General features: G+C 30.5%; 11 protein-coding genes across 12 annotated transcripts; 5 read left to right on the forward strand and 6 right to left on the reverse strand.

Annotated features, from left to right (window-relative positions):
- Positions 1–891: 891 nt before the first annotated feature.
- LOC131846874 (potassium channel subfamily K member 18-like) lies at positions 892–20,886 on the reverse strand. Of its 2 annotated transcripts, XM_059196301.1 has the most exons (4): positions 20,802–20,876; positions 6,511–6,560; positions 2,128–2,796; positions 892–1,930 (listed from the first exon to the last, which is right to left on the reverse strand). In XM_059196301.1, exons 3-4 carry the CDS (start codon positions 2,729–2,731, stop codon positions 1,134–1,136), a joined length of 1,401 nt encoding a protein of 466 aa, XP_059052284.1. In that variant the 5' UTR covers positions 2,732–2,796; positions 6,511–6,560; positions 20,802–20,876; the 3' UTR covers positions 892–1,133. The 2 variants fall into 2 exon arrangements, with proteins under 2 accessions (XP_059052284.1, XP_059052292.1); XM_059196309.1 differs by lacking the exon at positions 6,511–6,560 and having other exon boundaries at positions 20,802–20,886.
- Positions 20,887–30,961: 10,075 nt separating this feature from the next.
- Positions 30,962–47,891, reverse strand: LOC131845978 (apyrase-like). The gene is made up of 11 exons (XM_059195164.1): positions 47,669–47,891; positions 42,355–42,577; positions 41,883–42,080; positions 41,136–41,266; positions 38,925–39,075; positions 36,549–36,675; positions 35,635–35,792; positions 34,836–34,917; positions 33,947–34,105; positions 31,828–31,973; positions 30,962–31,145 (listed from the first exon to the last, which is right to left on the reverse strand). The coding sequence occupies exons 1-11, from the start codon at positions 47,785–47,787 to the stop codon at positions 31,020–31,022; spliced, it is 1,620 nt and encodes a 539-aa protein (XP_059051147.1). The 5' UTR covers positions 47,788–47,891; the 3' UTR covers positions 30,962–31,019.
- A 6,619-nt stretch (positions 47,892–54,510) lies between these two features.
- Positions 54,511–71,053, reverse strand: LOC131845895 (apyrase-like). The gene is made up of 11 exons (XM_059195049.1): positions 70,809–71,053; positions 68,374–68,596; positions 66,262–66,459; positions 63,809–63,939; positions 61,759–61,906; positions 59,911–60,037; positions 57,777–57,934; positions 57,558–57,639; positions 56,118–56,276; positions 55,042–55,193; positions 54,511–54,652 (listed from the first exon to the last, which is right to left on the reverse strand). The coding sequence occupies exons 1-11, from the start codon at positions 70,940–70,942 to the stop codon at positions 54,527–54,529; spliced, it is 1,638 nt and encodes a 545-aa protein (XP_059051032.1). The 5' UTR covers positions 70,943–71,053; the 3' UTR covers positions 54,511–54,526.
- A 3,454-nt stretch (positions 71,054–74,507) lies between these two features.
- On the reverse strand, positions 74,508–87,098 carry LOC131844905 (probable ATP-dependent RNA helicase kurz). The gene is made up of 19 exons (XM_059193895.1): positions 86,886–87,098; positions 86,380–86,562; positions 86,085–86,262; positions 85,033–85,518; positions 84,623–84,838; positions 84,147–84,388; positions 83,336–83,482; positions 82,334–82,483; positions 81,959–82,124; positions 81,379–81,598; positions 80,660–80,888; positions 80,248–80,373; positions 79,579–79,719; positions 79,117–79,272; positions 78,378–78,573; positions 77,484–77,708; positions 76,583–76,724; positions 75,590–75,792; positions 74,508–74,600 (listed from the first exon to the last, which is right to left on the reverse strand). Exons 1-19 carry the CDS (start codon positions 86,958–86,960, stop codon positions 74,524–74,526), a joined length of 3,558 nt encoding a protein of 1,185 aa, XP_059049878.1. The 5' UTR covers positions 86,961–87,098; the 3' UTR covers positions 74,508–74,523.
- Positions 87,099–87,533: 435 nt separating this feature from the next.
- On the forward strand, positions 87,534–89,620 carry LOC131844075 (uncharacterized). The gene has a single exon (XM_059192853.1). The coding sequence runs from the start codon at positions 87,662–87,664 to the stop codon at positions 89,618–89,620; it is 1,959 nt and encodes a 652-aa protein (XP_059048836.1). The 5' UTR covers positions 87,534–87,661.
- A 2,215-nt stretch (positions 89,621–91,835) lies between these two features.
- LOC131846724 (fatty acid-binding protein 1-like) lies at positions 91,836–94,966 on the reverse strand. Its single transcript, XM_059196107.1, has 4 exons — positions 94,258–94,966; positions 93,435–93,601; positions 92,536–92,646; positions 91,836–91,921 (listed from the first exon to the last, which is right to left on the reverse strand). The coding sequence occupies exons 1-4, from the start codon at positions 94,325–94,327 to the stop codon at positions 91,868–91,870; spliced, it is 402 nt and encodes a 133-aa protein (XP_059052090.1). The 5' UTR covers positions 94,328–94,966; the 3' UTR covers positions 91,836–91,867.
- A 12,886-nt stretch (positions 94,967–107,852) lies between these two features.
- On the forward strand, positions 107,853–116,993 carry LOC131844673 (luciferin 4-monooxygenase-like). The gene is made up of 12 exons (XM_059193616.1): positions 107,853–108,030; positions 109,077–109,239; positions 109,956–110,163; positions 110,361–110,559; positions 111,719–111,841; positions 112,677–112,851; positions 113,715–113,855; positions 114,543–114,668; positions 115,210–115,293; positions 115,472–115,618; positions 116,128–116,293; positions 116,693–116,993. Exons 2-12 carry the CDS (start codon positions 109,081–109,083, stop codon positions 116,818–116,820), a joined length of 1,656 nt encoding a protein of 551 aa, XP_059049599.1. The 5' UTR covers positions 107,853–108,030; positions 109,077–109,080; the 3' UTR covers positions 116,821–116,993.
- A 5,014-nt stretch (positions 116,994–122,007) lies between these two features.
- Positions 122,008–129,114, forward strand: LOC131846368 (luciferin 4-monooxygenase-like). Its single transcript, XM_059195643.1, has 11 exons — positions 122,008–122,166; positions 123,081–123,288; positions 124,516–124,711; positions 124,886–125,008; positions 125,227–125,401; positions 125,600–125,738; positions 126,220–126,356; positions 126,693–126,776; positions 127,063–127,209; positions 127,862–128,024; positions 128,954–129,114. The coding sequence occupies exons 1-11, from the start codon at positions 122,008–122,010 to the stop codon at positions 129,079–129,081; spliced, it is 1,659 nt and encodes a 552-aa protein (XP_059051626.1). The 3' UTR covers positions 129,082–129,114.
- Positions 129,115–130,525: 1,411 nt separating this feature from the next.
- LOC131847026 (probable fatty acid-binding protein) lies at positions 130,526–132,968 on the forward strand. The gene is made up of 4 exons (XM_059196471.1): positions 130,526–130,763; positions 131,282–131,454; positions 132,144–132,254; positions 132,898–132,968. Exons 1-4 carry the CDS (start codon positions 130,691–130,693, stop codon positions 132,955–132,957), a joined length of 417 nt encoding a protein of 138 aa, XP_059052454.1. The 5' UTR covers positions 130,526–130,690; the 3' UTR covers positions 132,958–132,968.
- Positions 132,969–133,857: 889 nt separating this feature from the next.
- Positions 133,858–136,601, forward strand: LOC131847017 (fatty acid-binding protein-like). The gene is made up of 4 exons (XM_059196459.1): positions 133,858–133,945; positions 135,213–135,382; positions 136,056–136,166; positions 136,530–136,601. Exons 1-4 carry the CDS (start codon positions 133,873–133,875, stop codon positions 136,587–136,589), a joined length of 414 nt encoding a protein of 137 aa, XP_059052442.1. The 5' UTR covers positions 133,858–133,872; the 3' UTR covers positions 136,590–136,601.
- A 556-nt stretch (positions 136,602–137,157) lies between these two features.
- On the reverse strand, positions 137,158–141,569 carry LOC131846513 (fatty acid-binding protein 1-like). The gene is made up of 4 exons (XM_059195840.1): positions 141,500–141,569; positions 138,548–138,714; positions 137,612–137,722; positions 137,158–137,214 (listed from the first exon to the last, which is right to left on the reverse strand). The coding sequence occupies exons 1-4, from the start codon at positions 141,567–141,569 to the stop codon at positions 137,158–137,160; spliced, it is 405 nt and encodes a 134-aa protein (XP_059051823.1).
- Between the last annotated feature and the right edge of the window lie 2,610 nt (positions 141,570–144,179).

Genomic DNA, 144,179 nt, shown 5'->3' on the forward strand with positions numbered 1-144,179 from the left:
ATAGTCAAATTATTTATTATACACAAATTTATTTTGCTATAGTAGATTCTGCTTTTTTAATTTGTAATTTCACAAACACAAATCAACTTCAACAGAAACTGTGATTTGTATTTTAAAATATAATTAGCGTAAGTATATGTTCTACAGTAACTGATTAAGGTAAAGTAAGAATAAATCCAATTATTTACAGGAATAATAATCAAAATTGGTTTTAATGTTGTATGATATACACACATAAAAAATCGAATTGAAGTCAGCTGCTTTTATTGTACAAGTATTAATATTATTATGTCATTAATGCAACATCCTAGCATTTTTCACGTTCTAGTGGTCCTTCCATTTGGTGTAATACTCAGAACGGGAAGTCTTCCAATTTGCTAATATCTTTACAATTTTGTTTCTCGTACAATGAAAATAAAAAAAATATGTTTATATAAAAGTTTTATATTATTGATATTTATAATTTTTATACAAGAATTCATATTAAATTAATGTAATAATAAATAAGGGTTAATCTATCTTTGTTACGGTACTTAATCTATTCTGTGTTGTCTTAAATTTGAATGACTACTTGATGTTTTTTTATTGAATTGAAATTATATACAATATACAGTTTTATATCAATAAAAAATTTACTTAAAATAATATTCCTGATTAAAACATTATAAATTAATTAAATTATTCTCAAAAATGCGCTAAGATGTAAGGGCGGAAAATTTCCCTACTCTATTATTATATATTTATTTGTTACTAATAATAATCTGTATGTACATGTAAAGTTAAATTAAGATACTTTTAATTTCTTTAGGGTTGACATAGTAAAATTACTACGTATAGACAAAATTTTATATTCAACTATACACATACTTGTATAAGCTATATAAATGCTGTTATGTTGGTTATAATTAAAAATCATCACTAACAATAAAATATTTTAAATAATAAGTAATTATCCAAAATTATTACATAGGTGTTAATCTCTCTGGTTCCTTTTCTTCTTTAACAGTATAAACAGATCGTCTAATGGCTCCTCCTTCACATCTAGAACCGGAAACGTGGTTTAAAACTTCCGGCAATGATTCTCCTTCAGAGTTTATTATTGTTTCGTCTGTAAAATTTCCACTTAAATCTCGTCAAGATCGATGCAAAAATTCCGGTGTCAAAACTTTTTGAGTTGTTGCTTTTAATACTTTCTCATGATGCTTCAAACGATGTACAATTTCATCGTGGAGTACGTTAAAGCACATAGCTGTCAGCGCTAATCCAGTCATTATATAGATAGAACAAAACCAAACTGTGCCCGACGAAGCACCATTTTTTTGCGTTGCACCGGGAGCTAAATGACCGAATCCGATAGTACTAAGACTCATAAAGCAAAAATATACACCATCAATGGGACTCCATCCCTCTAATTGGTACAGAACGAGAGCACCGAAAAATATGTATGTAAAAATAGCTGCGAGGCATAAAGAAACTGGTGCAAGAATCGAAAAGCCGCGCAATGAGACTTTAGAATCTGTATCTGTACAGCTCATTGAGTCGCAATCCCTTAGAAAACTCAAACTTTGAGATTTATCTTTAATAGAATTTGTACTGATGGTATGTGCTTGAGATGCTGATATTATAGTACCCGAAGGTGACCGTACGTAATAAGGTTCTTGGAGATGTAAAGTTTGGTTTCTGAAGTCATCGTGTCTTCTTACTTTCTCTTTTCGTTCTTTGCTTGCCATAGTTCTTTCATCGAGGCAACAATATCCACATTTTGTGCATAAACAGCAACATAACGCTCGACTAAAAACACTCCGAGCAAGTCTTGACAATAAAGCTCCAACTACTGATAGATATAGAAGAGTCAGCGGAATACCTACTACGGCATATCCAATTGTAACAGCTTTTCCTAAGGCTGTTTTTGGGGCTACACTTCCATAACCTGCAACATATCCAAAATAATTAACAAAATGTTAATTCCAATTAACTTTTTTGTTTCCAAGCTAAGCTGGATACTTATGTGAAGATTGGGTTCAAATACTATTTAATTTTATATGTAATATTTTAAATCATCATCAAATGAATAAATTTATATAGAACTGAAAATTCTCAATAATAATGTAATTATAATATACATACCTATAGTTGTGAGAACTGTCAATGAGTACAAGAACGCTTTAGCGAAATTCCAGTCATACTCATCGACTACCAAAGCTGGGGCTGATTCCAAGGCTCTAGCACCACCATATTGTGCGGACACATCAGCTGCTACTCTTGCCACTAACTTTTCTTGAAATCTAGCTATTTCTTGGGCAGCTAACCTTGTCCAATTTTCTTTATATAGAATATTTAAGGACACAGTTATTTCCCAAATACTTTCAACGGTTTGTGATCGAAGCTCGGCACTGGCCTGTGTTATACTCCCATTAATCTTAGATAATGGCACCTTTTGGTTATCGCTAGCTTGGTAGGAGGTAGTTGCCAATGTTTTCTGATGTATTTTTGAAGCGTTTCCCTCGATAGCTAAAAAAATAAAAGCTCCCAACAGAGTATAAGCTAATAGTAGGACGAATATTCCAAGATTTGTAATACAGCCAGCAACTATCGTTTTCTTTTTGCTCTTTTTAGTCTTAACACAGAAACAGCAAGTTGTGACGACGTCATCATCAGGTCTATAATTATCAGTTTTTCCATTTTTTTTATATTTTCCATTCACATGATTCTTCTTCTTATTCTTGTCCATTTTTTATTTCATAAAGATATACTAAACATTTTTTCGTCTAATTTTCTATTACCGGTTCAAGTTATCTGTAAAAGAAAAAGTATATTTAAACAATGCTCAAACTTGTCCTCTTGTGCTGCAAGTATCAACAACATAGGGTCTTCTATTATATATATATATATATATGTAACAATATAGGTAATCCTAAAAGTGGGATTGAGAGTGGGATCTTCGTGTACTTAAATTTCAAAGCTCAGCAGACCATAATACAAAGTGACTATACCAGTGAAAGGCGTGTCGATAAAAAAAGGAAAAAGGGAGAAAACAAAATCGCGTATTAGCATATGTATTGAGTAGATCCCGATTAGATAATTTTATCGAACACAAAAATTCGTTTTATGTTTGTAAGATTTTTAAAAACATTTTTTATTTATTAATAGTTTCAATCTTTTTCTAGAATAATATTAATTCATCCATTAAATTCATTAATAATATAATATATGGTACTGACTTACATAATATTTACCTACAACCAATTGAATTTTACTACATATTAAATAAATTTATTACTCTAACCTATATAGAACTTATACACATACTCTTGATGGGTTAATTTTGTATAAATATGATAAGATAGAGATCATTATTGTTAACATTTTACAATAAGTCTTACTCATTACAATTGTTAATTTGCATAAATGATTAATTGTTATTATTAAAAAAAAATATGTTACTGTTGTATGTTACTATGGATTACAAGGATGGCCATGGAAATGAAATGGAAAAGTATAAAAGATGATATAGGATGAAAAGAAGTAATGACGAGAAGAATTGATGAGAAAAAAGTGATACCAATTAAATAATTAATTATAATAGTAAGTAGATATAAAAAAAACATAGAAAAATATGACTGAACAAGATAATAGCGTTCTGTTGTCTATCCTTTCATAATGAAAAGTGTGTTTCACTTTTCATTATGAAAGGAAAATTTAATAACAATATTTTGTTCCGAGTTATACTTATGAAAACTCATAACCGTCTCATTTGCAACTACAAAACAAGAGTTTTCATCGCTACAGAACATTAAACAAAAACACTAATTACTTCCTACTACAGTATCCATTATATGCGACCTACAGTCTTCAAAGTTCTAAATGGTTTCTAGTAAATTTTAACTGCACAATATAATCCAGACCACTGTCTGTAGTATTTGCGGTACTACAGACAATTTCAACATATAAACCGCACAATAGTTGGAACCACATTACTAAATGACGACTTAAACGTATTAAAAATTCACAGACAGAGAGTGTTTGTCCGTACATTTATTTATTTATTTCAATATAAATAAATAAATGATTAAAAAATTAACGAAAATAATTCAATACTAACAGTCTTTTGTCCGATGTAATCATCCTTCAATCCTGTTATTTTAATAAATCGAAATATTTGTGAAAATTTAGATTATACTAGGAAACTAATTATAAAACAAATGTAAATAATAGTACTCATAAGTACTACGTTTAATAAAGAAATATTATTTTATAAAAATACGTATTGCTCTATGAATTTGCAAAATTGGAAATGTTTCAACTAAAGTCAGATATTTATTGTATATCAAAAAAGTATTCTTAAATTAAAATTTATCGTAATTAATTTAGTGTTATAGCAAATATAATTCGATATAGCAAAATGCCGCGTGCCACTTTGCTATATCGAATTAATAGTCGATATATAGTTTCTACTCTAGAGTAATTCACGTCGAGTATCGTTGCCGACGACAAAGGTACAAAATTAAGCGAACGTTTCATCCTGTATTCCACGGAGAGAAATGGATACGGTAGATAGACGGTGCAGATGTCGCCACTTGTGAACTAGTTAGAATGGCAGTGGTTAACTTGTGGTATTTGCGGTCAGGTCGAGTACCTTCGATACATCGACTACGAGTTCTACAATTATGGATTTAGATTTAATCAATTTTGTCTCTACATGTGCAGATCATCTTTGTGACATTTATTTAGAACCAGAAGTAGCGCGAGGTTCTGTATGTATGGTGTCGTTATCTATAAGATAACGACACCAATGTGAAATCTATAAGATCTTTTTATTCGAACTAATAAACTGATTAAAATATAATAATGACATAAAATAAATGTACCAGTTAAGTTTCCTGCTAGTTCTTCTTAACTAAAGTTTCCAAGTAGTAAAGTTAGTCGAATTGAATTGTAAGGAAAGTAAAAATTATATATATAAGCGGCATGTATAATGCCAATTTATTAATTAGGAAACATTAAATTTCACATTTCTAGACTCAGTAATATTGGCTTGTTAGTTGGTAAAAACATTAATCACAAAGCATCCAAAAGGAATAGTTCAAACAATCCGAAATATAATTTAGGAACACAAAACTGTGTCTGTTAATTTTATTTTTACGATTAAACTGCTAGCGAATCAACATGAAATTTAATGTTAAGATAGATTGCATGACGAGAAAGCACCTAGGATATGTATCTTTGAAAAAGGAAACGAAGTCATAGAAAACAGATAGTAACAAAATATGAGAATAAGGTGCAATAACAGTGCTCATCTAGGTCGCCATTTACATTTTTTAATGCAAAGCAAAACTGTTTACATTTTAGTACTCGCGATATTACTTAAAGAGCTACTATTACAGCTAAAGTCAACTTTATAAAGCGAACTCTCTTGTACAAAGTATCAATTATCGGTTTCATCTCTGCGTTAATGTACCGGAAATGATGTGGCATGCGACTGTGGCTCGGATAACGTCATAACGGCCAAACTTGAACAATTTATTTACAATTTACCAAGTTTAATCCGCTTGTCATTACACTAATTCACTTGCGAGATTAAAATAAGTCTAAACATTAATTAGCTTAATAAAAAATGTGATTTTCATATGATGTTATATAATGTCTTTGACAATAAATCTCTTACCGATGATTATTTTTCAAACAAAATAATTTAATTTTTCTTTTACTTACTTGCCACAACTTTATCACGATTAATACTAAATGATTAATATATTATACATTTCTGAACTATATAATCCATACTACATATCCATCCAACTATATACTCTGAGTAACAATGAGTCCTAAATAAAGTGAAAACTAAGTATCAATATTGAATAACTATTAATTCTCTATATTAGTACATTGTAACTGTTCTAGTATAAAGATACAAAAAGATCTTTGATAAATTATTCTAAATCATTGAAACATCATATTAAAAATTGACTGAGTATAGACTTTGTAAAAAGTCATCTGAGTATACTGTTAGTCGCCAGGTATCTTGCTTTGTAAAATATGTTTCAGTTAAAGAATATACAAGACAAGAGGCATGATTTCTTAGTCCGGCGAAATGACAAAACATATAATAAGATGACATCCATGGGATTTTGTTTATAGGCGACGGTTACTGCATCAGTTGGATATTCAGTTTGCTATTTCATTTACATAAAATAAAGTTATTTAAATGGGACAAAATAATTGCTAATATAATAAAATCACTCAATACCACTCTGGAAGATATCTCTTCTAGGGATAAGTCCACATTTGCTCACACTGTCTTTAAATTAAATTATATCATGTATGTGTAATAAAGAATATATAGTTACAAATATATAAATTTCTACGAACAACGGAAAGTAATCGTCATAGTAATTTAATGAAATAAAATATTGTCAGTTTGTAAATATTCTACTTAGAAATATAAATAATAATATATATCTAACATGCTCTCTACAATCCCAAGTTACAAGAAGTTGGAATCGTTTTTACCTAGTGGTGCGAACTAATCGCAAACTTCCACAAATTCGCCAATCTCGTATCTGTTGGAAGTGACATTGTGCAAATTAGTTGCGTGATTGATTAACTTATAATATCACCACTGGGAAAACTAGTTTCAAAACATTTTATATATTACAAAGTACGGATTGTAGCGTAAATTATGAATAATTTTCCTAATGCTACTGTCATTTAAGAGTCGTCGTTAATCACATAATGTATTTAATATATCTTGGTGATGGTGGTAGAATCGTGTTCTCAAATGTGACATTGAAAATATACTCGGCAAAATAAGTCATATCCAGTGCTATGTGCACCACGTAGTCAGTTGAAAATGCCGTTTAGCCCATCATTCTGGAATTCATGGGCACATTGGAATGTATTATATATTATTTTTGCTTATATCTGTTACACATAAGTCATTTCGCCCCATTTTAATTACAAATATATTTAACAAATAATAATAATAATATTTATTTCAAGAAAAGGCATTTCACACGAACCTATGACAATTAAATCAGTGGTCAGTTGTATTTATTTACAACGGTCTCTGCACTAAGCATAGCTTGTATCGTAGGTCCAGACTATGTTTTACCTATTTAGTTTGTTTTAGGGCAGTCAGTTCTAATACAGTATCTATATAGAAATAAAATATAATTTCTTAGTGACTTATCTCTAAATCAATTAACCTAAATCCTTAATAAATATAGGAACCCTGGAACCTAAATTAACCTTATAATGTGTAGTTACTTGTTTTCTCATAAGTCAGTTTTTTAAACAATAATTCACAATATAAGTTTCGAAAATTGACAGGTAACAAAGATTTTGTGAGACTTCGTATAAACGTCCTTGATATTTGTTCTATATAAAAAGAAATGAAAGAATGCTTTGTAAAATTTAATAAAATCAGGTCATTTGAAGTGCTGAATATGAAAAAGTTTAGACGGAAAATTATACAAAGTTCCATTACAGTCGGTTTATTACTTTTCTAACCGTAGGTATAAGAGTATTTGTTAGGAATTCTGCACTATAAACGGTCAAACAACGTTGCTGTATATAGAAGGTATGGAAATTATAAAAAAAATTCGAATACTCGGCAATTTCCTGTCCTAGCTACTGCAGTGAAAGGGTGAAAACGATTTTCACTGCTTTTTAATTTCGTCGGCTACTACGCAATAAGCAATAATGGAAACGTGTAAATGTTATTGTGTTTCGTGATTTTTTATTTTAATGACTCAATCTTTAAAATACCTTCTACATTCTTTAAGTATGTCTATTTATAAGCGGAAAATGTATTGACTAACATTATTCCGCGAAATACTCATGATATTTTTCATGAAAAATTTCGCGCGCTAAAAAGTCAAAGTATATATATAATATATGGGACAATGTTTCTCAAGCCGTGCTCGTGACACTGCCTAAAGTATCACCAAAAATTTATAAACCATATATAACCAAAATTAGAATATAATGTCATAATAAGGAACTATTGTCATTGTCGGAGACAACGGAAACAACTGCAACTGCAGCGCTCGGATTTGTAAAGGAAAAATAATCTTACAAGGTAAAATTTAAGTAACGGGCTGTAATATATATCATTAATACATATTTTTTGGGGTATTTCATATTTATATGGTATAAATCAAAACACCGAAATGCAATTGAATTCACAAGTTCCACAATATAGGCAAGTACCTACCTGTCTATGTTGAGATACGATAGTTATAAAAACGGTCATAAGTAGAAACCAGAGTAGTATTTCAAGTTCCATCTTAATATTCAGTAAACGTATGCGAATATCCTCAAAGTTACGAGTACGAAACCCACAAATTCGACGCCGATAGAAAATAACAATTCTCATAATACCCACCTACTAAAATTTTATTATCAAATTCGGAATTTATACTCACAGATCTCAGTTGGAATCCGTTGGCGGTATGGTTACCAGATGTCGCACATTTTTGGTATAGTCCCAACATTCCTAACTTTACACAAAAGTCCAATTAAGAAAATCGAACATTATACGTTAGTAATGGCTGTGCCCACATCGATTTCAGGTAATAATTTTATAGAAAACAAAAATGTAGTAGTATTCTTTTTTCACAACATATAATATATAAATAAATGAATACCTCAAATATTATTAGGCAATAGAAATTTATAAAGTAAAATAAAAATATATCTACTGTATTTAACAGTACTAAAACTGAGCACTTAGGTATTTTCTCAATTAATTTCTGTGTAAATAAAACATTTGCACATAGATTTACAGAATAAAATAAAACAACAAATAATATAAATAAAATAATAGTAGCTCTCAAAGTACTTATAACAAAATAAGTAATTGTCATGACCAAATAAAAATTGTGACAAGTTATTTATTATTTGTTACATATTAAATTAATTCAGTTCTTAATCTTTTTAAATCGAATTGAATATCAGGTTAAATATATAAACTCTTTTGCTATATAATTATTCTTATTAATAAATAATTTTAATTTTTTTTTTAATTACTTAACTTTAACTGAATTGAACCTACGTGTTGAAATTCGCTTACAAACCGCAAAATTTCAAAGGTAACATTTTCAAATTCAATAATTTAAAATTCCGGAAATATTCCTCTTTATGGCAACCCTGTTCCGCACGCAGGGTAATGAAATAAGTCATTTAAATTGGAATAGAGATTTCAATGGTGGAACATTAGGCGTTTGGGGTGGCTAAAACGTGGTAATATTGGATTATATCACTGATTTATGCAAAATCTTTATCGAAGATGACACCTGAAATTGAATTTTCGTATCGTCACATTACTTTGGTTGGAATGATCGCAGCACCGAAGGATTTTTCGATCTACTGTAACTTTATTAGCAAATTCACAAACGGGTTAGCTACCTACTAATTTTGCAATTTTTACTTCATTTTGTAAATCATGAGACCACACATCAATTTAAATATATTCCCTATAATTCATGACTATTATTATATTTTTCTATACCTAATTATCTCCTTCAATTTTAGAATACAAGGAAGATCATTATTTCGTTAAAAATTCTTTATTGTAGATACCTAAATATTTTTGTCCGTCATTCTAAGATTAATATTTTATATGCGAGTAAGTAAGATTTAAGTAAAAAGATTTTCGTACTAAAATAATATGCAATAGTAATACATCGTTTTTAATATATTACATTCCGCGGTTATATGTTACCGGTAAACAAATTAGAATAAAAAGTGTTCTACCTAATTGGAATATTAAATAAGCTGACACTCCATCGAATAGCAAGCTACAATAGTTACAGTGTACATGAATACCACATTGACATGATGCCCTTGATACCCTTAATGGGTTGCCATATCGGAGTCCTCAAATGTCATGCCTTGCCTGCAAGCAGCTTGGCTGCTAAAATAGGTGGAACCCACGCAGACTACTTTTACAGTCACCTTGGTAGGAATATTCAATTTATTAAGTAGTAATATAGTCTATATATTAAGTTACATTCAAATACATTAATCGATTAAATGTTATAGATTAACAAAAACCTAAATATTTTTACAAACTTTTACGTGTTTATAATATTAGTGGAATAAATCTCCATGAATGGAATATTTCAGATATTCAAAGTTAAAATCTCGTTGGAAAATATACTCCAACAGTGCTATTAATACTATAATATTAAGCACCATAAGAATAACTTACCTAGACTTACTTAAGATAGAATATCCAGAGAAAAGGCACTAAAAGTGTCAAACCCGATCGGATTATTGCAATCTGCACTTTCGTAGATACCTTTTAAGTAACTTCAGGTACAGATATAATGAAAGCAAGTGAATAACCAGTTTCAGCTTGGATATATTATTATTTTATATATATTATTGTATTAATGTGAATTATATTGAAATAGGTGCATACAAAATTGTATTTATTATGTATGTATTATGTAAAAGACAAGTTATAAATAGGTAATTATGAATAAAGAAAAAATTATCTTTAAGGACAGAAGCCAATATATATAAGTTCTCTCTGTCTACCACGTAATAAATATAGCTTGAGATAAATATATAGAACTTGATGTTATAGATTATCACTAATACCAAATATTATTGTGCCTATTTATCGTGTACAAATATGTAGAATAGGAAAGGAAATAAATATTATATAAACAATAATGAACGTACTGGAACGTACTCTAGAAAATAACAAACTAGATAATTCAAGAGCCAGCCGAGCACCCAATCTTTACGAAGAGGTGCGTCAGAAAACACAATGGGCTTTGTGACTCGAATACATAATAGGATATGTTTTGCATACATTCTGTATTTATATGCACAAAACAGAAATATGCAAATGCATAGGTTTTGTTTATTTGTGTATTTATGACATTAATATGCGTACAGGTGTACCGCTGCACTATTGCTTCTAATATATTAATTATCATCACGTGGATTCCAACAGCGATGTTTTACATGGTCCCAAATCAAATAGAGCCTGTATTTTAGACTTTTTATAGATAATTCGCAGTTATATGAAATACATATTACATATAAAAATACATAGATAAATACAAACCCATGAATACGTTGCACCAGCACAACACTACATGTATTGTGTGAGGATTGTACCCACAAATTTTGGAAGAATCGTAGTTTAAACTCCTACACAACCGAACTTATTTTAATATTCCTAAATTACGGACCATGAAATATAAATTTAAATGAAGGAAGTTACATGTCGCTCACCTAACGCTGGATTTACTCAAACATTTAATTGTTTTTTATTTGACTTTCCAACAATTGTATTTTTTTAGTTAATCCACTATCAATAATGTTTACAATATTAATGAAATAAAACAGTAAGATTAAGTTCTAAATCTGGAATTCAATCAAATTTAAAATATCCCAATATATTTCTACAGTAGGTATCTCGAAATATTATAATAGTCTATTGTCTGAATAGATATATTATAGATAGGTACTTTATCAAACTAAAATAAATATATTTATATTCCACTTAGACGAAACCATCTGTTAAAACATTGTACAAAATACACCCTAAGTCCCCCAACTCGTGATATTTGATCTAAAAGCTTCGAGGAATTAACATTGTATTTGAAAGACGATTGACGTATGACTTCATGAAATAAATATAAGCATTGACTGTTGTTTTCGGTCCTTAGACAATAATAGACATTGGAAGCTTATAACAATAAGAAGCTTAGTCTTAAAAAGCAATCTCACAAATATTGTAGCTAAATCTTTGTTTAGATTTGTGTACATTTAAATTTATTGAATTTACTTGTTATAAGAGCTGTGAGGTATATTTTTTAATATATTGGTTTCGAAGACTGATATTGAAGCCTTTATTATTTTGAGATTATTTAAGTTTTTTATTATACATTGGGCATAAACTATTATACAGTTTAATGTGAACTAACTTAGTAAACATGATTGTTAACTATAATTTGTAACCACTAGATTGAAAAATAAAATAAAAAACAGTGTAGGAACATATTTCTCAATATTATTATGTTCGTATCAAAATATGAAAATTTCGATTATTTACTAATCTTATATTAATTAGTATATAATAAAGTGCATCAGATTTCTATTTCTAGTTCTTCATTCAAGTTTTCAATGGCGACTCGATTCAATTGTAGGCTGAATTTTCATTAGGTAGGTTGATTCAATTAATCTATTTCGAGTTTTCTATATATCTAGAAATAATTTATAATTCGAAATTAGACTTTTGGTACTAATAATATTAGTTTTATTATATTACATTATTTCAATCTATTATATATATATTATAATATTACTAAGTTAGTAACATAATCAAGCAATAGTCCAAATACAATAGCTTTTTTTTTTTTTTCTTGGGGAAATCCGTCATGGGTAACGAGCGGGTACTGCCGGACTCCTACCGGCTAAAACCCCAAGGTGTACCTCTACTGCTTGTTGCCGGAGCTCCGGGTGTGCGCGAGCATTCTTCCGCAGCTCCGACGGCGGGAACCCATCTCAGTAGACGGGTCACTACTCTTCTTCAGAAGAAGTAGCGTGGGTACACGCGCGCACCTTCTCAAGGCTGCGATGTCGACGGGGAATCAGCCGCCCCCACGGCCGCCGCCCCTGGCCCCTGCGGAGGGAGAGGAACAACATCCCTCCTAGCTCGTCTACGAGTTGGGTCGGCGGAGGAAGCAATTTCACGTCCTCTCTCTGCCGCCTCCTTTTTGGTCATTACCGACTCGCAGTATGCGACTACGGCTGACCAGGACCTCTCATTACTCACCATCTCACGTATAACTGCTGGCAACGAGAGGTCATTATAGGAAATGACCTCTCGTTACCTATGACTATGACTATGACCTATGACTGCAACCAGGACGCGACGCTCTTCGGCGAATGCCGAGCATTCTTCTAATGTGTGTTGCGCCGTGTCCTGATTACAGTCGTTGCACTCATGGCAAGCGGCCGTTGGTTCCCTCCGGGCAATCTCGCACAGGTACTTGCGGAAACAACCATGACCGGTAAGCACCTGTGTCAATCTGAAGGTAAGCGGGCCTCTACCTCCTTTACTCAGCCAGTACGTTAGTACTGGCCGAATGGCCTCCACAGTTTTAAGACCCGCCCAAATACAATAGCTAACGCAACCTTTAGACGCAAGAACGCAGAACGCAACTTTTATTTAAAATAATAATACTTCCTGTATTATTATTTTAAATAACATTTCTAAACAAGTAAAAGTAATCAAAAAGAGAATATAGCGATAAATTTATACAGTTTATCTTACATAAAATATAGTAGAAAACCTCATTAATATTTATAAGCTATTAGTTTCAAATAATTTCTTCATTTTAGCATCTATTTTCCTATATAAAAATGGACAGGGTGTATCTGTATAACAGAGTTATTACAGCTATATTTTTGTGGCATTGAAATTTAAAGTTCTTCAGTTATAAAATGCACAAAAATCTTTATTCTATTCATTTGCTGCACCTGCACTAGTTCCCGTAGCATCCAATTTTCGCAACACTCAACTATTGGGAGTGGTAGGCTACTGTTCAAATAAATTGGGCCCTGTTCTGAACTAACATACACATACTCAATGTTCGACAAGTTGCTTCATGAACATCGACATTATATTGGTAAAATGTACTTTATGTATTTATTTCAAAGCAATAAATATCAGTAATCATACTGTAATATTTAGAGGTTACCTATTGATGCAAATACTTAAATGACCCTATGTCACTCAATACAAAATAATGTAATATAACTAAAAATTTAATTTCCGAATATAATATGTAAGCATGTTATTTCCGAACAACTGCTCATATTTAGGTATTCATTTGTTGTATATGTTGTTATCAAATTAAGGTTAGTATAGAAGAAAATATATGTAAAAGCAAAAGCGTTCCTAAAAGTGAACAATTTACGTTAAAAAATTCCATAAATTATTTAACAAAATTGACAGATTGAAGTTCAGTTGTTGGAATGTTTTAGCTGTTACAGTGAGATATTACTCCTCGACGTTACAAAATCATGTGAAGCCGAGGCAGACAGCAAATATGCAATAAGTAACTCATAGTATAATATACAATCATAATAAGTAATGAAAGAGCTAAATATTAATAAACCTTTTGCTCTAAATTCATTCGAATCCTTTAAGTCACGAATTAGATTATTCGTTAAACAGTAATTCGGACTCTTATCTTGTAAGTTCCAATGCATATAAGTAAATACGAAAATAAAACCGTTGTTATATCTATTTTAATAATTGAAATAAAATTGTACGTCTACACTTCGTTAGATATTTATTGAGTACTATATACAGCTCAGTGAAAATATCTAGAATGTTACCGTATGCACCCACTTACAAATTAGAAGGTATGCTTATTTCGATGTGATGGTTTTAATGTATATACAGTAACTTTCACTTAGAAACTGAAAATGTTACTCATGACTGAATGTTCTGTTAATGTCTAACACGTTATTTATTTAAATAACATTATAAAATATTTTAAAGGCACACAGTAATTTTATGCTAGCAATCTAAAAGTTTTCCGATTTCAATTTTATAAAAGAATTACTTTTTACTATTTTGTACTATTTACAAACTAAACTAAGCTAAAAAATTTTTGTGAATGAGCTATTAATAGCTACAGTTTATCAAGCCATAAACAAATAATTTTATGCCTAAATTTGATTATAACTTAGAAAAATTTACTCTACCAATACATATTAGAAGATACCGTTACTACAATCAAATGTATAAGTATATTATAATATATAACAAACCATTGTTTATGTTTTCATACGAAAATTTGGTAGTATTGATCTTGATAGGAAACTAATAAATTCTATATCTAATCTTATTTATGTACACTAAATAGTGAAACCATTTCAATAGACAATATAGAACTTAATAACCTAACATACATCCCGTTTTACAAGCGATTCGGTGACCAAAATTAACCAATAACCTTTCATTAGACCCATAAAATGAACCCAGATAATACGTTTAGTAACTACCACGATATAGAAAGTACAGGGAGCATTTACGATCTATCAACTAAGCATAAAATGGTATATTGTGTTTCATTTCTAAAGCTTGAGTATATAATACGTGTTATTAAAATCTAGTTAGGTACGTGAGTACATTCATAAATCGACATCTACTGGTGATAAAACAAACGTCTACAGTACACGAAGCATCTATATGATGCTATGTATTATTTGATTAATTAATTAAATTGTGGGTGGCATATTAAAAATTGTCATAAAATAAATTAGTTTCCCATTTGGGGTGTATATGTTTAGCCTATATGTTGAACCATATTTAACTTAAATTTAATTCGTTAAACAGTTTTTACGTGAAATATTAACACACAAATAAATTAATAATCACCTTGTAATGATTTTACAATCTTATTGTATTAATAATTGTAATATATGTGTAATTATAATAATAATTATAATATATGTAATGATAAAGATTATATCTAACAATTTATTTTCAAAAAGTAAGTTTATATTTCGAACGAACTACATTAAGCTCCAATATGCAGGCTAATTAGAAGTAAGTCGATATCCGCCTGCAGTATTCCACTTAATTATAGTACTAGTATTTAGCAGTACTAGTACTTGTTTACTTTAATTATGCTCTTAAAATATAACTATACAATTAGAATTCAACAATGTTTTAGCTTTTACAAATATTGTTGTTTACGTACATGTTCTCACTTTTAAACCTTTATTTATTCACACCTTTGTTTGCTGTTGTGACAAGATAAATAGGCTCACGACCCTCCTATCTCTATAGTGTTTTAGAAACTTTATTCAGTCCACAATAAAGATGAAATAGTAAATCAAGATAAACTTATTAAAATGGACAATGACAAATAAAAATTATTTCACATTGATCTGAAATATAATTGATTAACAATGTAATATTCCTATTAGCCACTATATAACATGGCAACAAGAAAGTTATAATCGAACTTCGCTTAAGGTCCGTTCGTCAAATTTTTCAGTTTAGTTAAGCTACAGTATTTCGGTCAAATATCGTAAATATACAGAAATCTTTCGAAAAATAAATCACTGAAACTTAGTTATAAATCGTATTAAAATTCGTTATCCGAAAGTGAAGACTCGTAATAATACTTCTAAATCTTTATTGGCTTGTAATTAGAGAATTTATAAACAGAAGCACCTTTTGTTTGTAAATCGTGAAATATAAGTATTTGATCCTGAAAAACAATTTGAAACCTATAAAATACTGAATTAGATGGTATAAATTATCTGTTTAAACAAAGCTATTCAACTTATTCTTAGTTAAAAACTGACAAAAAAATTATCAGTTCTTTAACACTTTATGTTGAAATAGATTTAAAAATAATTGTCATATTTCGTCAGAGAACTAAATTTTGAGAATAATGATTCACTTACATGAATAGTAACTTTGTTTTATTCTATATATCTAATTAATTCGTTTTGAAAATATACATTTACTTATAGGGGGAAGTCCCGTAACGCCGGACGGCACCTAGCGCCGGACACTCCTACTATTTAAGAAAGTATACCCTGTTCGATTCGAAGTATAAGTGAAAGGGGCGCGGGACACACACAGCTACAGCATCACGGGATGCGGCTCTCCAGTGATGCACAAGGCCACGGCAGGAACGATTTATCGGTGTTTTTGGTGAGAAATCACAGCGTCACCTAAATATCGATGTAAGTAATTCTGGTATATTTATGCATTTACATTTAAGTTGTATTAAAAAATAAAAGTAGTACTTGATTGATATTCGTAAACTGGTAGAATATTATTAGATTTTTCAAACAAATTTGGTAGGTACCACTCAATGTACGAAATTGTCTGTCTCTTAGCACCGGACACTAAATAATCCCTTAGCACCGGACAGTAAACATATTGATATTTCTTGTGAGAATTTACAAATAAAATTTTGTTAGAGTATAGAAGAACAAAGAGAATTGAAATGGAAGAGAAGAAAAAGAAAGGATCGTGGGAGCTCACAGAGCTTACAAACTGCTATTGTTAAGGTTATGTCAAAAGAACTGAGTGTAAGACAAGCTGCAATGGGATATAATATTCCTGAAATTTAATACCTTTATTATATCTTGTAGAGTGCCTACAAGATATAATAAAGACGTTAAATCGAGGAGAAGAAACGATGAAACAAAAGTTAGGTAGGTTCACTACCACCTTCTCACCAGAGTATGAACAAGTATTGATGGACCACGTTAAAGATTTATCTAATAGATGTATGCCGCTCATGATAAAGGAAAGTAAATCAAAGGAAGGAGCGTAGACAAGGGAAAACAAGGTAAAAACATGAAGTCCAATGGAAAAATGGAAATAAAGTAGAACTATTAATTGAAACATCTAACTGAAACACAACAATTGCGTAATTTGTTTAGAAGACACTGATGAAGACTGGATCCAGTGCTCATCCTGGCGTGGGAGGGTGCATGAAGCATGTACAGACGTTCCGGAGTGTATAGATGGCTACATATGTGATCGATGCAGGCTATTTTGAAATGTCCGGTACTAGGTGCCACTTTTATAAATTACATTTTTTATTATCCAAGTTTGATTGATAATATTAATTATTTTTAAGCAGAGGTTGTATTTTTTTTTATTTAATTTGATTTCTAACTTTGTTATGTACTATTAATCATAAATAGATAAACATTCCTTACAAATTATTTTTTTATTTATTTATAAAAAACCTTAGGTGTCCGCCACTAGGGGACTTCCCCCTAAAAGCTTTTATATAATATTCAATTTTGGAAATTAGTAAGTCTCTACAATAAATCCCTAGTCAAAATCCCAAGTACAAAAGAGCAAAAAAGTATGAAGTCATACGACTAAAGGTTCAAAATGGGTGTTAATTAAATTTCACGTAAGAACTGACTAGACTAGGCTTTATCGTACATAAATATCATTATCTCAAGAAACCGACAAACTTGCAGATTACATTTAGTAATTTATAAAACGAAATACCTAAGTTTATGAAGCAATACTAAATAACTAACCAAATAAAGAAATTTTAAAAAATCCAGCAACTAGCACTTACTATGCTATAAAAATGAACTTAGAAATTTCTCAATGCAGCTACAACATTTTAAGCGGCAGTAAATTTGTTGCTCGTAAAATCGGTTCATTGCTAGTTTGCTCCAACTCTTCGGAAATCCGCTAACATAATACCTAACTATGTGGGCAAAATGTGGAATATTCACGGAAATATAATTGAATATTATTCATCCAGATATTGTGTTTTTAGTACAATACAAATCCAGTTTTATTAATAATAAAATCGACTTCCATCCTAGAATTAATTAATAATTATAATAATGGCATTCCTGGACAATTCACCTAAAATGCTATCTATGTCCCAAGCTAAACAGAGTTTTTATTATGGGTACTAGACAACTGAACACAACACCCAGACCGACACACATTATATTCATGATGTCGGTACAAATATTCATATCCTGCGAGTATTCAAACCCGAAACCAATTGATGTAAAACAGAGTGCTTCATCGCTAGACCACCAAAGCCGTCAATAAATTAACATTTTTTGTTATAGAATTTATGTTTGGTCTAACCTAAAGGTAAATTTAAAACTGCATCGATTTCAAAAACAATACTCAAAATTCGTATGAATGAAAAATAAACACAACAAATTGATAATCTCAAAATGATATCATGTTTGGTAACCAAAATATTCAAAGAAACTTTGCAATGCGTTACAATATAGGTATATATATAATAATTTCTTAAACCTGGTATTGAAATGATATTATGCTATTATAAAGGAGTGCTCCTATGGATAATGTTTACACAAATTAATTGGCAAACATTATAAAACGTCTTCAAAGAGTAACTTAATAGAATACGGAGAAAATTATAATTGCTTTTCAAAATAATTCTGTCCTTAAACATAAAATTTTAATAAATTTATTAAAATCAACATCAACAACAAAACAGGTATGAGTAATTAATACTAAAGTAATATTTCCATTTTAAAATGTTTATATATATATATTAGTTTTAGTAAATAATCAAATAAAGAAAGTATCTTTATTTGATTGTTTACTAACCGAATTGAAATAGAAGAAAGTCCTTAATTCGATAGTCTTTTTTAAGATACAGATTATGCCAATTTGCTTTATTATTATTGTCAAATGTATTTTATTTAAATAGTTGATATATGTTTACTAATAATATTTTTTAAGAATTAACATTTCAACATCGTACAAAATACCCTAGTTTCATGATGTAACTTAGGACTCGGCCAACGGGATTATACCGGCTAGATGTCTGACCCCAGGATATTAAAGTAGGGCTAGCGATTGAGGTCACAAGCTTAACATTATAAACCATATAAATCCTTGTATCAAAATTATTAAACTATATCATTGAGAGATAAAAACATTTTATTATTGACTAATGTTACTACTTTCTAACACTCCACGAAGTTCGTCGTTATATAGATAATTCAAGCACGTGTATTATTTATTAGTCTGTATTATCTAGAAGATACATTTTCTGTATACATATCATATTTACATTTATTTTATATACATATATTTTGTTGCATTTCACAAAACTAAATCTAAATCTATTAACTATACAGTTGATAGTGGCAATATGTTGTAAGCCTTTAGCGAATTGATTTTGGCTGTTAACAAAATTATAAAGTATTATAATATCTAATAACTATAACCAAAACCTTACTATATCATACGAATATTTTTGTATATTGATTATTGTACAATACAATATGTATTGTACAGTTCTACAATAATAATTTCAACAGACAAATTCAAAACTTCTATTGAACTTATTACAATATTTAATAAGAATTTCTTGTTTAACAAACCTCATTATTTGGGTATTTAGTGTAAAATTGTACACATATCAAAGAGATTACAAATATGTACTGACAACTAATTTCCTTCTGCGTACAGGTGACACTTCATTCCAACACAGTTTTAGGAAACTCCCGGTGTTAGCAACTCGGAAACTTCTTCGTATAAAAGATACTTCCTCTATAGTTAATAGCGACAACATGACACTCAGAAAGTAAATGTATGACAGAAGACGCTTTCTTTTATAAAAAGTTAACGTAATTGTGTGTAATGTAATGTGTATTTTAAGACTTTGAGAGTTCCCGGTCAATATCCTAACGCCAACTTGCAGGCATGGAGCCTGTAAGTTGGCATTAGGATTGATTGAGATTGTTAGATTAAAGTAATAACCAGTTTTATCTTTCTGGCAGTTGGTTTTGGTGCATTGTTCTTTGTAATTTTCACCTTTGTCGCTATTGATTTGCGTGGTGATGTAACCTATAAAATTTTGACCCATCTCATTACAGTCCATGGTTCGTTATTATATTATAGTATACATATGTTATATTAGTAACAACTTCGAACAACATTCAATTTCATTAAGACTGTAAATCAAAATAGTTTAAAACTGCTTTAATAACTATTTCTATAAAATTTAACTACAGGCACTATATAAGATCAGAGTTCAAGATCAAGCCATTAGTAATTTACAAATATAAAGCTATGACAGACGGAAATAAAACGGAATCCTTATCGTACCATAAGGATTCCGTTTTACTTTTTTGATTAAAACCAAACGCAATATATAATTATAACCCGACATGTACATATCGGGTTATAAGCACTCGTCTCATAATAAAAAACAAATAAGAATTTTCAATAAGATTACATTTATAATTCAATACGTAAATACCTCGAATCCTTATTCAAAGCACGGCGATCCCAGGAAACACTTTTTAATTCATCGAACTGTACCTTTTGACCCATCTCCCGTTATCCGTTATTCAGATAAGTCCGGGTCCCTGACAGCGGTATAAATACGGCTGTAACCTTTTCATTGCTGTCGAAAAAAGATCAGGTTTGCTCCAATGTTTCTGGAGATAATTGCGAACAGCCTATGTTATAAATCCTGAGCTATATAAAGCCCCTTTATATCTTAATAGAAAAATATTCGTATAAAAGGGCAATTAAAATTTTATTACACGAGCTTAAATCCGCGACTTAATACATGGACGATTTGACAGTTTTTAAATCTTCTTTACTTATTTATTAACCTAACATAATTGGTATTGAAGATTGTTTGTAATGCAGACACACATACATACATATTTACTATAATAATAATTAATGACTATATATAACAAATATTATATATCTACTCACCTATATTATATTATATTATATATAATTATCTTATGCAAGAAAATAACGTTGAAAAAATTAATTTAGAACTTTTCGTACCAAACTCATAGAGTTTTAAAAAATATTATTATTTTCTACTTTGTTTTATTGTAAAATGTGTTGCACACTCTAACTGGCTATATTCGACTACGTGTATGTGTTATAGATTGACCTAAGTAAAAAGTATATTACTCTCTGTCTTTTACAGAGATATTTCTATAGCGTATATACAGGAATATTTCTACATGCACATTCATACACCTATAATGTTTCTAATAGTATTTAGAACTTAACCAAATAAAAGATTGAATTTAACCTATTTGGTATTGTATGTATGTAAGTTAAGAGAAAATAATCATTAGCATATTAAACACATTGACGGTAAAGAGTATGAATGCAATTAATGTAATCATACAGGACGGCTCACATATATTTTGACATCCATGTATATATATGATGATGTGATGATCAATGTGTATCTATGGTGAAAAAATTCATCTGAGTAAGTGTGCTACACACTAGACAGATGAAGTAAGACCAACCAAACCCATTATTATTTTAAAATATGTGCCAGACATAGGTACTAGGAGACCATAAACATGATGAAAGCGGTATTTTGCATGACATAGACATATCTATTTGTTCGTTTAATAAATATAAATTTGTATTTTTTTTGCTGTAACAATCTTTTAAAAAATCACTCACTCATTATTGAAGGTAAATAATTTCATATTAGCCATCTAATTAAGAACATAATATATTCTACGCGGCGCATTTATGTGTAATAAATTGCAACTGGCGCTACATACAAATACAATCATTGTGGTTATCTATTATATACTCACAGTAACAGTATTAGTTACACTGCTTTTAGTCTATTAATCGGATGTTGGGTTGTAACTCTACTAGTGGTGACTGCAACTTTGTCCGCGTGTATATATGTAGATGCTATCGATCGACTAATCCCAACCAAATGGAAAAAATAAATATATCATTTATAACGTCATCTTTAATGTTATTAATAAATAAATTAGTAATAGTAGATGTCGTATTGGAAGTTAATTAGTAAAAATACAAATTTACAATATTAGGTGATATTTTTCTAAGATTTCTAAGGCTAAGAATTTCTTTAACTCATAATTAAGGACAAACATATTCTATGGAAACTTCATTCTAAATACACTAATTGTTTCTCTGTGAAACCCTAACACACAATACATATTTTATATGTAATTATTAATTACAAATAAATATATGTACTTAATTATGTATATCAGTTGTTTAGTGGCCACAGTAAAGTAGTTCTGCTTAATTTGGGACTAGATAGCACTGCATGAATGTTTCTGGATTATAATTATACAGTTTACAGTATTTATAATTGAAACTAATAACAGTCATTGCAGAAATAAAACAGCATCAAGGCACAATCACAGATTCCTGTAGTATCATCCCTAAATTAGGGATGATTGGCTAATTTAGGGATGATACAGATTGAGGAGCCTGATATTATACCTCATTCGTACCCTTAGGTGTTATAACAATATCACATGCTAAAATCAGGGATATTGGGGACAAAAATAGGTAAGATAGAGGCACCCAAGTGCCTCTTTGTATTGATGATGATTTACTTCAAAGTCTCCATAATACGAGTATAGGATTATAATAATAAGAAATTTAAACATTAACGAACATTTTATTATTAGTATAAGTATTAAAAATATATTTAATTTCTGCGTCAAATAAATTTTTAATTTTGATAAAACAGTGTAAAATGGATATAAGAATTTAAAACAATGTTATATTATTAAAAATTATAGAATTTATTTGATTAAAGCACCCTAAAAACCTAATAAAAACTAAATGGCCTTTAACGTTTTTTATTTGTAAATTGTACGACAAAGTAACGTGTTGTAATTAAAAGTAATTAAATACAAAAAAATCATACCTTGGCTATATTTCTTGATGTTGGGATGGTCTAATAATATTGAGAGTATTTATTTGTTTCAATGTCATAGAATGATTCTACTAGCATTGTATTATCACATATCTGTTCTTGTATAATATAAATACAATATTATATTTTACTCATATTCACTACAGATCACTGAACTGTCAACATGGTACTGTGCATCTTCACTAACAGCAAAAATCCTTATTTTGTATCAATTACCACCAACACTATTTGACGATTCCCCATATATTTCAAATTTAACATCAAACGTCTTAATTTTGTTCCATTAAAATCGGTTAAATTTACAAATTTATTTGGATTATTGTAACCAATATGTTACTACGAAGATTTGAGCCCAGCTCGCTCCGCCATTTTTCTTTAACTTTACGCATGCGCGTCTTTTGTTTCAGCTTGACACATGCGCTCTGAATGTTTGTAATGAAAAATTAAAGTTGACATTGTTTTGGTTACTGTTCTTATGAAAAATGTAAGAAAAACCACTCCATCGAGGCAGGTCAGGAAAAAAACAAACATTCTGTAATATACGCATGGGAACATGAAGTACTTTTCATTATTTAGCCTCATTCCAAAGTTTATGTATTATATGTACTCAGAGAAAGATTTTAACGGAAATTAGAAGCGCGGCACTGAAATAGTTATTTACTAATAATAATAATATTTTTAGCAAAGTGAGCACGCTTATTCAATATCGAGTTTAAATAATTGAATAATAAAGTCTCACATAAAAATAAATAGTTATTTTTATGTCATTTAGATATTTATAAAATACCTAGTATTTTGTATATTTTGTGACTAAGTATACATACCAAATATCTTAATAACTTATAAAAACAGAATGTGTTAGATTACTTTAAAGAAGATGATGAAATAGTTCATTAGATATGTCTGCTGAATATCTAGACTAACTGTTCATCAATTCAAATCCAGGCAACATCAAAGCTTTGTGTCCTAATTAGTTTATTTAACAACTCTACTAGGTATAATGATAAACATTGTTAATAAGCTTAATTAATCTAAAGGGTAGAGGCTCGCTTGCCACGGTTAGATTAATATTCTCAGTTAGCTCGCATTATTCTCGTCTGAATTGTCAGTAAACCGGGAGCCATATTTGGTATAAAATTTTATATTATTAAAAACCGATGTCGATCGTGATAATATTGGTGTATTATAAATATTATTATCAAATATAAATATTATTAATTCTCAACAATGGCAATAGTACTGTGATAGTGAAATTTAGTTTTGTTGTTTCTTCCCTCTTGAGATTTTTCTGCTCAAGTTATAATAATAATGAAAAACTATCTCGAATTAAGCAGAACACTACTATAAACTTTATACATAAAATAAACATCATAACGTATGTTATATAGACACGCCAAATATGAAATAAAGAGACTATTTTGCCCTGTTAATCGAAAATTCTGAACAATTAAACAAAGTATCTAGTAAAAACTAAAGAAAATATAATTTTGTTTAAAACTAGAATATAGTGAAAGCACATTTATTTAATGTCTAAACTAAACACTAGCCGCTAGCGACCTCTCGGGACAAAGGAGTAGTAAAACCAACAAAACATTAACAAAATGTTTCATTAATGTAATAGTATTCTTTAGTGCTAAATGTTAAGGTCTCTATAAATATTACAACTACGAAAATAGAGTAATAAAAACGAAGTTATTTCAAATAATCAAATAGTAGAATATTTTTATATTACTCTGTATACAATAATAATAATAATTCTCTACAAACAGATAGGTGAGATTTTTAAAGCAAATATGGTACAATCATTGATACTTTATATCAAACGTAATTTGTACACACGCCCCTTGATTTATCCGTTTTGTAAGTTATTTAAAAGAGTACTTATAATCTTCCCGCATGCTGTGCGCTGACGTAAATAGACAGTGAAATATTATTTTAACTACAAATTTCTTAATTTTTATTTTGTTTCGATCTATTATAATATGTAACTGATTTCGATATAAATAGCTACCTAAGAAAATTCCTTACTATATTATACATTCTTATTATATTGTAAGATCTATGAAAATACATAATGTAAGTAGAGATTTGCAAAAATTAATAAAGTAAAATTTCGTAAATATTACTAACTCTGAACTAATTTCATAAAGATGTATATAGATATGCAAAGTAAACAAATATTTCCAAGTTAATAAACCTTTTTTTGTTGAGATCTATATTTTAACAGAAAAAAATGTATGGCATCACTGTGGATACGTGAATTCTAAAGTTATAAGAATTTTAGAGGTAGAGTATAAAAAGTCATCTGCGTGGGTACCTAGTAGTCACCTATTTCACCCGCCAAGCAGCTTGCAGCAGTTTGATTATGTTATAGGGTATATATAGATTAGGTATTGAATTACACGCGTAGTCAATGCAGAGGACTAAGATACAAAATAACTCACAAAATTTGAGCTCCTTACAATATTACTGTAGATAAGGATGTGGTTACATCTTTATTACATGTTTTGGCAACTACGTAACTTCATAGAGTATCCTGTCATTGATAGTTACGCCTCTTCCGTGGCTTGATTTATAGAAAGCGTTGTACGATATCGTGTAGGAGCGAGCTACCGGCGATACATCAAAGTTGCAAGTGATCAAATTAGAGCAGTATTATAATAAAATTCAGTTATTAATACTACTGTTACCATGCAAGGCCAGGTAGCTTCTTATAAGATTTTTTTTTATAGTTTTCCTTCTACTATATATTACACTTGTTGTGCTCTGTTTCCTTAGTATATTGTATGAATATAGGCATTTCATTTGTCATGTATAGTATTAGAAACAATCAACTAAACTCTTGTACTTATACGTATTGTTGTATAACGACGCGCACTTGTGAAGTAACCATAAAGTAAACGAAGGTAATTCGTTTATTAATTCACAATTGTTACCTCTTATTGCTTGAAACATTGTAATCTTCTAGAACACATGTATTTATTTGCTCCTGAAACATAATTAATATCAATATTTTAAATGAGAATGTTTGTTCTTCTCTCTGTCTGTCTAACTTTTTGTAACTTTAACACTCTACACTCGTTTAGAACAGAACAGACTACACGCACAAAGGCCCAGATGAGAGGCTGATTGCGGAAAATAGAGTCCCATTTACATTTACATTTACGAGTGAATAGTTCTTAATAATAATTATTAGATAACCTAGTACTTCATATTTTATTCGAAAGTATGTATATTAATCGTAATATGACCTTATTATTTATCAGACTACCAGAAAATTATATATTCTTCTGTTTACAATCTATAGAGTATATGAAATGTATGTAAGTACCAGTATAATAGTATATAATTATCTACTCTAATAACTCATCTGTGTGGAAAATACACCGCACTAGGCAGAGTTACTGAAATATGTAAATAAGGACTTAATATATTGTTTAGTATTCAAATACATTCAGTTGTTTTTATTCTTTGATCTCATTCTAACTCTTTCATATTATTGAATGAAAATTTAAATTCATGCATACTGAATTGTTATTTATTTTATAAATTCAGTATTTATTTTAAAGAACAGTTTATTAATATTATTTTATCAAAAATTACCTTCAGGTATCTATTTTAATCATTTATAAATTAGATAAATAGAGAAAAAAAAATTAAATACATATATTTTATTCTCTCTTATTACAATACTATGGTACAGTTAACAGCTTCTTACGCAGACTAATACTGTTAACAAAACGAAGTATAATTATTACAAAAATAATCATTTTAAGTAGCCCGAATAAGAAAATCTCTAAATTCCTTGTAACTGAGAACCATGTCAGCTTTCAAACTAACCTGGTTCAAGCACTACTGCATCAAAAAACAATACTGCACAGAATCACCATGTCGAATTATTTGTACATACCGTTTCAAAGTCCTGAAAGTATGTCCACCGATGTCGCCTAGCTGTAGGCATACATCACAACAAAGTACGTACAAATGACAAACATAAAGCTGCGGGCGGGTCATAGTGTAAATAAATCGGCTCACACTACTGCGATCCCTTCGGGCTCCTAAAGATAGATCAGCTTTAGCGAGGCAAATTACATTTTAACAATTCCAATGTGCAACTGCTGTAACATGCGGGACCACGTGACTTTGACTTTGCAATCAAATTAGTGAAAATTTTGGAACCCTTTATTTACCTACTATAGCATATTAGCACAAAGTTGATATCAAGGATTTTCTACCATTTATTTAAGAAATGTGATAATAAAAGTTCAGGGAATTCATTTTCAGGGAATTATTACATTTCGTCTGTTTGTTTCTGCTTACTTCTTTATATCACGAAACGAATTTTATAGTAATTATATAGTTTTCACTGCCATTTTGATTTTGTTCCGGAAGGTTTATATATTTAATATAATACAGTTATGTACTTTATGATAGCGTCGTCTAATCCCAAGCTGTGCAGAGCTTGTGTTTTTAGTACTAGAGAACTTATATAAACACTATTTTTTTTAAATACATATGGAAGATACATAGAAGACACCTAGTCCAAAACAAACAACATGAATCCAAATGTTTGTACCGTGCAAGGAATCGATCCCGCGACCATAGGAAGCAAAGCACCAACCACCGACGTTGTCATATTACATGCATACCTACCTACTACCTAATAGTTTCTGTCATATTCACTATTTGAATATGAGAAGGGTTGTCAGTATCTAATAAAAAAAATTACAGCTCTATTTATTGTATATCATAAAATGGATTTAATGACATTGAATTAAAAATGGTACCTATCTAGTATTTTTTACAATGAAATGCTGTGATTCTTTTATAATAATGTGATTTTTCAAAGAAGAACATACGCTATCCTGTAATACAGGATATACACTGGATATTCTCATGGGCGGCAGTAATCACTAGCACACCATAATTGAAAGTTTGTGTATGTATAAACAGCAAGTATATTTAAATAACACGATAATAACATCTCCTCGTCGACCTACTGATCTCTGCTAAGAGGCCTATTAAAAGCAAGCTAGACAAGCGATTAAGTTTTTTCAAGATTTACTTTTTTATTCATCTAGACACCTTGTAAGCAGCAACTTGCCTAAGAATTACAATAAAATGGTAAATGTTATAAAAAACACGATTTATTTTTACTCGGTCACCAGACGGAAAATAATTGATATATAAATTTAACAGTATTAATTGTCTATTCGGTGAATAATTTCTCCTACTCCAATAATTATAAAATACCTAAGTTTTAAAATCTAAGCCAGCTGGACCCACGATAAGCGACAGATGGCGGTTCTATTATTCCAACAATTAGCCAGAGCTCATTATCATAGATTTAAATTAATTTTTGAAGAGAAGACTATTTGATTATATTAGAACATTCGGAAGGATTTTCATGAAGACTTAATTAACAAAGAGCATTTTGAATTAAACAAGTTTTCATCAAAAGTGAAAATTGATTGCATACTTGGTGTCTTAGAATTGTTCAATTCTAGTTGAGTAGAATTAATTTGATTCTTTGGCTGATTCTTATTATGTTGCTTAATTTGCTTGCCACCATAACATAATTATGAAAGAATTGTATCAGTATATAATACAATCTGGAAGGTATTGGATGCGAGCAGCGCAGGACCGATCGTCGTGGAGATCTTTGGGGGAGGCCTATGTCCAGCAGTGAACGTCTTCCGGGCTGCGATGATGATGATGATGATATAATGCAATCACAGGGGGGAGGCCGTTAACATGTCAGGTCACGTCCACGCAGTTTCTCTGGAAAAATCATTATTAATTCCTGGTGAATTTGTCACTATGTCCTAATTGTCCGTACCTTATGCTCATTTTATCATCCTCCACTGGTGCACTGCCAGACTAAGCCGACGGGTGCAACATTTCATTAGTATCCATTAAAAAAAAATGCAATCACACTATTCGAATAGTGGAAAAAACGAAATCAAAGTTAATGTGAAATTGGACCACCGAATCCACTAGCCCGCATTACAGACTCCCATTTTTTAGCCCTGCCAGATATTTATTTACGTCCAAATCGGCCGCGCCGTCCTATATCAGCTGTCTCAGAACATTTACCAAGTTTTTGTCGCCGTCACTCCACTTTAACGATCTTTACTTATTATAATAAAGAAGAAATAAATTGAATATGTTGTACACTTTGCAACATAGTAAAATTTTATACGTATTTAGAATATAACGACTGTAAAGGAAACGATTCCGAATCTGACAAAAACCAAAATATTTTATATAAAAACGATAACGTGTTTTATTAAATTACCTGTACAATAAAGACTATATAAAATAAATCAAATGTATCCAGACATGATAACGATGATGATAGATCAAATATATTCGGCGAAATATAGGTAAGTCAAAAGTTGCGTTCACCTCAATACAAATACCGCATTGGGAATCGCGAAGTTATTTTATAAACAATTGTTTGCTTTATATACACATTGCTTTATATAATACACACACATACATATATACATGCAATATATTCTAAGAACTAATTAACTCTTATGTCCTTGTTTTATATATTAAATTTCTACCTAAATGCTACTGCGCTGTATAATTTGTACAAAAAATCTTGTAACTATGTCCTACCTATGTAAAAATTTGTTTCACTAAGTCACTACATTAGGTATATAATTTTTTTATCCTAAGATATTTAAGTATATCTTGATCTAAATATCCGTCCTCCAGTATTTTCCTGAGTAACAAAAGGCACATTCAATTTTCTATAATTTTCATCTATGTACACAAAACATACCCACTAATAAACAAGTTTTAATTCTACTGTAACATCGGTTGGAATAATTCTAAAAATGGTGACACAAACGGACGTCTGAGAGCGGGTCCATTTTAATGTGTCGCCAAAGAATTTTATTCGTTCACAACAATTTAAACTTTAATATTAGAGTATTAAATGTCAATTTTGTACAGAATATAGTCTCTAGTAAAATATTCGCGAGTCAAATGCAAACAAATATTGGCTAAGTAGTACGTATCTAAACACTCGCATTTCAGTTAAGTAAATTGTTTTTATGTTGACATTTTCTTTGAATTTTCATCTCTCGTAAAGGACAAAATGAGAATATATTTTATTTCATAGCTCGCTTATACATTAAATTTTGTCTCGTTCTTTGTATTTACTATAGACAGTTTCTTTTATATGTAACATTATAGCGAAAAGGGTGCAATATACTCGTGTTTTGTCTTTGATGGACTACCCACCCATCCATGAATTAAAGTGAATTGTGCATATCATTTACATCTTAGAAATAAATGAGTTAGTAAAGTGATTTTTGTCCTGTTACATTTTTTTTCTAATTTGTGTACTTTATACTTTGTTAATAAATATTAGGGGACCATCCGTAAGTTACGTCATACCATAAAAATAGTTTAAATGTGAGTGACGTACCTAATATATTCATAAGTTACACTGTCACTTTCTTTTCAGATTATACATTAGACAAACAGATGACTTATTATGACTAAAACTAATTCTACAACATTTTAAAGCGTAGAATTTAGTTCTTTTTATGAATTAGTAAACATACGCATAACGTATGTTTATGAATATATTCATAAAAATGAGTTAAACCGTTAATGCATGACACAGTAGCAAACAAACAATCTTACTTTCGCATTACTATTAGTAATTAGTTAAACTAGTGAAAATAAATCTTCAGAGCGTCAAAGTCAATATATTTGAGATTATAAAAAATACAAAAATCACAGTTAATTCTCAGATCAGTTAATCACAGTTATTCTATTATCGACAGTTAGTGTAATGGGTGATATTTTCTTTATATAATTCTCCACCAGATGTGCATCTTGACCGACGTGCAATTTATTCTGTCCATAGTCTTTCAGCATCTGAAAAAATATGTAATATATTTAGTCTATATATATATATATATATATGTCTTGAGCGTTTATTTAAACATTTTCACAGTGTTTACTGTGAAAATGTAATTATAAAACTAAGACATTTCTAAACGTATATTAAAACAGAAAGATATTAATATCCTCCTCCATTTTATATTTATTCAAGACAGAAAACTATACAAAAGTAAACTACTACTACTAATGTCTGCGGTAATAACTGTACGTATTACTAATATCAATACATAAAATAAACAATTATATTTCAATTCTTGAATTTTTTTATGCCATTCTGAATATCATTACTACAGTCTAAACAATTGAATCTAGGTTAGAATTTTCTATTACTTATACTGTAATAAGGTCGAAATGTGGAGAGATTTACCATAAAATTATTCGTGTTAAAATACCGTTACAATATAAATAATGTATATTAGAATAATCTAATTTAAAATGTAGTTTAATAATTCAACGTCAATATTATTAAAAAGAATCGGTAATAAACAGTCAAAGCTGTTTAAACGCATTATTACCGCAGTAGCAATCTAAAAGATTTATTGCAAATTACATTTTATATATTATATGTATGACATACATAAAAAGATCTTATAAAGTTGTATTACCTAATTGATTTAGTTATAAGGAAAACTCTTTATAATAAAACATCTCATACCACAAAACCGTTTCCTCCATTCAAAAGGAAATTCACGGTTGTCACTTGATATTCCTTTTCGGCATCTATAGATTCAAAATCTTCACCTTGTTTCACAAACGCCGAGAGTACTCGACCTTCTGTGGTATTGAATGTTATTTGCATACCTATACAACAAGAACAAGAAATATATATTATTATGATTATTTACTACACATAAACTAGAGCAAGTAAGTCAAATGTAGGAGATATTTTAAATAACTGGTATGGTAAACAAGCCGACGACGGCTCACCTGATAGTAAATGAGAACTATCACCTACATACAACAGGTCCACATATTTCATGACAGCATTTATACTATTATCTATTTTATTTTATATTTGATTATTATATTATATTAATTATACATATTAATATACAAGATATATTTTTTTTTAATTATGAAGTCTAGAACATCCTCTAGATACAAATGGGTTAACAAAAGTTATTAAACAACAAACTCTTGAAGCATCCCTTTCAACTAATGTTCAATGCTAATTTAAATAACCTTTCCTAACGAAATCAAATTACACGGTGCTCTCGAGTGCCTCTCCATCAAACAGTAGCGATGTATATACTTCATAGTAATTGACAATATCGTACGCGCTCTACCCTAATTAGGAACCTATAAGTCTAGGCCTATTTATAGGGGTGTTCATTAAGTAACATTACATTAATATTAGTTACCAGACAAACTTATGCTAAAGTTTGTCTAGTATATAATTTTAGCAAGTTTCATGTAGAAAATCTACTACTATATCTACGTTTGAAGATGTGCACCAAACATCACACATTGTTTAGTGCGCTACACACATACACATATACAGCATTAATTTATATATTTTACTTTTCAGTTTATTATTCTGCTTCAGCAAACAGGTTTCAATTCAGTATAAACGTAGCCAATAAATAAAAAATTGTTCATGCTCTTTTGTTCGTCACTAAAACTAGTGTTGTGTAAAATATACATTAGACTAATACAGGGGTGGTGGAAGGGAGGTGATTACTATTAATGGGGATTAGTGCCTCTATTCCTATTATTAGTCTCCTAGACTCTCTACCTTAGAAACCATAGTGAATAATTTCTGAAGAATTCCCCGCATGGGCTAACTGCCTTAACTTTATACTCTTTCCATTATCTGATGCTCTCCGCTGTCTACGTATCAATACGTCTATGCCATATTCATCCATTAAAAATACAGATATACGACGCAAGTACATATTCCTATCTAAAAAATAAGAACAGCAATGAAGCAAAAAAATAAGCGAAAGAAATACAAGTCAATCCGACAATGTCATCCATTTTATTATCTATTTGACATTGGATTTCCATGATATTTTATAGTTCAGTAAATATAATAAAAAACTGTTATAATAAATATGTGTTATTGGAATCAATCATGCGCATATTTTTTTATTCTACTGCTTTAGTGGCAATAGCATAAGGCCCTCTGATGGTAAACGGTTACCCTAGCTTATGGACGCATGAAATACCAGGGTATCAAGTGCGCGTTGCCGACCCTTAAGAAATCTTAATATATCCTTCTTGAAAAACCCCATGCATATATCTATTCATATCTCGAAAACACCTAAGCAGGTAGTTCTTTCCTTATACAACTTGACCCGTTTATTGTAAACAAAGGTAGGCCGTAAAAAGTCGTATGCGTGGGTACTTCAGTCTCACCTATTTCAGCCTCCAAGCAGCTTGTTTTGTAAGGTTGGTTGAAGGGTGCAGATTAGGCAGTGAAATTACGATATCTATAGTACTGTTCATATATATAGGCGACCGCTTACCATCAGGTGGGCCATCAGTTTTATTAATTCATCAAGCGCCATCTAGACCCAAGTTAAGCTTAGCTAAAGCTTGTGTTATGGGTACTAGATAACTGATACAGAAACATACATTTTTTTTTTAAATACATACATATTATACATAAAAAACACCCAGACCGATACAAACAATAATACTTATGAATACAAATGTGTATGCGGTGCGGTGAATAGAACCCGCGACCACCTGAAGTAAGGCGGTGTGCTAAAAATTAGAGAGACCGTCGACCGAGAATTGTTTGATAAATATAGGTAACTTAAAACACTTACCAGCAACTTGCGGCATCCACGGTCCATTAAAAGGTTTGAATACCCAATAGTTCTTAAGACAGCGTTCCAAAGCTTGTACCAGATACTTTCCCAGTAGTCTAAACGTCACAACTTCATTGGTGAACGGTAAAGTATTTATAATTGCGCCCCTAGTAATATCTGAAAGTTATTAAAAGTTAAATTAGTTACGAGTATATATGCATTACATACGAAATATCACATAGTAATGATCCCAAAAAGGTTCGTAGATACGAGAAGGAAACTGGCACAGTCAGTGCTTAAACTTATTTTACATGTCAATTAATATTAACTCTACTTTATAGGTAAATCATTATTAGTATCACCACCTAATAAGATACTCAGAAAATCATAATGTTGCTACCTATAGTTATTTATGTATCCATAATATAAATACTGAATCCGAAAGTGTGTCTGCATGTCTGTCTACTTGTTAGTTCTTCATTCTTCACGACTAAACGGCCCAATTCCTCTCAATAAAAGACACGAAAAGTGATGGTATCGTATATATATATACACGATAGGAAAAAATAGTAGTACTAAAATCTTGACGTTCATAAGTGGCTAAATGGTCCTTAATGAATAAATTATTTTTGAATTTTAATTTGATTTATTTATTTTAGGCTACTAATAGTCCATATTATAAATAACTTAGAGTACCTATGAAATAATCATATAAGTATAAATTGTCTCTATGGTAACGGCATTAATGAAAATCTGCAATGGTAGCGTCGATTCATCACTCTCTTATATACATATATGTAGATTGTAATAGTTAGTAATCACTTATATCTAATATATTCTCTAGGAAATTGTATCTGATACACATCATAAAGTCTTCTTCCAAAGACGATTTATTTTCCAAACTTACTGCCACTTCCTATTGAGCCACGAATCATGTTCCTTAGAAGAAAAACGACATGAGGAAGACTCGACACGTTTAATTGTTTAGTCTGCAATAAATAATAATGCATTGGTTAAAATAGTCACAATATGAAATATCCTGATGGGCGTTTCTTCCAGAAGCACCAACTATTATTATTATTAATGGACCAACTTCACAAAAAGAAGATATTTTTTATGTCTTAACACTAGATAATTTTGCACATTTATATTCCCGTGTTGGTCTCATATCATCATAGTAAAATAATGTTAATTATTTATATGTATACCTACGTGATAAAAATTCAAATAGCCATTAAAGTTTCTTTAAAAATATTTAGTTTTTTAATTAGTTGGTTTAAAATTTTGTATTTCGAGTAATGCGTATATTATATATATTAAGTATTATTCTTAGCACCGCGAAGATATATACTACAATTTGCAATGTTTCTGGAATCGTAATTATTGGTTTTCTTGTTTACTTGCAACTCGCCTTTATTGCAAAATATAATATATTATCGGCCGGTAAAATTGATCTCTAACCTTAAATTAGAGCTCTACCAATACATTGAACAAAACTTAATATTCAATTCTTATATATACTAATAACTTAATATGCAAATAGGTCTTGCATGATTCTTGTATAAACTTATAGACAGGCAATAATTTTATAAAATGTTTAGGGTACAGTAGCCCAATAATTTATTTATATATATATTATACAATTCATGTACAATGTACAGATATCGGCATATTCTAATTGTATTATATGTATATCATAATCGTACCGCATCCTTAAAGGCATCAGCGATCAGGTCTCCCAAAGCGCATTCTTGTTCACCGCAAGTTTTTGCTAACAAATCATCATCAACGAATCCTACCACTTCGTGGACTATTGAGTCAAGTTTTTCTTTATATGGTTTCATAAGTTCTTTAATAGTAGGATCTGAAAAACAAAACACACCACATAGAGGCTGTATGTAATGAAATAAAATATCAACTAAATGAATTAGATTATCTTATATATAAAATTCTCGTGTCACAGTTTTCGTTCCCAAACGACACGTACTCCTCCGAAACGGCTTGACCGATTCTCATGAAATTTTGTGAGCGTATTGAGTAGGTCTGAGAATCGGCCAACATCTATTTTTCATCCCCCTAAATGTTAGGGGTAATCCACCCCTAATTTTTTTTTTTTTAGCTAGAAATTACTTGAAAGCTAATTATATGGCAAAACAACGTTTGCCGGGTCAGCTAGTTAATGTATATATAAATAATGCATATTTATATATATAATTTCTTTACCCACAGTTTCACTTTTATGTACAACTTTTAGACATTTTTCTATAGACAAACCTTGTCCTGACAATTACAAATGTCAAATAATGTAACCTAGTTTTATTCTTTCTGGAGTGGTATATTAAATTATACTTGAAAATAGAGTTTTATTTAAATATAGATTACAAGATGACTAACAAGCGCAACCTCGTCTGTGTTACATTTTCCTTGTATTTGTAACATTTTTCACACCTTGCACCACTAATACTACTAGTCTTAGCCTTCCGCAAGAAATGGGCTAACCGACACTAAAATGATATTCAAAATCGCATAAGTTGTACCGGAGATTACTCCGAAGATCCAAACTCACAAACATTACCTCATTATAATATTAGTATAGATACATTGTAGTATTTAAACTTACCTTCCGGGATCGATCGGTTCAGGAATACCGGAGTTCCGTCATACGTCTGCAAATCACCGGACACATCGAAGTATGTCGTGATATTCCCCACATATTTGGTGAATGCTGACGCTGTGGCTATCAAAACCTAAAACATTTTTTAAATACATTATCAAAGGATGACGATCTCTGTGTCTGTGATGTAGTGATTTTGTATATACACATTTCAATCATCACGGGTTTAATGACCATGTATAATATATCTGTATAGTATGGATCGGGGTGGTTTTATTATACCATGTTGGTGGCAGAACAAGCATACAGCCCATCTGATTAAACGGTTACCGTAGTTATCTCTGTTATATCAGTATTTATAAAAAAAGTGTATTTATTATGTAGGGCTATTAATTAAAAAAATATCTAAATTAAATGAAAACAGTTATTATACTTATTCTGGATATATATATATATAATATAAAGAGTCTCGTGTGATTCATACTAATATTATTTATAAAAAAGCAAAAGTGTGTCCGTCTGTCTGTTTATTAGTTATTACCGACTAAAGGTCTGAATAAATCTTAATGAAATTTGATACAAAGATAGATCACTAGGACGGATGTAGGGTATTTTTAATTTCAAATAAGTATCTGGAAGGCATTAATATAAGGGATGAAAATATATGTTAGTTTTTGTAATTATTGAGTGTATGTATGTATATAAATTAAACACATTTTTTAATCTAATTAATAATGTTAATATTAACTAATAAATTACTGATAGGAAATAATAATAAAACTTGTACGCTCAAATATTGACCAAACATCACGTTTTGCTTTAAATATTTCATTATAACTTATACACATACTTTAACCATATACACAGATAAATTATAATGATTGAAATAGTTTCATATTTATTTCGCTACTTTTATAATTATCAATTACATGTTAGAACGTGTTTGAAGTAACCAATGGATTGAAAAATCTAAATTAATTTACTGAGTAGCAATGGTTGGTTCATTTACATATTTCGATGGTTTGGAAAAACAACATTCTCTGCAGTTATTAAATATATGTTTATATTTATTAGATATTTACATTTTTTCAAAGAATATATGAGAAACTAATAATTGTGAATAAATAGACTATTATTACTAATGCCCTCGGTGGTCTAAACATTTAGCACACCGTCTTCCTTTTAATGGTTACAGGATCGATTCTTCCCACGATACAAGCATATGTATTCATAAGATTGTTTGTATAAATATAGGTATTTTTTGTATATATTAGGTACGTATTAAAAAACTTTATTTAAGTAGTAATGTGTATGTATATGTAAGACTAGACGACAATAGCAATATACATATAATGTACATATATCTATCAGATGTATAGTCCTCATAACATAAACTTTTCTTCGCTTGCGTTTAGATGCCGCTTTGTGAATTGAATTGTAACCGTGAGCAAACAGCAAGCAGCAGACAAGAAAATCTCAAGACTAATCTTAATTTGTAATATCGGTTAACCGTCTCAATACAATCTAAATCTATAGTGAATATTTTACAACAACGCGTACTCATAAAATAAATTGCTAATAATTTACTAATATTCGTATTATATGTGTCCATATAAAACATATAAATATCAAATTTATAGTCCATTTAAATTTTAACTTTGTAAATACAAAGAAGTTTTACTGAATCTATCGATTATTTTATAGCAATGAGGAGTGACTCTATTGCTACAATGTTTCATGCCAGGATTTTTATGAATTATAATGAAATGACGTCATCACTGTGTTGGAATGAAGAAAATATTTTAAGGAAGGTGATACATATAAATGCGAATGGTTAGGCAGAAAACAGATCGATAAGGTACAATTACTTAATACCTGGAAGTATAAATTACAAATATAGGTAATTATAATAAAAATTCTGAAAATATTACATACATATACCATTTTGTAAGTACCGAATTCATAAATATTACACAAAACATATCTCTTTATGTATCTAATATCTATAACTATATTAATATGAACAAGAAATAACAAATAATTTATATATTTATATACCTACAATATAGCTGCATTATGTACCTACAGTATATATACATTATACTATCCTTTGTTGAACATGAAATAGATTTATTATCGTCTAATTACGTATCACTTTAATTACACGTTGCCTTTCTCCGTAATTTAAAGGAATTTTAATTAAGAATAATTACATTTAAAATACTAATATTATGTTGAAATTTATTAAAATTTACAAGTTAACTGTTTGGATAATATTGTATTTTAATAGATGTATAAAAACAACAAGAGCAAGAACTTAAATATAAATTGAAAGCATTTAAAATCTTGCACCTCTATATTAGAACAGATTTCTATTCATACCTTATGTCCCGGACTTGACTTGGGTATTATGATAATAGGATAAGGGCCTGAAGTTTCTTCCTTGCTTGGGGGTTCACCATTCCAAAGCAAACTATGCGAGTGTCCTCCTATTATTATGTCTATATTTTCGCCAACTTCGCTTGCTATTTTCCTAAAATAATTACACATTTTTTTAGTATCTCAAGCATAATATTGTATACAGTATCCAGTATTCATTCATTCAGTATTATTCATTTTGTATACAGTAGAGCGTTGAAGTGATAAAACCTCACAATGAATTCTATCTAGATCTATGACAACGCATTTTTTTTTGCTCAGGAATCCAATTTTGATAGTTCACTTTTATTGATCGCATAATAAAATCAACTGTAATATAATTACATTTTAAGACGCAATGTATACATGATAATTAAAAGATAACAATTAATAAAATACATTTATGACGCGACTTTAGTAAATAGATATGTAAAAGTTTTGATAAATATTCTTGTAATTATTATTTGGGATTCGATTTAAATAAAAGAAAGAAAAATAATAATTGAATTTAATTATCAGGAATAAATCTCTAGTAGAAATCAAATATACTAATTAAATTAAAAGTTTATAGACATCTGTATCTTATAAGTCGATGATTTCTCGGTAAAGAATTCTATTTTAGATTTTTATTAATTCTACAAATAAAATTAGTAGGCAATGGTATTTTGTTTTTTGACGAAGCAATTAATTATAAAGTGCCTACAGGATTAATTAGTTTTACTTTTTCTTTACGTTGACTTTATCTGAAGCTTAGAACATATAATGATATTATGTTTTAATAAGATTTAGTAACTTTAGAATATTAATTAATAGGCACATTCTAAATTAATACTCAACTTGGTTTAAAATGTAGTTTATTGAATGTTATGTTTACATAAATCTGCGAAATTTCTTGCTGTAACCCAATCTATCAAAGTTATATATAGTAAGGTCTCATCCCTTATTATAGACAATTTAAATGCAAAGACAGTAAGAAAGTATCCACATTTTATAATAAAGTTGTCATCCCATAAACTATAAGCACAGAACCCATTAGATGTTGGTTAAAGAAGATAAAATTGGAGAGAATTTTAAACTGAGTGCATATAATGAAAATATATGATAAGATCAAGATAGAGGACACATATTTTTAAAATCACGGTTGAAATCTTAAACAAATTAAGAAGGTTTTATCATTCTTATAACTTTGTAATATATTGTGCTATAATCTAATTATATCTCGTATAATATAATTTTTTAGTTTAAGAATTGTTATTACATATTTATTGTGGTATAATAATATTAGATACTCTAAGTCAAAGAATAAAAATATTATAGCCTTATGGCAGTACATATATATTTAACTACAATAAAGTAATAAGTAATAAAGTATACACATATACCATCTATGGCTCAATGTAGACTTGTATTTCATTGAAATCGGGCTATTTAAAGAAGTCATAGAAAAAAATAAAAAGATCAATTCAATTAAAGATTTATTATATTTGCTAGTATTATAGTGACCTACCTCCATTTTATTTCTATTTTTAACTAGCTGTGCCCGCGTTTTTACCCGCGTGAAATTTATAGCCTATATGTTATTCTGATGAGATTCTAGAGAGAGTGAGAGAGAGAGATTCTAAGAGTAACAAACTTCCATCAATACTCACAAACTATCGCTTAAATTATTAGGATTCATTGTGAATTAATATATACTAACTGTTATCCACGACTTTCTTGTTTTTATTCAAACAAAAGATGTTTGTATTCCGTTTTTATTACACAATCTATCTTTACTTCAAGTTTCATTTCATCCATCCCGTTAGGAAATTGGCAAGCAGGGATACTCTTACAATTTTATAATATTAGCTTGGAAGTATAGATTGTCTAACATATCAACATCATTATGGTTACTAAATATTGTAAACCATCATATTAGAATAGAATAAAAATCTTTTTCATCCTTTCATCTTTTTTCAAATAAAATATAATTTTAAGCACTAATTGAATAGTTGTAATGATTTTATTCTATCGCTCATCCGAAATGTAGTTTCTATAGAAGACTTATTTGATTGTAACAATGGAAACTAATCAGGTCTATAATGTATGCAGTAATAAGCAAACTCATTACTTGTACATTATTAAGTAAAGAACTATAAAAGTAAACCTCTATTAAAAGTAATTGTTTCTACTTACTTATCAACCTCTAGGCCACAATGCGATAGAACAATAATAATATCAATTCCTTTCTCTGTCAACGCTTGTGATTCTTTTTTAACAGTTTCTATTGGGTCCAAAAATATCACTTTCTGGGAATTCGATGACGTCTAAAAGTAAATTTAGAAATACTTAAAAAAGTAACATAAACGTGAGATTGATTGATGTGAGTATATTCGTGATACATATTCAAAACATTCACAATGCCCCCAATATCTATGTAATTTCACACAAATGTAAATAAGTCTGGTGGTTTACCATATTCGAAGATTTCTTTTTACATACCTACTTAATTTTGATAATGAAAGCCCACATGAATCTCTGTTTATACTATAGTGGAAGAAAATGCCTCTAGATGTTTTAGAACCGCAGTGTGCACATTTATGTGTGCACTTGAGTTTTTAATTAATGAATATAAATTACTAAGAATGCTTAAATATTTAAGAAAGTTTAATATTATTTTCTGCATTATATAATGCATACAACATATGTACATATGTTGTTTGTCATAATTTGTTTAAAAAAAACCGTATACAGCTAAATTTTAACTTCATTATCTAGTTTGATTTTATTAGGTAACTTCTAGTATAGTTAATGTCTTTACTCATACTCCTTACTCATCTTTAATTAATTTTCATAAATTTATATCTTCTATCTATTATTATTATTACTCGTGTTTTATTTTTATTACTTTACATAAACATAGAAAAATATGAATAAACTTACCGCAGTTTCTGTTGTTATTAATCCAATAATTCCTATTTTCCTTCCCTTCCGTTCTAACACCACATGTGACTGATACAAGTCATTAAGTAATGGTTCATTAGTAGTGTCGATATTAGCAGCCAGTACCGGGGCTTGAAGTGCCTTAAGGTAAGGTGCTAGACCCGCTACTCCGTCGTCAAACTCATGGTTACCTATTGCCTAAATAGAAAATAAAATTAAGTAATTGGAAAAATATTATTAGTTACGTCACGAATAATGAACAATATAATTTTATTTTCTTTATATCCGGACAGATATGTTGTTTCATTTTCTTCATAAATGAAGTCAATCGTCATCTACTAGTTTCTGGAGGTGTTAAATTCACCTCATCAAGAGTGTGTACGAATATAAGACTGTATTACCGCATATTATTAATAGACTATTGAACACTAACCAATTAAAGTATAACATGTCAAATTAAATTACAACTTACGTGTGCATCATTTGGTAGCAAATTTATAAACTTTTGAGTCACGTTCCATTTGAATAGTGTATACCAGTATGTCCCTTGAAATGTATCCCCTGCATTCAACAGTAAAGCTCCAGGTTTTTCTTTCAGTAACGTCTGTATTTCTTGGTACAATCGAGGAAAACCACCGACGCAGTTTGTATCATTTGATTTACATACTGGATACGGTATTGAAGTCTCTTCGAACCTAAAAACAATAGTAGGTATTATTTTATTTTTACCGAGGTAGACTTTGTACAAAGTCTTACCGTATCCGTCTTATCTATTTCAGTCGCCAAATAACTAATGCAGCGAAACTATGCCGAATAGCAAAGGCATGGGAATGCTGAGGTGGTATTACACAGGTCACATTATGATGTTGTTGATATATATATAAAACGAATACCACTTAACGATGGTAAGTGTTAATCGTCTTATATATAGTCTATCAGATTATTTGCCATTCTACTTAATAAAATAAACGTGATATTATGTCAGTGAAGCGTGATCTGTAGCGCAAAAACTTTATGTACGCGGCTTAAATTTGTTATGTACGGAGCAAAAAAATGTCATTATTATAATAATAAAAGGTGTATAAACAATCTAAAAGATCATTATATCTGTATTACTAGTTTATACAAATTGTTGCATAACTCTCCTTAATCTTATGAATTAAATATTCATCATCGCTGTACAGACATTATTCATTCTATTAAGCCAGTTTTGAGAGTCGGTAGTAGAATAAAATCCTGACAAAAATGTGAGCATATCAAACATTACGTTCACCACAATAATGGCGGTTACTAATCCTTATCACTATTTTGTAATTTCGATAATTGTTTTACAATTTTACATTTGTAAGCCAGGAATCATTGAAAGCTTAGGCCTAAATCTACAGTTTACAATGATTGTTATGTCTCACAAAATATTTTGTTCTATTAGAAATGACAAACAAGCTACTGGTGACACCAGGTTACCGTCAACTATAGAATACCATATCAACAACATAAACATATTAATGTTTTCCCAATAGTCATGTTCCATGTTTCGTGGGTTAAAATTTAAAAATTAAAGAACTAGTCCCGCTGCTTACCACTTTTTCTAAAGCGAAGTAGTTGGAACGGAACTACTATTACCGAACTAGATATATAATAAACTATTAATTAACATATCCTATATGTATAAACCATTACATATAAACGATTTTGGCTCTAGTATTGTGTATGTATCACAAAAAAAATGCATAATTGCTTTTATTGTGAGTAAAGTTATTATACTCTTAATGACAAGTGCAAAAATGTATACGATGTATAGAAAGACTACGAATTAATACCAATGAATTAAATAAGTTTATACCATGAGTACTCGTCTATTAGGTATTATTACTAGTAAAATAAGTTTTTGTAATAAACCAGTTATTTCAATTACATTAAGAATGTTGGTGTATTAACATAACTTGTTCCTTAATTATATTTAAGTGGTCATTCGGGTACGTACCTATAATTAATTTCCTAATTAATCATTAATTAAGAATACCTAATATACAGAAAATTACAAATACTACTTTTAAAAGAGGTAAATAGTAGTTGCCTAGTTTTAAATGTTTGAGACGAAACTCAATTATTTACAAATAATTATAAAGACATTTATTTCGTTGCACTAATAACAATTAAAATTTATTGACAAAGTTCATTGTGAAAAGTATATACTAATCCTAAATCCAGTCCATGGAACAAATTCCCTCAGGAATTAAGACAAACTGCGACGTCATGTGATTAATATTATATGAAAAGTTCAACATTTATGTTTCGATTTTCAAATAGTTTCTTCGTGAGAATGGGTCAATGGCATAAGTATTCTACCTAATTTTTAACTCCATATGCAATGTATAACTAACACTGTTTAACATTATTTTAAACATGCTTATATTATTTTCGAAAAACTCCATTCACCGAACTATAGGGATGTCTCAAATGGTGAAAGATCTGCACCTTTCCAATTAAAAAAATATGATTACTGAAATGACTGTATACCGCTATTGATATCTGTAACCCGGCTATTTACTGATTGCATTACACCTGCTTACTATACTGCATAATCACACTAGATGGAAACCGGTTCGTATATTTCCAGCAAAGTAATAATGAAATTTCAGATAGCGATGTCTTAACAATATTTGGGGTCTTTATACAATATAATTATTAAGTAATCCGAGTACGCTCTAAAATATATATCTAATAATTTAAGAAAGTTTTTAAACATGTTTGTAAAACAGTAGCACAAGAGGAATGTAAGGGATTTAATACACAATAGTGGAATTATTGCATTCAACCTCTGTGCAGCAGACCTTTGAAAGGAATCAATGTATGGTTGAGGTTGTACATTCAAAGATTCAAATAAATATTATTTTGTTCTCGTATCTAGATTTAAAAACGTATTCAGTCTTGATACTTGCCAAAAATGCTTTCAACCTGAATTTAAATTCAGATAGCGACTGTAATAGAAAACGGAACAGGATATAGGTATATCTGTACCCAAAATAATTCGGATCGCTGCTATCAGTTTAATATACATATCTATATATAAATATCGAGTCCACTTCAAATACAAACAAAAGAACTAGATTCAGTGTCTTCGCTAATGAGGAAATTCTTTCGAGGATGTCTTCACTAAATTTATGTATTCTAATGTATCAGGTAAGTAGATAACTTAATATTATATACGAGTACATAAAAACATAGCTTTGTAAAAAACTTATGAACATTTACTATAAAAATAACATCATATGTTTTTTGCGTAATTTCATTTCATTGTAATATTCAATTACACAAGAATTTCAATACTGTTACCTATATCAAGTAATTGAATAATCAATATTACATTAAATGAAAGTCGTTAACAAGTTTCCTCATTATATTATGGAATTGTGTTCATAAAAATAAAAAAATAAAGTTTTTGCGTGACGGAGTAACAAACACCCATACAAACTTTCGCGTTTAGAATATTATTAAGAGTCACATACATAATATTATTACTAATGGACAACACGCGGTCTATGCGCCTTAAGTAGCCCTAGAACTTTAAATATGTAGCCTCGTATGAAATAATAAAAAATCTGATATATTCTCATATATTATTAGCCTTTAATAATTATTTATGATTATTATTTACATAACTTAATTGTACAACTAAGAACCTAAAATTAAAAACCTTAAAATTATATTATTAAAAGGAGTCGCTTTGGGCAAGGTTCCGAAGATACTGACAGTGTTCCCCCTTTGAATTGCTAGAGTAATTCTTTGTCCAAGGTATCTGCCAGCTCTTCGGTCTTCTGTGATGTCGACTAACCTTTTTGTCATTTCCTTGAAATGTCTTATGCGCTAGGACCCCACGGACCAAGGGTTTCGACACCGAATGGGACAAATTCATATTCGGAGCCTAGGCCCTGTATTTGCATGCTTTAGCTTTTTAACTTCGTACATCACCGTATTTTGACCGATATCCGAATGTACTGCCTTGTACAAAATTGTACCTACCAGGATGAAACTGTCCTATAACGAAGGTCAAACTTCTCGGAGCTACTTGTACGAGGAATCTTATACAGTATCCTGTTAGCTGTTTTGTTATTTCGTAATTGCAATATGCTTTGTTTCATTAACTTTGAAGGAAATAGACTCACAAATTTACCGATTTAGCATTCTCCCAACACATTAATTAAATCTAATAGAAATTATTTACCATAACTTATACTATTGACTATAATGGAATTAATTGAAATATTTAACATAGCCTATAAATTTTTGGAGTCGATTAAGTACATATATGTATATTGTATATATGTAAATCGTAGTAGAAACTGTCTATTAATGAACTACACCACGAAGGTTATTTCAATCAAACCAAATTTCTCCACCAATTCATTATAAGAAATAAACATACGAATATTATTAATAAACAATAGTATTGTACTATTCTTTTAACGAGTATCATTTTAGTTTCAAAACGTTTATGGAATGTGTACCTACACTAAAAACAAATTTCTGTAATTTTCTTTGAGTTGAATATTTTAGGTCCACATTTTATATATTTCGTTTTAATTTATAAACTAAACTAATGAAATTAATAAAACAGGAAATTATTGTAATCCATTTCAGTTGTGGTCTACCTATATATCGTGGCCTATTTGTAATGGATGATGATGGAATAACGCACCCGGCTGCGCTAACGGTATACCTGCGACCAGTGCAAAATGATAAGATGAGGATGTATGTGAATTAGCCCGTAATGATGAATTCACCAGAAATTAATCACGATGATTTTCAGTATGCAAGAGAGTCAACCCAATATTGAACTTTATTAGCAATGGATAGACCAATAGTCCCCATTACTTTCAAGGCCTTTCTCTCCAACGTCCATTGTTACAATAAAAAATAAATCAAGAAAGTGTATCCTTTTAAGTATAGTATAAAATAAAGTCACTGTCGCTGCCTATGTATGCTTAAATCTTTAAAACAACCCAACGAATTTTAAGCGGTTTTTTTAATAGATAGAGTAATTCAAAAGGAAGGTTTATATTATGTATAATACATGTACACGCGTGCGAAGCCGGGGTGAGTAGCTAGTTTTAAGTATATATAGAATATTAGTTAATTTCAACTTTATATACTTAGTTAATTCTTAGTGTTGTTGGATAATCTAAATATATTATATTTTTTTTTTGTTAAAGTTCGATTTTAACACAAAGATATTTTTATTTTGGAATATTTCAAATTATAATAATTTCTATACCACGGACTTTTGACTGACTGTTTTTAAAGATGTCTCATGTATAAGTATCTCCATGATACAATTTGTCCTCACGTCAAATTTCATTAGGATCCGTAAAGCCGTTTGTTCACTAAAAGATAGCAAAGAAACAGACACACTTTCTAATTAATTATATTAGTACGCATAGATTATGTAGGAACAATTTACCCTATCATGTCGACCTAAACGCGGTCTTCCCTCTAAATCCTAATGGTTAATTACTAATGAATTCACCGTGACGTACTAACTGACCAGACTTCATCTTCATCATTTATTTTTCACTAGTGCACCACTTCATAGTCATTCATAAAAAAACAAAGACTGTAAAATATGTCGTTTAAATGTGAATAAACAAGAAATATTTACTATATTTTTTTTTAATTTTATAATTTAATAATAAAATAATGATGCTATGCTATGTACAAATTAACATAACAAATATAACAAGTATACTTCACCTTCGACTTTAATAAATTAATTAAAGTTATCTTACCTATCATGGAAATCATTGTAATGTATTATATCCAATCGATATAAATCTGGTAATACTGCACCACTTACGGTATAAAATTGCACATAAATACACAATAAAATACACACATACACATTCATATTGCCAGATTAATATATGTATATTTTACAATATTTACAATGTCTGTAAAACCGAACCATTAATGTAAATTATTAGATTAAAAAGCGTGGTGGTCAGTCCATGTTGAAATTTAAAGTAACACTAAATTATATTCGAGTTCGACATCCAATATCTGTAAGGTCTAAAGAGTAATATCTACAAAACAAAACGTAGTACGCACAAAACAATGAGCTGTAACATTTATTTCTTGTGTCTTACGCAATAAGGTTGAATATAATTCTTTTGCCCGTATTTCAATTGCATATTATATTTTGCAATTGTTGCGTTTACGCATTACTATATAGTTAAATTACTGTACTACCGTAATGACTAAATTAGTGGTAGATAATAATCAAATCAATAAAATAATGTTAATTATAAATATTAAACCAGGTTTATTGAACTGTACTAATATCATAAAACTGAACAGCTTGTCTCTGTAAATTGAAAAAAATGTTTTAATGATACATAGCCTATTTAGCGAGGAAGGCAACTCGTATCCCTCAAATTACAAAATCACGCTACGACCAATAGTCAGCTAGTAATTAATATAGCCACAGATAATATAATATTATATAGCTGTAGTCTTCAAGGTAAAAATGCATTTTTATAGAAGGCGAGTGCTCATTATTTCAATGCAACTGCATTGCACTCACACATTGACACTTCACAGTATGGCATTCTATAGTGTTTTTTCTCATTCTACAGCATCCAACGATAATCTTTAATATTGATAAGTGTTTGGAATTCAAACCCTTGCTGTATAATAAGCTAGAAACTTAAAGTATCGAATGACATATGAAATATAAAAGCAATGAAAAAAAAAACATATATATATATATATATATATATATTATTAAAGTATATTACAATAATACAAGGTTTAGGGAAACTTGTACAGCATTACCTGCATATTTCGAATTTTTTATACAATACACTTCTTCTGAAGTGTATTGTATCCTCCCTTTTTTAAGAGTTAAGATAAAAGGCAAACGTGTATGAAAGACTGCAACTATTATTAGGAAATGTATTAGTAAGCAGAATTATTTTTGACACCAACGTTAACATTAGGCACGTTTCTTTAATTGAGTTTCAACCTTGGATGCAAATGAAAGGCTTATATTGTTATTCAAAGAACGACCTAAATAGCGTAAACATTAAAAACATTTTCTTTATTATAGTAACAAAGAACATTACTAATAGAAAATGTTTTATACCTACTAGCTATATTTGTTTATGCTATAGTAGATTTCTATGCTCTTGAATAATAATAATAGTGACATTTCATACAAGTTAGGATTGACATTAGCTGCTGAGTTCCAGCATCGCACAACGCGTTAGATATTAAAGTAAAGCGGTAGTCCCACCATGCGGTTTTTCTGGAACTTTTTGTTACGCACGACCACATTTTACACCTTCCAGTAGTGGTATTTCCGAAACAAAACGATATTGAAACTTTCAAGAACAACTTCTCCTTACCGACGACTTACCTCCAAATTCTCTGGTATTGTTCATGGCCAGAGGCAAAAACTTACCTTCAGATATACATCAGGCTTGACCCAACCGAATAAAAACGTTTTATATTCTTTTATATGTATTGATTCTTTCAGACCTGTCAACTTTCAGCTAAACCTGATTTATAATGTGTATACTTTTAATATCCAAAATACATATAGGTACATACTTTACCTGGATAAAAATACTTACACTACATAGATATAATATTAGACGTACAGTGAAAACGAAGTTATGACATCGAGTAATATTTACACAATTTTTTATTCTGTCTTAGGAAATAGTAACAGAATTTAATATTGATTAAATACTAACGTCCCTCAGTCTCTGTGTACAATACGATATTTTTTTAATAATATGTGGTAGGTAGGTGGGTATCTACTTACTACATATTATTAAAAAAATATTGTACTTTCAGACGAACGAATGTAGTCAATCTACATGATGTAATACGATCTTTATAAAAGGCTCTAAAATTACTTTTTTAATTGTATTTATTATTACTAAAATCTATATATTACATTTAAAGTTAAAATAACACTAAATATATATAAGTAAGCATGTACTTATTTTCCTATATACTAAACAGTGCTTTTTAATTCCACTCGCTCAATTTCTCTTATACTCATATGATACACCGCTAAAAGCTTTATTACAGGTAACTCCATTACCTAGCTCTTTGTTGAGGCTGGAAAGAAAAGTGGTTTATGGTGTGCCGTTCCTATTTTAAGTACGTTTTGAAAGACAATTCTGAGTAAAATTACTTTTTTCATTCTATCCGTGAGTACCTGACTTTAAGAGATTTTTCGTAAATAATTTCTCACACATACATTAGGTACGTACGAAAAATCCGTTAATGTCATTCAGTTTAAAAAAAATCAAAGCCGTTTAAAAAAAGTACTGTTGACTGAGTAACAAGGTTTTTATTTTGCGATGGTAACCTAATTTATTTATTTCATTTAACATGGCTTTTATCAGGACTGTACCCTTAAGCAATTATATACTACTATACTACCTACACAAACTAACAGAATATATAACACTGTTTAGATATTAGCAGTGTAATACTCACAGAAATACTTTTTTACAGATTTTTTTATATTTACCTTTTGTAAAATTATTCACCTGTTTGCTAAGCCTACTACTATAAAGTAATTGGAGAGAACACATTACTTTACATTCATCTTTTCTGAAAGGATGCTAAACATCACAGATAAAACAACGGTCTTGCATTCCTCAGGGACATTTGCATACCTACATCACAGAAATGGTGAAGGTGTCAGATATTGCGCCCTGAATCTTCTTTCTCATCAGGTTTTACCACTTCGCCCCATTTACCTGATGACTCTTTTGTTTTTGCATGAATAATCACGTATTTTGGGCTTCTGCGTTAAGAAATTGCTCGCCTAACTCCTATATTTTCAATACTTTTTGTGGTTGTACTGTAGTATAAGAATTATAGAGATATATAGGGTTCTACCAAATTATTTATAGTCACTGCTACAATGGAAAATATTATATATATAAATTTTGTGTTCCTAACAATATTAATTTTACTTGAAAAATGATTACTATTCCTTTTTATGTAAAAATGGCCTAAACAAGAGGTATTGCGGCTGCAGTCACAGAGTAATTTATTATATATAGGAAAGCTGCAGTGCTTGCTTTATTTAATACCTAAATAATGACCTACCTAAATAATGAATTTTTTTTTAGTGCCAGTGATTATACTGGCACATTTATACTGGCACTAAAAAAAATTTGTTTTTAAATAACCATATTCTCTAAAAACATATTATTGATTCGTATCGGCGCCGGCGACCAGTGGAAGTACACCGTGGCCATAAATATAGAATAGACTAGAAAATTATTTATTTCAATAAACATAAATTTAAGCACTTTTGAATACTTATTTTTTAATCTACCACTCACTCTAAAATCTGTCTCATCACAAGAAGCATGAGCAAGAAACTAGTTGACCTCTTTTACAACTTTACGTTTTTAACTTAAAATATCTGTATACAAAGAATCAAATACGAGTAGTATCGTTACCTACTAGACAATGGAGAGTGAAGATTGTGTGGGTTAGAATTTTATATATCTCTGACTGCATTTAATAGACACTTATAATTAACCGGACCGCAGCAAAGTAATTGAATGATCTGTGTGTAATAGCTTATATACCCTCCTTTTCTACAAGGAGGACGTTAGCTAAAGGATCAGAGACCGACTATGTAGTCAATTATAAAAGGGCTTAAGACTCAATGAACAAATAAATGAATGTGCCACTTCTTTCATTTATCTAATTTGTTTTAAATATATCACAGGATTTAAAACTAGATAATTAAAAATTAAACCTATTTGAAAGTCTCTTCCACAATTTTACTTTTTTAATTAAGAAATATTATAAAAGGTGTACATATATATAATAAGAATGTTCTACATAATGTAAAAAAGACTTATTTTCTCATAATGTCATTGCACCTGTGAAAATCATAAAAAAATATTACTTAAAAATGAAATGCGTTTACCAAATAACTGGATATTGATGCAAATCAAAACCGCAACAGTTAAACTTATTTTTTTATTTTGTTAATGACAGTAAATCAATTTATATATTTAAAATAAAATTTAATTGTTTTTAGATGTTATGGATTTTTTTAATACTTTGAAATAAAATACTGTCATTCATTTTCTTATTGCCTTCTTCATGCCATTTCATTCAAGGTAATACCTTCTCGTATAATTTCTTTGCAGTCTTTACATCTCATTAGTACTAGGAATAATGCATTAAAAACAACATTTTATTTCAAATTGTCAATAAATTTTCTGACGCGCCTGTAAAGACTCTTGTCTGGTGTTTGAAACAGACAGTATATACGAATGTCATTAGTAGACAATATTTCAATATTTGAAATATAAAATCTATGCAATATTATTTTATTGCCACCTTAATGGATTTTCCATTACATAGGTAAAATTTGTTTATAGAAATTTCTAAATAAAAATATTTCATTCAACAACTTTTAACGTTTTCTGAACACACAACTATTGGCAATTTTTTTTAATTGGTTATAAACTTGATAAATGATAAATAATGGCTGAATGATTTTGTCATAATATTATATTTTGTTAATTAAGATAATGTTACTATTATTACAAACGCGAAAGTTTTTGAGTATGGATGGATAAATGGATGCACGATGATTTCAAGCAAAAACTACATAACGGATTACTACATACTGTTGATGACTGAGTTTGATGAAACTTTACAGTAATATAGCTTCTACATCAGAATAACATATAGGCTACAAATATCATACGGGTGAATCCACGGGCACAGTTAGTGTTATAATGTCGTTTTAAGTGATCTCACGAAGATCTTGGTCAAACTGTGTTGGCGGCACTGTCTATAAAGAATATAAAGAAAGTGGTATTGATAGTGTTCTATTTTGTCAGACCTCAAAGTATAACAGTATTGAGTTATCATAATTAAAATCAAAATTACAATGTTCGGTAAATAAAGTATCTGTCGGTATATTAGCGTTGTAATAACTGTCTGCAAGATGTAAGCACAAAATATATTCGAACTATAGTAATAATCTATGCAAATTAATCAATACATCTATATAAATAAAATTGTAGTGTCTGTATGTAATATTGAAATAACTGTTTTTTACTACATGCATTTGAATATAAATACGTTACATACACCAAAATAACATTTTTTACAATTTTTGTCTGTCTGTCAGACAGTCTGTTTGTTCTGGCTAATCTCTGAAATGGCTAGACCGATTTTGACGGGACTTTTTTTGGTAGGTAGCTGTGTGTAATAGGAGTAACTTAGGCTACTTTTATTTTGAAAAATAAAATAAGATTCCACGCGGACGAAGTCGCGGGAACAGCTAGTAATAAATAAATAACTCTTAGACAATTAACACAGCATCGTCTAGTCCCACAGTAAGCAGTATCTAATACCTACTTAGATACTTTTTTGTCTAAATACATACATAATATACATAGAAAGCACTCGGCCCGATACAAACAATCATACTCATGAATACAAATGTTTGCACCGTGTGAGACATCGAACCTGCGACCATCGGAAGTAAAGCGATAATTATAAGTAATATATTATAGGCACACATGAGTTGGAAGAGGAAATTAGGAATGCAAAGACCTGGAGAATCAGCTTCATAGTATCATAATATCATCATAATAACTATATAAATAGCCTGTAAAGAAAAACTAGTTGATAGTAATAAATATTTTTTAATGAATTTTCATCTACAATATTTTAAATACATATAATTATATTTTTAACATACAAAAAGAATTTCTAAAATTGTCCAAGTTATATATAAGATTATAGGATTGTAGACTATAATGTATTAGGAAATAAAATTACTATTACTTCAACAGCTATCAATAGGACTTATAGCTAATATAATTTAATAAATACATGCAATTTGGACTGTTACATTAGAATAAATAATTGAAATTTACAAATATATTTGACTTATTAAAATTCATGTAAATTCTGTAGACATATAACAAAACATAGCCTCATGATACAGGAAATAATAGCTTCCACGTACATTTAATACAAAATTAAATATCTAAAATACACTTTAGACGTTTTTATGTAACTAGCACGGCAATCAATCTGTCTGTCTACCTGATGGTATATGACAACCACTGGTATCATGATATCATGTGACAACCTTCAACCGACACATAGCTTACAAATCAAGTCACTAGAAGGATGAATTAGCCAGGGTCACCACGTTCGAGCAGACGACTTTACACAAATTCTATGATACTGATTGTAAACTTTAACTATTATAGTAAAAATAACATAAATTCGTTATATTAATAGGTACAATGTAAAACTCTTTAATGCAATATCAATGGCATTCATATTATCTTAATACAATAAATAAACAGATGAAAATGAAGAAGAATGCCCCTATATACTAAGCAAGTATATCATGCACACATACATCGTTCATAATAAAAGGTATAATCGAAATGCACAATGAGATTAAGCGATACTAAATTAAAATTGTCATTGATTGAAATGAAAATAATAACAATATACATATTACATAATAAGTAGCGTAGAGTAAGCCAGAATAATGAGTCTTATGATATAACTACGCTACAGTATAGGATTTTGCACTTACAACAGAACTCTATTATTATCTATTGTAATACTACAATTCTTCCGTCAGTAGTAACGTTGAGAGGAGAGTTTTCTTTGATGTAATTCTCTACAATCACCTGATCTCGGCTTATTATTTGCACATTCTTCTTTCCGTTCTTGAACATCTATAAATTATAATTATTAGACAATTGAATAAATACCTAATGTAATAATGAAATTAAGAACACTATTAGCTGGAACCAACGACTTCGTCTGCTTATTTGGAAATAAAATATCGCTTACGTCCAACCACTATATATCTCCTATATAACACAATCTATCTTCAGGTCAAATGAAAATGCAGTTAGGCTTCTTAATAAAATGGTAATGACGGACTTACTATATTTGAGATATAAAAAAAAAACATTTATAACAATTAAATAACAATCTGCCGTAAGGCAGATAACATCTGCCTCTCACTCCACAATAGAATGTCAAAAGCGTATCGAGTATGAAGAAGAATATTAATTTTTGAGGTAAATAATACAGATATATAATTGTTATAGTAACATACCGCGAAACCATCACCGCCGTCAGCTATATACGCAGATGCAGTCACTTGGTATGTCTGCTCAGGGTCTAAATCAACGCCATTCTTATCACCAATGTGTACTGATACCACTCGTTGTCCCTCTGGCCTTGATATGTTGTATGTTACGTATAGTCCTGAAACAAAGGTCATTGAAATTAAATCAAAATAACTTTATTCCTATAATATACAGTTATGAGAAGTCAAATCTACTGACAGTTTGTAATGTAGTTTTGAGCTGAGAAAAATTTACATGTTTTTAATTATTTCATGCATCAAATGTCACTGAACAATATTAATTATGTGAATTTTATAATTATTAGATATCTACAGTAGCAGTTTAAAATCTGTCTCGTGATTTAAGAAATATCCATACGTATAAGAACAGTATATATATTAAAAAGTATCTTTCCAATGATATAAAAATTAAGAAATTTCATTAAATACAAAATTTAATAGAAATATAGTTGCTCAAGATCAAATAACCGTAAATTTATACCACTTTAAATTAATTCTTAAACAATTAAGTTTACTAAACATGCCCTATAAATATTCATAACTTAAGTCTCAATAATACCGTGTTCAGGCCACGCAAAAACTGAATTTATTAAAAGCCTTATTAAGGATAATTCAAAAACTTATTTTTTTTATGTAATTGCAAAGGCAAACAAGCACTGCTGGTAAACGGGACCGTTACCTATATAAATGAACAGCACTATGGATATCACGTTATCATTTAACGTCCGTGATATCCGTCTCATGCGTTGCAAATCTAGAGGACTTATAAACATAGTTTACAAACACAAGCATGGTGGCTCAAATGCTCAAAATTGAAACTGAGGAACCCACGTAAACGGCTTTTATAGTGGTAAAATTACTTATCAAATTTAGGTACATGGAACCACATAAAAAGCGCCAACTTTCAAATTAAATAAGAATCATAAAAATTTCATCATAAAGAAAAAAAATCTCAAGTCATACATAAAATTATACACTCGAATTGAAAACCTCAATTTTTGTAGTAGAAAATAATAAACACAGGTTAATAATCTGTCTCTTACCAGCCACTTGTAACACCCATGGGCCCTTGAATGGGTCATATGCCCATGCCTCGCTGACGCTCCTCTCCAATGCCTCGAGTACATATTTGCCTTGGAGTTCAAATGATTGCACTTTATCCTTGAAAGGTAATAACTCAAATAGTACACCCTGTGTTATAGCTGAAACAAATATACTAGATATTTATTTTATTGATTTGAAAATTAGTATAACCCTATTTTCCATTGTGAAGCTAAGTCATGCGGTGACCAAAAACCATGTTTTTGGGAAAGTACTGAAGAGAAAACGCTGGCTGTATTTATTTCATATAAAACTCAATTATTTAGTTAATATAACTCAATTAATTTATTTTTTCGTGAATTAGTATTATGTTCCGTCGTGATCGTTCCGTGAAATATACCTTTATTTTTTGCGTGTCTTTTTGTTTTCCATTTCTTTGATATATTTATTATTTTAAAAACTATACGCCTACAAATATCAAGAAATTTGCTCATTTCAAATCGTCGAAATCAGAGATATCCTAAATAAAAATTACAAATGTAATTCAAAATATAAAAACATAGAGGCGTAGCCGCATTGAAATCATAAAATTTCGTTCATTTTAGAAGAGACAAGAATTTTTCGAGAATACAGGGGAATACGAAATCACTATTTCCGCTTTTTTTTTTTGTAGGTATAATCAAAGTGAGCTGCAGTTGCCGTTTCTGCATTTTTCTGGAACATGTAGAGCGGGAGGCTGGACAAATACGAATATTCCATCGAAAAGTGATGTGTCACCTGACAGGCAGTCAAGGGACTGGACACTGAGATATAGCACTACAGTACTGAAATTCAGGTTCTTCAAAATATTTCACCGTCCGAATTTAATCTTAATATGAACGTTATTGGATGTAAATCGAGAGAAAAAGGATAAAAAAAAATTAATGTACTTTGTGATAGATTATTTGTTATCAATAAGACCAAACAACATAAGAAGACAATATACTGTGATTATTGTACATATTTATGATTTAATTTTATTTTTTTGTGTATAATGAATAGACGTATAAGATACTTAACTAATTAAAAAATAATGTCCTTAATAATACATAATTTAAAAAATCTATATCTATTTGAAAAGTACATTGTTCCAGATGGACGCAGCACCCATGTAATACATATCTAAATATATGTAATTGTCTGTACATGTGTTTGTTAACTAACTGCTAATAAACAACAGAATCAAATTAGATGAAACTTTGTTTGTATATTTCAATGGGTTATTGGATGTTTTAAATATAATATACTACAGTCAATTGTAATACAATTATTTAAAATGTGCCAGCGCTGCTTTTTTAGGCAGGACGATATCTGCCGGCTTCTTTTAGTAATGTATATAATTCAACCCTAGCGAAATTAAGGTGAGTCACTAATAAAATATAACTCAGTAATTAGTTACTTACTCCCTTCTGGTATTGGCGCTTTGATGTTACCACGTTGCATAAATGACAGGTAGCTATAATTCGATTCCACATTCTTTTTCGCCTGAAAAAAGAAACAATGCAATTAAATCACCCTAAACTCTGTTCAGAAAGTTTTGCATTTCTGAATGTAGTTTCTGTACTAAATATAATGACTCAATTAATATATTGATAGAAGGTAATGAGAAGAAAACAACTAACATAATCATTGAATGCGTCCATTAACAAGTCACCCAAAGCACATTCTCCGTAAACGCAATCCTGATCACTCAGAGTAGTTCGTGTTTCACCAATAGGAGTGTCTTCAGCGTCGCGTACCAATTTAGCGTATGGTTCTAATTTAGCTTTGATTTCTTCATCTGAAAAAGAGTTATTATAAGCTATACTTAAAGATGCATTTACTTCACTCGGGAGAAGTCTCCTTCCTAACTTTATAGACTACCTAATGTAATTTTGTTAACCGTCTACAAACGAATTCTCAATTCAGAATTTCTCGTAATTTTTTTTACCTCAGAGCTGTAATTAATTCTAATAAAAGGAGTTTTTTTTCCTACTTTTAATAACAATTTTAATTTATATGGCAAAACAATGTTTGCGGGATCAGCTAGTTTTATATAAAAACCTAAATTTAACCGATTTGATTGCAAAGATCAAATTAGCAAACATTTTATTAGAATTAATTACAGCTCTGAGGTCTCTTTTAAAGCCACATTGTGAAAAATAAAAAGAAATTGTCCAAAAACCTAAATTCATATTAGGGGTGAACAACCCTATCACTTAGGGGAATGAAAAATAGATAGTAGCCGATTCTCAAACTTACTGGATATGCGTATGAAATTGCATAAAAATCGGTCAAACCATTTCGGAGTATGGTACATTGTGACACGAGAATTTTATATAGGTATATAATATACTTACATAACTTATCAAATATAATTAATGTTATAAAGAATATTCTTGTTTGGAAATGTAATATATAAAACAGATGTTTTCTTTGTCATAATTTAAACTATCAAAGCAAGCACAAAGACTCGTATGTATCTACCAAATTTGCATACTCTTTTAATAATAACCTCAATGTTTCTAAATATCATATTCATAACACTAGTACATAAACTTATCCAGTTATGAATATCACAAGCCTTTAAGATAACGTTCAAATATAATTTAGTACGTTTTCTCCTTACAGAAAAAGGATCTTATTTATGGGTACAATGTAACCTACGGCCTCTACGATTACTCCGACTGACCCCGAATTAAAAAGATAGATTCAAACCTATTTATATTCTGTGAAATTAAATGTCGGATGCAAACCATATCTTTACATAGTATAAAATGAAGTCGCTTACGCTGTCTGTTCGCTTAGATCCTTTAGGCGCGGTTACTAAGAAATTAACGTAAGATTCATTTAAAATAGATAATGAATAGTCAATATGTAATTATATATCCTTTAAACTATATATATAATTTTAGATGCATAACAAGAATAATTAGTGATTTGTAAAATGTTATCTTCAGTATCAATTATACGTTACCTATTATGGACATTCATAAAGACTACAATTAGATGCTACGAAATATACCATTATATTATACCATTATTTACCGTTACATATAATGTAAAAACTCAAATGAAAAATATATATTAAAATAATAATATATGTATACAGTTATATATTAAAAATATATTAAATTAAGAAAAAATAACGGTGTGTTATGTCGACCGTCAACGAAATAAAGCCAATAAATGAATTGAGATTTTTATATGATTAGTCATATCTCAATGGCAGCTGATTAATAGAACTTGTACACAAAGTGTATTAATACATTAATGACTAAAAAACTTAGAAACTGTTAGAACTATAATAACTATTAGTCAAGGCATTGTATTAGCAAAAGTTTAAAACACGTCCAGTTTTAGTCTTATGCTAATAAAGATGTTTTTATTATTTTAGAAATAGGCCACTTTCCTTCCTACTAAGCTAGCTCAGATTTGACAGCCGCTATGGATCGGTGGAGGAAGATGACATACTGCGCCGACCCCAAATAATGGGGCGAAGGCAAGGCAATGATTATTTCTGATATACCCTAGAATTTGTAACGTAAAAAACCAATTTTTATTTAATCACGTACATAAATTTTAGATAATTTGGCATTCAAAGATGCTAAATATCTCCGAACATTCAGATTTATAATATTAAAAAAGTATATAATATAGCACAGTAGGTGTATGTAGCTTATAAAATATTCGTCTATTCACTTTCGTTCTTATACACAATCAGCAAAAACTCGGATAAAACTTTATTTAAATCCAGGAAAGTTTTTAACTTCTTACCTTCAGCTATGGATCTGTTGAGGAAAATAGGCCCGCCTTCCCATTTCACGAGATCCCCGCGGTAATCGAAAGAAAGCGTCAAATTTCCCATGTACTTAGTAAACGCAGATGCTTGTACGATCATCACCTGTAATTTTAGAACGTCATATTTAATATCAGAACTGTGTTATTGGTTTTGGAAAGTATTGTTTAAAATCAATTATAGCAAATAGTAGCTGTAAATGTTTAGTGTCGTGGCACTCAACTTCATTAAAGTAAGTAAGAAGTACTGAGAAAAACATCCCCTTGAGGGGCGAAGTGCTACTTTGATGGCCTCGGTGGTTTAGCGGTTTAGAACACCGCCTTACGTCCGATGGTCGCGCGTTGGATTCCTCGCATGGTACAAACATTCATGAGTATGATTGTTTGTATCGTATCTGAGTGTATTCTATGTATAATATGTATATATTTACGAAATAAATATATCTATGTATATGTATCAGTAGAAAACTAATACAAATACACAAATATATTTTTTGTACCCATAACACAAGCTCTAGCAAGCTTAACTTGTGTCCAGTTGGCGCTGTGTGAATTGTCTTGATATTATTAACATTTAGTATCTACTCTCCTTTAACACCTATTATTTTATTGATTGATTTAATAATGATATAATTATTCATCACTTGATGACGATTTAGCGTAGCGTTAACCACACTACATAATAAAAATAAAAGAAGTAATTCATAGATGCAAGTACATACTTTACATTTATACATACATATACGTATGAGTTCATAGTAAGTACCCCCTTATTTTTAACATTGTTAGATTATGACTTGTGCCATTGGTTATCAACCTTTCAATAGTTTGAAAAGCTTAACGTAACAGTTTCCAAAATGTCATCATATAATACATACATAAAAATAATGTTTACAGGACCTGACAAAAGAGAAATTCCACGAAATCGATTCATTATACATTGTTTATATATTATAAACTTAATAATGTACTATGATAAGTGTTTCTTAATATAGAACGATTACTACAAGAATTAGATAAGAAAATAAGCTGGACCTATAAATGGTCGACCTTGTGCAAATTAGATATACACTGAGAAAATATATTCAGCATAGTTGTCCATTAGGCACCGATTTTAATTCTAGTTTAGATTTGATTTTACTTTTACAGCCAAATTGACCTTGTTAATAGGTGGAGAGGCAACATTTTTATACACTGTCTTGAAGAATTCTTGTGGCAAAGTATATTTTTTTGTACATTGCACATAATCTAAACTTATTGCGATAGACTTTATCATCATAACTGAGCGTAGGCACCTTTGTCTAAGTATTTTAGGCACCAGCTTGCTTTGTGAGCTGTGCTTCAGTTGAAAGGTGAGATATGGCAGTGAAATCACAGAATATGGAATAACAATATACAGGCGAACCATCAGAGCCCTACGGAATGACAACGCATTAGTGGTGCCACAGGCGTCACGTGATGTGATGTTCTCGAAGCTGTTCATGTATATAGCCTACGGTTACCACTTACCATCATGTTCGCCGGCAGCTTGTTTGCCATAATAATTACTTAAAATGTAACGTCGAAATTTTAAGTTTTTCCTTATCTTCTCATTATAAATGAGAAATACATTTTGAATGAGGAGATACCAAAATACAGATATATAACTACATCGGGAACATTATTTATGTCAACTCACGAAAAAGATCAACGGTAAGCGTAAATGTAATAAAATAGGAATAATATTGACGACATCTAACACTGTACGACCGTAAAAATAGATAAGATAAAAAAAGATATTTTACACAGGTAGACGTTTCATATATTAGAAAACTATTAGGTACTTACTTGCTTTCCATCAGCAGTGTTCTCTATGAAGATAGGGTAAGGTCCAGCTACGAATTCTCCGCTGGGTGCAGTTCCATTCCATAACAGCGAATGTGAGTGCCCTCCTACTATAATATCTATATACTGCCCATAATCACGAGCTAACACTCTGTAATATAAAATAAGTATTTGTAATATAAAGAAATAAATATAATAAAAATACCTTCACGACAGTGATAGCAAAAGCAGTAGTTCGAGGCAATCAACTGTCAGGGCGAATAACTGTCTATATTATAAGAAGCTCAAGTCTTGATATGGCTAGATTTCGTCGAGCATATTTAATTTCCAATTCCAACATGCAAGGAAGCATTTCCAACGTGGCAGGGAATGGAACTACCGCTATCTTTTAGATTAATTTGCATAGTTATATCGATGTTTCTAGAAACGGACTATCAGTTCTTCATCATTGCCTTGCCCATTACCGGCCGTCATATCTAAGCATACTCTCCTTTTATACATATCATCTTTCACAAAATCCTAAATCTTTTTTCGGTCGTCCTCTCCCTTTCCATCCTTCCACGTTCATGACTGTCAGTTATAAATATAAATTATAACATAATATTTTGTATATCGAGCTGAATCTAAATTACTAACTTTGGGATAATAAACTAGTAGGCAATTGCTCCCTAGAGGTTTTTAAAAGTATTATTTATATTAAAAGAGCTAGTCACATATGTACATCAGCAGTATCATGCATAAAACCATAACATTCACATACAGGAAGCATGATTATGTATTATCAGTTTAATCTAATTCAAAACAAAGCAGCTGAATATGAATATAAAATTTGAAGTGGGTATCAAGTTTGAGTATAGATCATATCGAGAATAGAGTTTTTCAGCGAGGTGGACTTACTTAAAAACCATGTGCGTGGATCGTCCATGGTTTCTACTATTGCAACTGCCAAACTTGCTTTGTAATCTATCTTTCAGTTTGAAGTATAAACATCCCCATATGATATAATTTCAATGTTAATGAAAGTACAGGCCTCGAATTCCTTCGTGCTCCAGAATGGCAACGTATGAGTAGTACCATTAGGTCACATGTTGATTGCATGTTCATGGTTATTCATGGCTATTCATGTATATTAGCTAATAGTTAAAGTGAAACATCAGAAATTAAATTTGTACCCCTAAAAAAATATTGACCATCGTTACGATTTATATGAATGTGACTGTACTGAAAACAAATCCATACAGACACTACAATCATTCACTTCTAAATATATAATCTACGAGGAAATGACTTTAATGAATTGATCATAAGACAAGTGTTCCTTTTCAATTATTTAATGGCCCACTCGGTGAGTAAGTAATTGGTTTGTCCGGTACCTGATAAAATTACTTCAAGTCAAATAAATTGAGCGAAGGAAGATTATATCTTCAATAAACATTTATCCGTTCAATATAAGCATTTTATTATCTCACTGTTAATACCTATTAAATTTTTTAAGTACTATTTAATGAAATTAAAAATTATTATTATTAAATTTTATTGTGTTCTATTAGACAGTACAAATTATTTCGTTATCTAAATCCATCCTAAATAATCCATACTAAATATTATATGAAATATAGTACCTAAATTGTTTATGCATGCTGGTAATAAAGGCTGAATTAGAACACATTTATAAACGCATACTGCTTGTGTTTATACTTGAAGGCTGAGATATTTCATTAAAATTACTATTGGCGATAATTAGGCATCTCACAATGATCGGCGACATGCAAGTTCTGGTGTTGGATATCATTCACACTAAAGTAGCCTCTACATTTTTCAAGTCAGTGGATTACAATTTAAGGTATTAGTTCCAGATGGAAACCTATAGCATTAAAGAATTATGATATCAAATTGTATGTAGGATAAAATATTGCAGATATTGCATACACAGCGTGTGTAGTTTAAAATCTCGGTAGAATTATTAGCTAGACTTTCTTAGTCTAGCTTTGAAGTAAATTAATAAAGTACAACTAGATCTGATCTATTTAAGAAAAATAATACAGATACTAACTTGTCCTCGGCGAGGCCGCAGTGTGACAATAAAACAATAATGTCCACGCCTTTGTCAGTCAATGCTTTGGCCTCACGTTTTAATGCTTCTCGCGGATCAGTAAACACTACGTTGCCCGGCGATGACAATTTCTGTAAAGACAACATGCTTCATTTATCTAAACATGTAAATAAAATAATAAATAAATAAACATAACAATTATATGATACTCTTCGTCAACAAGAAAAAGTAAAAGAAGTTCATAGTCTTCATACGCCTAAAGAGATCTTCATAAATAACTAAGAATAATCGGAATTATATAATCTTTATAACAAAAAAAGCATCATTATCCGTTCATCCGTCTTGGTTACTATGATGCCACAGGTAAGCAAGTTATGCTTAAAATACTCTCTCTTTTTTTTATTAGGAGTAATAACTATTTATATGATCTAAATCAATATAATTGGTAGAACATATGTATGAAAATGAAACATATGTATATAATATGAATGAAGCAAGAGTCATCGTATTACAAGCAATGGCATTTGTCTATCTCGTAGAAATTAAAAATCTGGTATTGTTAGATATTTTTACATGAATTATCCAATTTGCATGAAAACAACCTTGTAATATACATCACTGTATCTTGCATTGTATCTACTATCTTTTGTATAGCGTACACCTAAGTAAATTATGTTAATACCAAACTCTTAATGAATATTAATAGAGTTATTGTCTATAAGTGCAAATACAAAATGACTAAGTAATAATAACTAATAATATTTTGCAAAAAATATCATTCATTCATTCCGAATTTAAGACCGACGCTTTTGTCGGTGGAGCTCTTGCCACTTTCTATGATCTTCCATCATGCTCTTTAAATGTTAATACGATACGACACCTATTTTGTCTTTAATTTGCTTGATGTAGTTGTGCCTTAATCTTGGCAAAAAATGTATATTAAATTCTGTTGTGGTAAATAATTTATAGAACTAAGAGACAATATCCAAATTTGCTTTTATCATAACGTATACATGTTATATAATATACCTACACAATTTATACAGATTTGCCAGATAAAACAAATGCTCACGTATTCGTCACAACAATAGATAATAAATATACCTAGTCGTACTTACGTTACGCCATCTTGATAACAATACTTACCGTTTCGATTCAATAAACATATGATTACTTAAATATATGTGATGATGTTAATGAGTATATAATGATAATTATACAAAATCGGTGATCTCGATAGTCTACCGTTTTAACACTATCTTAGTGTCTGATAGTCGAGTGTTCAATTCCGCAAATTGAGGAATTCATTAGAAATCATCCTTAAAAGATTCTTTCAGTTTCCTATCGAGAAAAAATCATAGTCACTGGGCCAAATCTACATATATTATTACTATAAAGAACTTTTATTAAGTGGTAAGTGAATTCTAAAACTAATGCAACGATTTAAATTTGTTTTTAAGGTTTAAATATTCCAGAGTGACGTATACTAGATATTGTGTTAATAGTATTAAAGCACTCTAAACATTCATGGAGACCGACATAATCGCATAGGTAATTTAATTTAATTAATTTCATGATGGTGGTCAATTGAAATAACGTGACCATGGTGTAAGAACTCATAAGTGAGTACTAGTTATCAAGTGGTATCTAAGTAGTCTATTAAAATGTTATAGATGAAATTTTTCTAACAATTAGGTATCACATTTATATCGCTTTCATATTTATAAGACTAATAAGTGATCATCCATAAATTACATCACAAATTAAGGAGTGGGGAGAGACTCGACGAAGTGTGACACTGTATGATAAGGGTAGTCATAAATTACCTGACGTTACATAAAAACTCTACATTTCAATATAAATCTTTAAAATAAAAAAAAAACTAATTTAGACCTACTGTTTGTTTGTTAATTTATTAATTTTAGGTAGTACAATTGTAAATTTGTATGTAAATCATGAAATTGGTGTGAAGCAATTTATCTAGGACTCTCATGAGTAATTGTTACGTATTTTTTAATTCTGAACCAATTTTAATTGACAATAACGTGTTTACCACGTCCTGTTCACAATTTTTTACTAGATATTTTTTAATTAACGACAGTCTCATTTTTATTTTTGACAACCTCAGTGGTCTCGATTTGCTTTATTTTCGATAGTCTCGGGTTTTATCCTACGCATGGTGGCAAACATTTGTATTCATTTAGTATTCGTCTGGGTTTTCTCTGAATATATTTTGTATACATTTAGAAAATAAATATATCTATGTATTTAAATCAGTTGTCTAGTATCCATAACACAAACTCTGCTTACTGTGGTATGTGATGGTGCTGTGTTAATTGTTCAGAGCTATTTGTTATTATTTTTATAGCATAAGAGGAATATGGGATAGGAAAAGGATAGTAGAAAACGGTCGTCGTACAGCATGCTCACCATTTAAAAGATTGACAACTTACCGCTGTATCAGTGGTGATTAATCCAATGATCCCAATCTTTCTGCCTTTTCTTTCTACCACAATATGCGGTTTGTACAATCCCTGCAGGGAAGGCTCGTTGGAGGTATCCATGTTAGCAGCCACTACAGGTGCATTGAGAGCAGCAAGGTATGGTGCCAAACCGGCTGGTCCATCATCGAATTCGTGGTTACCAATTGCCTGTAAATACAATTATTTAAGTAAGTTACATTTATTTATTTTATTTATTTATTTATTCTTTTGCACACAAAATTGTATACATGGCGGACTTAATGCCTGATGGCATTCTCTACCAGTCAACCGACGCGTTGATCAGAGATAGTATAGCGTTATATATATATTTACATATGTACCTTTTAGCTTATATAAGATACTAATGTTTACTTAAAGACTACCCTCTAATGTTTAAATGTTTACTGGAGCAAATGTATTTCATTGCTAAACAGTTTTGTTCCCTAACATTGCATATTACATACGGGTACATATTTCTTTAACGCATATACATATATCATATATACTCAATAAACAGCAAATATCAATTCAGAATTTCTTTTATTTATTTGGTATTTAATGAATATAATAAATAAAAGGAGTAATTTATACTGAACTAGACTTCAGTATAAATTTTACAATATTTCCAATGTACAATACAGCTATAAATAATTAATATTTCAGGTTAATTAATCAATGTTGACGCAAATGTTTTTGTTAGCACTCGCAAATCGTACCTACATAATTATTCACATAATTGACTTCACATTTTCCTGACGTTTTGTTGATAACTATAGCAGTCGTCACCAGAACATTAAAGCAGATAAACATATATCATATACGTATTTAATTTGCGTGTAGTTGTAAAATCTCTACTAATATAAATACGAAATAAATGCAAAAATCTGTCTGTCTATCTGTTTGTTACTTATTAACGACTTAACTGCTGAACGGATGATAATGAAATTGATGTAAGACATAATAATATATTATATTAAGACATAATAATATGTAACATGAGTAAGGAGTTAAAGTAACCTTTCATGACAAATGTTTATTTACTTGAAATATTCTTACATTAACTAATTTTATATTTATTACCTAATATTTTTTATTATCTAGTATGTTTATTCATATTGAGTATATATTTTATATTGCAATATAGACACATTTTGCAATTATTGTTTTCATATCACTTTTTCGCTTATGGTGGAACCAATAAGAATTAATTAATTAACCAGAAATATGAGCATACAAAAAATATTTCGATCAAGCAGTATACAGAAAGTAAATGCAAAGGTATGTTTAATCTCGTACCTACATAAAAGTATTTTAATAGATATAAAAACGCATATTAAAGTACTAATAAAATCATTAATTATATATTAATATTAAAAACATTCAGTATTATAGGAAAGTAAACTGTTGAATATGAGGTACAGTATATACTTATAATATACTGTAATGATACAATTCTACTAAATTGTTTAATTATTGATAATATACATAATAGTTTTAATTTAATTGAATTCTGTACCTACAAGTAGATTATAATGAAATCTTAATGGTCAAAGTCTGTGTGTGTCAATGTTTATTTTTCACAAAATTATCTCAACTATTCCAGAAACAAACAATAGGTACATTTAATTTTTATCTAAGTATTAGTAATTAGCTATGAGCAAATAGCAGGAAGAAGAATATCTGCAATATTTAGTGACTTAGTAGGCTTTATCTCGACTATTGTAATTATTCAGTCGTTTCTTGTGACTCTCAATCAAAAGCTCACATAAAAATGAATTACTTTAAACAAAGCATCCCAATAAAAATATCAATCATGCTTTTAGTTTCTCTATGTTTACCATCAAACAAAAGTATGTACAAAGTCCTCTCTATGAATACAGTTTTCTCTGCTATTTTTACCTGTGTTTCTGTTAAAAAATATTGATACAACTGTTGAGTATTTCAGTGACATAACATAGTACGGAGGCATGACAGCATAGACCACAGGAATAACAACGACCCAAGTAATAGTTACTGCTGTTCAAAAGGTGAGACATACAAATGCTTCTAATCTGCTAAAAATAATATATAAAAGTAACTTACATGTGCATCATGCGGTAACATGTTCATAAACAGTTGCGTAATATTCCATTTCAACAGTGTATACCAGTAAGTACCCTGGAAACTATCGCCAGCGTTCAATAAGATAGCATTTGGCTTCTCCTTCAACAGGACCTGAATCTCGTGGTAAAGGCGCGGGAAACCGCCCAGGCAAGAATTATTATTGTAACGGCATGTTGGGGTGGCGACTGAAGTTTCTTCGAATCTGAAGAGCATAATCTCCATTTAAATAATGAATGTGAGTGATTACAGGAGTTTTGTCACGCAGACCTGTGGTCTCCTATATATTATTAAAGAAGAGTTAATATGGCCCACATTCTACCACGAAGACTACATGTTCTACAGACTACAGGTGAATTTCATACATAATCGTAAAAGTTACTATTTCAATCTGTTTAATATAAGAAAGGAATGAAACTCTTGTTTACATATTGGAACTCCAAATTATCACAAGAAGTATTATTTAATTATTTCATTTATTCACTGGTTTATTTAATAGGTGCACTATTTAACTTTTTTGTAATACAAACTTTACGTACATACATACTAATATATCTATTACTATACAACCAATAACAATCATTTTGCAGCATTAAATCTAAATAGTACTTCTATTATGGCCTTGTTATATTTTAAGATGTAGTCATTTAATCATTTACTTAAGCAACAAATGGTGTTTCGGTCATTTTTTAACGAAATTCTCAAGGTTAATACGGTTACCGTTTCACTATTTTACTTTTTTGGCTCTAGGTTGGAAAGGTCTGGTTCCTTCTTATTTATTAAACTATATTAATCAAGCTAATGGTGAGAATATATTCATCACAAATTATTTCTCAGACTGACTAACATACCTGCAACTATTTGCACTAGTACTTCGTGGTTGATTGGTAGGTATATAGCAAGTTGATTTCGCTGTTTAAATGAAAAGGCCAAGAATAATTTTCATTTACGAGTAAATTTATATACCTACTTATGATATATATTTAGCAAAATGTCCTTTGATTCAAGCCTTTGCGTTCGGTTTGTACAAAGATCACAAATTTTCTGTATATTTTCACTTTATTTAAAATATTCCTTTTTTTTATATATAATGTGATAATACCTGTTTATAATAAATAAAAAATATATATTTGTTAATACCGATGAATTTTGGTTGGAGCAAAAAATAAAGCTTTTCCAATATTTAGTACACAGTGTATAAATGTTATGGACACACCGGAAATTAAATCCGGAACCCGGAAGTTGAAAACGGAAACACAACAACACTTCCCAACAACGGTTCGTTACATAAAAACAGATAAATCCCAATGTATTGGGATACAGGAAGATTCAGTGCAAGAGGCGGGGAGGGGATTGTTACTAATGTGGACTAGTGGTTCATAGTTAACTATGAGATATCAAATAAAGCTTCATGCACTCCGTAATGAAAACCATCGTTATTAATTGATGGTGCATTTGCCATTATGGGCTGACTGAAATTAGCTTCGTGCTCATCCTATCTTCACCGACATCGCCACGCACATTCACTATTCTATATTCAACTATTAAAACAGGTGCTGGTTATAGGGACTGGTCAGTTTTAGATTAGACTATTTCCTTTCGACAAAACTGCATACTGCAAGTAGTACCTACATACTGGTCACTCTATTCTCCCAAACTTGAATTCAAAAATGTATCTGTGTTATTGTAAACATATGTTTGAAGAGTAATAGTTGATTTTCTTGTCAGTTCTTCTCAGCTTGAAAATATGTATAACTAAAGGTAGATTTAATATATCATAAGAGTCTGTAATAGACCTACATGAATCAAAATACTTTCGTATTTTGATTTGTTTTGAAAATAACGCAAATTTGTCTCGGATTAAATATACGTAAGAGAGTAATGAACTCTTAAATTCGTGTGATAAATTTTATTGCAGTAGATAAAGTAGATATTGACATTCAAATTTCAAATGATCATTTGCGAGTGAAAAATTCACATTAATATTAAGATTTTGCCAGGAAAAAAAGACACGATATCATAGAGCTCCAATATCCTAGCGGAGACGAGATGCAGAAATAGCTAAAATATGTGTTTAAGTTTATTATTAAATGTTCGGTTATTGTTCAATAAAATTATATGATGAATTCATCCCAGAATGAGAGAAATTACACGCCTTATGAATTCCGTCACCATATATGTAAAGAGATCTACTTCTTTCCAAAACTCTAGTACACAAAGTAATACAGTATAACAATAGATACTTATCACCCTTGGTTAATTCCTGGAGATAATTTACAATTCTCATTCCATCCCCCTCCACTCCCGTCAGAATCCCTCAGAATATTGTTAACGAAAGTAAATGCAGAATAAAAACTTATTATAATAAAAAAAAAACATTATACAATAAAAAAAATACAAAACATCTTGATACTCACCTAGCATGAAAATCGTTGTAATGTATAATATCTAAGTCGTATAATCCTTCAAAAGGAACAGCGAAGCCATTAACAATAGTAGAATAAATAATAACGAACACAAATAAAAAATCTTTTACATTATATACCGCCATAATGGTATTAAAAATTCGAAGACTATTAAGTATGAGTTTACACTTTGTACATATTATTTACATGCTCAAGATGTCGCAGCTGTACACTGTCGAACGTTTTTATATGTTCGAGTGCAGGTTCACACTGACAATAGTCGAACAGATCGTTTGATAATAGCTGCCAAACGATATATAAAGGCGGTGTTCACATATCTACGAAATTTATATCCATTATATTTTATTTCTGTATCCATTCTCTGTATGTTGTTATATGTTGTTATATTCAAAATATATAGCGATACTATACTACTAAACGGAACATACGCATTTTTTTTTCATGATAGTGATCTTATCCACCCTATTGCGCTAATGGTAAGCGCTGGCGCAACACCATTGCACTATGTTGAAAATATGACTGATCAGTTAGTCTACTCGACGAATTTACTTGGAACTAATCAGAATAGTTCTCAGGAGCGGCCACATGGAGGTCGACGTCCGGTCGAGGTTGGTATAATGATAGCACTACGACCCACATAATATTTTGTATTACTAAGTTTATCCATTTAAATACAGTAGTTGTTAGACGTTTATTTAAAAAAAAAAAATGAACGCGTTCCATATGCATTTGTCTTTGTGTTTACTTAGTGAAATTGAATCCACACAACAGTATCGGTAACGAGACTTTCTACGAACCTATCTCTGAAATACTGTTCCTTTATTTATAGCGTATTAAGGTGACAGATGGCAACAGCAACTGGACTTATAATGGAAGGATCTTCCCGCACAAACAAAAGTAGTTTAAAAGACTATACAAGTGACAAGTACACAACGGATAAAGACGGCTTCCGAAAAAACGATCAGAATCGTTTTTTTTTTCTACAGCAGATATAATAGTTATAATAATTTATAATTGTTATATCTGCATGGCTGTGCCCGCGACTTCATTCGCGAGATAGTGATCTTAACAAAATATAGAAAAACGAATCATCGATCAAGCTTCAAAAATGTCGAATATCCATTGAAATTTTCATCCCCTATTTTATTTTACTCCCTTAAAGGTAACAATTTGCAAACTTTGTCATATTTATTTATATTTGTCAATGTCATATTTAGTTTAATCAATAACCTAAACAATAAGTTTTCAAGCTTCTAGCTTTAAAAAGACAATACTTCCATGCAAACTTTTATCTCCCCTTTTCGACCCCTTACAACTTTTTTTCGCATTAAAAAGTAGCCTATATCCATTCTTAGTGTCTAGACTATCTGTGCATCAAATTTCATTTAAATCGGTTCACTAATTTTAGCGTGTTGCGAGACAGGCAGATAGAATTATTTTCGCATTTATGATATTAGTAAGGTTCCATATAAATATCTGTTGAAGTACCTACCTAAAAAGTTTCCGTACCTACGTACTTACCTGTTACAATATTAATTTACTTACTATCTTTTTAATTAAATTTAATTAATTATTTCCTTACACATTCATACGAAATAATTAAATAGGTACTTAGCGCGCTTAAATAAATTGTGTTGACTATATGTACGCCGCTTTTATTTTTATAATAATTTTTTTATGAATTTTTATGAAACGGGACTTCCATCGGTATTCTACATATAACCGAAATAATCCAAATACTAATAATATTTGCAATAATTGACCTCTAATAGACATTTATCGCAAATTGATAAGAAGTTGAGATGTACGTATTATTATTGATTTCATCTGAACTAATGAGGTTATTTATCTAAGTAAAATAAATTTCAACAGATCATTAAGTTTTAAATTATTTATAGTTTGTTAAAGTTCAATTATGTATACCAACTAATGTCATTAGTATATTGCGCCAAACTAAGACCAGAATAATACTCACCCTTCTAAAACATATGACATATACGTCCATTAGGTATAATCCGTAGATATCTTCATTGACCACACCCAAGGAATAACCACACCACTAACTACGTAAATAATAACTACCTTTTCTTAGTACCATCACAGATAACATAATATTACATAGTACCATTCACTATTCAATGAGTATTCAGAGAGGAATCAATGACGATCCATTTTCCCGCCAAAAAAAAATATTTGGTGTCAGACAAAGACATTAACTAAACAGCTACATCTTAAATATTTGTTCCTAATATTTAAATTAAGGAATAGGTTTTTTTTATACTCAGGAAATAGTGACTAAGGAATATAAAAACAATTATATATACATCTATACATATAAATAAAACTGGAGTGTCTGTTTGTAATATTGAAATTACCGTTTTTTACTACATGCTTATGAATATAATTACAGTACACACCAAAAGATTGTTTTTACAATTTTTGTCTGTCCGTCTGTCTATTTGTTCCGGCTAATCTCTGAAATGGCTGGACCGATTTTGACGGGACTTTTTTTGGCATGTAGCTGATGTAATAAGGAGTAACTTAGGCTACTTTTATTTTAGAAAAATTATCTAATTAATTATTTTGTTAAATTCCACGCGGACGAAGTCGCGGGTACACCTAGTAGTAGTAATATATTTATTGCGCACCTACTTTACTGAGGATACAAATGGAATTTTCGATTCGGTATTTTAAAGTATTGATATTTAAAGCACATTTCAAATCAAGTTTTACTTATTTTATGGTGCTTATGTTAGGATTTAAAATACTTTTTATTGTCTAGCATTATCTAGCATACATAATATATATAATAATAATAATTTAGCTTATAAGCATCCATAGTGTTGGTTATCAATTCAGTTTTGTAGCGATTGCACTTTGCTAAATAAATGCTTATAATAATAGTATGTTTTATGTGTAAATAAATAAATATCGACGTAAAAATATAAAGTTACAATATTTGTTTATTAGAGCACTCGCCAATTTTGCTGATCGCTTTACTTATGCTGAGACTGATTTCTGAATATGTGGTAGATTAAAACACAAAGTGTTTAAATTTAATTTAAGTTGTATAAATATTATTTCTATTCTATCCAGAATATTTCTAAAACGAAAAATCTGTTAACAAATATATAATTTCCAAGTTATAAGACGAAAACCTTTCATAATTTGAAAGTTTATCTACTAAATATGGCACTTGATTGTTATGACGTAAAAAACATAATTGCTTATTATTAGGTATATTACTAAACTAAAACAAAAGCTTTAAGTTGATAACCTACGGGTTAAAAACAATTTTTAGGGAGTCCCGACCATAGACCATTAATATATCTTTTGAAAGGGTATTAAACCTAATTTAATGTAGTATAACATATTTTTTATCTAAATGGTTAATTAACAATGTAAAATTCTAATATTGTTGTGAATGCATACCAAAAAATTTTAAGATAATAAAGTAGTTGAATGTTAGGTTTTAGAATAATTTACCTACGTATATTACGGATGTGTATTGCAAGTATCTGTAACATCAAATTTCTAGTTATCCAAATCTGTTTATCAAGTAGATTATCCATAATATCATAACATACAGAAAAATACTTAAATAACTTTTGCAATTTCAAATGTAGTAACTAATAAATAAAAGTGACGACATACAATTATTTAGAACTTTATTTACAATATTTACAAATTCATAATTCATTTATAATCACAATGGGGGCCAATGCATCGTTGCCTCATTTTGTGCCGATTCCGGTAGCCATTTCAAATACTCGTCTAGTAGATCTGTAACAATAACATTGATATCAATTACGTAACATAGCATAGAAAAATGTATCGGATACGCTAATAATTTTCTAAAACAAGATTTCTTTGTACATATTAAGTGCTTTAATACTATAGATATAGAGGTCAATGTAGTAACATTAAAATTATTCCATTTCTAAATTGGAACTAAAATCGCAATTCTTTAGATTAGAGTCACCAAAAATCAGTATTCTGTACTATTTGAATTTCTGAATCGGTACGGAAACGATAAAATCTTATATCCTTAATCTGTCAGGGCTATATTTTCAATAACTAAGTCGACTTTATTATAACATAAAATAACTATTAAAAACTGAAAATATTCCGTTGCTAAATAAATTTCATGCGATTATCGCAGTCGGATGAAATTAATGCAGCTGTTCAAATAATTATTCAATTTACACAATTTTTCAACAACCATCACGTTTATAAATAAAATGTTACTAAGTCAACAATGACTGGCGTCAATTATCAACTATTGATTTTTGAATGGCGCACATATTCGTAAATGTATCATAAAAACATGAAACGCGTGTCAACACCCTCTGAATTGACACGTGCTGTCTGCCTACTACGTAACAAACTTGGCGTGATGATATATTATAGATAGCAAATAATAATTCAGTTCAGAATTCTTTTTTTCTTTTATCTACTATGGTGGATTACTATAAAAGAAAAAAAGAAACAAGCATACGGCCCATCTGATAGTAAATGGTTAACTATGGGCTTAAGGAATATTAAGAAAAACCCCATTAGTCTCGTGAGAAAACCTCAGCAGGAAGTTCATTCCACAATCTAAGTGTATTCTAAATTGCTCTTAAGGAATATTCATAAGTCCTTCTGCTGCTTTGGAGTGCCATCTGCACTCGCTTCGTATCGTCCGGTGAAGGTATAAATGCCAACTGCATTAGAGTATTTCGAAAAAAAACAAATTAATTGTATATTTCTATTTATATTGTAGTACTTACAAGTCGATTGCTCCTTCCACATTGCTACCAACGCGTCCCTATTTCCAATCCTCTTCATAATTAACGCTTTCAATAGTATTTCAGTTCTGGGCTGTAATTTGGCCCAGCTCTTTACCATTGTGGACGGCGGAGAGAGTAACGATCCCGTATATTTACGTAGTTTTGGAAACACAACTCCTTCTAACAGGAATCGTGCGAACCATCTACAAAAATCATTAATATTTACATTATATACATGAGTTATGACAAATAACAATTTGTTACTAGCACACCTGTCTGCTGCTACTTCCAATAAAGAAAAAACATCTAAATATACTACTATATTGTTCTCTATATAGTGTGCAGTATATTATTGCCTGCGACTATATTACGCATTATCTAAAAAGCGTGTTAAGACACATTATTATATTTTATAAAAGCTGGTTTGTTTTATTTAACTAAAAGATCAAAAGGCCTCTTTTCAAACGGAACAGAAAACAAACAATGTACTACTTTGTTGTAGTGACTACATTGAAAATTTTATTCCATTGTGAACCTAACACAAGTGCAGAAGAAGGTATTATACTTCTGCTACGCTTGTGTTTGTCACCTAAATCATTCAAAACTGATGAACCTATTTAGTTTCAATTGCATGTATAAATTTCAATATTTCAAAAATATGTACAATTCGATACGGTATATAGTGTTGCTCATCCATGCAAGACGACGTCTGCGGGATTTGATAGTTTTTAATTATTCGTGTATTGTACTGACTTTTTAAAGTTGTCAAGTTCTGGAGCCGAATATTAATATCTATTATATAAACATATTTTATGTGTATATATCATTATCGTACGTCTATTTATTGTTCCACAACATATAATTAGACTTGGACTGCTTATATGATGGAATTGTTATGCCTAAGTATAGGCATGCATTATACAAATTATAATATTTCCATTATGAATGGATATAAAAGTGTCAACTAAAATGAATATTATAAAATAAGCTTACCTATAACTTTCAATTTTTTCTGGATAATCAATCTCAACAGTGGGCAACTCCCATCCGACTTTACCGAATGTTCCTTTAAAGTGACATTTTACCCGCCCCGACTTCTCATCATATCTTGGCTCTGGGTCTGCTAAAGGTTCGCCTGCAATAGAAAATATACTATTATATATATTTTTAGTACATATCTCACAACAAACGAAATTAACTGTTTAGAAGGAAATTGTGACTCCGCCATTAAACGAGAGTACCGTGGAACATTGCGAAATTACAGAGGTAGCCGCGAAGTACCGAGGTAGGTATGTAGAGTAGTAGTTGTACAAAATTGCCTGTCTGGGTACCTCTATCTCACCTATTTCATCTGCCAAAAAGAGTCATATAAAATACTTACTACAAATCAAACCTCATTGGCGCGGAAGTTGGCAGTGAGATTACAAAGGCACGGAGTCATGATTTCGTAGACGCATGAGAGGTAACACGATGTTTATAGTGTTGTTCGAGTACATAGGCTTACCATACCATATATTAGATACATTACGGAAATCTTACAACATAAGATAATGGTACAAAATAAAGTATACAACTAAATATCATTCTAAACACGTTTCATAGTTGTATATTAAAAGGTTCTAAATACTACAACCTACATTATATATGTGTTACATTACATATCATAGTGATGAAGCCGTTAAAGCTTGAAATCGTTGCAAACACTTACTTTCGCATTTATTTTATTATTTTATTTACAATATAGATATATGTCTGGACTATATTTATAATAAGCAACACTTGCCGTTAAAATGTTGCGTACTTTAAAAGCAACAGTAACTATATTTTTTTAACATCTCCAGAAAACAAGGTACTATTCTATGCTGAAAATTGCACAATATACTTGTCTACATACCCAAATTACACAAGTATGGTACATAAACAGGCAACCACTCAGGTTCTATGGCTGTCACGTTCCTCATCACCATTTTCCGTCGTTCTTCAGCACCGGTTTCATACAGCTCTTGGTAGACTACCCATTCAGGTATCGTTTTGCGGAGTATGGATTCAGAATGTAGATGCACTGGTTCATCGAGCTCGCCACAATGGTACGCATATTTGAATTTGCGTTTATCTTCCCCTATGAAGTATTAATTTCATATAATTATATTATTTTATGGAGCTTAAAAATGCTTAAAGAAGCCATTTTTAAGTAACAATTTCATCGTAAAAGTGACAGTGTAATTGAGTACATATTAACATATACTACTATCAATATAATGGATTACGACTAAATAAAACACGGTGTAAGAAGCTCAAGTCGAAGTTTTCAAACCGAGCGCATATAAACTGTAACCTTATATTCAGTAACAAGTAATGTACTATGTAATGATTATAAATATGAACGATTTACCAAGGATTATTTAAAAGAGCAACACACAAGTTTCTTTCTCGTTCTTCTTGTGATGAGACAGCTTGCCGAATGAGCGGTAGATTAAACAAAAATTGTTGTGACTATTCAAAAGTGCTTAAATTAAGTTTATTTGAATAAATGATCTATTATATTCTTAATTATTTCGACAGGTACTGATTTCGACCAAAAATGGGTTATGTGGTTTTATTACATATGCACATATTTCGCCATCGCGTAATAAATATAAAATTATTTTTATTATACCTTTATGTATAGAAAACATGCTTCTTAAGTTAAATTAAAAAGACAGTGATATCCAAAAGTCTGAATGATTTACAAAAACTTCTTCCAGTAACCATCAACATATTCAGCACCATATTATCAATTATTCCTTACCTTCTTTGACCTCATCCAGTCCAATTTTCCTGCCGACTTGATCACCAAGTCCGCTAAGTACCAACTGCCGTAGTAGCCTGGCTTGATTATCATTCGGAGGTTTCATATCAGGATCTGCTACAACATCAACACCGGCGACACTGAGATTGATCTCCGATGTAAGTTGTTTCCTTAACTTGCGGATTTCTTTGATAGCCTGGAAATTACAATAACGAGATTTTTTAATTGTCTTTCAAAAGTTTATTCAACTACATGTTTTACGTTTCGTTTTTATTGGCTAAATCTCCCAACTTCTGCGTAACCCGTTTGCCGTTTTTGCAACATTTTTCAATTTCAAGCTACATTGAAAAATGTTGCAAAAACGTACTATTGGTTGTAGTGTAATGTTACACAGTCTATAGGTTTTCTCGATAACTGGGCTATCGAAAAAAAAAAGGAATTTTCAAATTTTAAAGTAGTTCCGGAAATTACTCAAAAACATTACCTCTTTATAATATGAGTATATACATATATGTATTGACTTAATACTAATTTTGACACCATTAGAATTATATTAATAGTTTTGTAGAGGGAAAACTGGTTACATAAGTAATTAAAAGTGAAAATAGCAAATAAAACTTCTGATGGAACATGAAAGCACTCCGTGTTGAGTACAGAACAAACGAACTAGAAACTGCACTAGTGAACTAGAGAATGCACTAAAACTTGTTTTTATCTTGTCAACTACTAATATTCATACCTTTTCTCTGATTCCATATTTAGCGCAGAATAACTCTTCTTCGCCTTGGACGTATGCATACTCGGCAGCGCCTATAGCCCGCAACAGTACCCCGGGATCGCCTAACAAGAGAGTATGTCCGGTTGCAGGCCAGTTGTCTGGTTTTCCACTCATTACCTAAAAAAATAAACAACCATAAAGAAATAAAATTGGTTTAAACCAGAATAACCAGCTTCTTTGTAATGGCGAAATATACATCCGCCTGGGCTAGTTATTTTAAAAAAAACTGCTCCTGACATATATTTTACTTTATCTATAGTTATTATACAGAGGAAAGTCCGTCGTGGCCTTGTGATTTACTACCCTAACTTACACTAAAGAAGTCGCGAGTTCTAATCTGGCCGGCACTAAAAAAGCTTATGCCTATATCTGACTTTTCGGTTGCGAAACATCGATATCAAATAAAAAAAAATCCAAATTTACCTCAGGTACTGTAAGAGCCGATACCAGGGCGATAGTATAACATAAGAGATTCTGTTGATGACTGAGTGCTAGCATTTTTCCATACCGGGGCAGCAACGGGAATGCCGAGACTGCTTTACCTAATGGCGTCACTTTTAATATCTGTAACAAAATATCTGCCATAAAAAAGGTAATTAGGTTCTGAGCCTACTTGTAAATTATTTAAAACATAGAGCCAATTGTCAACATGTGGATGTAGTTATTTTTTTTAATATATACTATACCCTCTATAATTATTTGCTTTTAATATATACTAGCTTAGCCCGCGGTTTCACCTGCGTAAAATTTATATGTGTGTGCCTATGTGTTATTCTGATGTATAAGTTATATTACTATAAAGTTACATCAAAATTAGTATTTGCATGAAAAAGTAACGTAACAGTAAAGTAATAATAAGTGGTAAACATGGGCTATAACCAGGAATATTTTTTATTAGGATTGAAATGTTACCTCTGCCGCCGTTAACACTATACGCTGGAGGGACACAAGTGCAAAGATGCAGGATAGCCTGACCATGAAATCAAGTCAGTTAACCCGGCGTGACAAATTCATTAGGAATTAACTGCAACGGTTATTGCCCTGGTCACCCTGATGTGGTATGTCAGAATAAGTGGACAATTAAGTACTTACATCATCGTCATCTATTCTTTTCTTCTTTACTTCGAGTTTTTCTAATATTCCCAGTGTTTCAAGACGTTTTTCTGCTAAACGGAGTTGCAATCTGTCTGGCGCAGTCGGAAATGGGAAATTTACCACCTGCAGAAACATAATTAAGTATTTGATTATCAAGATAAACTAGCTGTAAACGCTATTATTGACATTGAAAAACTATTAATGAATTCTTATAAGTAACCCAGCAGTCCCATGAGTTAAGTCCAAAGTTCATTTTATACTTAATTAAAAAAAATCTTCATTTTTATCCCCAAACATTTAATGGAATTGGCTACTTGGACATCATAATGGCACAAGTTTCTCTATTTCAAAAGCTACGGATAAATATGTAACATTCATCTACTTAAAATGTAAAGTAACCCCGATCTACCTTATCTATGCCCATACACTTCATGGCGAGCACGAGGTCGTCGACCGGGCGGCGACATAAGTCTGGCGGGTGGTGGGGGGGACAGTCGTGCTGGTAGACGGCGCTGCTGTAGAGGCGGTAGGCGTGGCCCGCGCCCACCCGCCCCGCGCGCCCCGCTCGCTGCCCCGCGCTCGCCTGCGACGTCCACACCACGCGCCACGCACTCGCGCCCGTCACGTGGTCGTATACACTTATAACGAAACAAATTGCAATGATTTTTAAGGGTGAGCACAATAGATCTATGCAGATCGCAGGTCTTAGAACCTGACACTAGCCTAAAACCTTAATGATGATGATGAACGAAACAATTTTTTGCAATGCACGATTCAGAAAATCTTATATATATATATAGAATTAGCCATCTTTGCAAGTTCAAAATTCTCCACGTTCCACTTCAGAAAGTAATTTCAGTGGTAAATTCCAGTATTAAATATCTACTTGGGAATAGTTTATATATGTATGTAATGTTCTGAAAAAACTTATATCTATTTTAGCCATTTTAAAAAGAAAGTAGTTTCTACTGCCCCCACTTCAGAAGGCATTTTCATCGACGTAAAAAGCTGACAAATTCGAGTATAAACAATGTTCGAATTTAGGAATCCCAACATTGTCTACTCATTTGCTATTTATAATCCAATTAATTTGTTGTCGCATTAGTAGTACAAAAAGCTATTACTTACCGCATTTTCTTCTTGCCACTGTCCACAACATATCTAATAGCAGGTATAGTCAGCGATGTTTCAGCTACGTCCGTACTGACTACACACAACCTGGCTCCAACTGGAGGTGAAGCAAAAACTCTAGCTTGCTTAGCTGAATTGAGCATAGAGTATAAAGGTAGAACCCATAGAGGTTGTCGGCATGATTTTATTGTTGGTGTAAGTGTATCTTCTTCTCCATCTAAAATATATAAAGATTTTATTTTCAATTATAACAATCAAGCATATAATGAGACTCGGTAAACAGTCACTGCAGTCTACCTAATGTGGTGTATGGCACACTGTTTAAATGCATATGCATGCGCATTTGTAACTAGTAACCTGTAATTTCACTGAATTAATGTAACCATACAGCATTGCAAGAAAACTGTGAAGCGACATGTGCTGAAGAATAAAAAAAATAAAAAAAGTTATTGAAATAAACGATTATTCTTCGATAACGATTAAATAACGATTTCTCTAGTAGGACGTAATAATAATTCAAACTAAAGTTTCTTATAATAACTTTTACGAATTTTTAATAATAAAATCTATAATATACCAGAATCACTTAAATGTCCTTCACTTTCATCTTCATCGTCAACTAGATCTGCTTGTCCATCGTCATCAGGCATGTCATAGTCATCCAAATTAATTTTTGGAAGTGTTTTTACTTTCTGCTTAGCTTTTCTTCTTGCTTTTCTAGCGCGTTTCATTTCTTTCTCCACCTAAATAAAGCAATCACAATAATAATTATTCCCCCGAAATATGTTATCACACTACAACTTTTACTACTACTATGTAGGCAAGTTTATCAATTTTGTTTCGAGCTGTACTTCTCACAGTCGCCTCTTATTACAGCTTGGAGATTATAAAGATTTTTACTTTAACATTAAACAAAGATCTTAGAATAATAGAATGAATTAGATTATCATACCTCATCATCATCCGACTCAATATCATCAGCCTCAGAATCTAGCGTAGCCTCCGTTTCGCTGACGGCCTTAGTCCTTTTGATAAGCTTTGAATAGTCCACATCCTTGCGGTACGGGAATGATGCTTTTAACTTACGTACCAGGTACTTCACCTAAAAGTTTTTAATTATCTGATAAGCAGTAACTTAAACAAGTAAAATAACATGGTATATTCATAATTGCAACACATTGTATTTCATAATATACAAATTATTACCAATTATACACGTTACTAATAAGCCATGTAGCACACTATCAAATAAACTTACTAATGTACAATTATTTACACCTGTATACTAACTGCCTAGATATTACAGGAAACAAATAAATTAAGTAGCCACACCTCATCACATCGTACACAACACTACAGTGGTGAGGTACAAAGTTTTTTTATGAAATCAAACTTTAATATCTTAATTCGTCTAATATATCAGATCTACTCTGCTCACTGATTTGTTATATCTAATAATTATTTGGAAATTCTTTTGTGGACTCCCGCAATACAGGTTCGCCTAGCGAGGTCCAATGTATAATTAACTTTATAATATTTGTATGTTTGAAAATGAATACATAAATAATCAAAGAATATATAACAATCATGCTACAAGTAAATAATTCGGTCAAGCTGACATAATTCATTATTACAACTATAAGTGTTAATTATTATAAGTACTAAAAGAATTGTAAACGTTTTGCTTTAAAACCCTAACCCTAAGATTCGATGTCAAATTTAGATAATAGTATCTAAATTTGACATCGGGGTCACACAAAAACTGCATTATTAATTCATTACTACTCATTCATTTTGCTGATTACTAGCCGTTGTACATGTACACTTCACACCACAATGAATAGCAATGCTTTGAATACAATAATTAGTTAAGTAAATAGTTCAGTAGGTAGTCAATATAAACCACGCCATCATAATTAGATAACTATTCTACAAAATACTAACAAGAACATACCTCCTGCTGACCTGTTACAAATATAAGAATTCCTCCATCGGGCAATCTAGTGTGTATTTTGACTGTCTTTCTATATGCCTCTTTTAAATAGTCACTGTAAGTGTGTTTGTTGAAATGAATTGTCACTGGATACTGTCTTGAATCTATCTACATATAAAAATAATTTATATTAATTATCACTACAACTACACATTATTAAAATGTAACTAATTTCTCTCAAGGTACAAGGAACTAAGAAAAACCAATGTAGGTATTTATCAACGTAATAGAATACAAAATGATTATTGTTAAAATTTTTGTCTGTGCGTTTTTGCGCACAATTCTCATAAACAATTCAATTGATTTGGGTGAGGTTTTAACTAATGTATTGTGGTTAGGTTTTCTTAAAATTGAGTGTTTTTTTTTTAATTGAATCAATTTACAAACAAAAAAATAATAATCTATTGATATTCAAATACCACAGATATGATGACTCCGGCTCAGTAAGTTGTAGAATAAAATATGTACTTACTATATTATCGCCCACCCACATATTATACTACAATGCAACAAAATTACATTTGGTTTCTCTTGACCATTATCATATTTAGTTAGCATTTGACTGATACATTAGTGTTTTTAGTATTTAATTAATATAGGAATATTATATTAATTAAATTATTAATAAACCATAATAATAATTACACCCCCCTCACTTGACTTTATACCATTAGCGAAGATGAATGCAAAATACCATTCTCACCCATTAAAAAATAATTTTAAAACTAGAAAAACATCATAGATTGTTATAGAATTACATATAAGCAATTACTTTAATAACTGGCGGTGGTTCCTTAAATAGCCTGGTGTTTTCAGTGAAGTCCTCTATTCTCAATGTGGCCGACATTATTATTAATCTAAGCGGGTTCCCGCGCTTTCTCCTTAACGGCACTATTCTAGACAGTAAACCAAGCAGTATGTCAGTGTAGACGCTTCTCTCGTGAGCCTCATCAATGATCACTACCGAGTACTTACTCAATAAAAAATCTGATTGAATCTCTTTTAGAAGTACACCTGAAAATTTGATATTTCAAAGTCAAAATCATTTCTTCTTATAGAACATTATTGGTAGTATTGGTACTTATGTATATAAATTGTTTTTCACACTATCTCTAACAACCAGTAATAAAAATAAATGATGTATAAAAAAAAATATACTTAAATATAAATATACACAATTTCTTTTGCTATTTTATTATAATTATCAGTTTATAGTTAAACTCTTTTTATAGATCTTTTTATACTAACCATCAGTCATAAACTTGATTTTAGTGTCCTTAGTAACGTTTCCTTCGAATCGCATCAAGTAGGACACTTCTTTATTGCTGAGAGCCAACTCGTGGCCGACCCGCGCCGCCATTGCAACTGTAGCAACTCTGCGAGGTTCAGTCACTGCTATCATCTTGTTCTGAGCATAACCGGCTTCGTAAAGGAATTGTGGAAGCTGTGTTGTTTTGCCGCTTCCTATAAAACAAAAGATATATAATAAAAAAATTAACACCTTTCAATTCATCATGTCAATAATTTACATGATAAATGACTTAATCGTGAATTGGAACAAAGACATGAAAAGGGTCATAATCCATATATCCATTTCCATTATCCATAACGGTTTAACAAATTTTTTTTTACTCTAACTTTTTACTATCAATACTTACCAGTTTCACCAGCCACAATTAAAAATTCATTCTCATTAACCAGTTCCATAATTCTTTGTTCTTCTCCCAAAATTGGTAGCTTCAATCTTGCGACTTGCACTTTTGGATCTCTTTTCACTTCTATGTGAACTGTTTTGTGCTCAAGCAGTGGCTTTTTTACTTTCTCCTTAACATCAAGAGCATCTTTGTTTACCTTTTTAGTTTTATTTGTTTCTTTTACAATTGTATTATCATTGTTTTTAGGATTTTCTTCTTTTATAAGAGAAACATCATTTTCAGTCCTACTTTCATCATTTACTGTATCAACTTTAATTAATTCCACATCTTCATTACCATTTTCTACAACATCTGATACATCATCATCTGATTCTGAACTACTTTCTTCAGTGGATGACTGCTCAAGACCTACTACATTTGGATCATATTTATTCCTCTTTATTTTACCTGCATTATCCATTTTTAAAAGTCTTAGCCGTTTTTTTGCTCCTGTAAAATAATATAATTAGAAGTTGAATTATTTTACCATAAACAATGAAACTTGGAATTCATTAACAATATTCATAGTTATATTACATAAATTCATTTACAGCTTTAGACTTTTATTCACTCATATTTTGAAATATATTTTTGATAATTTGGAGGATTACATCACTAATTTAATTAAGATTAAGATCATGAATTTAAGACTAAAAGCCAATTAGGTTGAAACTTTTAGACAATTCATTGTAATGACAACTAAGTAGTGACGGAAATGAAAGTAAAGTAGATACTGCACTTAATTTTGTAGAAATAGTATAATCTTGTTGACATCACGCAGATAGCAATAAACTACAAGACCAAAAGCAACCAAGTGTTTTGTCAGGCACAACACAACTATTATATTTGGGCTTGTGTTATCTCTATGTTACATAGTTTTTGGTATTTCACAACAAAAAATAAATATAAGTTTGGAAAAATGTTTAATAAAATCAGTATCAGTAAGTACCAAATTTTAAACAGTATGTATATTTTATTGTAAACTACAATAAATTAATTAAAATTAATCAAGTTACCTGCAATGCTACTGAACTTTTTATTCTCTGGTAATTCTGCCTTCTCCACAGGTGCTTCTAAATTATACTTTGATAAATGCCTGAGGCCAATGGTTTGCATAGATGATATAGTTGTCATTTGATTGACTTCATCTGGTGATGCTTGCACTTGTAACAGAGACTCTAATAGAGCTGCTCGCTGTAAAAAAGAAATTTCAATAAATACCTAATTCCTCATTTTTACTACATTGAGGAACATATGACGCGAATGTGGCAATTAATATATCAAGTAGTGTAAAACTATATAAATACATACATTTGCTTTTTTCTTCTTCTTATCAACAATTTTCTCCAGTTGTTTTCGTTGGGCCTTGGAAAGTAATTTAATTTTTTCCTTTTTTTCCTGTATGACCTTGGTTTTCCTTTTCTTTGACGGTAAAACCAATAAATTACTTTTATCTGATGCACCATATTCATCGTTGGCAAAATCAACTTTGATCTAGAAATCAGCATGTCACAAATTAACAAATGTAAACAGATTATTGGTTTCTCTAAGTTGCTGTTTATTTCTGTTCCAATATTGTTGGCTGCAGCTGGCCGGCTGGCGGGATATGGGGTTAGTGCAGACGGCTCTCTAAACTGGCGGAAGGAAAAGCCAAAAGCCTAATAAAGTAAAGCCAACTCCTGCCTGAAGGATACGACTTCAGTCTATCGGCAACATTAGGAGTTGTTCACACACTGAAGTCGTACGTCATCTTGAATTGTATCTCGATTCTAAGTATAAGTAAGACCTTAATTTTATAAGAAATATTACAATCTCACCTCATTAGTTTCAGTGTTGTCTATGCTGGTTTTAACAACTTTTCGGGCTTTCTCATTATGTCGTGACTTGCCCATTATATTCTAAAAATATAAGAATTCTTCAAATAGTTATCAACAAAATTGGAAGCGATTTTCATATATTGGTATTCAATTTTGGAGGTGATTATAATTTACATTATATTATTAAAGTTAATCGTATATACTTCGTGGTCCATGGACCATGTGTTTTTGTTATGACATTTAATGACATTTTGACTACTTATGTCATCTTACGGTATATATGTTGTCATTTATGCCACAGATAATAAAAGCAGTAATGCATTGTTTGGATAACATTTACTCTAAGATTTATTTATTCATCTACTCCTCCGGTTACACGTCTTTGTACGCTTCGTCCTATAAAATTATGATTAATCGAGTTTCAAAATATACCTAATTGATTATTTAGTAATTACAAATATTGTTTTAATTTTATACCCATATTATTGAAAACTAATTTCACTAATAGTTTATTTCTTCCGGCATAAACTTTTATTTATCCTTGGTAGGTATTGGTATGTTACTGTCATGAATAACTACGTCAATTTGAGTCTATCAATGTCAACTGCTCAAATGTCAAATCACAGACCAGAAAAACTATAAGACAAATAAAATTAATAATATGTTATTATATGTTTGTTCACTATTCATTTTTTTTTTATTCAAATAAAGTAAAAGAATTAATAAAGTATATTTGATAAATTACGTTTACACTAATTTTAAATGTAATTGTAATTATGTTGGCAAACAATTTACAAGAGATATCAAGGCGTATTATTACGATTTCCAGGCATGAAGAACCTATATTAATGTGGCACAATTCCGTACTAACAGTTCGTACAGATAAAGGCATAAACTGTACCAAATTTACACACAATTTGCGATGCTTAGACAAGAATCTCGACTGCACGGAATTTTTAGTACCTATCTCGAAATCCAGTCCTGTTACAGGTTACCTGTCGAACAACAGTTTTATCAAGAAAGGCTTGAGTAATATGGAGATGTCGCAATTAGTACTAGATCCCTCATTGTGGCCTTATAGTCCTCATATAGTCCAGGAAATGGTATCTATTGTTGCATTTGACTGGTCGCCTATTGATCTCTGTTATAATAACAAAAGTGTTCTGGCTGTTTTGAATAACATAGGAAATGTACAGTTGTTTGTTCCTCAACGATGCACATGGGCCAATCCACTTGACATCTCCGAACTTGTATGTAAGGAATTTCCTATAATATCAAATAAACCTCAATGCTTCGATGAATTAAAACAAACTGCTCATACTGTAGTATCAAGTGCTATATGTTGGGCTCCAAAACTCAATCATGATAATACATGTTACTTTGTTAGCGCCCAAAAAAATGGTAATATATTGGTGTGGCTCATAAAAAGAAATGATTTATTAATAAATGCTGAATACTGTGGTTGTATAAAAATGGAATCAAGTGAAATAATGACAATTCAATGGTTAGACAGATGTGATAATACATTTACTTTATTTTATTCAAACATGGTAGGAGAAATAGTTGCCTTAAATTGTAAAGTGGATAAAAATGTAAAAGTTTTAAGTAAACATGTACTGTGGACACATAAAGATAGAATGATTGCTAAAAACTTTCACCACACAATTATAGACAACAAAATAATATTCATGTGTACCAAGCACAGACACTTAGTAGTGTTATTGTTAGATATGGATTGTAACATATTGTCACAATTTCTTAAAAATATAAATGACTACAAAATTTCTGTTATTACTAAATGTACAGATATATTTTATGTTGGTACCGTAAATTGTGAAATTTATAAGGTTGCTTTTAAAATTTCTAACAATAATCTTGATGTTAAAATGGACATTGTCCCTCTAAAAGAGACTTATGAGAATTATGAACTTTATGGTCTCTCTTTTTCTAGTAACAATGTGTTATGTGCCTTAGGACTTTTCAGCAGGAAAATATTAATTAGAAAAGAACATATGAAAATTGAGATTGTAATCCTTTCTGCGGACTCAAATAGTGTTGCAGAAATGGAAATGCTTTTAAATAATCCATTAAAAAGTTTAACAAACATGTGGGATTACTTAGAGTTATTACGGTACAAATGTATGAAAACCAAAAGTTTGCCAACAATAGATTTCAAACAATTGTTGGCAGAAGCTGAAACAGATATTTATAAACTTAAAATATATTTAGTGATAGTTATTATATATAACACTTTGCAAATGAATGTGAAATTGAGTAAAGATCTTTTACCAGAATGTAATGAAGAGTTAATTAAAGATAAAATTATGGCGTTGTATGCACAGTCTTACATGCAAAAATTATATAAATTGTATTCAAAAAATAAAATGTATCCAAACGAGTTCTTAGCTGAAACATTTGCAGGTTTAGTAAAATATTTTAAATATTATTGTAAAAAATATGATAAGAATTTTAAGGAGTATGCTTCAATGGACATAGCTAAAGATTATAAATACATATGCCAATGTTGTGATGATCAACTTGATGGTTTTACTTGCTCTAGTGGACATTTGAATATGTTTTGTTCTGTCTCTTTCACACCAATAGAAGCTTATAATTACCTCATATGTAACAGTAGTTGTGGAATGACTGCTAGAATAGAACTGTATCCTGATAAGCCAGTATGTGTTATATGTGATACACATTTAGATTTGTGTAATCTACCAATATCAATATAGTATACATTTAAAAATTATTACCTCTTTTATTCAGTGATATTCATTTTGTTCCTAAACTAATCAAAATTGCTCTTTTTTTACCAGTTTGCTTTGTTTTTATTATTGGTAATAAACCAATAGTAATGTAGGTAGTTTCATATATAACTATTATTTTGTTATACATATCTCTAGTCCCATTGCAACGGGGATCGAAACTACGACGGCCTAAGCCCAGGTTGTATGTTTACCATGAGGGCACTTCCTAGAAGAACCCTCATGGTAAAATTACTTTATTTGTTATATGTGCTCTTTTTTTTGCTTTATTCCTGAGATTATTCATAACTGAGAAAGAGCCTGTTTTTTATGTAATTGGAATGGCAAAGACGCTAACGACCCGTCGCGTCGGACGGTTAGTGGTAAACCTAGTAACACATGTAGGTACAGATAGCATAACGATCCTAACGTTATCTCTCATTGTTTTATCTCACACATCTTACAATGCGAGCTGTATGGGGCTTGAACTAGGTGAAACTGATGTCCATGCAGACTTATTTTTAGAGTATACATCGCTCCTGTTATCTTTCTACTATTGAAACTGTATTTGTGTAGATAGTTGGGTACAGTAAATATTATTCAGTGGTAGATACACATCATATAAACAATATGTTTACCATGATGTAGTAATAACCCCGGATAATTCACGCAGTGCCATCTAGTCCCAAGCTAAAGAACTTGTTATGCTTAGTTACTAGATTTCTATATACAGTGGACCCGTGGTAATCCGGCCCCCCTTGTAATCCGACATGGTCTATTATTGAATATTTTTTTGACAAATATACTTCAGAGTGCATATGAGTATGTATGTAACATATATAACATAGAATCTTATCACTGGATCTGTAATTCGTCGGATTACAAGATACTCTTCTGCCTAAGGCTCCCCTATAGTCCGGAATTTTTCATCCGGACTATATATAACTATAATCCGACAAATTCGATGGTCCGACACTGCCCTGCCAAACGTTTGTCGGATAACCGGGGGTCCACTGTACTTAAATACATACACAGAAAATACAATATAAACATTCATACTCATGAAAACAAATATTTGTACTGTGCGAGGAATCGGAACAAGGAAGTTAAACCGCTAGACCACCGAGGTCGTCGAATATATTTACGTACATTAGGTATATCACCATTATATATAGGTACTTGATATTTCTAAGAACCTCGGAATATCGGACCTAATAATTTATCGTGGTAAATATCCGTGAAAAAGTTTTGAATTGTTTATTATGAAAAACAACTTTTTAGTGGTGTGGTGTATCCAACGCGCTAAAGATATATGGCTGGCGGGAACCAGAGAGGATTATGAAATGAGGATCGAGTTTTTAAGTTTACTATCTCGAAAAACTAGCTCAGGTTCTTTCCAAAAATGCCTAGCCTATAGCTAAGTAACATAGGTATTATAGATAGGTAGGTAGATATAGTCTGTGTACTTTGGGGGAAGTGGATTCTAAGTTATGTGTATTAATAACATCATGCCTAATATTTTAACATGTCCGGTTGAGCTTCACGCAGTCCCACCTGGAAACCATTGTGGTAAATTTCTGGTTGATTTACCACGACGAGCTAAGTGACTTGATCTCATGCTCATCTTCTCATCCACCACTGTTGTCCCGCCAGCGTAAACCGTTAGTCGTGTGCACAATTCCCCCACTGGGCCAGGGTGCTCGCCTTGGGGGAGACTATTGTCTCAATCAATCGGCCCCGGAGGCGTGAGCTTATACCCACACTCTTGACAATTGAGTGGGGCGAATTAGATCGCCCTAACATCGTGTTACAGGAGGCCTAACGCGGCCGGAGACGCAGTGGTTCCTCGTGTCCTCGTGACTCTGGCAATGGTTTTTAATGGGTATGAAACTCACACACCTTCTTCCGGGGAGACGGTCTGTTAAACTGTGTACTTCCGATAGTAGGTAACATAAAAAATCTTATATTGTCAGATAATATACAATTAGATAAATTACGACATAAGTAGGTATGTTCCTATCTCATAATTTGTCTAATTAGGTTCTAATGCTTTCTTCGTACTTCGGTAGGTTCCTACTTTGTAGTCGATACAAAATTGTATAAACCCAGTAAACGAATAATAAAAGTTATGAAATATGTACTTAAATGGGTATTTTATTATAAAAATCTTTAAAAATTAATAAATATGAACATTTTAGGTAGGTAACCTTATCTAGTTAATTAAATTCTACGTTCCTAAGCACTGTAGTATCGGTAAGCGACGCCATCCCAGACGCTGGTAGTGACGGTCTGTAAACAAAGAGAAAACGTGATTTGAATTCTATCTATACTCTCGCTAGATTCAAAATATAAGATCATATCAGAATTAAAATTAAATGAAGTCAGGATAAAAACAAAAAATCTTATTCAAGTCGATCTGTCTTTTACAACTTACAAAGTCACATACAGAGAAAGATTAATACAAACGTGTAATAGATTTTTTTTGTACAATGTTTACATTTCCTTGTTCGAATCAGTCATAATCATTTTACGGCGTCGCGTCGGTTGTTTAGTGGTTTAGCAGACAGCCTTACTTCCAATAGTTGCAAATACTATTCTTGCATGATACAAATATTTGTGTTGGCGTAAGTGTTTTATCTGTACATTATGTATTTTAAAAATTATGTCGTTGTACAATCTGTGCTGCTTACTTCAAACTCATCAGATATATTACCATGGATTCTAAATAAGTATTAGAAACATTTATGTATATATACCAATTTTTGTAACCAATACAAAGAACCGTAAGTATTCATGAATACAAATGTTTGTATCAAACCTTCGTCCATTGGAAGTAAGATGGTATACTAAACTAGTGTACCGACTATGACTGTCAAGTGTATAATATAGAGAGAAACACTTACAACTTTCAATTTGTCGCCATTGTACTCTCTCTTGAATGTGGCGGATCTTCCTTTAGGGTCGGTGAATACTTGGGTCACTGTGTTGCCATCAACAGTGAAGAGACTCTTAATCTGAAACAGTGTATAAATAGAAATTAAATACATTAACTACAACATGATCCTGAAGCAAACCGAATAAACAATATGAATCTATTGGGGCTTAATTATGTATATATTTTTTTATTTCTTCAATGCTGTGTTAAGTGTAAATCCGCCAAATGTACTTTACGATACGTATTTTGTATTGAGTAATACAAAATATATAATTGTAAAGTACATTTGGCGGACTTAACACCATGCGGAACGTTCTACCAGTCTACCATAGGTCGTGCAGAGAATTAATGTTTTGCGGTATATATTATATATATGTAATATTACAATCGATACGTTTGCGATTTTCTTTAAAACCATATGATTTCTGCAGATAGTTCGCAATTGCTACTGAACCTATTTCCAATAGGAATTGTAGGTGCCTTAATTTTGAAACAATGTGAGTGTTACATAATTAAGACCCTGGTACTTTTAAAGTAATTATAATAGAATTTTATTATGAAATTAAACACCAAACAAGCTATTGGTGATATTTAACGAAGAATTTCTTGGAATTTTTTTTAAACCAACAGAAGAAGAACAGATGAAGAGCAGCCAGATACTGCACAGTTCCATACATTGCCATTCCCGAAGAATAAGTTATTATATATCCGTACTCTGTAATTCCGGTGTCACCCTTTCCATCGAGAAAAGTAAGAATTGGATAAAACGAAAATTAGCAGACGTCTTTATTGTCGTAAATATTAATATTGGCAATTAAATTAGTTTATTTATATCATTAGTTAATTTCTGTATATTGTTTAACTTACGGTAATGCCTTCCTTGATCTCATAGTCGAATTCTACACCAGATTGGAAAGTGACGGTCTTAGTCCTCTGGGGAATAATTGTTGTGTATTTGTAGGTGTCACCGTCCTTTTCTAAAAGCTGTGTGGGTCTGTACAAAGCAGCTTTGGCTTTGTCTTCTGCTGGAATGTCTAAACAAACAAACTTGTTTTTCAGTAAATGTTGCCAAATTAATAAGATTTTTATATTTAGGAATGACTATTTCTAGTAATTTTATATGTCCAAAACGAAATTGTAATTAGGCGCCTTACATAGGTATTAGTATTAATATCAATATATTTTCGGGATTGCAGAGAGAATCGGTAGGCGATATACGGTAGTTATGGGTCTTTAACTCTACTGTCTAATGAATTAATACATAGCTACCACGTTATGTTCAAAAGGTACCTAATTAATATATTTTATATAGGACACAAAAAATAGTAAATTTAACTTAATTATAACCACAGATGAGTTTTTAATGGTATATGCAAATACATACTTTTTATATTATGTTACTAATATTTATTTAAAAATCAAGAGATGCGAGTTTTCCTATTAACTTACTAAATATTAATTTATTGATTATATACTGAATTGTCCAAGAATTATTAAAAAAAAATTAAAATTAAAGCTAAGGCTAATTTTTATTTTGACTACTGAAATAATGGAGTCTTATTAAAGACCAATTTTCGTAGACTGTTGAACCAAACCTAATTAAATTTGTGTAATTGTCCATGTCGGATTTCTAGGGAAATTGTATCTGTTGCATTATGGTTGACTTATAAATACATAACATAAAACATACCGATGGCATTCAGAAATGCCTCGAAGTTCTCTTCGCTTTCGTATTTGTACTGCTTTCCCAAAAAAGCCATTTTGGTTGATATTAATATATATGTTACACTCACAAGAAATAAAAATACGATAATGCAAAAAGCGTGCGTACCTTACGCTCTTTTATACCTACCGCCTAATCATAAGATAATGATAAATTTTTACTTATCTTACAAGTTGTCACTACAATAAGTTGTAGCTAGGTAGCATATCATATTATCTTATGACTGTTCGACGTACAAATGCAATTTTGGCCCCTAATGCTTAGCTTTAATTTTATTATTGCATTATCGCTTAAAAGTGTTGTAAATTATAAATAAGTCGACGATAAACCGCCACCTTCATTTAAAGGCCATTTTACGATAATCAGGATCATCTCACAGAATTGCATATAATAATTACTTAATACCTATTAAATTTTACTATCTCAACCAAGCAATGTCATTACAGAACTATACAGTCAAGTCTAAAGGTGGTTTGTGGTTGGTGGTATATTTCTATTAATATTAATTTTCGGACCTCAGCCTTTAGTTCTGTTGATTACCAGTGATAAAAAATATAGTAAATGTAAAGTGTAATTTTGTTGCTGATATTGTAGTTTGCAGTAGATTATTTTGAAAAGTATAAGGTACCGACCTTATCCTTTTTGAATACTGGTTATGGTAATGGAAAATCATTGGAATCAGTTCAACATCTTTATTTTATAAAGTACAGTTTGGGGTTAAACTTTCTTTGGTTTTCCAAATCCTATATAATAATATATAATAAATTGTTAATTTTGTATGTCTGTTAGAACAATTATATTAAAAATATTATATTTAAAACAATTTATATTTACTAATATTTAAGTGTATGTGTAGTTAACAGTTGTCGAAAACTCGATAATTAAATTAAAAAATTTTGACTCGTAAACATTTTTTTTGAGCTGTCGAATAAGTGTATGATTAAATATTACAAATAATATTAATGCTTCAATAAAACTTTTTTTTATAAAATTAACTTTAAACCAATGACGATATTTTTTTTATCAACCAAAAACTCTGTATCATCACTTGACCGCATTTTATTATCAGTATGCATGATCAGATTTATTTATCAACCTTACTTTTAAGTTATAATAATTGATCAGGACTATTATTGGTAAGTAGCAATAAAGATAATGTCTATTAAGACACAAATTAGTCATAATGTGTCTACACAATACTCGCATAAAACACTGCTATGACGATTTTGATTAAATTTTATAGATATCTATATGAAAGTCGACCTCGTACGGGAATCGAAGTCTACACGGGAAGCTGAGTCAGTGTGTCAAAACCACTTCTAAGAGATTTGAGTAATCTAATCTTTATACATTATATGATAAATATAAATATAATTTTATCATTTCCTGCAAATGCATCGAAGTATTATGAAATTTTCCACAATATACGTACACCAATTTATAAGATGAAAAATTGTATTTGTGAGAATGCATTTTGACCAAATTAGGAAGCCTGTAAACGAGTTTATATTGTGTTATATACTTAACTATCTGTTTCCTGCAACTTCGTTCACATAGATTATTTTTCATATTAAAATAAATAAAATTTCTGAAATAAAAACTATATTACTCCTTATAACATTTGCTATCTGTGAGTGAAAGCTCCGTCAAAATCAATCCAGCTGTTTCAGATATTAGCAAGGACATACAGACAGAAAAAAGTACAGTATACTCGTATGAATATACAAACTGACACTGTAAGCTTACTTTTATCTTAGATTCTCATGCATATAGAATGAAATAAATGCAGTTTCATATTTGCAATATATTTTTTTCTAGTAATTCTGCTCGTATTTTGTATTAAAAAAATGCTACTTTTTCAGTGCCTTGCATTTTATTTTCTATGGACAGATAGCACGAAATAAATAATTCGTTAACCGGACGTTTTTTGGAATTAGGTACTACTTTCTAAAAATAAAATCTATTAGAATACATAGAAATAGTTTTAGAATTTTGGTAAATGCAAATACACTACTCGCTAATTGCTACTAGAAACTTCAGGAATTAAAACCTATATTTGCCTCATTTTTTTGTATAAATTTTAAATTATCGTAATAAATATCAAGGCGCTAAGCGTTAATTTATCTTTAAATTGATTGGTGACTAAATTGTTTACGTAATATATTTTTATTGCTCACGGTAAACGCGCAGGTGTGGTCTTTAGTCTTTGAACAAACTGATAAGTTTATCTACTGATTTTAGTTTTGAAGATTTTGTCACTTTCTAAATTTAAACTTACTATTGTATTGTACGTTTATTTTTTTTTTCTTTCTGTATAAAAAGGATTCTACACAGCTATAATTTTTGCGTGCCAGTTTCACGCTTTAGTTATCAAAATTTTAGGTTTTACAGCTAAAGATCTGAAAAAATATTACAATATACGAGATGGACTATGATGACAATCATTATAGAACATATATTAAAAGGACAAATTATTACGAATTAAAATATGTATTTAACAATTTAGATTGTAATTTTCTATTATTTAATGAATTAGAAATTATGTATTCTAGAAGATTTATGTCTACCGAAAAAATCTTTTCAGCCGTCCAACTGTAATGATGTATCTATGAAACATCTAAACATATTTGCATACTCATACATTTAAAGTGGGTGTATTTTAGAAAGAATTCAATTTTTATTGTATAATGGATTACATTTACAGCCACTATTCCCACTCATAAATAGAATTAAATTCTCTTCCACAAATTTAACACATTTCTGAAGTAAACGATTTTGTTTTAAGACACAGAATTGAAAATGAAAAGATAATACATATGTTAATTTTACCTATACATTTTATATAATCCCCTTGTACTCACAATCTACCAATATAAATCTATCGATAACATTTTGCAAACTCATTCTGTAATAAGAAATTGATATCATAGTAGGTATTTATTTGTTCACTGTTTCAGTAGATTCATACATAAAGTACCTACTTATATTAAAAACATACGGAAGAAAAATCAGGGACTGATCCAAAAATTATGTAATATTTTTAACATTTTTGTCTATTACTGCGTTTGTGCGTGCGAATCTCAGAAATGATTCAACCGATTTTTTTCGGACTACTCTAATGCTGTTGGCCACAGCTGGCATTTATAGCTTCACCTGACGGCGAGTGCAGATTTAAAGCACTCCAAAAGGAAATGGAGCGGCTGATGGTCAACTCCTGCCTGACGGATACGACTTTTGTCTGAAGGAGTTAAGGGAGTTTGGGTGATGTTTTACTTATATTATAGCGTCTATTTTATTCCGATTGGTTTAAAAAAAAATACAATTTTACTTTCCTTCGTATAAACAGATCTGTTTTATTTTTCACTTATGACCTACCACCCTATCACATCACCTACGCAAAATTAAGTAACATAAGTTTTAATATTGTTGGTGTGAAGGTTTTATTTTATTTGCAGATTAAGTTATGAAAAAGTCGGCGGAATGAACCTTCAAAACGAGCGGGCAATGGCAATAGACGAATGTATTTTTTTTGAAATCTCTTTGATCACATATGAATAAATTAGATATAATAATAAACATTATGTAAATAAAGTATTTACTTGTCTCGGAATTTGCCTTATGGAGAAGTCTATAAGGATGCCAGGAATTTATATTCCAAGAAATAATTAGTAAGATTTATTTATGTTTCTTTTTATAAGATATATGATTTATTGTTTTGTTTATTTTTCTATTTTGTAGATTTATTGTAGATTACTATTTATATTTATTTGTAAAAACAATCCGCCGATAATGAGTATGGTTATATTGATCAGAACTACGATTAGGACAGCTTAAAATAACTAATTACAAATACACTAATATAAATATTATGAAATTCTTTGTTGTTATAATAACTTTTATTTTAAACAATTGTTCACAATTTCACTGCTTAATGAATACTAGCTAATTTATAACTATCAGTATCCAAATGTTATGACATGCCGAAAAACACGTTCATTGACTTTTTGATTACTACTTGGTGTATTCGTATGCGTTATTTTTTGTTCTATTGAATATACACTGCAACAAATTAATGTATAAAAAAAGACTATTAATTAATTTTTAATGAAATAACAATATTTTTTAGGATCTAAATTAAATGATAGATCCATTTAGAGTATTGCCTCTTTCGGGTAACTATTAGATGTAATATTATGTTATCTGTGCTATTAGGTAGGTATTGGCTTTTATTGTCATTATTTACACACTTACCCTATCAGTCTTTTTACACTCTAGGTATAAGAGTCTTCTTATTGTTTGTTTTATATAATATGTCTACCTATGAGAAAATATTTGTTACATTTATCACTTTTTGACAGTTTAAGTTTACAAACATACACTTAACTATGTATAGTACATGATTTCAAGTATGTACGTGACGATATACGTAGTAATTTGAGTACCGACAAAGATATTCAAGTATAGTAAAAACCTGCTGTCAAGCAGCTGATTTAAAGGCCCGTCTAGGTACCCGGTTGTAATGGAGCAGCTTAGACTGGCCTTAAACTAAGGACAGGTGTATTAAAACTAATTAAAGTAAACTTACCCTTAATTACCTGATTTTACATTAATATTTAATTGGAATTGCAAATTTTGATGTCCCATGTGATCTTAAACGGTAGGTAAGCGGTAACCGTTGTCTATACACATCAACAAGTGCAGCAACATGGATAACACGTTGTCATGAGACATGTTGCGATTCTAGAGGGCGAAGATACCGTACTTCTTATGCTCTAATGACACTGTCTAATCTGACCCTACAAGGAAACACAGATTACAAAGCAAACTGCTTGGCGGCCGAAATAGGTGAGGCTGAGGTATTAACGCAGATACCATTTTACAAAGTCTAGCTCGCTCTTCTGTTTAACCCATATATAAGGACACATAACAACCATACCCCTCACTACAAAACAAACTAAATAATTTGGAAGGCACACTGACTCCTGAAACGCATGTATCTGTACCTACGTTAGACGCCAGAAACTACATAAACAATAAAATATGTGACACAAACAATATATAGATGGTCATACTGGCAAATATTGCCATTTCTATACTGTATTTGTATCTATATTGTATATCTATAGGTACTATGGCGTGGCGTATTCGCAATAATAAAGAAATATAGGTTTAAAGCAGCCATAAAGTCTAAATTTTACCTAAGTGCGACTTTCACAAAATAACGTTTCTCGACTATATAAAATAATGTTTACTGTGGGTTTCCAGTGCGTGGCAATATTTTGCTAGTCAGTGTCCTAAACCATGCAGATAATATTAGGTAACTGATTGAAATATATATTCAAAAAATAGTTTGTTACCTTTAGAGCAATATAAACAATAAGAAATATAATAAATAAATATAGTTATTATGTAAAGTCACTAAAATAACCTTTCATCTCTGGCCATTGCAATTTATAATTTCGGACTAGGTAATCAACCAAAATGAAAGATCGGATAAATCAGACGTGTATTCTATTATATTTTCTTTTTTTATAAATTGTCAAATAGAACTTTACAGATATTGTAAAAGCTTTACAATATCTGTAAAGTGTTATTTGACAATTTATAAAAAAAAATATTTTAAGAGCCATTTATAATGGTTCCGGTTACGAACTAAACATGTAAAAAACATCAACTTCATATTTTTCAGGTTTCCACATACTTTTTTATTATGAAAAATAATTTTATCTATAATAGTTTAATAAGTTTGTTCTGTCTTTACAATTTTAGCAATGTCTCAGGTAATATAAATTTATAAATATTAAAGATTGATATTGATTGTCAGACATCACGAAACTTCCATCATGAAGAGTTCGATATTTAATAAGGAGTATAGAAACCTAAGAAAAGTGCACAAAATGTAACTCTATCTTTATAGGATTATTTGATATCTCCCAACAGATATCATCGTATAATGATAATACCTAAGCTGCGGAGAGCAGTTGTACCTATACTTATACATACTCATTTAGAGCTGTAAAGGTAACAAATCACTCGTTACAACAGTATCGTTTTCTTACTAGTTACTTTTGTACTTGTTGCGAAGTCAATTCGCAATATTTTTCAGGTCATCATTATTTTCGTTTAAATCTTATTTTCTAGGTCCTAAATATTTGGTATTATTTTTTACACTGCACTGTATGTCTCTTTTTAGTGACTATATTTATTATGTAACCACTATCAAACTCTCTACATATATATTAGGTATCACTATGCACCTAAAGTAGGCACCTAAGCAACTACAGTCATCAAGCAACTACATTAACTAGTAAAATTCCAAAGTAACTAAAATGTGTTTCGTTACAGGTGCCGTACTATTTTCTTTGTACACGGTACGTAGCATTTGCAGCTCTACTATTTATTAATTTTGCGTTGAGACTACTTTGGACTTTAAAACCGAGTATCTATCTATGTATGTCAAATGATCTACAATTGTACAAATGCCAATGTCGAATACTTTACCTTTGTATCCATATTACATAATTATTAATGTTTTATTAAAGTTGTACTTGTTGTATTAATGTACTTATTATTTATATAATATTCACTTTTAAAAGTGTTTTGCAACTTTTTTTATTACTAAATCTTATAATCATAAACTGAGTATTGGATAAATATATGTATATGCGCAAGGAAAGTATTAAGTAAAATAGTTACAATTAAATGGAAGCGTGTAAGGTTAGAGGCCAGTTACTTAGTTTTAGATCTGACACTTTTTCTTTTTCTGATGCTCACGAACATTTATCAGAGTACAAGGAAGATAAAGACATCAGAGGAAGCATCAAAGTAGCGCCAGTGTCGGAGAAATTGAAGAGTAATCATTTTTCTTAAAATAGGCGTGTACTGCATAGGTCTACGTAATAGATATAATGTTATTTGTGCTAGGACTGAATTGTCTAAAAAGTCTATCTCGATAAACGTAAAATAAAGTATAGAACCCTCTATAAAATCATATGAAAGATGGGGCAAGTTTTATATGACTGAAATTAAACAATAACAACTACCTACATTGTAAGTAATAGATAGCTACTGCCATCTGTATACTTAAGATATACATATATATATTAAGGAAGCTGAATCACTTCGCTGTAAACGGGCTGTCAATCAGTTTTGCAGCTTAATGTAAGATATTTTTATATAAAATATGTTTCAATTAAAACTAAAGAATTTTTCTTTTAGTTCAACTGTCTATATTTATAAGAATAGAACACTAGGTACCATACTTGATAGCTAATATTTATATGGCAAAGAGATTTATATCTATATCTTTTGATTTGATTATCTTATTATGAAGTGGTGCCCTGATAACGTGGTGGCATTAACTGATAACTTTGCCTATGCTAGAAGTTCTTATTTATTGCGTTTATCGTTCGATAAATAATGTTAAAGTTTTTTTAATGTTACGTAAGTAACTTTAATTAATACTAACTACATACAAGATTAACCTTATATAAAAATACTGTACTGCCTCTACTCTTTTGTTTACTTTACATATAGCTGGTCTGATCATTCTAGTCGTACAAATAAAATTTAAAATATTTTTTTTTCTTATACTTAATCAATTTAACACCTGCTAAATTACTCTAAAAAATATAAATAGTTTTATTTATAATTAATTTACTTATTCATTATAAAAAAATAAAAAGGACACAGTCAGCAAGTGTTAATTTTTATCCCATATTCGTCCATCTCCTTTTTAATGATGGAACTGGCAAAGATCCTTAGACCGTACAGTCTAGTCTACTTTTAAATTTCTTCATCCTAGTGTTAACAAGACTTAGTAATTGCGCGCCAAAACTAAAGTAATTTAAAATATATTGATCGTCATAGTCACTCATAGGATTTGTGACACTTCTCAGGTATCATATAGATATTGGTAATCATTAATCAAGTAAAGATTTAACTAATCTTTATCATTATGATAAATAGGCGCTATAAAAATATTACGTTGTATTATTAATCGGATAATTTATAATTAGAATGAGTAATATTAGTAATTAATTTATATTAAAATGACTGGCGGAGACCATGACTTTGTATGTTTTTTTGTAAATCGATTAGAATAAAACAATCTCTAAAGACGACACATCTAAGTATTGTTATTGATAATAAGTTAAATATCTAAATTTTTCTCTAAAAAAACATTCGAAACTGATACTTTGACACCATTTTATTCGTTCTCGTTACATGATTGACTAACTTTTGTTGCAGAGAAAAAAGTGATCCTTACTACAATTATTATTAAGCCGTTTCTGATTGTTAGAATAACGCGAACAAACGTACAATCAAACTCATGAAGATTATAACAATTATATTATTGACAGAGTAATAGTTTTTCTTACATATTTTTTATATACAGACAGCGATCAGTTACATTTCGTAATATGTATAATTAATATAACTATTTTTATTGTATTATAACTACTACATTTATTATTTATTATACCACAGTGTTGTACTACACTAATTATTTACAGCAAACTATCTAATCTTTAACTTATTATAAAAATAAACTCTAATCTAACAAAATGTTTATGTAATTATTCCAAGCATGATGACCATCATACAATAGGTACCATCATATAGGCCATATGATGGTACCTAAGGGACATAGCATTTTTATTTTAAATATCGTTTAAGTAACTATGTTAATCGATAAAGCACGTTACGCTCATTAATTCATTTTTAATTACCTAATGCTATTTGAAATAAATGAAGAAATTTTTTTCATTTTCAACCCAGTGTGCGTTCTTTATATATAGATACATACATGAATAGCATTATAGTCATAACGTCGTCATGTTATGGCCGTGGTAGAGTCATGTGTTCTAATTCCAGATAAGTACGATGTCCAGCCTGCATACACACACTGTAATTTTACTGCCTTGTCTCATCCTTCATTATAACCACATCTTATATACCTACTAAGCTAAATGAGAGAAAGAGGTACAAAACCATTGGTACAGGTAATAAATTAATAATAATAATCATTTATTCAGCATAGCATAGTACAGAGTGACAAAATATAGATGAATTAAAAGCGAATATAGCGCTTTGAGCTAAAGAGGCCTACACTTAGCTGGTGCTGCAGCGTGTCTGTGCAGCACTGATTTTCAGAGGCGCCATCGCTCGAAAAAAAGAAATAGCAATCTTGATATTTTTTATACTTTAAATAAATTAGATATATTGTTATGCAATTTATAGCAGACTTTAAATATAAAATTCATACACTTCGCTTTCCCACAGACAGTTACCTCATTATTATCAACTTATTTGTAACCTATAACCTAGTAATTATTTTATACTTAAGGTATACCTAAGCATAAAATAATTACTAGATTATGGGTTCACCACGCTTATAGTTAATTTAATAACGGAAAAGCTGCAAATAATTATATGTCACAGGACATACCTAATTAAATCACAATCATATCGGACATACACTATTTTGACTGCAAAACATTTTTTTATCCATAATAACGAAATAATGACCGAGAATAATTCATACAAAGCCATCTAGTCTCAAACTAAGCAGAGCTTCTACTATAGCTACTAAAGGCAGATATTTTTTTAAATACATACATAATATCCGTAAACAATAAAATCCTTGGTTAAGGTTAGCAACAATCACAGTCATTAAAAAATACTTTATATGAGAATCATACCCGCGACTATCGGAAATATGGCGCTGTGCTAAATCAATTATCTACCTAAGGCGTCAAAATAATTAAAGTTAACGTTATATCCTAGCAGAGAAGAAGATAAATGAATAAAGACCGAAATTCATTGGGAACTAACACAGTATACAGACCGACTGCATAAACCTTGATATTGAAGTGCATTTATGGCAATGGTTAATTCTTTGTTTTAATTGTTATTATTTATTTATTAAAACTTCAATATATATACAAAAATATAGGTGCATATAAATGGCTTATGGTGTGTGTGAGGTCCTCACACACACCATAAGCCATTTTCTTATAGTCGACCATAGGGCATACAGATATACAAAGATTAGTGGGCGGTACAACGATAAAAGGAGGTAGGTATAAATAAAATAAAATAAATAAATTCAAATATATATATCCGAATAAATATATAAATGGTTAAATATAAATACCTAATATATAAAAAACAACACATATACATATAATATTTATACACAAATGAAATACTTACATACTATATACAAATCTACAATGAATGGTCCTGTAAAAGCGGGAGATAATTTTGACAATACATTAATGTTGTAAATTTATTTACAAAAATCATTGGAAAGATGTTTTCGTAATTTGGATTTAAAGGGTAATTTAGTATCATATACATGTTTATGGATCCTATGTCGCCATAGTTTTTTTTACTTCTATCTTACAATGTGGTACATAGTTGTCAGATAATTAATTGGGCCTACATTGTAGTTAACGGTAACCCTTAACAATAACTCATCAAATAATTACGATATATGACATTGTATTGTCCCATGCTCTGTAATTTGTAGGTATGAAGCGAAGCGCTGTTTCATTATTGTATAAATAATAAAACAGTTTTGTAACTAAGTAGCGAAACCTCGTTATGTTTTGTAAAGTTGACTACATACAATATTAATTGTATTAGTAAGTAATATTAAAATATAGTATGGTGTAGGGTTATGGATCGTTAGCAATGTGAGCTAACTAACCTGAATTGGTACATTGCTAGCGATGGGCTAGCAATGTACCAATTCAGGTTAACCTCCACGCATTACCCCCCGGAAACCATCGTAATAAATTCCTTGTTAATTTGTACGTTGGGCCGATTGACCTGACCTCATGCTCATTTTATCCACCACTGGTGCCTCGCCAGCATAAACCAATAGCGCAGGCGGGTGAACCATTATATTATCATAGGTAAAAAAAGTAAATAGTATGGCTCAACGCCAGGCGCTTAATAAATGCTACGTAACGCAATCCATGCACAACTGATCGATTTTCCGTCAAACTCCTAATCGAATCTACTGAGCAAATAAGTAGTAAGTATGTTCTAAGAGTTTGCCTTTATAGGTTCGAAATCTAAAAGGAATCTATCAAAATTATAAATTTGAAATAAACAAAGCGGTTGTATAATAACAGCCTCGGTGGTCTAGCGGTTTAGCACTGCTTTACTTTCGTTGGTCGCGGGTTTAATGTCTCGCCTGCAAACATTTGTATTCATGAGTATGATCTAGGATCTGATTTTGTATTAGTCTAGGTGGTTTCTATGTGTATTACTATGTAATAGTATGTATTTACAACATATATCGAAGTATTTATATCAGTTGTCTAGTACCCATAATTCAAGCGCTACCTACCGTGGTACTAGATGGCGCTGTGTTAATTATCCAGGATTATTTATTTATATTTATCCATAAGTTTAATTCATTCTATGCGTCGCAGGCCTACTTATGAGGATGAAACGAAAATAAAAACGCTTTGTGAGACATTTTATGTGTTCTGAATGAAGGAAACACCGATAACAAAATCAAAAATTAAATCAAGAGACGGTAAGCTCGACTCTCTGCGACGTTGGTTTCAAATATATACAACAAAGTGTGTATTTGTGCATGGCAAATGTTTATTTAATCAGAAGGTCGACCACTGATAACAACACTGACTACCCCATCCACAATAACAGTCGTGACAGTGCACTTTCTTTCTTAAGAAACAATCTATATTTACTTATCAAACACTAAAAGTTGAAGTTATGGTAAAATTATAGACTACCAACTAACAATTTTGTAGTTTTAGTAATGGACAAATAATTGGTATGTACTTTGGTCAAGGGCGCATACAGCAGTTGATGTTATAAATTACATTTTAAACGAAGCAAATTATCAAATTAAAGGTTATTATTAAGGTAAAACAGACAAATCCCACGATAAGTAGGTACCTACTTATGCAACGAAATACAGTAAACGTAAGTATAAATTGTATAATATAATAAATTGGTTCCATGTAAATTAATTCAAATTGCATCCAATTTATTTCTTTTTTGGGGACGTTCTTATGTAATTTAATTATATTTTCTATGACTCGATATTTTAGCTTATTTCTGAGGTAATAATAAAAATTATGAAGTCTCTTAAATGTTCACATGGCCACATAATCTTCAACTACTACATAAATAAATAAATCTATGACGAATATAATATATATACATTTGTACATAATGTTCATAAAGGACTCGATAGTCTAACAGTTTAACATACTACTTTACTTTCGATGGTCGGGGGTACGATACAACTCTAGCATGATACAAATATTTATATTCACGATGCTTGCTTGTATAGAAATAGAAATAATCTTTATTACAACATTAGCACTTTTGAATAGTCATATTTTTTTTTATTTTACCACTCATAATTTGATTGTTTGGTTTGGTATCTGTTCATAAATATATGGCACAGAAAAATAAAATGTTAAAATTTCAAATGGTATGTATTGAACAACTAAATTCGTATATGTACCAGTCCTCCAAATACCTACCGTCTGGGGTTTTCTAAGTAATATACCTAAGGAGTGAAAGATTTTAAAATTACGGTAGTGTTCATTATGTAGTGGCGGGGACCTTTCTCCATTGTGATGTGAGACGTGGACTGATAACCCTTGGACTTGTTAGCAATCTACCATATTAGGTTGACCTCCACGCGGTTTCCTCTGGAAAGCATCGTTATAGATTCAGGGTGAATTTACCACGATTGGTTAACTGACCTAACCTCATGCTCATCTTACCATTCTCCACTGGTGCCCCGCCAACAAACCATATAGCCAGTAAACTATAGCCATAAGAAAAAGAAAATTATGTATAGATATTAGTATAGTGAACCGTTGCTATTATGACATGTTTTGATATTTATTTATATAAGCTGTTTTTATTAATGTTATGGTGTATAGTTGTTTGTTAATTTCGACCTTGAAATATATTTCTAAAAGAAGGCGGAACACTTGTTAAAAAGCTAGAATATTAAATTGTAAACAGAATCAATAATAGACTTGTTCTTTAAAAATTCAACGTAGTATATTCAGTATTATAAACGAAACTATACAATAGAAGTCTGTTAATGTCCGACTGCAAGACATGGGACCCTTCTTATAATACGACGATACTAGCCTGCTCTACAACACTGGATTAGAGACTTGATGTACTTAGGCTTATTTCAAGATTCCCTTGCTTTATACTGACCGATACACTGACGCCCATCTCCTAATTGCCTTTACAATATAATGGGGATGAAAAGAAGTAGAATTACTATATTTACCATTATCCTTATTACATTTATCTTTGTCTTATTATATAATCTTGAGAAGAATTATTAAGTTCATTAATAAATAAATATCCATACGAATAACTCTGTATAAATCAATTAATGAATCAATAAAAATTGATGTCAAGGATTGCTAATATAAATAATAATGCTAGTACGGTCAGTGTAATTGGACCTTATCATACACTATGTACATAAAACCCTATAGTGACTATTTAATATGAACTTGTGATGTATTATTGACTGTAGAAGTAAGTGATCCTTTGTTGAGTTAGAACGTCTAGTCTGTGAGTGCATAGTTGACTATAAGTGATAAAGATGCATTTGTAGAACTACATCTATAAAAGTAAAATCTATTGAGGACATACGGAAATAATATTCAGTAGCATAACTTATTTACATCACTGTTTTTAATTTTAAATGTAAGTCGTTCATAGATGTTTATCGTCTAACAACCAATTATTCAACTGGTACTGGCCAAGGGTTTCTCATAATAAAAAATTGTTTCTGTCACGGTAACCAAACGGTTTGATCTAAGAGTTTGTTTGAAGTTTTCATTTTCTTCTGCCGTTGTTTTTATAAATTGTCTTAGTCTTACACACACATAAGCAGACCGCTTTTTTTGCTATATTACTACTAGAATACACAACTAATTAATATCTCTAGTTGTTAAATATAAGTATACATGGGTAGCAAGTAGATTAAGAAATAACAATAGAATATAGTGTATTACAGTATAGATTACACATTATATATATATATTATTTATTAAACTAAAATATAAGAAATATTGGATCTTAAATCTCGGCCTTAAATCCTCGTCGATACCTGGATGTACAATAAAATCAAAGGCGATGTTTATCACCATTCAGTAGACGAATGAGTTACTTTGTTTGTGATTTACTAGTTCTGTAAAGAAACTGTCTACTATTTTATTATTATCTTGTTTTATGAGAGCCTTGGCTGCAATCAGGTAAATATTTTTAAATCCAATGAGGCAAATGATTAGTGACGTCTTTTGAACTAATATTGAATTTGAGCAATGGTATCAAAGTATTACCAATATGATCACTTTGAGAATAAAAATTAATAACAGGACCTTTTATAATATTTTATTATTTAAAACTTTAGAGCAGGATATACGAATAAACAACTCATTAAAGCAGTAACATTAGTTAAAAATTTAATAGAATTAGAATACAGTAAACGATCTTGGACTAAAATGAAAACTAGAAATAAAGTCCTACGCTAAGTCGCCTAATCAAACTGTTAACTAACACTTGGTCCCCTAATATAGAATCAAGAGACACAATCTCAGTTGTATGAGTTGAGACATAAAAATAAAAAATATACAATAATTTGTTTACCCATGGACCATCAGTAGTCCTTAGACCGCAGGCCAAGTACCACTGAATTGAAGTATAAAATGTATGCGCTTATTAAAATAAAATAATAACCGAAATTACAGTAAAATGGCGAAATTATCGAGACGTGGAAACGACTCGGTGCACTGGTTCATGAGTGAACTAACTTCTCGCGTAGTAGCCGATACAGGGAATACCAACGATCGATTCCATTTGGGGAAAGTGATGCTGCAGAGCTTCAAAGACGACCCTGACTTTGTGATGATGGTTGGTTCATTAATATTTATACAGCATTTAAAGAGAAATGTCGTAACTCTAACGAAACTCTCTAACTAAATATAAATATAAAAGCAGTATAAATACACCCATATTTTCCATATTATAATTACTTATTTTATCTATTAGTTAAGTAACTATCGAAACAGATTACCTAGATAAGATCGATCAAAAGTGTTGCATTGTTTTACTTTAGATTTTTTCTATCTAATGGTGATCTGGCGAGTGGTTCTAGAAGAAATTTTATTATTACTATTTCAACTATTAAACTATTTTAATTAGTCTATAACATTTTGTAACTCATATGAGTTTTGTATATAGCAACATAAAGTGCAGCCTATGTCACCCTGGAATCTTTAAAACAACAACACAACCTTCCAAGTATTTTTTCCAATCGGTGTTATGTTTTAAAAATTTACTTTCCTCATAAGAAAAACGGTTTCTCCTAATCTCCTATAATATTAGCTCAATCGATTGAGAGAACTCATTTAAAACTTAGTACATTTCACCACATGCGACAAAGACAATATTTCATATGGACGTGGAGTTTATTTGAGGGTACAGAAATAATATATTTGAACGCAATAATTACCGAATGTGAGCATGCTTTCGTGGGGTCGGTAGGAATTGCTATGCAAATAAAATAGACTTTTATACTAGTTTCCAATAAAGGTTGTTACTGGACCATCTGAAATGTTTAATCTCAGATCGATGGGGCAACAGGCGAATCTATTACATACGGAGAGGTTTTGGAGAAAACGGTACGATGTGCCATTTCGTTTAAAAGTATGGGACTGCAAACCGGTGACGTCATTATTCTCATGGCTCCTAATCATGTGGATGTAGCGATTCCATTTTATGCAGCATTTTATCTTGGTGTCATCGTTGCTCCAATTGACAGGACTCTGGGTATTTGTGAGTATACCTATATTATCTATATACCTAATTATAGTTGCTAACTCTTCACCCCTATACTACATAGTAGAGAAATAAAATAAAAATAAATCTCAGTCAGTTTGTTTGTCTTTTCAATTAGATGAAGAAAAAAGATGTTAATTTAAGAAGTCGCCACTTTAGATTTTTCTTACTACACGAGTTACAAAATATTTCAGCGGAACTTCAAGGGACATTTAGTATAGATAAACCCAAACTTATATTCTGCCAAAGCGAGAAAACGCCAGATATTCAATTTGCACTTAATGAGTTGGATATGGATACGAAAATAGTAACGTTCGACAAAGTTGACGACCTATGCAGTTTTTCTGAGTTTCTAGAAGAATATGGCGATGATAGTCCTATTGAAGATTTCAAGTAATCACCTTTGTTTTCCTTTATCATTAATTTAAATTTATTGGTCTTTTTACATCATTTTTTAATACTTTAATGTAGAATATAGAATCTAATCGTTATTAAAAATAATTTATTTAATAGGAATAATAGTAGTGCGCCCGCGGCACTGATGGGCTGTGATATATGATACACATCACCATCTAGTCCCAAATAAAGAACTGACGCTATGGATACTGTACAACTGATAGGAGAACTTAAATATGGATGTTGTAAACAAATCCATAATACACTAAAGAGAAAAAGAGGCATCTTGAGGTATAAAGCACACCGGCATTATAAGACCAGGAAAACTTGAACTACAAATAATTCCTATATATAAACTACTTAGCATGCTAATAACAAGTTAATAACCTTATCTTATGAAGTGACCAGTGTCTTGTAGAGTATTAATAGATACTTATGTATGATACCATTATCAATCTATAACCATTTTTAGATTGACAATCGTATGCTATTAAGAAATTATAAACGTAAAATGGACGCTAAAATTAAAATAATAATAACGCTTTTTTTAAAAGAGCGGTTTATTTTTAACTTACGAATGTTTAGTTACAGATACTTTCAATAAGATCTATTACAACTAAAAGAATTAATTTAACTGAATTTGCAATTTGATTTTTTTATTTCTTATTATCCGTTGAGAATAGATATACATATAGAAATATGTATATCTATAAAATATAATAGATATAATTATAATTATTATACTTTATAATCTCTGCCTATGATAAATAATAAAAGGAATATAATGTAAAGTACGCAGATTTAATATAATACACATAGATTCATGATATACATTGAATAAAATTTGATATGGATATACTTTGGATTCGATGTGCACATAGCATGATGAAAATGTAAAAGCTATCGATGCCTAACAATATCTATTAGAATAGATCTAACAGACTCTAGACCCCTGTAGTTCTAATTACTAATTAAATATGCGACATTGGTCACTAGCAATTAATGGCACATTATTGGCCATTGCTAAGAATATAAAAAAAAACTAAGGAAACATCATTAATTGACTTTTGATGATGGATTAACAATAATAGATTTCCTCAGTAAGAAGTAGAAACGTTCACTTTAATTAAGTACTTGTAATACACTATGATTCTAGGCCAAATGATTTTGACCCGGAGGAGACGGTTGCACTTCTAGTAGCAACCAGTGGAACTACTGGCCTACCCAAAGCTGCAGCTGTTACACAAAAGAATCTCTCTATAACCAGCCCATATCTGTGGTAAGATATAACGTAAAAAAACTTAACCGTTATTCGCTAATATGTATGACAGTTAAGTTTTTTTATGGATATTGGAATGGCGTACCCGCTTGAGCTAACGGGTTACACTGGGGGACCAGTAGGGGATTATATGGTGGGGAAGTAAGACAGCTCCTTGTGGCGAATTCACTAGTAATTGACCACGTTGGTTTCCAGGGTGACGGCATGGAGATTAGCCTAATAGGGAACAATCGCCTCCCCCATTAATAATTAGTAGGAATAAGTGAGACTGAGGTCAGGCAGATATCCCTTGATTTAATATCTTTCAATTCATGTCAGTTTGGGGGAAAACGGATTGGTGAAATTGTCACGATGGGCTAACTGACCTGATCTCATGTTCATCTTATCATCCTCCACTGGTGCCCCGCCAGCGTAAACCGTTAGCGCAGGCGGGTGCACCATTCCATTATCATCCAGGAAAAAGAAATATCTTTCTTCTTGAATTGTACCTGTTAGATAAATTCTTAGCTTTTTTTCTTACTTCAGTAGTAAAATACAAATATTGTAAATGCTGAATACTCATATTATTGGTATGTGTGCATTATTATAACATAATTGAAAGTTTTTTATTTACTAATAATCTATCTTTGTAAAAGTTTTATACCTTTTCTTTTGTAAACATGTACATAATATTCATTGAAAATACCCAGACTGATGCATAAAATCAGACTCATGAATACAAATGTTCGTACCGAGCGAAGAATCGAACCCGCGATTATCGGAAGTGGAGCGGTGTGCTAAACCGCTAGACCACCGAGGCCGTCCAATTATAATTTATTGACAAATTACAAAACAGGTGTAGATACTACAAATTTCCTACACCTACCCGCATGGCGTTGGTTGGTTCTCCTCTTCAGTGGTTGACAGCTATCATGCACTTCATTATATCTCCGATGCTGAAGTATACCCGATTGCAAACTTCGCAGCAACTGACACAAGAACATGCATATCACCTCATTAATACGTATAGGGTGAGTTTAGTGGTTTATTTCTAATAGTTTTGATGTTATAATTATTCGCATGGTAGTGTGTATTCACACAAAATCGTAAATATACATATAAAACTATTTAATTACCCTTTTGTACACATTATACTCATAGCGAGCTTAATGCCAGGTGATATTCTCTATATCAGTTAACCTTTGTGTAGAACAGAAATTATGAGTAAAAAGCGATGCAGATTGTTATATAATTAAATATGGATTATATAATGATATAAATAGTTAGGAGTGCGATAAAAAAATATATTATACCGATATATTAAGACAATAATGTTTTACAGACAAGTATTAAAACTTATTTCCAAATCTGCAATAATCTGATTTTTTTCCCATTTTCTTGGTTCAATCTAAATTCGGAATTTAGTGATTAGAGGTGCAATCAAAATTTTTATATTTGTATTTTATATTTTTGGTATAAAGAAACAATTAGTATTATCTTCAACTATACACTATTCAATTTGACTTAGTTCTTAGAACATATCATATATAATTCCGCTAGATTATAGTATATTAATGTAAAATAGATAAGTATTAGTAGGTATTATTATGAGACATTGTTCTTATGATATGTAATGATAATTAATGATAATGTTTGTTTCCACATGTAGGTTCTTTCTTCTTGGTAAAAAAATATTTATAATTGAAATGCAAGGCACTGAATTGGCTAGTACTATATTATAATAATACGTTAAATAAGTGTTGTGAACATTCATACTGTACATCTAAAATCATTTATATTTAATTTATTAATATTTAATAATAAAAATAATATTTAAATATTAATTTTTATGGCTAATAATAATTAATTAATATTAATAATAAATTCCTTTTAGCCAACTCACTCGATTTTTTCACCGACATTAATGACGACACTTATAAAGCCCGGAGATAGAGAACAATGTGACTTTACAAGTTTTGAGAATATTTTGCTGGGCGGTAGTGCTGTACCGCAGGAACTTATTGATGAAATGAAGGTAATATGACCTAAATCTCTAACCCATTTATATAGATTTTGAAATGAAATGAAATAATATATTTGCGAAATATTGGTACAGTATTATAATTAATATGATGTTACATGAAATTGATTGATCAGCAATATTTACCATACAGGCATGCAAATTACGTGAAGGTGTTAAGTGACAGCGACCAAGTGACAGTACCAAAGAACAAGTTAAAGACTTGTATACTGTAGACTTTGTTACTCTTTCGCGCAAAAAGCACTCATCGGATTTTTAAGAAATTTAATAATTAATATAGCTTATACATCACAATAACAAATTGGCTAAAAATTTAAACTGGTGAAACCGTGGGCACAGCATATAATAATAATAATTATAGGAGTGTGATTCTTGTGTTCCGATAGTGAATGTTTAGATGTGGTGTTCATGTATAACTAGGTGTGCCTCGGTTTCACCAGCATTAAATTTATAGCCTATGTGTTATTCTGATGAATAAGCTATATTATTGTAAAGTTTCATCAAAATCCGTTCAGTAGTTTTTACATGAGAGAGTAACAAACATCAATTCATCGATCTCTCCATCTATACTCACAATAAAAAAAAATATCATTATACTGCCATAAACAAAAGATTAAAATAAAATATATAATATATTTATTTTATATATACCTAGCTAATTACGGTTTAATTTTGTAACAGGCGATATCTCCAGACACAGAGGTACTCGACGTTTATGGGATGTCAGAGCTGACCAACATTGCTTTTAATGGTGATAATGCACCTCCTGGGTCCTGTGGAAAGCCTCTGGGATGTTTTCAATACCGGGTATGAGTTACTATACTGATATTTTTAATGAAGGGTTGGTAAAGTTAGTATAACGTACTAGTTGAAAAGATACTATGAAGGGTTGAATATGATTTCAATGGAGCATCCGCCTGCGCTAACGATATATGATAGCTAGGGATTATGATGTCAGGTTAATTAGCACATCGTCAAAATCAGTAGAAGTTATTCTAGTGGTTAATTTTACATACTTAAAACCGTGCTTGCTTTCCAGATGGGACGTGATAAAGTACATTACTTTTAATGGGGATCACTGATAATTACTATCTAGTAATTCAGATTATTTCTATTGAATAATTACTTTTATTTCTAATCTCTTAAGGCTTATTAAGTGTAATTATCGCTTGTACTGCTAGTTAAATACTAGCAGTACCCGCGACTTCATCGAACACTACACTATCATCAGTGTAATTTCATGAAAATCTGTTCAGACTTTAAATAGTTTAAGAACTAAATGCATGTAAACAAAATTTTATTATTTATAATGTTGATAGATTATGTATATGGCTTTTATTGATTGCAGTTAGTAAATAGTGAAACAAATGAAGATATATTGGAACCGAATATTCGAGGAGAATTGTGGATGAAAGGACCTGGGATTTTTCAAGTAAGGACAATTTTAGTACGTTAGAAAATAATGTTTTTATGTATGTAGCAACCGAATTTGAAAAAAGATTAATTCTTTTTTCGCTATTGCTCATATGATCTAATTTGTTACATTCTTTTATTTTATAAAAATAATGCAGGTTCAGAATTTACTTATATGACTATGATTTCTGATTTAGGGCTACTATAACAACCCTGAGGCAACAGCTGAAGTTTTTACCGAGGATCGTTGGTTCAAAACTGGCGACCTTTTCTACAGGGACGAGAACTGGAATTTCTTTTTTGTGGAACGAATTAAATTATTACTAAAATATAAGAGTAATCAGGTTAGTGTTTGCATGTCTTGAAACAGTAATAATATTTCAGTACAATTCACACTATACCATCCAATCTAAATCTCCAAATACATAGATTTTTTTTTAATACATGCACAATATATAGAAAATACCCAGATCGATACAAACAATTATATTCATGAAATAAAATATTTGTGCCGTGCGAGAAATCGAATCCGCGGCCCGCGAAGTAAGGCGGTGTTTTAAACCGCTAGACTATCGTGACCGTCAAAAAATAGAATTATTCGATACAAAATGACGACAAAATATGTGAAAGCGAATTGTTCTCCAATAATTTCTGTTATTTGATGTTTAGGGAAATACTGTTATTCCGTTATACATATATGTTGGATGACAACTTCGTTACTAAGCGAAAAAACCCAATGATTTACAGTAACACTTTTTTAAATTTACAATTTTTTTTTGTTCTCTAATGGGTACAATTAAGAGTATCAATCAAAATAAAATTTCTATGTTTAGAAAAGTACTTCTTTTTATAGATATCTCCTGTAGAAGTAGAAGGTGTCATCCGTCAACATCCTGGTGTAATGGACGTGGCAGTGACTGGTATACCAGACCCTGAATGTGGTGACTTACCAGTAGCTTGTATTCTCCGTCGACCAGGATATGACGTCACTGCCGATGATATTAAAGACTTGGTAAAAGGTAAAAACAATCCTTTTTATATCTGTACTAGTTATGCCCTCAATATATATTGATAAAAATATGTCTTCAGTATACACAGAGAATAAAAATAACGTATTCGTACGTATAAATATGTTAGTAATTTTCTATTATAATGTAAAATTAAAGTCAAAATATCATTTCATTTTTAATGCCTACTAGATACGTCTAACGTAATTACTTAACGTAGGAACAATTAGTATGTAACTACATATCGGCATCTAGTATTTCTAAAATTTTACAGCTTTCCTAAAGAACCAAATTGGAAAATCGAAATATTTTTCTATAACCTCCACCAACCAAACAATGTGATTAAGTTTTATAAATATTTTATTTAGCTTTTAACTTGGTATACCATCTATATTTATTGTATAATTTCAGAGTCGCTGTCTGATGCAAAACAATTGAGAGGCGGCGTGATCTTCGTATCAGCTATACCAATGACAGCATCCACGAAAGTACATCGACGGAAACTGAAAGAAATGGCTCTTGAGCTTGAGAGGGAATAAATTTAAAATCTCACTATTATTTATATTTAATATAGAGTTTAATTATTTTATAGGCACTCATAAAGTTAGATCTACACAGCAAAATATTCTGTATTAAGTATCACAGTGAGCGCTTTTTAATATGCACTTAATTTTAGTAGAAACTCAAAAGTTCCACAAGGACTTTAAATAATGTGAGATTCTTGCATGCTTGTGCCTACAAGAATGCAAGAATTTCATTTATAATAATAATATAAAAAGTTAGTACAGTGCAGACGTCTAAAGATCAATTTCAGCTAGAATGAGCTGACAAATACAAAGACACTGTTCTACATGAAGATTTCAAATAATAGTTTTATAGATATAGTGCATCACTAGTTCACTGAGTTTTACAGTAAAAATAATAACAAAGTTGGTCACATAAATAAAATTAATACGAGTAGTGATTACTCTGGAGATGTAAGTCGCAAAGAAAATTTCAATACGTTTGTGAACAAATGTTCTAATTGGTAGAGAACTGCCTACTGAAAATATTTGCTCTCACTTTTTAATACTAATGTACTTAGAGCAATAAACACATCGTTTTATAAGAGTTAGCACTGCCCTTATAAGAATTGTACTACGTTTGATCTATGCAATGTCAGATCTGAAGTAGATCTAAAACGGTATCCTTCGACTGTTATACGAAATTGATTTTATTTTAATAGAGACGGGCTTGGATATGACGACAAAATATTCAAAATGAATCTCATTGAAATTTTTTTTTTGCAAATATACCGTGAAAAAAACGGTACAAATGCCTACAATTTTTTTAAAATTTTAAGTCACGCAAGCCTGGCACATATAATGCATATATTTATTTTATTAGGAATAAAATATTTGATGTTCCATTATGATTTATCTTTTTAAGAAATGAATGCCTAATGGTTATTGAGATAACAACAAAACATATGTTGTGCACTATTTAAAAAAATATTAGAAGATGTAGAGGACTAAAGCTACTATGGAAGTTTGATATAGACAGTCTCGATACCACAGAGACAATGATTGATTTGACTTGAGTATTACTTGCTATTATGAATACTATATAAGATTTACAATTAGTGCTAATTTATTTATTTGCTTGAAGAAAATATATATAAAAAATACATTGTCTTTGCATATTTTATTTAAAATAATTACCACGAAGCATTTTTCATTCAATTTCTAACTCACAGGAAGGTGGTCTACTAAAAAATTACAAATTTTAATGTTCTGATTCTAACGATGTACAAAATACATTACATCGTGCAATAAGTGCAATGTAAAATAAATTAGTATGTTTAATGAAACAAAACAAAAGGTCCGACAAAAAACAATACAAACACTTGACTGATATCTAACATTCAAACTGTCACTCGAACCTTCAAATTTTCCCATAGTATATTCCTAGATAATAATGAATCAATATTCTCTTATCTTGTGCTCTTACCGACTTTGATACCAATTTGGAAATTGTTATAATAAACGAACATCATCCTTTACTTACATCATGCATAATAGCAATTGTAACGATAAGTAATTATTATTACTATATATTTAGATATAGACATACGTATAAACTTTAGGACAGAAAAATCAGTTTACTGCAAAAGAGTATTTTTTACTTACCTAAAATTACTGCCGATCTATCTTATAATAACTTAACGGCCTCGAAAGTTTTTTTTTTACCACACCGCTTTTCTTCCGATGATCCCGAGTATGATTTCTCACCCGGTACAAATATTTTCTTTCAGTAATATTGTTCACATGTTAGAAACATGTAAACATTTAAAATAAAGTCTTTATTTATTTTTAAATAGAAACATGTGAACAATATTACTACGGTAAATTCATGCTATGCTAGTTAACTTGAGGTCTCTACATTGTCTTGGAGTTTTTAGTAGACCCAATTTTTTTTCCTACATAATTTGTGACTCCTGTGTTTCTGAGTTCTGGTATGCATCTACCTACCTACATACCAGAACTCAGAAGATCCGGAATGCAGTTACAGTTTTAACAGTTTCATTTTTATTAAACACTAGCATTGTCCTGTGGTTTTACCCACACATATTAGCCATCCCCGTCCTCTATTGAATCTTATCACAACGCCATCCTCCGTTTTCACATAGGATTATATTTTTGACTCATTTCTATTTACTCGGCTTCTTAAATTTGCAACGTCATGACAATAAGGCCATAAGAAATATGTAAAAATGTTTTTTAAATCAAAATTTACGCACTTTTGATGTATATTTTTTATTATACCACTTATTCGGCACGCAGACTCATCCCAAGAAGAAGAAAAAGTTGTGGGTTGATCTTTTAACTTTCCGACTTTCAAATCCAGCGTTTCGTTCCATCCACCGTTCAAACAAACAAACAAGCCATTCAGCTTTTTATATAAGTATAGACGTAGATAATATTAACAATGATAAATAGACATAGTACTCGGCGCAGATAGATAAAGAAATCAAATAAATACATAACAATGGACTTAGATCTGAATATGAATTTCTTCCAGTCAACCTTGATATTAAGATAGTTAATCTCCTGATAAATTACTACAACGTTTACTACGTCTAAATTTATGAACTAAAGTTATAATCTGTGACATAATTGTTTCATTCCTTCTAGTTCTAATGTTCTTTTAATTAAACTAAGTTCTGACATAAGTTCTAAGGTACATAGGTTAAGTAATAAAAAACGTAAAAATACATGAGTAAATCGGCCTAACGGTTTCATTTCTAGCACAATTAAAATTAAGTGACGACCATTTTTTGTTATTAGGGATTTGTTATTAAAAAAAACAATGGCAGGGTTGCAAAAAGTAAAACATGAATAAATAAAATAAAACTAAATAAAATTCTCCTACATAACTCATTTGGTTCTCAAACCTTATACATCATAGTATTTTCACTGATTTCTGTAGGTCAAAATAGCATACAAACTTGTTTAATGATAAATATTTCACTCAATTCTCACACCAAAGGTTTACTCGTATTTCTATGAGGATCCCCGTGCGCTTAGCATTCCTGATCGCCAGCAATGTGTGTGTCGCAAAACAAAGAGAAAATCGTTCTCATTACAAAAAAAAAATAAGAAAAATAAAATTGGTTTAGTACTACTACTAATCTTCCACCATTATCCCATCTTAATTGGGATTGACTCTTCTAATAATCCGTCTTCAGATACTATATTTGAATCGTCATTGGGTCTATATTTACACGAGAAAGGTCTTTATTAATGGTGGCTATCCAAGTTCCTCGAGGTCATCCATGCGTCTTTTGTTTAGGATTAACGTTTAGTACTTTTCTAGTCATACGGTCAACTGGTCTTCTCATGACGTCAGTCACATTTTATAATACACAAATAATGCTGATGAACTTTACTGCAGACGGGAGATGTTAAGAGTCACTATAGAGAAATTTGATAGCGAAGTCGCAAGGTCGTTTAACCCAATTGCTATAAAAAAAGCATAAATGAAAATACTTTTTCAAATCCGATTGGTAATCGTCCCAACACAAGATTTCCGCTTTTCGTATATTAGTATAGAAAATTTAAAAGCATGATAATGAAATGATGCACCAGCTTGCATTAACAGCTGCAATATATCAGTAGAGGAGGAGGATATGATGAGAATCTTAAAATCGAGCCAGTTAGCCCATCATAATGAATTCGACACAATGGTGTCTGGGGGACCGCGTGGAGATCGATCTGATATTACTCTATTCTCCATTCCTAATAATCAGTTTCCCTTTATTAGTAAAGACTTCAATAATATAAAAAGAAAAATATGTTATGAGATAATGGAAAAATCCATAACTGTATTGAATGATAGTTGTATGTAAACACTTGTAAATATTTTTTTGGAAGTCATACAAATAATAATATGATTAGATGTGTGGTATAGACATTCAACTACTACTACTATATACGATACTACTGGTCCGATTTTGAAAAAAAATTACGTATTGCACATTTGTTTAAATATAATACGCTACACGCTAAGATCTATAAGGAGCTGAGTTGTAATTAAAAATGATGCAAAAACGGAGAAAATCTGACGAAGATGCGAGCAGGCAGTTATCTTATAAACTATAGGTATATTGATGCCCTGCAAATGATACAACGTATTACTCATTATACAAATCATCACACACCACAATAGTCGTGTGCTGAATTAGAAGACTAAATAGTAGTGATACATACAGTGTACTTATAAATATTTCATAATACAGCAAGGTTTAGAAAATAAAAAGGTTTGTTTCTAAATCTCGATATTAGTTCTTATGTTTTTTTCAAATGCTAATTAGAATCCTCCTACTACAGTGTCATATTATTTTAGCAACATTATATATACAATGTAACAATGTAACAAAGTAATCTATTCTTTTTTGGAAAAATGCTAAAATGAAGAAGGCTTATTTTAAACTAGCGTTACCCGCGATTTTGTTCACGTGTAATAACTTTTTAAAATAACTAAAATTAATAAAATAAAAGTGTTGTTGTCCTTATAACATTATCTATCTGCGAGTGTAAGTTCCGTCAAAATCGGTCCAACCTTTTCAGGGATTAGCAAGAACAAATTGACAAATATATAGACACACAAAATCTTATTTTATCATTTTAGTATGTACGTAAGTACCTAGTTAAATATATTTTCATATGCATTTAGTGAAAAACTATTAATTTGATATTACAAACAGATACTTCGATTTTATTAATTTATATAGATATAAGTATTAAATAGATCATTCTATTAGTTACTGTTTTAAATGTCCATCACATTATTAACTATACATTTTATACAAACGGGATATTTATTTACCATCTACAAGTCTATTAGTTTCTATCAGTACTAGAAAATAATTTTATTTTTATACAAGCTGTTACCCTTTACAACAATACTATACAATTTAGTCCTCGTGGAATTTTACAAGTTACTCCTTATAACACTTATTTGCGGTTTTGTAGAAAAAAAGGAATAAATAGAAATCATCACTCATAAAAAGTAGAATAATACAAGCGGGAATAAAATTATTCAATTAAAATACAGAGACCTCAAAATCGATCCAGAATTAGTGACTACACCTATATATGCTTTTTCAATTTAGTTATAGTACTAGAAGTATTTATAAATTTAATATGTATGAATCTAATTTATTTCTATGTACAAAATCCAGGAAGATGGGAAAATCACAGAGACGTGTCAACGACTCAATACATTGGTATATGAATGAGTTGACAGCTCGAATAATAGCCAAGTCAGGAAATCCCGACGACAGGTTCCATATGGGGAAAATATTGTTGCAGAGCTTCAAAGATGAACCTGAATTAGTGACAATTGTGAGTTTATATACCTGTCTTATATACTGTGATAAAATTGAAGGTTGAAAACTTTGCTTGCTGAACATCTTATATGCTGTTTGTACTTACAAACAGCATATAAGATGTTCAGCAATAACAGATGATGGATGATTAAGATGACCTTAATTATTATAGGTATAGAAATAAGAGTGTGATCACAACTCTACCCTACACATGCATAACATTTCTGATAGGACAGGAAAAGGCAAAGGTTAACCTGATGAAATCAACTCCAAATAATTTAAAACATTATTTTGGACCACAGAATATACCGTCAAGCAAACCATTCATTTGGTTCCATTATATATACATAGTCATTCATTCTTTTGCCAGTTATTATTTAATAAACATGGAACCCCAAGACTATTTTTGAAATCGTTTATAATTTACTATCTGATAATTGGTATCACAATTTCACAAAGAATCTGGAGATGTTTATATTTTCATAAATAAAACATCTCGATATAACAGCAAACATTTTGCTTCCTATTGTATCAGAATAGTAAAATGATATGATATCATGGCATACAATGTAAGATTATAAGAGTGAACATTGTCGAAACATACAATCTTAAGAAACCACTTCGGTCTTATTACAAAAAATCTGTTAAAACTCGGATGAAACGTGGTCTAAATAGTCGAGGTTTAAACCATTCCTAAAGTTAATACTTGGAATAAACCGAACATTATTATGAATCCAGATTTAACAGAGGTCTACTTAGTACTACAGTTAAATCGTTCATTATATATTCCCCACAGATAATATACACTTACTTATAGCAAAATAAGCTCTTACTAATAGAAATATATGATGTATAGGTACATATAGAATTACTACAAGACTACTACAAAGTTTTCCTATGTTATCAGATATTAAACAGTTGTTTTCGTAGATCGACGGGGCAACAGGAGAATCAATTAAAAATAAAGAATTGTTGGAGCGGAGCGTGAGATGTGCCAACTGTTTCAAAAATATAGGCTTAAAAAAGGGTGATGTCATAATCCTGATGGCTCCTAATCACATCGACTTGTCTATTGCATTTTATGCTGCTCTGTTTGTTGGAATTGTTGTCGCACCTATTGATAAAACTCTTGGTGTTAGTAAGTACATATTTAGAATTTTTATTAGGTACATGTTTACTACTAAATATAAAATACCATGCAAACCTGCAAAATCGGTTGATTGACTAACTTTACGTATTCGGGTACTAGGGGTGAATCATAAGATGAGTATGGATTCAGATCAGTTAACTCACTGTGACAAATTTACCTGGAAATCAGGATAGTTTCCATAGGGAACTGTGGAGTTCAACCTACATACATTAAATTCATTACATTGCTGGCAATTGGTTAATGAACTCATTAAATTAAAAAGGTTTTTAAAATTAATAATTTTATAGTAAACTAGCTGTTCCCGCGATATCGTCCGCGTGGATTATTTTACTAAAATAAAAGTAGCCAAGTTACTCCTTATTACATCAGCTACCTACCAAAAAAGTCCCGTCAAAATCGGTCCAGCCATTTCAAAGATTAGCAACATTTGATTTGGGAACAAACAGACCGACAGACAGACAAAATGTTATTGTAAAAAAATGTTATTTTGGTGAATGTACCGTATTTATATTTCTATGCATGTAGTAAAAAACGGTTATTTCAATATTACAAACAGACACTCTAATTTTGTTTATATGTATAGATGTATAGATAAACACATTTACCTGTTTCGAGGTTTCGACTAGGTTGTGCTGGTCATGATCATGAGCTGGCTGTTTATTTACCATTAAAATTATTCGTGTTCTAAACTTTCGCACACATTATTAAACAAGTATGCCGTTTAATAATGTGTGCGAAAGTTTAAAAATGAGTAATGGATATATTAGTCCACATTACTAACAATGGAATTGTTCTTCTTCTTTTTTATCTATTTGTATGTTAAGGTTGCACTTAGAAACGGCCGGAGGTATTAGAATAAAATTATCACAGAAATTATTAAACATGAGTCAACATACAGGCTAATGAAAGTTGGGAAAATTATGTCCTACAGGGGGAAAAGTTTATTTTGTGAAATGTTTCATACACCACCTACAATTTTATTAATAAAGTATTAATCCAAATAATAGATGACAATGTATAGAGTATTTATTTTTTTGTTATTTGATTATCATCAATCAACGGCGATGAAGAAATGTATATGCGTAAGTTCTGGGCATCCCTAGTTCCTAAATAAAGCCAAATGGTTGATATACATATGTCTATAAATTATGGAAATTTTAAAACAGGCCGGATGATAGTTATTTTTGTAACATAGAAAGAAAATAATTATTTCAGATGAACTCCAAGACACATTCGAAAATAATACGCCAAAAATTGTATTCTGCCAGAACGAGAGGGCTTCAGATGTCGAGGCAGCTCTAAAACCATTGAATTTAGATACGAAAATAATAACTTTTGACAAAGGAAATTATTACAGTTTCTTTAACTTTTTAGAAGAATTTGGCAAGAATTCTAATGTCGAGGAATTCGAGTAAGTGCTTAATATATTTATTACTTCATTTTGCTTATTTTATTATAAACTAGCTACTTGCCCCGGCTTCGTACGGGTGTATAGATATAAACCTTCCTCTTGTATTACTCTATCTAATAAAAAAGTTACGGTCCTGTTTTGAAGGATATGTATTTACAGTGTCTTATGTTTTAGAGTGAGTATGTTTGATCCGAAGGAGACAACAGCTTTTTTAATTTCAACTAGTGGCACATCTGGTAGACCAAAGGCGGCAGTAGTAACGCAAATGAATGTGACAGTATCAGTTCCATATTTGTGGTAAGATACAATCAAGTTTTAAACCTATAGGAACGTTCAATTCTGATAGTAACTTCACAAACTCTGTTCAAATCTTCTTGATGCTTAAACAACAGTAAAAGTCACTAATCTGCTACATCCATTGATATTCTCTACTGTGAAAATCTTCAGACAGATATCAGGATAGATATATGTACGTAACTTAATTGAAAAGGTTTCATGTTATCTTCATCTTTCAGGGTTAAACATCAAGATTTTCCGAAACCAACTCAACTAGCTTTAGTGTGTTCTCCATTGCAATGGCTGACTGCTATACTTCTTTTTTTATTGACTCCAATAGTCAGAGTCTCAAGGGTTCAGAGTTCATTACCGTTGACTCAACAACACACGTATTATCTCATTAATACATATAAAGTAAGTTTTATAGTAAAAACTCATACTAATGTAAAGCTTAAGTATTATCTTTTTACAATCAAACAGTGTAACGATCTCCGACTTTGCTACCCAACACTAAAATAATTTTCTTAATATTATACAATTAGTACCCATCCAAACGCATAAACTGTACCTCTGTATAATATTAGTATATTTTTTTTATTAAAACATTTTCAGCCGTCCTTCACACTAATGTCACCAACATTCCTAGCTACGTTATTGAAGCCTGGTGATCGCGACAAATGCGATTTTACTTGCTTGGATATGATTCAAATTGGCGGCAGTGCAGTTCCACAGAACCTTATAGAAGAATTGAATTTAAGTATTTAATTATTGTTAGAAATAAATTTGTAATAGACGAATATTATTCTCTGTGAATAGGTTAGTTGTTATGAAATATCGATATCTGGTAAACGCTATATTTTTATATTTAGATAGTGTCTATATATAATAATAACAACAGCCTGGTGTTAATGTTGTAATGTTACAATTTAACGCCAGTCCTCAGAAATTGTAAAGCGCGTATGACTACCACGTGCTTTGCAATGTATTTCATTATGTTTGTGACACAGTTCATTTTTATACACAATGGTTACCACTCTTTTCATCTTGATGTGAATCAGTTCATTGTAATTCTAGTTCAATAAAATAATAGATTGAATCTCTTGATCTAAATGTATATTTTTTTAGCTATAACAAGAAAATTTTAAACTCTTTAGCATATTTTAAAAATCGAAATACATTTCTAGACGCATTTAAAATTTTTCATTATAAATGAATTTTAATTTTTTTCTAACAGTCGGTAGCACCAGACACGGATGCAGTTAATGTTTATGGACTGAGCGAACTGAGTTCTATTGCATTGGTTTCAAGTCATAGTGGAAGAGCTCCAGCAGGATCCTGTGGTAACGCATTAGGACATTTACAATATCGAGTACGTTGTTTATTATTCTTCATTTATATTAAATATTCTTATTTATTGAATTTTATTCTTCTTCATATTATTTTAAGGTGCATTGAGTTTAATTAAGTGCATCACAAATTTTGACAACATTTAGCTACTAATGCTAACCCAACTAACCAACTAACTAAATGATACATTTTATACATGTATATGTATTATATATCACATTTGGAGTACCTATGTCACATGTACAGTAAATAATTAATGTCATGTTCATCAAAAATTTACAACGCATTAAAAAAATTAACATAAACTATTCAGCATTTTTGGTGGTACTAACAATAACATTATTATTTTATTTTATAGTTGGTTGATGTAGAGACTCAACAAGATATATTGGAACCAAATGTTTCCGGAGAGCTGTGGCTAAAAGGGCCAGGAGTTTTCAAAGTAAGAAGTTTAAACAAATTCGTATGCGTATGTTACATTCAATGCTTTGTACCTAAAACAATATCCACTCTGGTATGTAGTCTATACTTATACTATAAAGTATGCAATATTGCATAATATATACTATATTTGTTATGATAAATGTTTTACATAGGTCGCTCATAGGTATCATTTTTAAAACTATTCTCAGTTGAAAACATGATAAATTCAACCAGCAAGATTGTCCCTAAATAAATATATTTGATTAAATTACTTAACAATGTACTGATAATATTAATTTCTTTAGGAATATTACAAAAATCCAATTGCAACTGCAGAAGCGTTCAGTGAGGATGGTTGGTTCAAAACCGGCGACTCTTTCTACCGGGATGAGAACTGGAATTACTATTTTACGGATCGGATAAAATTTTTATTGAAATACATGAACAATCAGGTAAATGTCAGCAAAACATATATGTATAATGAAACTGAGGCGACCACGGACCGGAAGACGCAGCGTGGGAAGGCCTCCAGCAAGGTGGACCGACGATCTGGTCAAGATCGCGGGAAGGCATTGGATACGAGTAGCGTAGGACCGATCGTCGTGGAGATCTTTGGGGGAGGCCTATGTTCAGCAGTGGACGTCTTCCGGGCTGCAATGATGATGATGATGATGATAATGAAACTGCGAATATATTTATGAATTTATTTTCACTAATTATGAAGCGTTACAGTTGACGGCAATACGAGGGAAACAGAAGAGATATTGCTATGTAAAAGCCTAAAATGGCCTATATTATTTTACTTTATTATACACATATAAAATTTTCTGTTACTGCCTAAGTGCCTCTAGCCCAATTACATGAAAAAATGTTTACATGAAAACTACGGACACGTTATCATGTGAAGCCCGTGATACGTTCATCCGTTCCCACTCCGAAGGACTAAGTTGTCATACTTCTTATCTTGTTTCACTGCCTTTTCTCACTCTATCAGCAAAACACAGCTCACTCACTGCTTGGCTACTGTACAGTCCACCTCGATAGATAAGATGATTATATTACAATGTGAGGTATAAAATACTAGAATTGGTTTTCATTTTACAGATATCACCAATAGAAGTAGAAAATGTGATCAGACAGCATCCAGGCGTGTTAGATGTGGCAGTCACTGGCATACCAGATATGTGTGGCGAACTGCCGGTCGCATGCGTGGTGCCCAGACCTGGAATTTCTGTAACAGCAGAGGATATTAAGAACATAGTAAAAGGTTACTTGATAACATTATTTTTAGTGACTGAAACAAACTGAAGGGCCTGGTTGCTGTTCACAAAAAGTATCATGGATGTCACGTAATTCGTTGACGCCTCATGCGTTGTCATTCCGAAGGACTAACATGTTATGGCCTTGTACCTTATAATTCTTCAACGTTACAACAATGTTGTAACAGTTTGGAAACATTTCTGCTCAAACGAAAAACTTATTTATAGTTTGTGAGCAAGAAATTTCTAGAAACATCTAAGAACTTAAAGGTTTCTTATATAAGCATTGAATAGATTGTATGCAGGCATCTATATTTGACGACCTCGGTGGTCTAGTGGTTTAACACACCGCTTTGCGTCCGATGGTCGCAGGTTCGATTCCTCGCACGGCACAAACATTTGTATTCATGAGTATGATTGTTTGTGTAGGTCTGGGTGTTTTCTATGTATAATATGTATGTATTTACGAAAAAAAAAATCTATGTATTTGTATCAGTTGTCTAGTACCCATAACACAAGCTTTAGCTAGCTTAACTTCGGTCTAGATGGCGCTATGTGAATTGTCCTGAGATTATTATTATTATATTATTATATCTATAGTGTTCACAATGACATTTCAAGATCATATGTATCATCGTAACATCTGTTTTATCTGACCAACAACATGAGATTCCAAGATTCCAACAGATTAAGATAAATTGTAATAAGTAGATACATCTGTGATTACATAAAATAAAACAGATACAAATCTGTAGATAAGAAGAGATAAGTTTGATTGTAAGTGAATTCTAATACGGAAACACAATACTTCCATAAAAATATCCCTACTATATTTTGGAAAAATATGTATGCAATGAGCCAAATTTCATAAAAATTGGCTAATTAGTTTTATAATATCTCCCGGATAAACATAATATATTGTTTCACTGTTATACAGATTCGCTGTCGGATGCAAAACAATTAAGAGGAGGAGTCATATTTATAAATGAAATACCCAGTTTACCCAGCACAAAGATAAATCGACGAAAACTAAAGGAAATGGCTCTCAAAATGGAAAGAGAATAAAATATACACTCTATTTGATATATATTTTCTTGGCAATATGTAGATACTCATCGCTAAATGTTCACTTACTCAAGAAAACACGACTGGACTGTACAATTTTTAGTAGCACTATTTTAACGTAACGTAAAATGTTGCTTCTTGTTTTATTTTTAACAGTCATGTTATGTTTTTGCATTCTTTCATTACAGCTCTATTGGTCGTAGCTTGATGTTATATAGTCTATATTCTTTCCTATATCCAATATTAAGAAATTACAAAATCAGATTTGAAATACAGAACATTGCGCCGAACACTCAGAAATTTAACCTTTTTATTATATTAGTGTAGATATAACTGCCTTATTAAAAAAATCATAACATTTTAAACTTTAAGACGAGTAGGTTTACTAGTTAATAGTTACTTAAAAAACATTGTAATAATTTCTTAATATGTATCTACATTATTACTATTTTTTATTTATCTCTATTTTGTAATTATAATAAAAAGTTAGTTAAGAAATAAATAACAATTTTATTAAAACATCACAAATTTAATGATGTATGTATGTAGAACTAATTCTAATTATTAACATAAGTAAAATTGTATTATAATACAATATATGATTAAAACAGTAAATGAGTTTTATTCTATTAATATTGAATTAAATCTCGTTATTTAATTACACTTTCCCAAATGTAGGTATATACAATTAATTCCTGCCGTCTTCAATATTTATTGACTTAAAAGAAAGGAAAATAAAGAATAAAAAATATTATTGTTATCGAAGAGATACTCAGATTTGCAAATAAATGCCCAAAAATACAAAATGAATGTAAATGAAACATATATTACAATTTTATAAACATTTACGACTAAAACATTCCAGCTATGACATCAAATTATCATTAATTAGGAGTTTGTGCCAAATAACAATGTCAATCGATTCGCCTAAATATTTATCGTCTTATTGTTACCTTGTACATAATTATTATTTCTACCATATTTGTTCTAACATTACAAAAATGTTCCAAGTGGATTTCATAGGTATACCAGATATTATAATTTAATGTTAGACATTTTTAGTAGTGCTGAATATGATATACATTTGCTTTTATTTTGTATTTCTATATTTAAGGATAAAATAATAAAATAACGACTTAGGTAGGTATATACCCTTTAACATCTTGTTGCGGCTTTATGTACCATTCAAATTTATAGACGAAATGATAATTTATTAGCTAGTAAAATGTATTTCCACTCCCGTTTGTACTCATAATTTACAATTTTAAAATATTTAAGTCTATCGTCTAAATTAACAGCGACTGCTTTAAAATTCCCGCTATATTACTATCCTACATGCAATGTTTTTGGAATGGACTAAGAGATGTCGCTATAATTTAACCTTTGGATTAATTTAATCTGTGCCACAGAACATAAAATAGCTCCTTATCTATAACCCAGCAAAGTGAATAATGTTATCATTATCATGAAGTATTATCGTTTTCCACAAGATATCTGTATACTATTTTTTTGTGCTCTTTTTAATGTAAATTATTACGGAGAAAGAAATTAGAAATATTTTAATCACATTAAATTGCACCTACAATATTCTAATAATAATAACAACAACATGGAACATTATCTGCAATATAAATATGGACTAAAATCATCTGAGAATTTCGATGAATATTTAAAATTCATTGGTAAGTTCTAATGTTATTAAAAACAATTAGCAATGTTTAATGAGGTAAAAAAATTACTTACTCCTACTACAAATTTGTTTAACCCTACTTTCAAGTCATGCTCTCATTATCTTTAAAGAGTATATAGATGAATACCTATTAGTTAATGGAATCCAATACAATTCAAGGACATATTATTTATTTCAATATTATTATTATTAGCGCCATCTAGATTTGGATGTCAGAACTAATTTATCATAATTAGGAATGCTGCTAGTTTTGTCCACGCATAACATCAGATGGCGCTAGCACACATTAAATTTCATATAATGTTTCTATTTTATCTTCAACAACATTTTTAACAAGCCTACATTACAACAAAGAGAACATTAATTGTGATTTTATATCACAACTTTTATTGTGAGCAGGATGAACAATAAATCATATTGATTTAATTAAATACAATCAAAATAAAAACCCAAAATCGATGAATCGGTGCCAAAAACATATTTGAATGAACAAACTTGCAAAATTTTTAGGTGTGGGATTATTAGCTCGTACAGCCGCTGCAGGTGTCTCACCAGTCTGCAGTTTAGTTCTCAATGAAGATGGCACTTACACATTTACGTCATACTCTTTACTTAAAACTATCACTCTAACATTTAGTCTTGACGAAGAGTTCATTGAAGAGAGGCCTGCAGATGGAGCACAGGTAGTATTGTGTATATTTTTGATAATAACTGAAGTCATCCGTAAGAGTGACGAATCGTGAAGAATGAAAGATGAGAATTTTAGTTAGCACATTATGGGTAATGCAGCCTTAATTGTCGACCCTTATCCCTTCAAGTATACCTATAGGTAAGTGTTTTCTGTAACTGGAAAGGTAAACAAGCTAACGGTCCACCTGACGGATTGCGGCAGGTATTTCCTATATACATGAACAGCACGATGAACATGATACCTCTTCATGTGTAATCTTTCTGGAGTATTGAGGTTTCATGCCCCTTACCTGCCCTATAGTTTCAGTGTGAGTGTGTAATTAGTCTCTATATCTACGAGTAGGTACCAACGAAACACAGCTAACAAAGCAAACCGCTTACCGGCTGATGTGAGACAGACGTACCCATGGAACCCACTTTGTACAAAGTATAGCTCCATAAATCATGATCATCAGCAATGATGATCATTGCTATTTCAGTTATGACAGTTAAATTCAGATCTATTTAATGATCAATGGGAGGTACTAAATCATTTGCTTTCATGAAATGACTAAAAAATATACTGGAGGTCGTTGCTGTCTGTCGTATCTAAGTAGTTAGTGAACATTACTGTGTTTTTGCTTGTATTCATTATATTATTCATAAACTCTTCAGTATATTGAATTGCATAATTCTGTTTCAGTTAAAATCCAAATGTACAATTGTAGGAAATGACCTAATTCATGAGAGTACAGAGGAGAGCGGTAGAAAAACTAGAGTCGTACGAACTTTTACGGAAAACTCCCTTATGGCGGTAAGAGAAGGTCCTATAATACATGTATCACCTAAATCCATTAAACAAGCTATACACTGCCTTAAAAACTGGGGCAATATCGAAGGAGTGGTAGGGAAAGACCTGTATCAATTCTTAGATCTGATATTACTCATGATTTTACGGCACTCTTATACGTATCTGTGGAACTTGGCATGTCATAATGCCTGTTGTATACTCGTTGTTCCCTTCGTCTGTTTCGTAATCTGCAATTGAACTGTAACTAAAGTAAGAAAGATTAATAATTTTTTTTTTTCAATAACTTACAGATCATTTTACAGTTGCATTTAAAAATATTTAAGACTGTTTAAAATAAAAAAATTAACAATTTTGTAACATATTAACCCGTTGCCCTCGATTGTATATTGAAATAAAAATGAAGTAGTAAGACGATGTATCTAAAATTGGTAAAGCGCAAAACTCGAATACTGAGAGTTTCTAACAAGTAATGTATACAAATTCTCTTAAATAACCTTTATGTAAAAAAATTAAAGTTTCAATTTCCCATATGTTATATTAGTTGTATGTAAAAGTTTTTTTTAATTGATCGGGCAGTTATATCTATTGTTTCATTAAACTCATGCATGATTTATATAATACGTTAACAAAGTTTGTTGCTTTTCAGGTTACCACAGTTGATGGATGGGACAAACAATGTATTAGAGTATATGAACGTATTTATTAATTACATTTAATTTAAATAATGAAGATTATTTAAATGATTTAAATAATCTTCATGCAACGTAGTTTATGTGTAGAGTCAATAGTTAAAGTATGTCATACTGCGAATGATGTACTTGTGCTAATTATTACCATGTATTGTATGTATATGTGTATTTTAGTTTTTTAAATTTATTATTTTTTTAAATTTAATGTATTCAACATTTATTCTTATTATATATACTATAATAATTTCTATATATTTTCATGTATTTGTGTATATATGTCATTGTGACGCGTACTTTTTATTGTACCTATTTCCACCACTTTACAATTCCTCTCTCTCTAAGTTTGACTGAAAGAAATCCCTCTTTTGTAATAAGTCCGCCATTGTACTTATTTATTCTTTAAGTCAATTGTGTCCTTTTATTTATAATTTCTATTGTATAATAAAGTATTACAAACAAACAAACTTTTTCTTGTATGTTATAACTAGTAATTCGCCGCATTTTCACCTAGATTTTCATAACTTTATAAGTTTTGTATGTATTGACATAATATACAATACAGCCTCAATCTTTAGAATACTGTCTTTCAAGAGGTGCTACAATTTCTGCAGTGGAGTGGTTTCACAGTTCACACAAATGCGCTCTCTCACTGTGGATTTTTTTTCTAAAACTACTATTCTTAACTAACTCCACTGGTTTTCCATTGTTAAACAAGAAAAGAAAGAATTAGAGTGCACTCATGAATGTTATTAGGAATCATATTACAAAATAAATTTGGATTAAATTCAGAATTACTTATAATGGTTTAAATTGTTTTCTCACTGGTCTCTAAATTTCTATACCGCCATTATATACCTACTCATACAGTTATATATTATATTTAGTTGCGTATTTGTACATCTAAGGTGATAGTTGTAAGTTTTAAATAAAATATGGAAAAATTTGTTGATAGAAAATATAAATTGAAGACTTCCGACTGCTTTGACGAATATATGAAATTTCTTGGTTAGTACAATTTTTTTCTATTTTAACACTGCAAAATGTACAATTTTTTTTTCTAGGCTGAAACGTCTTCGCGCCATATGTAGTTCGTTTTGGAAAATCGGAGCTATATCGGATCAGGGGTGGTGGCGTTAAAATCGTATCTTCGGTCTTCTGACACACTAAGAAATCGCCCCGTTTTCGCTACAGATGAAGTTCAGGAGGTTATTTAGGAAGCAATCTAGGGCGCCACCTACTGCTCCGATTTGGCTCTGATATTATTGTTTGTTGTGTATGTAAAATTTCACAATAAAGAAATAGCTGTCTATTATATTATAGTTAGTAAATAAATAGTATAAGTGTAAATCAACATTACATTTTGTGCTTATAATAAACAGAGTGCCTCGAATCTTACCTAATGCTTATTTATAGTGGTTACGAATTACTATTAACACTATTTGCATTCGATATAAAAAATACATTTTCTGGTTAATTAGTTTTTTAACAAATAATTTTTTATTTTATTTAATATATTACATCGTATGTTCTTTATACTGCTCTTCATGAAGTAACAGCACATAAACAAGTTGCTATTATATATGTAACGTAGGTAACATATATGTATGTTACCTACGTTACAATATATGAATGCATCTTGACATATTGGTAAATGGTTATAATCTGACAATACATATATGCAAATAGAATTAAAACTGAATAAGTAAATTCATTAAACTGTTTCTATGGCTAAAATTGCTTCAAATTATCATTTAGACCGTAACATAACGGCTAATAGTGAAACCATACATTGTATAATAAATTCACGGTACAAATAAATAAAATAATGAAGTTAGTTACTATAGTTGCGTCGTATCTACTTTCAAAATGAGTTACAAAATAACCAATAAATAAAGTTACATAAATGTAAATAAAAAAATAGAGTTCGATAAAGAATATTCTATACCAACTTCTAGATTCAGATTCTTTTATCAATCGCGTCTGTATATTTAATTATGGCATAAATTACGGTATAAATTAAATCGAATAGGGGGAAAGACATTATTGCTGATATGAACTGATAACCTCATTGCTACCAATGTCCCATATCAGGTTGACGTCCATGCGGTTCTCCCTGGAAACCATTGTGGTAAATTCCTAGTGAATTTGCCAACTGACCTCAGGTTCATCTTATCCTCGACTGGTGCCCTACTAGCGCGGACCGTTAGCGCAGGCGGGAGCTGGCCATTATCATCCATTAAAAAAAACCAATCAAATAATAAACTACCTACAGGAATAGGCTTCGTCTCTCGTATGGCCGCCGCATCCGTCACTCCCGTCATCACATTAAGCCGTAACGAGAATAACTCATTCACTCTAACAACACAGACCACCATAAAGAACACACAGATCACATTCAAACCGGACGAAGAGTTTACTGAAGAAAGAGCCGACGGCGTAAAGGTAAACAAAATTAAATAAAAGAAAATATTCTAAGACAGAATAAAACGGCGTACAGACTTCACAGAAATCAGAGGCAATACGTCTAAATAATACTTTGCTAATACGTTTGCCATTGTGTAGGGCTTTTTATTCTATTTTGTTTTATTCTACTAATTATTAGAATAAAAATATAGACTTGAAAGCCAAAGGTAAAGGAATTGAATAATTTAAAAGTTTCAATAGTTTGACTTCGTCCTGGAGCTCTTAACTAGTTTTTGTATATTAACATGTCATGTCACTCTGGTACAATGCACCTTTCAGTCACTTAACTATTTCTCAAATCAGTGCAGTGTTTCCAGATTGTACTCTCCTCATAACAAAATGAGCTCTCTCTGTCTTTATAAATTTAGTAAAGACTATAATATGCATTTATACTCAAATATAGAAAAATAATTAATCTGTATTATGGCAAGCATAGACGGAATAAGCGCTATTATATGTTTATCTACTTTCTATTATTTTCATTGAAACTAAAAATATGGAATACAGTGTAAATAACGATCTATATTAGTTTCATTGAAAATTTAAATGTATACTTAATTTGCCTTACTGTATTTATATTTAAGTCAAGTTCATAATTAGATGGGCCAACAAATTTGTGATTCCAATTATATAAAATATAATACATTTTCAGGTGACTTCAGTAATAAGTTTTAATGGCAATGATTTAGTTCACTTACAAACAGATCCGGAGAAGAGAACATCCACACAAATACGTTCGTATACAGACGGTTTAATGACTGCGGTAAGTAATACTATGTAATATTTATTATGTTAACTGTGGTAGTACTAATATATATATTACAAGCTGTGCCCGCGGTTAAACCTATATGTTATTGAGATGTGTAAGCTATATCATTAAAATCCATTCAGTAGTTTTTGCGTGAAAGAGTAACAAACATCCTGCCGCACTCACAAACTTCTGCGTTACAAACGCAGAAGTTTGGTAAGATATGCGACTATAATTGCAGATGAAGTAAACTTGAACTTATCGATCGTATTAAAATAGAACTTAGAATAAACGTAGACGTTTATTCTATGTCGTTCTCTGTCTTTTCTTTTCCGTAACTTGATATGAAATGCCATATAAATATTGTTTTCTTTTCAGACTACAACAGCAAATGGCTGGAGTGGGAAATGTATCAGAACATACGAATACATACCTTAACTTCTCTAAGAGCTACATTTTATAAATAAATATCCTAAGAAATATTATGTAAATAATTCTTCATATATTTATTTAATAAACCTATTGTAAAAATTCTAACATTTATACCTACTGTTTTCTATGACTATATACGAAAAATCGCATTTATTTACCACTAGCCTATTTGATCTAACAGTTTAGCATACTGCCTCGGTTCCTTTGATCGCGGGTATAATTTTGTACAAACATATTCAAGAGGAATACTGACTTGGATGTTTTCTATGCACATTATATACTTATTCAAAGAATGTGTTTATGTACCTATTTCTATGAGTTTTTTAATACTAATAGCACAAGCTCTACGCTTTAGTTTGAAACTAGATGGCGCTATGTGAATTATCCTGAGTTATTATTAAGCCTACATAAATTCAACAGATTTCGTCATAAATTATTACAGGAATTAAATAACATTCCTTAAATTATTTTTTAATTTTGTATTAAAATAGTCATGGTTTTTATTTTACATCAATAAATTATATACAATTAAAAAAAAATAGAAACAAGATGTTTCATTTTTTACAGTAGTCAGTTAAACAGCGGTGTAATGTCTGACTGCTGTACCGTCCCAGAAACTGGCTGTGACCGTCTGAAATAGAGAAAATACATTGTTATTAGAACTTTTACATCTTAAAGAAAATAAAACGTATGAATAAGTATACCCTTATATACTTTACTGGTAGTACTGTCTATAGTTTAAAAATATAAATTTATTGAAATTATCAATTACTTTATTAAATTCACTTTTTATAACTAACTTGAAAAATAGTGAATAAAACTAAATGAGTTAGTCATTGTATTACAAATTAAAAAAAAACATTTTATGACCGTTAATTATTCTAAACTGGTAGGTATATTATTATAACAAGACTGTTATTTAATTGTTGGATTATAAAGTAATATCATGTTTAAATTCTAAAAAAAACACTGAAGTGAGTTACCGAAGTGAGAAGTTACCCAATTAAATTCTAATAGTAAAAACTTACCGCTGTCATCTTATCACCAGCAAAGTCCAATTTGAATGTGCCACTTCGGCCTTCATCATCCTGAATAACCTGTGTAACGGTGTCTCCGTCTACGGTATAGGTAATTTTAACCTGTAATTACAAATAATAATGTTTGATTATTTCGCTAAATCCATTGTAGTGGCTAAGAAATGTTGAAAATTTATGGAGTTTCCTTCGTATTAACATTCCAAGCTTGTGCATTTGGTGTTTTATTTATACAAAGAAATAAAATTGAATTAAATTTTTTATTAAATCTATTTGAAAAAAGATACTGTAATTACATCGGAAACAAGCCATTTTGATTGAAAATATTGTATTATGTGCCATAGATTTTAAACTGACGGCCTCGGTGGATTTACGCTTTAGCACGCCGTCGTCGCCGTCTTACTTCCGATGATCGCGGGTGCGATTCCCCGAACGGTACAAATGTTTATATTCATAAATATGATGGTTTGTATTGGTTTGGATGTTTTCTAAGTATATAATGTATGTATTTACTAACAATAGCAATGTATTCATATCAGTTGTCTAGTACCCATAATACAAGCTCTGCTTAGCTTACTAGCGGACTAGATAGTACTATGGGAATTGTTCTAAGATATTATTACATAGAATTATTTTAGTCGAGGTAGGTCTCAGTCGAGCCTGTTACATCTGTGTCAGCGCCAAACAGTCTACTATGTGTATTGGTAGAAAGGTAAAATAACAAGGAGGCAGATCGTTTAAATCGTCCGAAATGGAAAAGCCACTTATGGTGCCATGATAACGTGATATCAGTAGTGCTATTCATGTATCTATATACATGAATAGCACTACTGATATGCGACGGTTATCACTTACCGTTACTAGGGTATTGTCGGCTCGTTTGCTATCCCAATTAAATATAAAAGATATGTATAAAAAGAATGTACTTACTGGAATAAGATTTCTGAGTTTATCTTCATAAGGTACACCTGACTTGAAACTGATCACTTTGTTCTTAGAGGGCGTGATGACAGTATGTTTGTACGTATCACCTTCCTTATCGAACCTTTGATCAGGCTTGTACTGGGCAAGTTTCGTTGTCATTTCTGCGGGTAAACCTGTAACAATTGATTTTATTTTATACCACAAGTATTCTCCGGATAAATTGTATCTTATATGTTACTGTAAATAAGACATAAATAGTAAACACGTACAAAAGTACGGTCTATCCATGCACCAAAACTTATTCTAACTAACTAACTATTCAATTCAGTTTTTTTCGAGCCCTTTATTCTTACTAATATCACAGATAACATAGGTATAGTATAATATTAGATTCTAATATTATAAATGCTGTAACTCTGTCTATCTGTCTTTCTTACATTCACCTCAAAACTACTGATTTAAATGAAACTACACACGATGAAACTTTTATAATTAGCCTAAATAATTAAAAATGCTATCCAATGTCAATCACGCGGACGAAGTCGCGGGCACAGCTAGTATTTTATATATGCATTAACCTAAAATAGAAAAATAATTGGAACGGACGATGAATAACGTAGTAATTTATCATAGGACAGATAATCCTACAACACATTATTATTACTCAAGATAACTTAATATAAAAATGTATATGAGTTACATAAAATATATCAACTTAAATGGTATTAAATTAAACAAGCTTAATTGAAAAATGATAACTGTATTAATTCTGAAATTAACTGATAATATTATAATTTTGTAAATTAGACATTAAAAATTGTGACTGCTTTCTAAGATTATGATAGAAACATTTTATGCAACTGAAATGGTTGGGTATATATTATTATAAATAACATTCTCGTGTCACAATGTTACTTCCATACTCTTCCAAAACGGCTAGACCGATTTTTACGATATTTTATATGCATATTCAGTAGATCTGAGAATTGGCTATTATCTATTTTTCATACCCCTAAGTGATAAGGGTTATCCACCAACATTTCTTTTTTAATTATTGGACTTTAATTTTTAATTTTTTATAATGAGGCATTAAAAACTACATACAACTCAAAATTTTCACCCTTCTACCACTAACCCCTATTTTTTAATAGCGATTTTAATTTACATATATGGCAAAACAACGTTTAACAACGCTATTCAATCGTGGCAGAACTATAAAAATCTATCAATATATCCCTATACCTAATGATAAATTAAACACGACAGAAGAGAAACAAATAAAAATAATGGCTATCTGGCCACTGCCTATATACATGAACAGCACCATGGACATCAACTAATGACGTCGTCAAGCTGCCTAGCAGCAAAAATAGGTTCGCCAAAGATATTCACGTGGACATTATACGAATCTCGTCTCCTTGGTAAAGACTATTTCTAGGACATACTGTGTCTTCTAGAAGTTGCCTTCCCCTACACATGATTTAACGAGTTTGATGAGGTTTTGGTATAACTCCTTGCCTCATATTCTTATAGTTGATGGTTCGTGCCCGCACAATATAAGCATTCTGTATAATATTATCAGTATTAATATGTAAGTAGACACGTATTTTGCTCTGAGAGTTTTCTATACAAACTATGAATTAATTACGATAGAATTTAGGGGACTTTAGTAAAAAAAGTAGAATGGTACGTGATGTTTGTTCTTATTTCTGTAATAATTATATACTATTTTTTATACTTACTCGTAATAAAAGGTTCATAACCCATGAGACTATTATAAGGTTCTTATCGTTCTTATCGTATATAAGAAGTTGTTGTACCTTTCATGTAGAGTTGCTATCTCAAAAATTTGGAAACAACGCGTGAAAACCCCGGCTTTTAGAGTCCAGAACCCGGACATGTCAATTTTTTTAAACATAAACATTTAAATATGTCATAGATCACTTTTTTATTTATTTTTAGAACTTAAAATTAAATGTAGTAATTTTTTGGCATCATTTTAAATATACTTATCAAAACAGAATCTTCTTACAGTTTGTTTTAATAATCAGTTCGATTTTTTTTGTTCTTAAAATAAAACACTTTTTATATTAAACCTAAAAGAAATACATTACCCTAGACGTTCTATATACGCTCTATAAACCAGGACAACTCCGGGGAAACCCGGACGGATGGCAACCCTATTTTCATGTTGATAGACTATACGTAGTAGATATATGTATGTCATTGTGTCACTATTTTCTAACAGAAGCGTTCAGTACATACTTATCTATTTAGTCTAATATACCCCTTACGAAATATATTATTATATACTCATATTTATTATTAGAGAATAACAACGTTTATATATTAGACTAGCTGCAGCCGCGACTTCGTCCGCGTGGAATTCAACTTTATTTTCTTAAATGAAATAAAATAAAAGTCCTGACAAAATCGGTCCAGCCATTTCAGAGATTAGCCGGAACAAACAGACAGACAGTCAAAAATTGTAAAAAATGTTACTTTGGTTTATGTACCGTATTTATATTCATAAGCATGTAGTAAAAAACGGTTTTTTCAATATTACAAACAGACACTCCAATTTTATTTATATGTATAGATGTATAGATAATATGTAGATTTAATAAATAGCACCGGGATTGGTAAGCAGGCCTCTGGATCAGAGGTGAAAACACTGCATAGAGAAGTACGAAAAAAATATAGCATTAGAAGATACTACTTAGGACACCACTATCAAGACCTACATATATGTTAAGGCATTACACTCGAAAGAAATAGGACATAAACTAAAAGTTTATTATTTTAACATTTGTCTTTGTTATTTTTTTATAATTATAATAAATAATAAAGATGTCAAAATTGCACTAAGACTGACTGATTAATAACAACTATAATACCAATACAATAAGTGCTTAACAAACTGACATTTCATAACAAAGAAGATCACATATTGCTTACCCAAAACTTTGACGAAAGCCTCGATGTTCTCTTCGCTCCCGGCTGTGTAGGTTTTCCCGAGGAAAGACATTTTGTTAGAATTTGTTGATCGTTTCAACGCAGAAAATGAACTAAACAATCTTGTCAATTAACATCCATCACTATATATTTAGTCTGATCATTATCTATATATATTTTATCGGTAAGTATGTGTACTGGACTCTTTTATCGTTAATAAAAGTGGCAAAGTCTTCATGTTTGTCGTCATCCATTACTCCAACTTCCCCCTCAAACTAGGGTAGGTATTGTTAAGCAGGATATGCGCCACGGGCTGAGAAATAAGGTCTAAGTCTAACTATCGTCTAGCTCATAAGACCGAGTTTTTAATTTGATATAATAATATTTATTTTAGTAGTCCCATATACATGTATCTGAGCCCAACGGATACGGTATGTATAAACGCATTTTCCCTATCTTAAAATATAATTTAGCCTTAGCTAAACATGTCTGAGCTAGTAAATAAATTTTAATATACCTCAAGGTCGGACCAACTACTGGACCAACATTCATCTTGTCCAACACAATAGAACAATCACCGTTTTGTCAACAATGAACAAGCCTTGGTAAACTACTTGAGTAGGTAGTTTTTATTCCCATTTACATTTGCAGTTACCACTACATTAGAAATATGTATTCACTTTCTGTACTGTACTGTACTTACCTATAATATTATATATAGAATTTTCGTGTCACAATGTTAGTTACCAAAATCCTCCGAAACGGCTTGACCGATTTTTATGAAATTTTATATGCATAGGTCTGAGAATCTACTACTATCTATTTTTCATACCCCAAAATGATAAGGGTTGTGTACCCCTAAATATTTTTATTTCAACATAATATATATTCTTTATTTAACATTGAAAAATACATACAACCCTAAATTTTCGCCCTTATAGCATCAACCCTAAGTTTTTAATAGACATTTTAATTTATATGGCTAAACAACGTTTACGGGATCAGCTAGTTACTCATATAATATACAATACTTATTGTATTTGTATTAATTATGTAATACAAATAATTTGGAGACTAATTCAGTGGACTGTGTTCATTCAACTCAGTTCTGGAAGTCAACGTGTTGTTGTTTCGTTGTTACGTTTTATAAACGTGTATCATATAGTGGCACTAAGCAGGTAAATTTAACGCACATGAAGTAGGTAAATATTGGATTCTGAACATAAATAAGTTTCAACCCATTTATAATAGCATTTATACTCTATCTATTTCTTATGATATTTTCGTCAATTGTGAAACTGATTCCTAAAATTGTTTATTTTAAAACAGATTGTTTTTTTTTCTGTCCATTAACAATATTCTTAAAATTAAAAACGGTATCCTCAGTCAAAATAATTAATCAAACCGAATGTTTAGCACCGCCATGCGCAAGTAACTACTGATATTGTAGGATTCTATTATCGAGGCGAGTCTTGGCTATGAACTACTTATAAAAAACTTCAATTGTAATATGAGGTCTATTATAAGTATGTAGCAATATCTAACCAAAAGAAAGTTAGTCACTTTCGATGGCTGCAATAAAATTCAATCATACAAACATCTTGTGTGGAAGTTATTAAAGGAAAGATAACAGAGTGATTAGTAATGATAATCAATGGAAATCTATTCCGTATTACACTGATACTATCATAGTTATGAGAACTGATATGATTTTTAGGGTTGGGTAAATTATTATCAATTCAGCGAGGAAATATTATACACGTAACTAATTTTATAATAGTTTCTACAATTTATAAATACTTTTACGTCGTATAGTGTCCATAGTTTTGAAATTAAAAATTCTCTCTGATTGGTTCTTATCCCGAGGCGGCTTAAGGAGTCACCCAGTCATTAGGCTAATATATTTTCATAGAATGTCTCGTATTTGTAATATTACAGAATGTATAACATTAAACTAATTCTAATTATGATCAGGAGTACAAAATGAAAGTTAATTACAAACGAAAATTTAATTATTCAAATAATAATGTGAGTCACACAGAAACAACAAAACTTAAGTACAATAACAGCAGGAAATATAATAACAGTCAACACGATACAATAAAAACTGTTTATTTTTTAGTTCTGTATTTAGACATTCATAGTGGTAATTGTACCTAGTGTTGTTAAAATATAAGTGACTAATAGAAGATTTAGTTTAACAAACTTTAAGCAAAACCTTTTGCAGCAAGCCCATGCAACTTCGCCTGCATATCCTATTTTTGCAACGTTTTTCATGATGCTTTCATTGACTGTATTTGTGATTTTACATAACCTGCCATATAAATCGTAACTAAGCAAAAAAGCTCTTCAGCATTATAGTATAATTATGAAAACGCTCTTGATGTCATGGATAATATTAAACAGGCTAACAAAATATAATAGTATACCATTTTAATGAGTACTACGGAATCCTAAAATTCTTGACTACAGGGACAAGAAATATTGACAAAAAAATCTTAAGTTCTCAAGTAAATATTATGCTCAAGTCACGATGTAGTCGTGATGTCGAATGTGAAGAGATATTGTTCAAGGACGTGGTGATCCCACGCTCACAGACCGTTGAGTTCGACGTCAGACTATCTTCATCTATGTGTTTTACTTTTGTTTATAATTAAATGTCCTAAAGAACTCTTTAATATGA

The sequence above is a fragment of the Achroia grisella genome, unplaced genomic scaffold, assembly GCF_030625045.1.
Source record: "Achroia grisella isolate CSIRO2021 unplaced genomic scaffold, CSIRO_AGI_Agris_v1 utg109, whole genome shotgun sequence".
NCBI classification, from domain to species: Eukaryota; Metazoa; Arthropoda; class Insecta; order Lepidoptera; family Pyralidae; genus Achroia; species Achroia grisella.

Excerpts from the sequence above, each read along its gene's own strand:
- LOC131844905 (XM_059193895.1), bottom strand. The coding sequence starts at position 86,960 with ATGGGCAAGTCACGACATAATGAGAAAGCCCGAAAAGTTGTTAAAACC. Across the intron at positions 79,273-79,578 it reads CGGCTCTTACAGTACCTGAG|GTAATGAGTGGAAAACCAGA; the intron begins GTAAATTTGGAT and ends TTATTTTTTTAG. Across the intron at positions 76,725-77,483 it reads ACCATACTTGTGTAATTTGG|GCGAACCTTTAGCAGACCCA; the intron begins GTATGTAGACAA and ends TTTCTATTGCAG.
- LOC131846513 (XM_059195840.1), bottom strand. The coding sequence starts at position 141,569 with ATGTCTTTCCTCGGGAAAACCTACACAGCCGGGAGCGAAGAGAACATC. Across the intron at positions 137,723-138,547 it reads AACTCAGAAATCTTATTCCA|GTTAAAATTACCTATACCGT; the intron begins GTAAGTACATTC and ends TTGTAATTACAG. Across the intron at positions 137,215-137,611 it reads CTGGTGATAAGATGACAGCG|ACGGTCACAGCCAGTTTCTG; the intron begins GTAAGTTTTTAC and ends TCTCTATTTCAG.
- LOC131844075 (XM_059192853.1), top strand. The coding sequence starts at position 87,662 with ATGTTGGCAAACAATTTACAAGAGATATCAAGGCGTATTATTACGATT.
- LOC131845978 (XM_059195164.1), bottom strand. The coding sequence starts at position 47,787 with ATGAATGTGTATGTGTGTATTTTATTGTGTATTTATGTGCAATTTTAT. Across the intron at positions 39,076-41,135 it reads TGTGGCCTAGAGGTTGATAA|GAAAATAGCAAGCGAAGTTG; the intron begins GTAAGTAGAAAC and ends TAATTATTTTAG. Across the intron at positions 31,146-31,827 it reads ATGGAGGAAACGGTTTTGTG|ATGCTGAAAGACTATGGACA; the intron begins GTATGAGATGTT and ends ATATTTTTTCAG.
- LOC131847026 (XM_059196471.1), top strand. The coding sequence starts at position 130,691 with ATGGAACATTATCTGCAATATAAATATGGACTAAAATCATCTGAGAAT. Across the intron at positions 130,764-131,281 it reads TGAATATTTAAAATTCATTG|GTGTGGGATTATTAGCTCGT; the intron begins GTAAGTTCTAAT and ends CAAAATTTTTAG. Across the intron at positions 131,455-132,143 it reads GGCCTGCAGATGGAGCACAG|TTAAAATCCAAATGTACAAT; the intron begins GTAGTATTGTGT and ends ATTCTGTTTCAG.
- LOC131846874 (XM_059196309.1), bottom strand. The coding sequence starts at position 2,731 with ATGGACAAGAATAAGAAGAAGAATCATGTGAATGGAAAATATAAAAAA. Across the intron at positions 1,931-2,127 it reads GACAGTTCTCACAACTATAG|GTTATGGAAGTGTAGCCCCA; the intron begins GTATGTATATTA and ends GATATGTTGCAG.
- LOC131845895 (XM_059195049.1), bottom strand. The coding sequence starts at position 70,942 with ATGGCGGTATATAATGTAAAAGATTTTTTATTTGTGTTCGTTATTATT. Across the intron at positions 68,597-70,808 it reads TACAACGATTTTCATGCTAG|ATTCGAAGAAACTTCAGTCG; the intron begins GTGAGTATCAAG and ends TATGCTCTTCAG. Across the intron at positions 57,935-59,910 it reads CAACAGATCCATAGCTGAAG|ATGAAGAAATCAAAGCTAAA; the intron begins GTAAGAAGTTAA and ends ACTCTTTTTCAG.
- LOC131844673 (XM_059193616.1), top strand. The coding sequence starts at position 109,081 with ATGGCGAAATTATCGAGACGTGGAAACGACTCGGTGCACTGGTTCATG. Across the intron at positions 110,560-111,718 it reads AGTCCTATTGAAGATTTCAA|GCCAAATGATTTTGACCCGG; the intron begins GTAATCACCTTT and ends CTATGATTCTAG. Across the intron at positions 114,669-115,209 it reads TGGGATGTTTTCAATACCGG|TTAGTAAATAGTGAAACAAA; the intron begins GTATGAGTTACT and ends TATTGATTGCAG.
- LOC131846724 (XM_059196107.1), bottom strand. The coding sequence starts at position 94,327 with ATGGCTTTTTTGGGAAAGCAGTACAAATACGAAAGCGAAGAGAACTTC. Across the intron at positions 93,602-94,257 it reads GGCATTTCTGAATGCCATCG|ACATTCCAGCAGAAGACAAA; the intron begins GTATGTTTTATG and ends TTGTTTGTTTAG. Across the intron at positions 91,922-92,535 it reads ATGGCGACAAATTGAAAGTT|ACCGTCACTACCAGCGTCTG; the intron begins GTAAGTGTTTCT and ends CTTTGTTTACAG.
- LOC131846368 (XM_059195643.1), top strand. The coding sequence starts at position 122,008 with ATGGGAAAATCACAGAGACGTGTCAACGACTCAATACATTGGTATATG. Across the intron at positions 125,009-125,226 it reads GTATCAGTTCCATATTTGTG|GGTTAAACATCAAGATTTTC; the intron begins GTAAGATACAAT and ends TTCATCTTTCAG. Across the intron at positions 125,739-126,219 it reads GAACCTTATAGAAGAATTGA|AGTCGGTAGCACCAGACACG; the intron begins ATTTAAGTATTT and ends TTTTTTTCTAAC.
- LOC131847017 (XM_059196459.1), top strand. The coding sequence starts at position 133,873 with ATGGAAAAATTTGTTGATAGAAAATATAAATTGAAGACTTCCGACTGC. Across the intron at positions 135,383-136,055 it reads AAAGAGCCGACGGCGTAAAG|GTGACTTCAGTAATAAGTTT; the intron begins GTAAACAAAATT and ends ATACATTTTCAG. Across the intron at positions 136,167-136,529 it reads CAGACGGTTTAATGACTGCG|ACTACAACAGCAAATGGCTG; the intron begins GTAAGTAATACT and ends TTTTCTTTTCAG.